This window comes from Panthera tigris, chromosome D1, assembly GCF_018350195.1.
Source record: "Panthera tigris isolate Pti1 chromosome D1, P.tigris_Pti1_mat1.1, whole genome shotgun sequence".
Lineage (NCBI taxonomy): Eukaryota > Metazoa > Chordata > Mammalia > Carnivora > Felidae > Panthera > Panthera tigris.
Genome location: NC_056669.1, coordinates 74145689 through 74289867, shown reverse-complemented (window position 1 = coordinate 74289867; position 144179 = coordinate 74145689). Strand labels below are relative to the sequence as shown.

At 43.1% G+C, this 144179-nt stretch overlaps 3 protein-coding genes and 2 long non-coding RNA genes across 9 annotated transcripts; 2 read left to right on the top strand and 3 right to left on the bottom strand.

Annotated features, from left to right (window-relative positions):
• Window positions 1-10618: 10618 nt before the first annotated feature.
• LOC102951848 lies at window positions 10619-15950 on the bottom strand. Its single transcript, XR_006208252.1, has 2 exons — window positions 15864-15950; window positions 10619-11157 (listed from the first exon to the last, which is right to left on the bottom strand). It is a non-coding gene; the product is annotated as an uncharacterized LOC102951848 (long non-coding RNA).
• Window positions 15910-33066, top strand: E2F8 (E2F transcription factor 8). Of its 3 annotated transcripts, none has more exons than XM_042958205.1 (13): window positions 15910-15988; window positions 17176-17302; window positions 19083-19361; window positions 19876-20032; window positions 22445-22759; window positions 22985-23146; window positions 24738-24875; window positions 26637-26840; window positions 27149-27236; window positions 27487-28018; window positions 31396-31528; window positions 31643-32031; window positions 32338-33062. In XM_042958205.1, exons 2-13 carry the CDS (start codon window positions 17288-17290, stop codon window positions 32518-32520), a joined length of 2595 nt encoding a protein of 864 aa, XP_042814139.1. In that variant the 5' UTR covers window positions 15910-15988; window positions 17176-17287; the 3' UTR covers window positions 32521-33062. The 3 variants fall into 3 exon arrangements, with proteins under 3 accessions (XP_042814139.1, XP_042814138.1, XP_042814140.1); XM_042958204.1 differs by lacking the exon at window positions 15910-15988 and adding an exon at window positions 16792-16850; XM_042958206.1 differs by lacking the exons at window positions 15910-15988; window positions 22445-22759; window positions 22985-23146 and adding an exon at window positions 16792-16850 and having other exon boundaries at window positions 32338-33066.
• A 21356-nt stretch (window positions 33067-54422) lies between these two features.
• Window positions 54423-73684, top strand: CSRP3 (cysteine and glycine rich protein 3). The gene is made up of 6 exons (XM_015544858.2): window positions 54423-54524; window positions 63958-64107; window positions 68255-68423; window positions 70372-70504; window positions 71678-71771; window positions 73344-73684. The coding sequence occupies exons 2-6, from the start codon at window positions 63996-63998 to the stop codon at window positions 73418-73420; spliced, it is 585 nt and encodes a 194-aa protein (XP_015400344.1). The 5' UTR covers window positions 54423-54524; window positions 63958-63995; the 3' UTR covers window positions 73421-73684.
• LOC122231107 lies at window positions 65433-68588 on the bottom strand. The gene is made up of 3 exons (XR_006208253.1): window positions 68076-68588; window positions 67693-67813; window positions 65433-65978 (listed from the first exon to the last, which is right to left on the bottom strand). It is a non-coding gene; the product is annotated as an uncharacterized LOC122231107 (long non-coding RNA).
• Window positions 73685-82095: 8411 nt separating the features above from the next.
• Window positions 82096-132684, bottom strand: ZDHHC13 (zinc finger DHHC-type palmitoyltransferase 13). Of its 3 annotated transcripts, none has more exons than XM_042957803.1 (17): window positions 132578-132684; window positions 118698-118843; window positions 115307-115429; window positions 113783-113860; window positions 111743-111887; window positions 110269-110333; window positions 108707-108869; window positions 108317-108442; window positions 104678-104811; window positions 101193-101293; window positions 96070-96194; window positions 95160-95222; window positions 94365-94458; window positions 92701-92784; window positions 88508-88665; window positions 85099-85196; window positions 82096-82662 (listed from the first exon to the last, which is right to left on the bottom strand). In XM_042957803.1, exons 1-17 carry the CDS (start codon window positions 132602-132604, stop codon window positions 82524-82526), a joined length of 1869 nt encoding a protein of 622 aa, XP_042813737.1. In that variant the 5' UTR covers window positions 132605-132684; the 3' UTR covers window positions 82096-82523. The 3 variants fall into 3 exon arrangements, with proteins under 3 accessions (XP_042813737.1, XP_042813739.1, XP_042813738.1); XM_042957805.1 differs by having other exon boundaries at window positions 118698-118838; XM_042957804.1 differs by lacking the exons at window positions 82096-82662; window positions 85099-85196; window positions 88508-88665; window positions 132578-132684 and adding exons at window positions 88952-88991; window positions 128113-129173.
• Window positions 132685-144179: the final 11495 nt, after the last annotated feature.

Sequence of the window (144179 nt, the reverse complement as noted above, 5' to 3'; positions counted from 1 at the left end):
CGTGAGTTTTTCTGTGTTTAGACACATCAACTTAAAAACATGATCTTGAACAAGAAGGGTCCAGATACAAAAGAGGAGATCCTGTATAATTCTATCTATATGAAGTTCCAGAATTGGCAAAACTAAGCTATGGTAATAGGAAAATGATTCCTGTGGCACAAAAACAGACACTCAGATCAATGGAACAGAACAGAGAACCCAGAAATGGACCCACAAACGTATGGCCAAGTAATCTTTGACAAAGCAGGAAAGAATATCTAATGGAATAAAGACAGTCTCTTCAGCAAGTGGTCCTGGGGAAACTGGACAGCGACATGCAGAAGCATGAACCTGGACCACTTTCTTACACCAGACACAAAAATAAACTCAAAACAGATGAAAAACCTAAATGTAAGACAGGAAGCCATCAAAATCCTCGAGGAGAAAGCAGGCAAAAACTGCTTTGATCTTGGCCACAGCAACTTCTTACTCAACACGCCTCCGGAGGTAAGGGAAACAAAAGCAAAAATGAACTATTGGGACCTCATCAAAATAAAAAGCTTCTGCACAGTGAAGGAAACAATCACCAAAACTAAAAGGCAACTGGAGGAATGGGAGAAGATATTTGCAAACAACATATCAGATAAAGGCTTAGTATCCAAAATCTATAAAGAACTTCTCAAACTCAACACCCAAAAAACAAATAATCCAGTGAAGAAATGGGCAAAAGATATGCATAGACACTTTTCCAAAGAAGACATCCAGATGGCCAACCGACACATGAAAAGATGCTCAACATCACTCATTGTCAGGGAAATACAAATCAAAACCACAATGAGATAGCACCCCACACCTGTCAGAATGGCTAAAATTAACAAGTCAGGCAACGACAGATGTTGGCAAGGATGCAGAGAAAGAGGATCTCTTTTGCACTGCTGGTGGGAATGCAAGCTGGTGCAGCCACTCTGGAAATAGTATGGAGTTTCCTCAAAAAATTAAAAGTAGAACTACCCTATGACCCAGCAATCGCACTACTAGGTATTTATCCAAGGGATACAGGTGTGCTGTTTCGAAGGGACACATGCACCCCCATGTTTATAGCAGCACTATCAACAATAGCCAAAGTATGGAAAGAGCCCAAATGTCCATCGATGGATGAATGGATAAAGAAGAAGTGGTATATGTATGTATGTGTGTGTGTATATATATATATATATATATATATACACACACACACACACACACACACACACACAATGGAGTATTACTCAGCAATTAAAAAGAATGAAATCTTGCCATTTGCACCTACGTGGACCTAGAGTATTGTGCTCAGCAAAATTAGTCAGTCAAAGAAAGACAAATACCGTATGACTTCCCTCATATGAGGACTTTAAGACACAGAACAGATGAACATAAGGGAAGGGAAACAAAAATAATATAAAAACAGGGAAGGGGACAAAACAGAAGAGACTCATAAATATGGAGAACAAACTGAGGGTTACTGGAGGGGTTGTGGGAGGGGGGTGGGCTAAACGGGTAAGGGGCACTAAGGAATCTACTCCTGAAATCATTGTTGCACTATATGCTAACTAATTTGGATGTAAATTGAAAAAAAAAAAAAAAGAAAAAGAAAAGAAAAATGATTCCGGGGAGTAGGGAGGGTGACTAGAAAGGGACATGAGGGAGCTTTTGGGGGCTTTATGGGGTATATCTATTTATGGGGTATATTTATGGGGCTTTTGGGGGTATATCTTAATCTGGGTGAACATGACGCATGTGTATAAATACATAAATCCAAGCTGATTGACATTTGCACACTTTTCCATTTGGAGGTTATACTTCAATGAAAAACTAAAAGAAAAATTAATACATGCTGTGAAAAATGAACAAAGTGAAGACAAAGCTAAAAGAAAACTGTCAATAGTCTCGCCACTAGGAGACTGCACAACTGACTCTTAAAGTGTATCCTTCCAGGTATTTTCCCAACAGTATTAACTTTTCCTACAAAAGGCGCATTTCCTACAAGAGGAATTCAGGAGCTAGTACCAGTCACTAGAGGTGTTAATTTATTTAGGACTCTAAATTTCTGGACATGTCTTTTACTTACCCAGAAAGCCCTGACACAACTAGATTTAATTTAACCATTTTTAGAAGAGCATGAAACAATTAATATCAAATAAATGGAATTAAAACCAAATTGAACACAGTCTTTCAATGATATGACTCAGAATTTGATTTTAAGTACAGTAATGAATATAAAATGAAAGTGACGCGTGGGAGGCTGAAAGGGCTCTGGAGCCTCCTGGGATCCAGAGTGCCACCTGCTGGTCACGGTCTGCAATGACATCCCACCACCACCACCCTCCCTACTTACAAGACCCAAATATACCTCCTTTTCTCATAGAAGTTTGTATCTCTCCCAAGAGCTTCCCAGAAATCCTTGCTTCCCTGGTGCATTACACAGTCCCTAGCACAGAGGAGTAAGTTAATAAATATCTGTTAAAGAACGAATGAAAGGATGGATGAGTGGACAGATGGACAAAGGACAGAAAGGCTTTCCTGCCCTACCCATCTCTTTGTTTTTAATAAAAATTAGGATTTTATATACATATATATAGTGAAGTGATTACTAATAAAACTAACACATCTCTTTGCATTGCTACCTTTTTGTGATGAGAGCACCTGCATTCTACTTAGTATATTTCCAGTATGTAATAGTCTTATTAAGAACAGCCATCGGGGCGCCTGGGTGGCTCAGTCGGTTAAGCGGCCGACTTTGGCTCAGGGCTCAGGTCATGATCTCGTGGTCCGTGAGTTCGAGCCCCGTGTCGGGCTCTGTGCTGACGGCTCAGAGCCTGGAGCCTGTTTTGGATTCTGTGTCTTCCCCTCTCTGACCCTCCCCCGTTCATGCTCTCTGTCTCAAAAATAAATAAACGTTAAAAAAATTTTTTTTAAAAAAAAAAAGAACAGCCATCATGCTGTGCATGAGGTCTCTAGGCATGGTCATCCCGTATTACTGCAACTTTGTGCTCTTTGTCCAACATGTCCAACATTTCCCCCACCTCCCAGCCTCCATTAACCATGGTTCTACATGCTGTTTCTATAGATTCGACTTTTTAAGATTCTACATATAAGTGAGAGCATGCAGGTTTTTTTTTTTCTTCATGGGCTTTTTTTTTGGAAAGCGGGTAACCACGGGTGGGGGGGGAGACCAGATGAATGTGCGGGATTATTATGACAACCCGACACAGGCAGTGGAGGAGTCAAACAGTGACCAGGGTGAGCAGCCAGGCTGCAGAAACGGGCACTGCATTAGAAACAGGAAACAAATATATGTGAATGTCTTGAGCCAGACACTTAATAGGCATCTGACAGATGTTAGCTCTTTTCCTTTCCCTCTTCCTCCTTCACAGTCCAGCTCACAAATCCTTTCCATGGGACCCGACGAGCTAAGCATGAAGATTTGTCCTTTCCTGGGCTCATTCAGAGGTGAGGTGATGTTCCATGTTTGTCTGGTACCAGTTCTGACAGAGGCCAGGGCCACTGCACCTGCGGCTGTGAGCTGGCCCGTCAGAGCCCTCCTGGGTTTGGAAAGGTGGTTTCTGAGACATCACTGTCAGGCTGTCTGATAGTGAGGTGCCCATCTGAGCGTGTCCGCTGTTGACAGCACTTGACAAGCGTCACGCTGGTCTTGCTTTTAGATGCTGCGCAGTGGGGCTCTGGCCTGCATAAAGGCAGTGTGATGCAGCGGAAAGAGTATGGACAAGGGGTCAGAAGGCTGGGCTCTGCCACTCGCTGGCTAGGTGACCTTGAGCAAGTCAGCTTGCCCTTGACGGTATAGAAACCATCTCTTTGGCACAGCGTGATGAGATAACGCCTGGGAAAACACTTCATAAACGAAAGCATTGGCTTGGTTAAAGTGTGGCTGTTCATGAAACCCCAAATGAGCGTTAGACACTAGATGTGACCTGAGTGGGCTCAAAACTACAGGCAGTGTCACCTGCATTGGTCTGGACCCGGCCTCTACTTATGGAATCCAATCCCATTTTGGCAGCTGCATCACAATCTTATTCCACATTGAGCTTAGGCCTGCCACGACCCACCCCCTGCTGGCTTTGGAAAATATGGACTGGGCCTCATACCCCACTCTCTGTTTGGGCAAGCAACTTTTTGAAACTCAAAGTAGATTTTGTGTCACATTTGCACTAGGTAAATTTAATCTTACTGCTCTGGCCCATCTATACACGTTATTAAAACGTTGTTGGGGGGCCTGGGTGGCTCGGTCGGTCAAGCGCCCGACTTCGGCTCAGGTCATGATCTCACAGTCCATGAGTTCGAGCCCCGCGTCGGGCTCTGTGCTGACAGCTCAGAGCCTGGAGCCTGTTTCAGATTCTGTGTCTCCCTCTCTCTCTGCCCCTCCCCTGTTCACTACCTGTTTCTCTCTGACTCAAAAACAAATAAACGTTAATAAATAAATAAATAAATAAATAAAAGAAAACATTAAAAAAAATTTTTTAAAAACATTGTTAATACTACTTTGGCTTTCCGTATGTTTTTTCTCCTTGCCAACTTGAGGACAGCCACACATTCCAACAGCGTCCAGTGCACGCATTCATTTGTTCCATATACGTTTACTGAGCACCTACTATTTCCTAGACACTGTGATAGGAGCCAAGAGATGCAGAGGGTGTATAGCTGACGGGGGTGGCCAGTGCCCTAGTAGCAGTCGCAGCGCCGTGGCTGCTAGGGGCTCAGAGAGCAGGGCCTCCCTATTGCTGTCGGCAGCAGTAGGAAGGTTTCCCAGTTCGGCAGATTTGGCAGAGGCCGATAGCCGTTCTCCTCTTCTTTCTCAGCACACCACTGGCCTATATTTTCCAGCCCCAATGATCCTTGGTGCTTCCACATTAATGATCGCATCTTTCTTCTGGGGCAGGTGAAGGGACGAAGTCCACTGTGACAAGCCTCTTGTGATGTCCTCTGCCTTCTAAGCAAAGAAGCTCCAGGTAGCAATAGCTAGCCTCCTCTTACTTTTCTAGCCTCCCCCCCTACCTCATCCCCTGGCCGGTGCACATGCTCATTCTGCAAATACTGGAAGAGACCCTGCTGTGGACCAGACGCTTGTGTTGGGCTCCATTGCATTCTCTTAAATCCTGGGTTCAAAATCTCCGCAATGGGGAGCAGGTGCCTTCCCCATCGGGGGTGTTCCTTTCCCTAGCCCTCTCATCCCAGACAAGATGACTACCTTAACCTCTGCACCCCTACAGCCCTGGCTTAGCACTCCCAGGCACGATGTAAAGGTGTGGAGGAAGGAAGGAAAGTGCAAGGTGTCAAGGCACACCTTGTCCTCTTGGTCTCTTCCTTAGCAGAGCGCTGTGTGGAGAAAAACCCGAGCCCCAAGTAAAGAGACACGGACTCAAGTCCCAGATCGGCTACCAACCAGTGCTGTGACTTTAGATGCCGGCCTATAGAGCAAGTTCTGTAGATTAGATCTTTGGGTCTCCACTCAGCTCTAATACCATTCTGATTCTCTCTGTGCTGATCCCTAATTCCTGAGTGGATCGTCCACTCTCTTTTCACCTGGGCTTGGAGAGGAATAAAATATTTTACAAGAAGATGCCGAAGGAAGAAGAAAGAGGTTAGCCAGCCTCCCTTATAAGGAAACATGTGCTGGGGATAAGCAGCCTGACAACTGCAAAACAATTGCTAAGGGTTGTAACTTCAGGATATCCTAAGATTCTTCCTTGCCAGTAACTTGATTTCTTTTAGGCCTGGCCTAATCTTGTCCAGACTTAAGTTCCACGCTAATCACCAAGGCTGGATTGAATTATTCACGGAATTTCTACCCTGGAATGGTTTGGGGGATATTCTTTGCAGATTACATTCATCCTTCCATGCCTTCGGGACTTCTCAGTAATGAGCTATTTGGATGGGGGTCCCTTCGCTTTCTTGGGCCTTGTTTCCCCACCTGTGAACAAAAAAGGCCGCTCCTCCCAGCCCTCGAATGTCTTTGGTTCTGTCATTGCAGGTGCCTCAGCCTGGGACGCATGCAGCTCACAACCAGCAGCAAACCGTGGAGATGGACACACACACACACACACACACACACACACACACACACACGTATGCAAAAAGGATGCCATCTGATAATTAAACGCGAAAGGAATTATGCAATTAGCAAAGGACGTTGATCACACAACATGTGAGGCTAATTGCAGCACATGTAAATGTTTGCTAAATAAGATAAATATGGGTTTGCAGTCACTCTGGTGCACAGATTGAGTTGTAAAGTTAAGAAAAATATGAAAGTTGATTATGAGACAGGAGTGATAAACATAGGGCATGTGCACTAGGCTGATTAGGATTATTAACTGAGTAATCGTCTCATGCCTGAAGTGGAGGGTTCTAGGAGCCCCTGGCCCACAATCTGATGACTGTCTAATGAAGTTGCCATGTTTCCTAGGACGTGGAACACAGGCTCCATTTTTACACAGCACCGGCCCAGCAGCTGAGACTGGTTACCCTGGCTCGCCAACTTGCCCAGTGCGCATCCCTGAGGTGGGCAAGGCTTTGTGGGCTGACGCAGAAAAGAAAGGCCGGATCCGGGCCATCCTCAGAGTCTCCTGAACCCACCTGCTTCAAGTCTGTGAAGCATTTCTTATGTGAGTGAACCTCTCAGGCTCAGGACTGTCCATGGAGAGGTGAAAAAGAGTCCTGGAGAGGTAGCCCCAGGGAGAACCTTGGTTCTGGAGACAGACTGTGTGGATTTGAATCCTGGATCCATCATTAATTCTCTGGCAAGTTACTTCAGCTCGTTGTGCCCTGGTTTCCTCATCTCTGTCACGGGGACAATAGTATCACCTATCTTTCGGGGTAGATGCAAGGAATAAAGGAATCGTTACCTATAAAAGTACCAAGAACACTGTCTGGCACATATTAACACCCAAAAAGTGACTTATTTCTTCCCGTTTAGTTTCCTCCCTTCATTAGTTCATTCATTCAACCAAGTAATGGCCCACTATGCACAAGGCACTATGCAAGTAACAACGACCATAGCGGGAAACACACACATGCACGGGCACACGCACGCGGGTTCCCTCCTCACGTTGGGATTAGGCAGGAAACGTTGGCACACGGATAACTGCAGTGAAGTTACATGTGAGATGTACTGCTTAAGTGTTACAAAATGCTCCGGGATGGGGCATCATGCCTGCAAGACAACTGGAGAAGGCTTCATTGACGACAGGCCAGGATGAGATTTTAACAGAGGGGAGACTGAGTAGAAAGATGTGTAACATTCTAGGTAGAAGGTACCACATGGGCAAAGATGCTGAAGTGATGTGTGGGGCTGGAAAGCAGCTGTGAGGTCAATTGTGGCAGGGGGACATGGCGACGGAGGGGGGGGGGTGGGGGGTGTGGATCTCAATTTCAAGCCCTGAGTAACTTTATCTATTATTAACTTTATTATTAACTATTATTAACTCTATTATTAACTTTATCCTGTGAGCCACAGAAAGTCCTTGGAACATTTTAAATGATATTTTAGGACAAAGCAGTGTTAAAGGAAGATGAATCTGGCAGGACGAGCAGAAAGGATAGAAAAGGAAAAGACTGGTCACAATGTGAGCTAGGAGGCTACTGCAATGGTCCAAGCATGCAGTAACAAGGGTATGAATGAAAAGAAATGCAAGGGACATTGGGAAGGACAAACTGACAGGACTCAGTGACCAAGAGGATGTGCGGAGCAAGGAGAAAGAGGAGGAGGAGATGACTATGGTTTTGAATGTGAATATCATGGACAGAAAAGGGGGCTTGCTAGTCAGCAAAGATTCTGATTCCCAGTTACCCAGCACATTATCCAAACAAAGCTCTCCCCATAGGAAGGAGCATAGAGTAGGAGTTCTGAACACGGGCTTACGAGTCAGTTAGGGACACCTGCTATGCTATTTGCTAACTGTGTCACCCTCAGCCAGTTTTCACCTCCCAGAGCTTTCCTCCGTTGCAAAATAGGGATAAAAACAACATACTCCTCAGGAATGTGAAGATTAAATAAGATAAAATGGGATGATAATGTGATGCACCTGCAAAGTACCTGTCCGAAGAGAGTAGGAAGTAAACGCCGAACAAAAGAATGCCAGAGCCCCCAGGTAGGGGATACAAAATAATAATAATAATACTCCACACTCAAATTCTCCGGAACAAATATTCACATTTTGATGATTAAGCTTTTGAGCCAGAAGGAGAAACAGCAGTGAGGAACAATCTCTGCTAATGAAATTGGCCCGTGAATTTGGGTAAATTCCTCCCGTCTTCTCATCAAGGGCTCCATCATTTTCCTGCCCATGCCTCTCAGGCAACACCAGCTTCCACATCCCTTTCCTGATTTCCGGGGACAGACGTGGCCAAGATGATCCCAGGGGCTGCTGACCAGTCAGCTGCTGTGTGAACTTCAAAGGCCTATTGACACAGCTGCAGGCCCCTGGGCCAGGGCCGGGGGGCGGGGCCCTGTCTGAAACGCTTGAGCTATACCTTGAGAGCAGCAAAATGGCAAAGGGGCCAATAAACCAGCCCGGTTCTTGGAGGGGGCACTGTCATGCACGCAACAAAAATTCAACACGCCAAAGCAAACTGGTTCTATCAAATGGGCCCCTGGTGTTTGGAAATTACAGACCTAAATCTTGGTCTGATCCATTTTCTGTCACTGCAGAGCTCTGCTCACAGCTGCTGTCTTAACTGCAGAGGCAAAACTGCCCTTCACCCAAACTGCTGTTAAGTTTTCACGAATACCCACAACCCTCTGAGACACTCCTGTAAGGGTCCAGAAAAACAAAGAAAGACAGCAAACGATGAATCAGGGGATCGACCCCAGTCTGTCAGACTTCAAAGCCTGTGCCTTTTCCCGTTTCCAAGGGGATCTCAGCCTCGGCACAGAATCATACAATGTTGGGAGACTCAAGTAATCAAGTCTGCTCTCCCCCTTCCATACCACAGGAGAAGTGCAGCTCAGAGGAGTTGGGTGGCTTGTCTAAGATCACACAGCATGTGACAGTTCCTAGCAAGATACTAGATCATATTAATCAGACTATTTCCTTACAATCAAATACAAATGAATGTTTTCTTTTTTTTTTTTTTTTAAGTTTGTTGCCTCGGTTGGTCCCACACCATCCGTGAAGTCTTTATGTCACAGACATTTCCAGCCCCTTTCACAGAAAAGGAGCCTGAGGTACAAAGAGGTTCATGGCTTACCTTAGGTCACAGAGCCAGCACAGCCAGGGCTAGAGCCAGAGTCTTTGGGTTGTAAGCCAGTTGGCCAGTATTAACCAAATCAACTCAATGCCGGGGGCTGTGCTTAGAGCAGTTAAGATGTTTATATGCTGGGAGAAGAGATACAACAGCAGAGAGCAGGAGAAGGCAATATGTACTAATAGAGCCAACAAACTAGATGAGAAACCTTAAATTAGGATGCACTTACCAATTCTACTAAGAGATAAGAATATGTTATCTTAGAGTACTTTTTCTTGTTCAGTGTATCTTTCTCAAGCATATCTATAAATGAAGTCCGCCCTCCCCCCGCAAAAAAAGCTGAAGCAGACTGTTAGTTGTAGGTTTCAAAGACCTGCCCCCACAGCTGAGCACTGAGCACAGCTTCCCTGTAGCAGGGGATGGCGGGAGGTAGCGGAAGGAGACAGAAGACGCAGACCCAGCAGGTCAGGAGGCACGATTTCCTGGCCAAATAGTCTGGCTCCTGGGAATCTCTTTCCCCAGAGTGATCACAACCAGAAAAAACAAAAAACAAAAAGGAATCTTGATTTGTCTGGATCATAAGAATGTAGAACAGGGGCACCTGGGTGACTCGGTAGGTTAAGTACGTGAGTTTGGTTCAGGTCGTGATCTCACAGTCCAGGGGTTCAAGCTCCGCGTTCGTGGTTTCTGAGCGGTCAGCACAGAGCCTGGAGTCTGCTTTGGATTCTGTCTCCCTCTCTCTGCCCCTCCCCCACTCACACTCTGTCTGTCTCTCAAAAATAAACAAGCATTAAAATTTTTTTAAAAAAGAATATAACAATTATTACTTAGTACTTACCCTAATGTGCGAACGTTGTGCTAAGTCCTTTACATCCCTCATCTCATCTAGCCCCACAGCAACCCTTCAAGGTGGGTGTTTTGATCCCTACTTCAGTGAGGAGGAGAATGTGACGCTCAGAGATGTTAAGTAATTTAGCTAAGGTCACACAGATGTAACGATGAGGTGACTTGGAACCACGGTCTATTTCCCTCCAAAGCCCTAACTTGTATCCACATCCTATCCTCGTTGAAAGAAGATAACCGACAGGAAGATGCCTCTCCCTTCTCCAAACCCCGAGTTTCCTTAAGAGGCAACCATCTATGATATGACGTAGATGCGACATTATCACAATGACACCAAGCTATAACGAGCACCTGAAAATTTTGGTTAACCAGTATCTTTCCTTTTGTAATAAAAAAATGTCATTTCATATCATTCGAACTAACTTGAAAACAATTATAGACTCTTACTTCCGAGATTGAATTTGGAACAAAGCTCAGCGCTATTTAAAACGCACATGTAAAACTATCCATTTTGTGGGCAGATTCAAATGCAATCTACTGTAGCCAATTTCCATACTGAAACATACTGTGAGATTTTATTGAGCATTTGCAGTGAAAGCTGAGAGGAGAGTTACCTACTTCTTTTTGGAAGATCCTAAGTAGTTTGTCAACAAAAGGAATTATGTATGTCCTAGTCAATCTCTGTATTGTATGATAAAGCAGTACAGTGAGCAGCTAAATTCTACCAAATTATGTCTGGGTATCGTGGGATATCTTAGGTCAAATCAGATCCTGAAATCCATGACTTTAAGGGGAATTCACAGGTGCCACGGAGGCACTGTTAGAGGAAGAAGTGGGAGACTGGAGGGCTCGGTGACGGACTGGAAGCCTGTGGGGAGATGCCACGGAGCCCGATGTGGCTGATCGGGACCCTGTTCTGTCTTCCCGGCTCCCCACTCCAGGACACACGTGACAGCGGGGCCGAGGTTGAAGTAACTAACTTAAGCTGACTTCAGTGATCATTCCATGAGAAACCAGGCCTCCTCCAGTGACTCTGAAGCAGCAGTGTGAAAGACTCAGAAAAGCAAACAACTTCTCCAAATGAAGGTCATGTCCCTGCAAAAAGAAAAAGAGAGAAAGAAGAGTGGTAAGTGAAAGGTGGGCCTTGTCTCTGTCATCAGAGGACAAGTGCCCAGCACAGTCCCTGGGCTCAGAGCAAGTGACTCCTACCTACATGTGGCTGAAAGGAGGAAAAGAACAGAATACGGGTTCCTAGGGGAGAAAAATACCTACGGAAAACTCACTAAGTCGCTAAATAAGTACAACAGAGGAAGAATGTAGAGAAAAGTCACATCTGCTAGATTGAGGAGCGGCAGAGAGGTCTCACATTTAGGAGAAAAAAATAAAATGATAATAGTAATAATAGTAACAGCAGTTAACGCTTTGTGCCACTGTTCTCCTGCTTGACTGTAAATTCCAAAAGGGCAAGGACTTGGCCTCTTTCACTCACCTGTATACACAGGGCACCTAATTCAGGGCTTGGAAGGCATTCAGGACATGCTATGCATTTACTGTGCTTTAGTAAATGAATAGATAAAACAGTTATGCGTATGGGAGGGAGGTGGAAATAGTAGTTGAAGTAAAAAAAAAAATTTTTTTTTAAGGATGGTAATTATGAGCTCATTTTCTCTAACATTATTGAGAACCAAGTAGGTGTCAGGCATTGAACTTGGCCCTGAAGATAAAGAGGTTAAAAGACAAGGTATCTTCTGGGCTTGGCGAGATGGCACTCGAGACTAGGGCCTTATTCAATGAACCAACACTTACCAAGCTCACCAAGCTCCAGTTCTGGGACAGGTACCCAGCTGGGCACTCTGGGGACAAAGAGATAAGGAAGTCCCTCTCCCCACCCTCCAGGAGCTCACAGTGGTGTAGATGGGGTGTCTGTGCCAGAGATGGGTGTACAGGGTTGTGATCAAGACAGGACATAAGGAATCTGCCTAAAGGGGGGTCAGCCCAGTTACCTTTCACGACCAGACTTCAAGCAAAAGGTAATCATTGCTAACCATGGAGCTTTTGGGATTCCTGCACTGACTGGGACTTTTTCATGTAATAAATTCCTGCCCCCACTCCCAGGAATCTGTATATATACATTTTTAATGCTCTAGAACCTGGAAAAAATGGGTTCCTCCAATCTACAAATAAGCACTAAGACTACATGATCCTCAGCTCTGTGATAATTTTAAGATTGGATGACATAGTAATACAGCGAGCACAGAACTCAGACTCCCATTCTATAAAAGGGCCTTCAGTATTTTGTGTTCAGTTATCCCCAAAGCATTTAAAAAATTTAGATGTGGTAATTGCTCGATATATGGAAGCAACTGTTGCGGCTGCAGCTGAGTCCAGGGCTGCAGATATCCATCCAGGGCTCATCAGTTGAGTGAGGTTTCCCACAGGAAGCCAAGGAGAGCTGCAGGGGACTTCTCCCACAGCCGCCTACCCCTGCCAACAGGTTCGGACCAAATCTAGCTCCACAGTCGGCACAAGCCAGATAGATCCAGGCTTGTCCCACCGCCTGCGTCCCTTGCTTGTATCCACCCTCTTTAAACCCTGCCCAGACTGGACCCAGCACAATTCATCTGGGGACAGAGTAACTAGTTGAAAGAACCGGGGAGGACTGGGATCTGGTCACGAGCAGCTGCGATCTAACCCTGCACCTGGAGATTTGTGCCATTTAAAGCACTAGACAGCTGTTTTGTGGTGGCTGTGCCAACTCATGCTGTTGAAAAAGCGCAACCCCCACATTGCCCCCTGGTCAAACTTGGGAGGTGGGCGGCAAGACAAAAAGGTCTAGGAGCCCCACCAGCTAGGGCACCTCCCTCTCTAGCCCTGGGGTGGGGGCGGGGGACGCTGCTCTTTTCACTGAGTGCGGCTCCGGTGATGACACATGATTCCCAAATCCTGAATGTTACCTTTGAATCTAGACACCTCAGACAGCACTCATCATTCCCCCTCACGTCTGGTATCTTTTCTCCTTGATTAGTGCTTAACGTATTACACAACATCTCACCCTCCAAGTTGTGCAAACCATAAAGGGTAGCAGCATAGAGTTGAAAAACGGGTCTAACTTCAGTGAGACACAGATTACACAACACGGTGAACAAAAGACCAGAAATAAATAAACGAATATTCCCTTGGATTTTATAACTAATCGACAGAACGCATGTTTGATGGGAAAGTTACAAGATTTCCAACCTGCCCCCTCATCCTCCCTTCTCAGCTGCGCAATAAAGAGAAAAGCTTTCAGTAGTCTCATAGCTTCCTTTTATATTCATGCTGAATTTCAAACCAACACACGATAGTGTCGAGGAGAAAGGCTTCAGCTTGCTTTTTCATTACCTCTTACATAAAAAAGAGTTAAGACTTCAAAACCACACCATTTCACTCTTCATAGAGCTACTTTTCATCAGTCAGTGACTTGGATTGTACTTTCACATGCTTCAATAAGATATGACAATTGTCACTTAAAACAAGGATTACACGTCCTGCTTTTTCTCTATTTTGTTATGCTGGGGTGCGGGGAGGGGCAGATGCTTAAAGATCCTTCTCAGGTGTCGCCAACCTTGTTTTCATAGGAACTTTCAGAGACCGTGAAATCGGATGATATATGAACCGGGAGCAGGGAGACCTGGATTCCAATTCTGACTCAACAGCTAACGTGGCCATCACTTAACCCTTTCTGTGCCTCAGTTTCCTTCTCTAGAAAGAGGGACACAACTATCCTGTGAAGGAAGTGAGGGCAGGCACCAGCACAGTGAAGAAGAGAGCTTTCAGTGGCAAGCCCTTAGAGGTAAACAAGACTTGGCTTTAAATCCCAGCCCTGTCATTTAGGGATGGTTACTTTAAAATGCTCTGCTTCCCTTTCATGGCCCGTGGTTAACTAACACCTGTGCTGAGTATCAAATGAGATGCCATCTGTGCGGTGTCAGCAGAGGTGGCTGTTCCTTGCACTGTGTGCCTCACAGGTCCTTGGCACTCAGATCTGGGGCATAAATGCCCACGTAGATCAGGTATGAACCCATTCCTCACTGCCCCTGAACGCAGGGGAACGGGAGCACTCCCCTAAGGGCTGGGGATGGGGGACAGGGAGGCAAAAATCTGAAACTGTGGCTAAAGCAGAAACACCGCCCCCCTTTTGTTCATGCATGTGTCACCACACCTTGCTCTAGAAAAGGTGTACCCTAGTTCAATAAAAACCAGCTGCTTAGCGCTGGTGGTGGTGAGACTCTGCCCAGTCACTCTCTTTATTGTAAATCTGAGACCATCTGCACAGCACCCGCGAAAAGGCCGACTTCCAAGTAGAAGCGCCTTCCTGAGCAACATTTGCCTGAAGTCGATATGGCCCGTGCCCCCCGGCTGGCGGCTGGAGGAGAGGACAGGGACACCAGGGCGCTAACCGTTGGGACAGCCACCCTGTGCAGCCCTAGGCTTGAGATCTGCGGGGTGAAAAAGCCACTGCTCGCCACCCGGACCCCCGGTCCTACGGTCTGTCGCTGCAGCGCTACGACCCCAGCCACCGTAGCACAGCATCCCCGCCCTTACATTGCGTTTGTTCGGGGATAGGAGACTGTCCCGCGCTGCAAATCAGCACTGGTGATTCACTGACACGTAAGTATGAGTGGGACTGGGGGATCGGGGTCGTGGGCCTTGCTGGAGCTTAGAGACGCGAGACCACAAAAAAGGGGGAAGAGCTCAAACCAAACCGTCGGTAGATGGGCGCCCTGATCTAGGCGCGGTTGGGCAATACATGCGGTACCGCGACTCCAGCACAGGTCCCCAGAAAAGGGGAAACGCTTTAAGGCAGAGAACCGCCGGGCAAGCCAACGCAGGGCAACCCAATCCGGGCACAGGCAAGGCAGCTCTGCCGCCCCGGGCCTCGGTTTCCCTGTCTGCAAAACGAGGGCTTTGGACTAGAGCGTCTCCCAATCCTACTGCAATCTAGAACTCTGCAATATTCCATGCTGAAACTGTCCGAGGATCGGAAACCGGAAAAAGAGGGGAAAGTGAGGGAAGACGACTAGGGAGGGGAAAAGGACGAGCGGGTGGGAGACCACGGGAGGGAAGAAGGCAGACGCCCGGAACTGGCTTGGCGGGTTTTCAACCTTGCTACTCCTCCTCCTACACCTGAGTTCTCACATCTCGGCCAAGACCCCACGCCTAACGAGTTTGGGCACCAGTTGGTCAGGCTTCCCCCTCTGCACACCAATTTTCTAGAAGCCATGGGGCAGGTGGTGGGCAGCACAATAATGCATGCCAGAGACGGAAGGGGGGACGGTCCCGGCTGGGGTCCGGAGGGCAGGTGAGTGGATCTGGAGCTGGGCAGGGAGTGGGACCGCCAGACCGGGAATCGCAGAGCGCCCGCTTCTCAGTCCTCGTGCCCCGGGCGGGCCAAACTTCATTCCCCAACTTTAGCAAGGGGAGGGGGTATTCAGGGGGAAAAAAAAAAAAAAAAAAAAAAGGAAAAAAAAGTTGCTGAACTTTTCCCCCAACTCTGTCTCGGAGGCGGACCAGAGGGCGGTGCCTGCACCCTGATTCGCCGCCGGCTCTTGTCTGAAGGCTGCGATTGGCGCGCGGGGTCCGGGGCCGGGAAGAGCGGGCGTGGGGGAGGGGAGCGGCCCTCCCAGCCCGCGGGATCGGCTCGCGCCGGGAGCGGGTTAATTTCAAATCGGGGGCTTGACTGCTCCTGGACGGTCACGCTCCCTCCGCCCGCCCGCCGGCCCGCCAAGCCTGGTCCCGGCGTTTCCCTCCGTGGCACCCACCTCGGCGCAGCGTGAGGACCGACTGACGGCCCGACACGCGGGCTCCCGGACCTGAGCGGGGAAAGCGGTGCCGAAGTGTCCCCCGCTCAGCCCCCGCAGGCTCCAACCGTGAAGTGAACTGACAGGTCAGCGGGACGCAGAGGGATGCGGCACCCAGCCGGCCCGGCACCGGGAGAGGGATCGGGAGGGCTGCGGCAGCGACGGCCGTTTCCCGCCTCTCGCTCAGCCGGGGGCCGTGGAGGGAGGAGCTGAGCTCCCGCGCAGAGGGGAGGGGGCGAGCGAGGGGGAGGGGCGGGGATACCGTGGTTCCGGGCGCGGGTTTGCCCGCGCTCAAGCCCCGCGCAGCCAAGGGGCGGTGCCGGCCACGGTCCGGCTTTCCGCGCCAAATTTTTAAATCGAAGGCGGAAGGTCCGGACCCGCCCCTGGCGCCACCAACCAATCGCAGGCCCGCGTCCAGCTCTCTGATTGGTTAGGAATCGTTGCCCTGGGAACGGCGAGGATGCTGTCCGGGAACTGCAGGGCTGGTGGCGCGCGGACTGGGCCCGGGGGGAGGGGTAGTTGGCTGGGCGGAGGGGGAAGTGCGCGGGGCGCGGAGCGGGTGGCGGCCAGGGGACTGTACCTGGTTGCTTCACTGAACCAATGCAGCCTCCTTGGTGAGATCCAACATCGTGGCGTGAACGCGCCACCCGAATTGAGCGTACACAGCGCCTTTCATCTTTTAAGGATGTCCTAAAAAAAAAGAATAAGTCTTAATCATAAGGCGCTCTTTAAATACCCGGAGTATGTTCGGAACTTAAGAACTGAATTTGGAAGTTTCCCATCAAGCTATTTCCCAAGTCTTTACTGCTGAGCCTGTGCAAGTGTGTGTCAGGGGAAAAGTTCAGGCATCAAGATGTACACTTTTATCCAGATGCTTGGGGACGTGTCTGCTCAGCCGGAAGCAGGGCTGGGACGCTGGCTCCGTCCCCAACCCTGACCTGTGAACAGGTGGGTGCTAGTGCTTGCTACAGTCCTTTTCGGTGGGGTCTGGAGAATGGCGTGCCGTCCCTGAAGGTGGGAGAAAGCTGTCACTGGAAGTTCTGTGGTTTGCTTTGAGTCTCATGACAGTGGATCGGTTTGCTGAAGGAATTTACTGGCGTTTGATGGGAGTTCTCTGCCCAGGAGCGTGATCTCTGGTCGGGAATAAAATGTAAATGTAATTTGTCATTTTTTCGTTAGTCTTTGTTTAAGTGGCCTCTGGTGTCCATGAGGGAATATTCAGCCGATCTCCTGGTTTTATTTTTCTTTAACTTTATTTCCTTTTCTTTTTAAGGATATTAAACGTTTTAATAGAACTGATTGAACTACTTAAACCATCAGGGTGTTGGGAGCAACTCCAGTTTTTCATTTTTAAAGAAACTCTAAATGTATGAGAAATTTACAGAATGGAGAATGAAAAGGTACCTTTTTAACTTTAGTATTCATCCTCGCAGTTTTAAAAGCAATGCCATCCTGATTTAACCCTATGATTTTCCCATATCCAATATCTTATTACAGCTACATCCCTTTTTAGTTAGCTTCTATAAAAACCCAAAAAAAAGGGAAATTTAATTTTTAAAGAGGGGAAGAGTTTGGCCAGAGTTAAGGTAATCCAAAGCTTTTAATAGTTCGATTGCAAATGGAAGTCTCAAAGAAATAAGCAGAGAGAAAAGGTATTTTTTTAAGAATAATAAAATTCGTTAGCTGCATTATGATATTTCTCAGAATTCTTGAACAATTAGAATTTAGAGAGGGCATCTGACATTTTGAGATCAGATTTCTTTTTGAGATGATTTTCTACTGAATCAGCAGCTTCTTAAACTTGGGGGCCATAAATACTATTTGTGAGATAGGCATTTTGTAAATAAGAATTGTCAGTAGGGGTGTCTTGATCAGCGTCCAGCTACTGATAGGTTGAAAAAGGCAAAGTTCCTAAAAGGTTTAGATACTAGTCAAATGAGAATTGCTATTGTGTCTGATAGTCTGAGGTAAAGGACAGCAGCCTTTAGAGAAATCCCATTCTTGGGTCAGCACCTTTCAGGTGCACCTGCCCAGGAGGGTCCCCCATTGTATTCGTCACACTGATTTCCCTGGAAGAACACCATAGTTGGATTGAGGACATTCAGGTTCAAGGCCTGTGTAACCTCTCTCAGCCAGCATCTCCTCTTCTGCAGACCAGAATTACATGTAGGATATGGTGAGAATACAAATAGAAAAGCACTTGATAAGTCCTAAGGAATCACGGACATGTTTAACAGCCCCATTAATCTTTGTTCCTAAAGTCACTGGGGAATTAGTGAGTCTCTGTGTTCTTTTACTTATTGTCATTCCAAGCATTTCCTTTAAAATAGTGATAGATAGAGAGTAAGAATGTGTGAAGTCCCCAGTGTCCAAAAGTGGAAGAAACATAGTCTCCATTACTCTTACTTGTGAACTGCTATTCATTTACCATCATGTCTCAGTGGCAGTCCTGCCTCTGCCAGGAACCAGCTTTGTGACTTTGGGTAACTAATTTTATCTTATGGGGCCCCATTTTTCCTTCTATAAAGTGAGAAGGGTAAATATTGTAAGAGCAGACTTGCTTTGCTCGTCGGCACTCTGGGTTTTGCTCCCTTCTAGCTTTTGCCTGTAAGTATGACCATATGCCAGCCCTCACCCTGGTCTCCTTGGCTTTCTGACTCTTCCACATCAGTGGTGTTTTACTGAGCACTCAGTGTATGGAGCCATGTGCCAGATGAGACACACACAGATGAATGGGACATGGTTTCTGCCATGTAGGCCTTCACTTATTGCAGTGTTGTGTGTAAAAGTCACTCCTAGGAGCTTTGGATCATTTAAAATTAGCAGTCCTATTAGAGGAAGCTGAGTGAAAGGTGTATGGGAACGCTTTATACTAACTGCAACACTATTCTAAATCAAAAATGATGTCAAAAAGGTTTTAAAATTCTGCCTTAAAGGTTTTTTTGTTCAATTCTTGGAACATAGGATGGACTACAAAATTAAAAATGGGAAATTTAGCTAGTAAAAAGGACAGTAAGTGTCAAGTGATCATTGGGATAGTTACTAATTTAATCGGCCCTATAACCTCATAGGCACTTTTCCCTTGACAATATTTTATTTATTGTACAATTTCTAGAATCGAAAGCTGTATGATAAATCCTGTTTTATGGTGGATTTAATTATTTACTTGTTTTAAACCAGGAAAATCTCTTTTTTGAGCCACATAAAAGAGGACTAATGAAAACACCTCTGAAAGAATCCACTGCAGCAAATATAGTGTTGACAGAGATACAGCCTGACTTTGGCCCTTTGACCACACCCACCAAGCCCAAGGAACTCTCCCAGGGAGAACCGTGGACACCAACAGCCAACCTGAAAATGCTCATCAGTGCCGTGAGCCCCGAGATACGAAATAGAGATCAGAAAAGGGGGTTGTTTGATAGCAGAAATGGATTACCTGAGGCCAAAGATTGTTTGCACGTAGGTTTGCAAAAGGCTGGGAGGAGGCTGGTGTGTGTGTGTGTGTGTGTGTGTGTGTGTGTGTGTGTGTGTGTGTAGGAGCAGGAAGGAGTAGCTATTACAGAAGTGCCAGCAATATGAAGCATCAACACCCACAGACTTATTAGCCTGGGAGGAGGCTGGTGTGTGTGTGTGTGTGTGTGTGTGTGTGTGTGTGTGTGTGTAGGAGCAGGGAGGAGTAGCTATTACAGAAGTGCCAGCAATGTGAAGCATCGACACCCACAGACTTATTAGCCTGCTTCGGAGCACAGGACTCCATGAAATATAGCACTAGGAATCCTGAGCCTTTGACTTATTTCAGCACAAGCCTCCTCTTTCGATCTGCCACGCACGCGGTTTACACTGGCTCCCACTTTTCTACCCCCAGTTTTGCAGCTGTTGAAGCTAAGTGTGTTAGCCATCGAGGGCAGATGACCCTAATAAATCTGTCCAACTCTATTTCCGATTCAGACATGACTTACCTCTTCTTTTGTAGGAACACTTATCTGGAGATGAATATGAGAAATCCCAACCAAGTCGAAAAGAAAAAAGTTTAGGATTGTTGTGTCATAAGTTCTTAGCACGATACCCTAACTACCCCAACCCTGCTGTGAACAATGACATCTGTCTTGATGAAGTAGCTGAAGAACTTAGTAAGTATGCAAAGAGCTCACCATTTAACCATATAACCATTTCAGGTTAATAATTAAAGTGACTTCATGGACTTACTCCTTCAGACCCACGCTCATCTAGCCAGTGTTCTTAACGACACAGATAATGCCACATGGAAATTATAAATCTCTGAAGCCTTTTATTATTATTTTTTAATGTTTATTTATTTTTGAGAGAGAGAGACACAGAGTGTGAGCAGAGAGAGAGGGAGACACAGAATTTGAAGCAGGCTCCAGGCTCGGAACTGTCAGCACTGAGCCCGATGCGGGGCTGAATTCACGGACCTCAAGGTCATGACCTGAACCCAAGTCAGTCGCTTAACCTACTGAGCCACGCAGGTGCCCCTCTGAAGCCCTTTTAATTTAAGAATAAAGGCATATAGTTTCCAACTTCCGTGAGTTTTCAAACAGAAGTAAAAAATCACAACGGAGATTGCTTCTGATTCTATTTCAAAAGCTCTGAAGCTGTAAAGAAAGACAACATTGGTTGGTTGTTTTTTTTTTTTTTTTGAATGTTTATTTATTTTGAGAAAGAGTGGGGAGGGGCAGAGACAGGGAGACAGACTCAGGAGCAGGCTTCCAGGGCAGAGCCCCACACAGGGCTGGAACTCAGGAACAAGCCAGGAACCAACGGTGAGAGCGGGACGTGAGCTGCAGTTCAACACTTAACCAACTGACCCACCCAGGCGCCTGGAGAAAGGCAACATTGTTTTATGACTTGTTTCAAAAACAGCTACAACTTTGAACTTTTGTCTGCACTCTCTGGGCTCCCTCACTCTCTCCTTGAAGAGCTAGGCTGGAGAATGGTATCTTCCTGGTTTGTGATGAGCCTGTTCCATGAGTAGAAGCAGGGCTTTAGCATCGCCTGCCACTCAATGCGATTCTGAGGACAATACCTGTTGGTGTTTGGCAAGTTACTGTGATCCTCCTACCCCCTTTATTCTTGTTTTCATAGACTTGAATCTAGTTACAGCTAGAAAGTGGTCTGTGGTAAACTTGGGATACTTTTGGAGTCATGAAATCTCAGAGTCTGAAACTGAAGAGACAGGAAGGATATTTTAATATATAGCTGTCACTCCAGGAAGAAAGTTTTGCTCTTCGGATGCGTGTTTATAAATACTGACTTGATTTCCTATTTTAAGAATAGCCGTTTAGGTTCATCTAGTCACACATACTTAATTATAGCTTTGCAGGCTGTACTTTTAATTCAGCAGGTAGCTGTTGATCACCTACTGTGTGCCAGGCAATACTGTAAAAGCTTGGGATAACATCAGTGGATAAAAAGAATAACATCCTGGGGTGCCTGGGTGGCTCAGTCAGCTAAACATCCAACTCTTAATTTCGGCTCAGCTTATGATCTCATGGTTTCTGAGTTCGAGCCCTGTGTGGGGCTCTGCCCTGGCAGCCCAGAGCATGCTTTAGATTCTCTGTCTCCTTCTCTCTCTGCCCCTCCCCCCGCTAAATAAACATTTTTTAAACAAAGAATAAAATCTTTCCTCCTGTGGAACCTACTTTATAGCGGGGGGAATAGATGAGTATGCAAAGGACATATAAGCAGAGATCATAACAGATATGCAAAGCACATAGCAAGCAAGGTATAATAACATGTTAGGAGGTGATACATGCTGTGGGGAAAAATAAAATGTAGAACAGGGTAGAGGGGGACCAGGAGGGCTGGGAGTGTGTTTTTGCAATATTACATTAGGTGGTCAGGTCAGGCCTCATTGAAAGGGTGACATCTGAGCAAGAACTTGAAAAGATGGAGGTGGGGAGTGATGAGGGCATCTGGAAGAGGGATTCCAGGCAGAAGGAGCAGCCCAGTAAAAGGCCTTCAGGCAAGGGCACATCTGGCAAGTTCCAGGAACAGCAAGAAATCTCAGTGCTTTGTACCTATTCTATGACAACTGCCTGTGTGTGTGCACATGTGTGTGTGCACATGTGTGTGTGCATGTGTGTGCACATACGTGCTTTGAAGAGTAATATGAAAAAAAACCAGCTTGTAATGTGTGGGGTTTAGAATATTAAAAGGCTTGGTTTTGTCACTTACTGGCTCCGTGCCTTGGCCTGGGCTACGTAGCAGCCTGAGGCACCTTCCCTCATCATTAAAGTGTGAATAATAATACCTGCCTCACCAGTTTAGGATAAAAATTTCCTGAAGTTGTATGGCACAGAGTAGGTCCTCAATAAATGTTACCTTTCCAATTCCTATTATCGTTATTTACACGCTATGAGAGCAGAAACGTGTCTGGCTCGTCCTTACGCTCTTTGTTGACTGTAAGTAGAATCGTGTCATCCAGACCCGCTGACTCATAAACCGTGGAAGAAAAAGTTACTCAGTTCTCTACACGTTGCAAAACCTGATCCTCGTTATGTACCGTTGCTCATTCTTTGCAGATGTTGAGCGGCGACGCATTTACGATATCGTGAATGTCCTAGAGAGTTTACACATGGTGAGCCGCCTGGCCAAAAACAGATACACTTGGCACGGGCGACATAATCTCCACAAAACCCTGGGGACTTTGAAAAGCGTCGGGGAAGAGAACAAGTATGCCGAGCAGATTATGATGATCAAGAAGAAAGAATACGAACAAGAGTTTGACTTTGGTAAGACCATCAGCCTAGAGGATCATATCATCAAATCGAACACCGGCCAGAATGGACACGCGGACATGTGTTTTGTCGAACTCCCTGGAGTGGAATTTCGGGCAGGTGAGCCATGGTCGGAAGAGCCTGGGCCACAGGGCCCTCCTCCTGGGTCTAAAGAAAATGGTTTCTTAGAGAACGCGGTTCTAAAGCAAATCCTGCCTTTTAACATGCTAAAACGCTGCGGTTGTCAGCTGTCTGATCAGGTTGTGGTATTTTTAGCCCTGTTACTTTAGAAGTCACTTGTCCCTTCATGAATTTTAATTCTCTAATCCTCCTCCTCCTCCAAAGCTTCTGTAAACAGCCGCAAAGATAAGTCTCTAAGAGTGATGAGCCAGAAGTTTGTGATGCTGTTTCTGGTGTCGACGCCTCAGATAGTAAGCCTAGAAATTGCTGCCAAGATTCTAATTGGGGAAGACCACGTGGAAGATTTGGATAAAAGCAAGTTTAAAAGTAAGTGTCAGGACTGCCGTGGGCTTTCGGACCTATTCTGAAACCGTAAAATGTCGCTCAGAAACGTCTAAATGAGCAATACATTGTCAAGTGGGTCTGGAACCCAGATCTCTGCTCTTATAGGGAAGGGTATAAATAACTCTTCTAAAATTGTTCCCAGAAGTGACGTGCAGCCCAGTTGAAAGAATAGGTTCAGCCAGACCTGCTCGAAGTAGGAAAGGGGCCTGGGCTGGGTTCCCGATGCAGAGCTCTGCCCGCGCCTCAGTGACAGGCTTTGCAGGAGCCTCCAGAAGAGGAGAGTGTGGAAAGAAGTGCTCAGCACATGGGAAGGGTCTGCAGCATGCCCACGTCTTCTGGGGGTATCAGCACACCTCCACGTAGGGCATGAGGCTAGCCTGAACAGGGGACCCGCCTGACGAGGGGACCGCTGTGCGGAGTGCCCGGGAGCCATCACACCGACTCCTTCCCCGTTCCTGTAAAGCTGCACTAATCCCATGAAAGTATATTCAGACATCTCCAGGTTGATAGTGTCTCTATAAAGACAAAATTAAGTCGAGAGTAAAGGCAGTAATGCTGGCAATTGGCTCGGGAGATGTGCAATTTCAACCCACTACGGATGGGCTGCATGCTTTTTCTGACTCACCAGACAGTTTTCAGCTCTGCGTTTCGCTAGTTAGTCACAGCCTTGGAAACCATTCCAGGAACTGTGGATGTATAATTTGCTGCATCCCCAGGGAATTCAAAACCTTTTGGCATGGCTACGAAGAACAAGGTCAATTTATAATTTTGTAGTATCAAGCTGGAAGTAAAGACCAGTTTCTTGTAACAAAACTTTTTAAGGTGTGTAAGATTTGTAGAATTAACGAATCAGTGATTTGCATATAACATAAGGACAATATAAAAGTTTACAAATTTGGGGGCACCTGGGTGGCTCAGTTGGTTAAGCATCCAACTCTTGATCTCCGCTCGGGTCATGATCTCACGGTTCGTGAGTTCGAGCCCCGCGTCAGGCTCTGAACTGGCAGTGCAGAACCTGCTTGGATTTCTCTCTCTCTGCCCCTCCCGGACTCTCTCTCGCTTTCTCTCAAAATAAATAAACATTAAAAAAATTTTTTTTAAATTTACACATTTTGATGGGTTATAGCACCCTCCATGCTTATGATACTAAATAAATCTCATTGTTATAAACTGTCACAAGTTGGAAAGCAATACATTTATCATTGACGCTTCATTTCTATTTGTTCATAAAATTCTTCTGAATCTTCATTAGAGGATTACCAGTAATGGGGACTTTTTATTAAAAATTCTGTAACATAGTTCCCGATAGGGTGATCTCACAAAGTCATTTTTCCTTTTTCAACCTCTGTCATTTCTAAATTCAGTACCAGCAGTAACAGTCTTTTCAATATTTAAAACTATTTTCTTGTTTGAATTAATGCAGTATCACCAGAATAACTTAAAAGAGTCACATTTTTCTCTGCCTGACATTGATGACTAGGATAGCTTTTTGAATATATATGAAGTCCTCAAGAAGCAAAGTCCTTTGATCTTTCATTATTCCATTAAGTGGTATATATCTTTTATTTTCTAGCAAAAATTAGGAGGTTGTATGATATAGCTAATGTCCTGAGTAGCCTGAATCTTATCAAGAAAGTTCATGTTACGGAAGAAAGGGGCCGAAAACCAGCTTTTAAATGGACAGGCCCAGAAATCAGTCCAAATCCCAGTGGTATGTATTTGTTTTCCTTCATTCTCTGCTTCATTGTTTTCAATTAATGTGCGTTGGGAGATGTTCTCCCTTCCCCTTCCTGCCCACATTCCCACATGGAAAGAACATATATAAGTTGTTGGAAAGACAAAGACAAGTGCCAATATGGAAAGTCTGGCTACTGGTTCCATCAACAACCCAAGGGCCAAAACACCTCCAACCCTGTACTCACGAGGCAGAATCTGTGCATGACAGGATCTGAAAAAGTGGAAAGCATCACAAAACATAAGTTACTATTGCTTAATTGTTAGGCTACCCAGTGACCATAACAGAGCCTATACACATCGAGAACATGAAGTGAATTCACTCCAATATCAATATTCTAGTCTCCATCTCAGCTCCAGGGTTCTGACATTTTATGTTCCATCAAAGATCCCACGCAGAAATGTTTAAAGTAGCAGGAACATGGGCCATGGAGGCAGAGGGAAACTTAGCCTCTTATTGGCTATGTGGCCTTGAACAAGTTACATCTCCAAGGCTGTTTCCTCACCTGCAAGATGGGAAGAAGAGTGGTATCTTTGCAAGGTTATTGCAGTTTTGAATATATATTGACTGTTGAACAATGCAGGGGTTAGGAATGCAGTAAAAAATCTGCATATAACTTTTGACTCCCCAAAACTTAACTACTAATAGCCTATTGTTGACCAGAAGACTTACCAAGAAAATAAACAGTCAGTTAAAACATACTTTGTATGTTTATGTATCATCTACTATATTCTTACAATAAAGTATATGCTAGAAAAAAGAAAATCTTACCAAGGAAACCATAAAGGAAGATACGTTTACAGCACTGCACTGTAAAAAATCTGCATATAAGTGGATCTGCAGAGTCCAAACCTGTTCAAGAGTCAACTGCCATCTCAGAGAGAGGTCCTTTGGTGTAGGGGATTCAGAGTGCAGGCTCCAGGGCCAGACTGATGGGCTCATATCCCAGGCCCACGTTGTACTAGCTGAGAGAGCAAGGTCAGTTGATGAATGTCTCTGAAATGGGGATGCATTTCCTAAGAAGTACCTACCTGGTGGAGTTGTTGAGAGCGTCTTCGTCCATTCAGGCTGCTATAACCGAATACCATACACTGGGTGGCTTATAAACAACAGAAGTTTATTGCAGTTCTGGAGGCTGGGAAGTCTTGTGAGAGCCTGCTATCTAGATGGCTGTTTTCTCGTCATAACTTACATGGCAGAAGGGACTAGAGAGTGCTGTGGGGCCTCTTTTATAGGAGCACTAAGAGTACTCAAGAAGGCTCCACCCTCATGACCTAAGCACCTCCCAAAGGCCCCACCTCCTAATGCCATCACATTGAGGGTTAGGATTTCAACCTGTGGACTTGAGGGGACCCCATTATTCAGTCCATAGCAGTGAGAGCCACCATATTTCATCAGGGTAGGACTCCACTGACTATAAGATGCACGATTATATATATATATGATAAGAAAGAGAAACCACTAATGATTACACTCTAGCACACCACTGGTTGGCTGTAAGATGCTCTGGGTTTCAGAGATGTTGAGGTGTGAAATCTTACCTCAGAATTCAATTAAAATAAGATTAACAAGGTTTTGTACAGAAAGCCCTTCAGACAGTGTCTATCCCAGAGCTGGTGCTCTATAAATGTTGCTGCTTTCATTCCGAAAGATCATTCTCGACCTACACTTTGACTTCATCTCCTACAAGGAGGCCGAGCCAGCCGGGTTTCGACCCCCTGCCCTTCTCTCTTTCAGGACGTGGCCAAGTCCTTCCTTTCCCCCATTCCGATCTAGAAGTGAAGCGGCCTTCAAAAGACAACTGTGCCAAAAACCTCTTTTCCACGCGTGGGAAACCAAACTTCACTCGACACCCATCTCTGATCAAACTGGTTAAGAGCATAGAAAGTGACCGAAGAAAGATAAATTCTGCTCCCAGTAGCCCCATCAAGACAAGCAAAGGTATGTTTTCAGTCACATCAGGCTCTGCTCTGAAGAATTCCTTTTTATCTGATTTTTTTTCGCTTACTTGATCCCTACGGTACTTGTTAGAGATTTGTTTCAATACGCATATACCCCGATCCACTCACTTGAAGCCTAACTCACGTATGCATGAAAAGACGAAAAATAATTGGTGGGTTTTAATGGTTATGTGATTTGGAAGGGAGGTGCATGTTTTCTGTTCCTTTGACTTCAATGATGTTTTATCTGTGTGAGCATTCCTTCTTTTGCTGTGACCAACACCACCGCCCCCCTTTCTGTTTTATCAGCTGAGAGCGCTCAGAATCCGGCACCCTTCCCAAGTAAAATGGCTCAGCTCGCAGCTATTTGCAAAATGCAGTTAGAAGAACAGTCAAGGTAGGTTAGTAATACTCTTTAGTAGCAGGATGAATTACTTTTATGTTGCATCGTTAGGATTACTTGCTTTACGTAAGAATACGCACTAGCCTTGGAAACTGGCGAGACCGTCTTCTCTGTAACTTTTATGCAGTCATTACAGAAGCTACCTGCTCGTTTCATAAACGCACGGCTACAATCTGGCCCAGTCTTAGAACATTTTAGAGAAGATGTGTTTCCACTGTGTCATATTTTACATCTTGTCTTTTAGCGAACCCAGCAAGAAAGCGAAGGGACAGCTGGAAAGATGTGGGCACTGCAAACCAATGTCTCCTCTGCACACCCCAGCAAACGCTGAGCTGGAACTGACGGCCCCGCCCCTCATCCAGCCCCTGGGGGTGGTCCCCCTCATCCCCAGCCCATTATCACCTGCAGTGCCCATGATCCTACCTCAGGCCCCTTCAGGCCCATCCTATGCCATCTACCTGCAGCCTGCCCATGCCCAGACCGTGACGCCACCCCAAGGCCTGAGCCCGACAGTCTGCCCCGCCCCCTCTTCTAAAGCTACAAGATCAAAAGAGTCCACAGATGCCACCACCGAGAAGGCAGCCAATGACGCCACCAAATCCGGTGCCTCCACCAGGCCTGGAAGCTTGCAGCCAGTGCCTGAGAGACCAGGTGCAAAGAACCGAGACAAGGAGCCTGCTGGAGAAAGAGGCTCAAAGAGGGCAAGCATGCTCGAGGACAGTGGTTCCAAAAAGAAATTTAAAGAGGACCTGAAAGGACTTGACAGTGTCTCCACAGTAAGTACAGCCCCGAACCGTGTAAAGCTTTAGGAAGGGCATGGTTGATTAGAGGAGAATTTGGTAGCTTGTGAAATTTACCAGAGCAAAGAGCAGTTTCTCAGAAGACAAGGTTCTGTTCCTTAGTGTCCCATAATCCAAACAAAGCCCCAGACAGCTAATCCCCTGACTGGGATGACGGCAGGGACATTTTTAACCTTTGGAGGAAGGGATTATTTGCTCTCTTTTTAAAGCACCACGGGTGGTTGTCCTTAAGTCTGTTGCTGTGTCACATACTGGAATGCAAACAGCTGTCACGAAAGTCTTAAATAATTTACAAGCAGACGTAACCCCAAATGAATGGGTGGATGCATAGGGTTCCTGTAACTCCTGCTTTCTGAGTCATTACCTAATGTTTGTTGGATGTCACGTACCTGGCATCTGTTGCCCGGAAGATAAACCGTCCCCTCTGTTTTAACTGTCCACTTAAAATTTAAACCAAAATTTCTATTTTACGTAACAGAAAAGTCCAGCGTATCTTGGCAGATTGTAGGTACACTTGATGCATTGGTTTCTAGAGACTTTGATGTTCCAGGTAATTGTTTTCCCTAGGTGGAGTTAGGTTCAGGAAGGAATTAACATTTATTAGATGCTTACCCATATACCAGGCAGCAGAAGTACTAGGCATTTTTATATAGGCTATCTCATTTTTCTCCCTCAGGACAATTACATATGGAGGACATTATCACCAAATAAACACCACTAAACATGGAGGCAGAAGTTAATTTCTCATTTTGTCCCTGCTATTAACTCAAGTTATTTTCCTTCTCTACATCTTGTTTTTCCACATCTATAAAGAATTTATTCCACGACTTTTTCCTGATCATCTACTGGGTATAAAGCACCGTGCTCTGGATCAAATCAAACCCAGCACCTGCCTTTGGTGACTGTTGCTTTTGAATACTTGCCCCAGGGCCACGTTACAGTTTTTGTGAGGTTAAGTGAATTTATTACATGATAATATACATAAAGGGGCTTGTGATCCTTTTAAGGCACCGTATAAGCTGAAGGGTATTATCTGCAACTGTTGTTATTAAAGAGGCTTTAGAGTTTGTCAAATCTTCCCTGAGGATGGCCTCATGGTAACCATTCAAAACATCTATTATCTTGGCATACTATCATTTTGCATGTAATATACATGCTAAGGGGAAAATCACAAGGCTTTGGCTTGATTCAATTTTCTGGGAGGTCCATAATCTCTTTGGGCCAATGGATATGATTTAATAATGGTCTCCTGTTGCTCGCTTAGTTATTCAGGATTAGGATTTTCAGTAGATAGATTTTCCATGTGCCCCTGCTTCTCTTTTCATCTCTACGACTTCATTTTGACCATTTCTTTTTAGCACGGACTAAGCTGAACAAAGGAAATGAGAGATTTGTGTGTTAATTCATTCAACAAACATTACTAAGAATCTGCACTTCTGTGGGTGGAGAGAAGACAGTTTATAAACAAACACAAATATGTCAGGCAATGAACATAAAACAGGCTGATAGAATAGGAAGAAAGGGATAAGAGAGCTAATGTAGACTGGATGAGAAGCATGCAAGCTGAAATATACCAAATTCATTCAACCTGCTAATTAACAGTTCTAATTAAAAAAAAAAAAGGAATTGGCATCTTAGGTTGAAAGATTTTGTGATGAACGTAGTCTGTAGAAAATTGAAAAATAATTATTAGAGTACCATAGGTTTTGCTAAAGATTTGAAAGAATTAAACCAGCCACCAGGGTAACTTGTACCATGAGAGAGTGTGATGAACGGTAGTGAAGAACAGCTACTTGTAAATCGCCTAAATCCACCCATTAAAACTTTCTTTTCGTGCGGCTTTCAAGCAACCAACGAGTAAAGACAGGGAACAGTGCCAAACATTTCAGAAACAAAACTGATAAATAGCAGTGTCGTGAAACACTGTTAGCCTTGCAGATTTGGAATTCGCTGGTTCCCAAGGAAAAGATGGGACCTATTAACAGCTAGATCAAAGTGTAGACTGTTGTTTTGACAATGGTGAGAAGAAAGATCTGAAGGAAGATAAAAAGAGGGCCCCCAGGTTACAAGAGCTGCTTTTAGCTTTTGCCAGGCCTGCTCGTGGTAAGGCCGAAACAGACTTTTCAGGCAGTTCAGCCACCCATGCAGGCTCTCCGTTTGCTAAAGTACGGGGGCCAAGCAGGCGTGGTGGGGGGTACACACAACCCAACACTGGCCATTTCTCTTTAGGGTATAACTTTATTGCCTGAAGCTTTTGCTCTGTGCCATGAGGGTCTCCAGTACGAACTAATCAGTTCTCTTTTCAACTATAGTTTTTGAACTCTGGTGCCCTGCCCTTCAGTTGGCGCGTTATAAGCATGCTTGGTATCACCGGAACCTAAAGTGCTAGGAAGAATACATCTGTAGTTGTATAATTACTTTATTCTAAATCAGGGGTCAGCAAACCTTTTCTGTAAAAAGCCAGGTAGTAAATATTTTTGGCTCTGTGGGCCCTATGGTCTCCGTGCTGCCTATTCAACCATGCCATTGTAAAAATAGAAGAAAGCAGGTATGGACAGAACACAAATGAATGGGCATGGCTGTGTTCCAATACAATGTTCTTTACAAAAGTGGACAGGAGGCCAGATTTTGGCCCAGGATTTGGCAGCCCCCTTCTCTAAGTCAACATTTCTTAAAATGTTTTCCTTGAATACCAATACTACCAAAAGTTTAGCTGCTAAATTGCCTGGGAAATGCTACCTGCTGGATGCCCCTCGGGGATTTACAATGCATGCCATCATTAAAGCCCCCCAGGAATTCTCCAGTAAAGACGCCATTTTCCTTTGTTCAGTTAACCATTTCCATGGCAGGTTGGACCACGATTCAAGTAGGGACAACTTGCATCCCATGGAAGTAGGGTTCCTCGGAACACTCTGGGAAGTTACCACTCTACATAATTCAAGAACAACCATAGAATAACACAGCAATGCCATTATGGCATCCAACGGCATTAAACGTGGTTCTGACAGCACCACATCACACCAAAAAGTCTGATAGCAGCACTTAGAGATGTCAGTGGGAGGGGATGTGTTGGGCAGATCCTATCTCTAGGCAGGCTGACTGCTAGCTTTAGGACGCTTCCTAAGACCACAGATAACATTTAAGACACACATGGTTTTCAAAAGTCAGGAATAGAAGGGAGGGATATTGTCTTCAGGGAGCCATATAGATGGGCCACCCATAGCCCATACCATTGGATGCTTTGGTCCTGATGAGACAACCAACCACTAAGGGATAGGAGTCCTGGAACAGGCACATGGCCGTTTTTCTTCCATATTTGTGTGTAAAATAAATCCTTCCTCCTTGTTTTCTAGGCCTTGTTCCCATCAGGATACCTAATCCCTCTCACCCAGTGCTCATCCCTGGGGGCAGAGTCTATTCTGTCTAGTAAAGAAAACTCAAGTACACTTTCCCCAAACCACAGGATCTACAGCTCCCCAATCACAGGTGAGTGTATGTAAAACTATTCAAATGTGGGTCGGGCTCAAGTTCACTTAAGCCTTGTAAGCTTCTTGGACAAATGCCTGCGCTTTTAAGATATTTTCCCCCCTTATCTTTCAGGTGTCATTCCAGTGACATCATCCGAACTCACTGCTGTTAATTTTCCCTCTTTTCACGTAACACCTTTGAAGCTAATGGTCTCACCAACTTCCGTGGCAGCTGTACCTGTCGGGAACAGCCCGGCTCTCACTTCGAGCCACCCCATTCCCGGCCAGAACCCGAGCTCAGCCATTGTAAACTTCACGTTGCAGCACTTGGGACTCATCTCCCCCAGTGTGCAGGTGTCTGCCAGCCCCGGAGCCGTTCCTGTGTCTCCAAGAATAGACCCTGTTAGTGTTGTACCAGAAAATGCAGGTACTCAGCAAGGAAGGGCCACCAGGTACGACTCTCCAGTCCCCGGCCAGAACCAACCAAGTGGACAATCAGTTGCTGCGACAGGGGCACAACAGGTGAGAGTATTTCCCTTCAGTGGAATTTTTTCCTGGGGTTATTAAGGCTCAAATAATATCACAGGAGATTCGCTTTTGCTTTGCTTCTTTGGAGAGGGGAAGGATGGGAGGAGGAGACTGAAGGCCTAGCTGCCTTCCAAACCCAGGAAGAGTACCCAGAGAGTCCACAGTACCCCCAGCCAATTGCAAATTATGCCAGGCTCCTACCGTGCGATATGCCCTTCCAGTCCAGCCCTCTGAGGCTATTAGGCCATTCCTATCTGTGTGGGTTTGACTTCCTTTTCCTCTTCCTCTCTTTCCGATCAGCCTGTTCCTGTGACACCCAAAGGGTCACAGTCAGTGGCCGAAAGTTTCTTCCGTACCCCAGGCGGACCAATGAAGCCAATGGGCCTATCCTGCATGGATTTCGATGGTGCTAATAAAACCTCTGTGGGAACTCTCTTTGTCCCACAGCGAAAACTGGAAGTCTCAACAGAGGATGTCCGTTAATTGACAGATCTGGCTTCATTTAATTTTCTAAAGAGTTGTTTAATGAGAAGATATAATCAGACTGATTTGGAGAACATATTCTCTAAAAATATTGTAAATATGTTGGGGGTTTACTTAATTTCAAAGCAGACACTTGTTTCTCTACACACACACACACACACACACACACACATATATTTGTACTAAGCCAATTTCAGCCATCAGTCGTATCAGATAAAAGCAAAAAGTTGAACCTCAGGTATATTAACTGCCGGGGCAGGGGGGAGGGGGGGAAGGATTCATTGTCTCAGCTGTGCCTATGCTATTATGCAAAGTAACTATATTAAAGTTGACTTCCCTTTGAGTGAATATGTGACATGCCCAACGCCACATCGTCTTCAACTTTGCACAATGAAAATGCTGTGATGTATAATGTTGTATTTTTAAATAGGAGGGCTATAGCTGTATTTTTTGTAATTTCTTTAATCTGTTCTTGTTGCAGTGTGTCCTTTTGTAAAGTTTGCAACAATCCTCAATCAAGTCTATGGAAAAATTATTTATAAACTGTATTTTTAATCATAAATTGTTCAAATTAAAACTTTTCTAAAATATATTTCACATTTTCATTTGGCCAGTTAGGACGCTGTTGGGAGAAAATGAAAACTAACCTCAGAGGCAAGTCCTTGGTAAGGAGAATACCTTCTGGGTTCCTTTAGACCTGCCAAGTGTATAAAATGTTCCCGTGTTCCTCCCCATTCTTGATCCCCCCCTCACATGGCTCTACTTTCTGGAGTGAAAATGGCTTTGGAGAGGCTGTTGCTTGTCCCGGGACATGCAGCTAAGTCTCCTGAGCTTTCCACCATGGCCTGGGCACTTAGAAACCAAAGACAGGAGCAGAGGCACTTCCTACCCTGGCTGCGAATGGCCAGCCTCTGGCCCCGTCCCCTGCCGTCTACAGAGGAGGGGGGGCTACAGCTCCAGTCCTACCACACTTTCCAAACAGCCCGACTTCAGGGATGGGAAAACAGCAATGGGGAGTCTAATTTACTCCAGAAACTACCACACTGAGCCCCCATGAGCTCTAAGGGAAGGAACGAGCTACAATGTGTTGTTACGTGTGCATCTCCTTGACCCCTTTGTTATGGGGATGAATTACACCTTCAGACTTGACACGGGCCTTCACTGGTCAGGGTCTTAAAGCATCAGCATGATATCTATTTCGTATATACTTACTATATGCTAGGTACTGCGCTATACATTTTAAAGACCTAGTCTCCCCGAGCTAAGACGATGAGGTCACAGGCTCACAGAGATTAAAGCAGTAAGTCCAGAATCCCATTGCTAGAATACGCTTCCACATGTATGCCTAGCTGCCGTAGTAGGAACCGAGCACACTCCGGGTATTCTAAGCATTTGTAAGGTCATTCCTCTCAAATATACATGTTTTGTTTCTATAACCAAGTACAGCGAAGAGAGCACATTTTCACAACGACTTATAGACTCCCCTTCCTTCACACCATTAGAGAACTAATATGAACTATTTCTTCCAAAGTACCTCTGCCTTTGCTTTCATCCTACTTGGGAGGATATGTGAATGGTTCCTGATATAAGAAATGTCTCCTGCCTTTAACGTGCTTATGATATAGTTGAGGGAGACAGTATGTGCACATGAACAAATGAAAGCATTTCCATGCAGAAGGTAACTTGGTAACTAAGTACCAAAGAGAAGGTAACTTGCCCAATGGTAAATATAGGCAAAAGATACACTTCAGTGGAGGCCACCAGATTCAACTACACCCAGACAACTGTGAAGAGAAACCACCCCGGTCATGGTAGGTCTGAGGCGATGAAGCTCCTTACATCCCCGCTCTCTGCTCTAAAGCTGAACTAGAGGGACTGGAGGCCAGGATTTTGTTCTGCCCCCTTATCAGTTCATAAGAAGTAACCCGCACTGCCCCCCACCCCACCCTGGGACTGAGGTTTAGGGAAATCAGATGCACAGAAAGAATGAGCTGTGTTAGACTTCAAGACTGCTCTGAGGATTGTCCCACTGGGTTCTTCTACTCAGATTCATAAGGTTCCCCCATAATCCCTGCTGCCTGGTGTTCATGCCCTTGAGTGTCGGTGGGACCTGTGTCTTCCTTCTAACAGGATACAGTAAGGGTGTGATGGTGTATGTGTGGTTATGTGTACATGGTTATGTACTAACATTACTTAAGATTGTAGTGTAACCCAACTAGGGAACCCTACATGGCAAGGCACTGGGGACAGTGTCTTGGAGCTGAGGGGAGCCTGCAGCTAACAGCCAATAGGAAAGTGAAATCTTCAGTCCCACCTATAGCTACAAGGAAAGAAGTCTACCAACAACCTCAGTACGCTTGCAGATGGAGCTTTCTGCAGTCAAGCCTCAGATGAGATTGCAACTCTAAATGATACCTTGACCACAGCCCTGGATCTAGACCCCAAGCAGAGAACCCAGCTAAGCCACTCCTGGGCTCCTGACCCATAGAAACTATGAGGTGATCAGTCTGTGTTGTTTTAAGATGCTAAGTTTGTGGGGGCACCTGGGTGGCTCAGTCGGTTGGGCGTCTGACTTCGGCTCAGGTGACGATCTCATAGTTAGTGGGTTTGAGCCCCGCATCGGGCTCCGTGCTGACAGCTCAGAGCCTGGAGCCTGCTTCAGATTCTGTGTCTCCCTCTCTCTCTGCCCCTCTCCAACTCATGCTCTGTTTCTCTCTGTCTCAAAAATAAACATTAAAAAAAAAAGATGCTAAGTTTGTGGTAATACTGTTATGCAGCAACAAATAATGAACACAACCCCTATTATACAGTGATAAAATTACCAAAAGCAGGACAACTAATAACCCACTAGTTTCCCTATATGTCTTTGCCTTATTTGTTTGTCTTATTATTTTGTTCATTGGTCTTATAGACACTCATAGAAGCAAACAGTACAGGGACATGGTAACCTGAAAGGCTCTCATGGGAGAAGCACTGTCCGTTCACTTTTAAAGCAGGAAGCAACTTTAAAGATGTCAAGTAATAGCACAGTAGTAGACAAAGTTATCTGCCCAGCATGGAGTCTCTTTTCCCAAACTGCCTCCTGGTTTCCTCTTAAGGAATTATGAGGCGGACCCCATGGATTGTAAATCTAGGCCAACCTCCCTGCGATTTGACCCATTTGTCCCTAGCAGTGGCCCCTCACCACTCTGGTCCAGTTACAAGGTTGTTGCTGGGGCTCCTGTCTCCCAACTTCTGGAAAGGCCATGGCACCTACTCCTGTTCCAGCCTGATTCTCAGCCATCCACTGATTCTGCCGGCCTTTTGTGCCCTTCCAGTAAGTTTCCTTTGCTTAAAGTTGCCAATCCTTTCCACACCTGATAACTAAAGGTCTCTTACCAAATCACAGAGCGAAACCCAGAGCCAAGGCTTCCCAATTCCCAGACCAGATACTTCTCTGTTTCCTGGGCCTGGTGGAATCCAGCCAAGGAGCGAATAGATAAGGCCTTAAGAAATGCTTATCTCACCAGCAATGCAAGCAACTCACCCACGTTCCCGCAAATTTAAAATACCTGAAAGGGAATGAGATGCAAGGAACCCAGAAAACTGATAAAATTTGATACAAGAAAATTCTTTTAAACTTGGCTTTGAAACAACTTCCCTCAGCCCTCTTCTTTTCAAGTGATTAGTGTTCCTGCAGATAAAGGATAAAGAGATTTTCAGAACTTAAGCAGATAAGCTGTCTGAGCAATCCTATTAATTATATAGAAGCGTGTGGGTTGACTGCGGATTCTTTAAGGCATGTATCACTGGCTGGTTTTCAAATCTTGAGAGCCTAAAATAAGAGATAAGCTGGAAGGAAAAGTGTCATTACTTTAGGTTTTAAAAAAACTATCAATTTTTAAATCAACTTTTAAAGAAGTGATTTTATATCTCAATGTCTTATTTGAGTACATTTGGGTCAATTATTTGCTCAGCTGGATAAGTAACTAAATGAGGGCTTGTCACAATGGTCAACATTTTGCAGGACAACACAGGTAGGGAATATATTATCAATGTCTTCTGACAGTCAAGTAATTAACTGCATTTTTGAAAGGCTACAGGAAAATCTTCCATTTTCCAGGAGTTAGGCACAGAGTCTCATTTGCCCTGTAAAAACTGAATTCTATTTAAAAAGTACTTACTCAGTTTTTACCATTTGCTTAGCACTGTATCATGCAAAACAATGTCTATTATCCTACTCTGGATAAGAAAAGATCTTGTGTGGGGTTGCCTGGGTGGCTCAGTCGGTTGGACACCCGACTGGTTGGGCATCCGACTTGGGCTCAGGTCATGATCTCTGGGTCCATGAGTTTGAGCCCTGTGTTGGGCTTGGTGTTGACAGCTCAGAGCCTGGAGCCTGCTTCAGACAGATTCTGTATCTCCCTCTCTCTCTGCCCCTCCCCTGCTCGCTCTCTCTCTCAAAAATAAATAAACATTAAAAGAAAGAAAGAAAGAAAGAAAGAAGAAAGAAAGAAAGAAAGAAAGAAAGAAAGAAAGAAAGAAAGAAAGAAAAGATCCTATGTGTGTAAATCTTCCAGAAGTTTATCCTGACTGAAAACTGTTAGTTACTATTGACTAAAATCTTTCTAAAATGCTAATATAGTTCCCCAGTTTCTTAAATAGAGTATTTGGAATCTAATTTTTCTTCATGTTTCAGAAACTCATGAGCACTACTGTTTCTTTAAATTCAAAGTCAACCAACAATGTAGTCCATCTATGACACAGTAATACACTCAGAGGTTGTTAGATGTGTATCCTCCTAAAATAAATGGCTCCAGCGTATTATGCTTTTCATGCTGTTTTTATGGTTGTCTGTCTCTAAGTTCAACCTGTCTCTTCCCTCTACCCTCATGGTAATCTCTCTTCTAGCCCAGGAAAACTAGAAGATTCCAGGGGAATTGAGGTCACCACACTGACTTTAATAAACCATTCCAAGTCAATAGATTTCTAACTGCTTAAGAAATGCTCTATCTTTGTCCTGTGGGGTGAAGGCCATGACCTCCCATCTCAGGTGTTTCCCTGGCCAGTCGGTGGTCTTTCTCACTGTCCACACGAATTCCAACTTGTTGATACTGGGACTCTATGGTGGAATGGCAGGAATGCTGAATATAAATTATATACCTATATTCATTACTAAAATCCAACATTTAGACAATAAGGGCATTTCTGCATGAAGATACTGTAATTTTTTAAATTTTTATTCATATTTGAGAGAGAGAGAGAGAGAGAGAGAGAGAGAGACAGAGCACAAACAATGGAGGGGTAGAGAGAGAAGGAGACACAGTTCCAGGCTCAAGCTGTCAGCACAGAGCCCAGTGCAGGGCTCGAACTCACAGACCGCGAGATCGTGACCTAAACTGAAGTCACACACTTAACCAAGTGAGCCACCCAGGCGCCCCTGCCCGAAGACATTCTGAGAAAAACAACATGTCTTAGATGAACCAGGGCAAAGAGTGCGACTTGAGAGTTCAGAAGAATCATTTTCATTGAGCATCTACTATTATACCTACTTGAAAACAACATCGTAAGGTGGTAACCACTGGCCCCATTTTACAAGTCAGGAAGCTAATTTCAGAAAGCAGGAAGAACGTGTCCCAGTCGCAACCTGACGGGGCAAAGCCAGCGTGGACATGCAGAACTGCCTAACAACAACACCGCACTGATTTCAAAACACCACATTCCCGAGTGCCACCGTACGAAAGCTGTCAACCATTTCCAGACTGTGGTAAGGTAAGCTGATTCCTTTTTTTTTTTTTTTAACGTTTATTATTTGAGAGAGAGAGACAGAGACAGAGAGCAAGCAGGGGAGGGGCAGAGAGAGAGGGAGGCACAGAATCGGAAGCAGGCTCCACGCTCCAAGCTGCCAGGGGCTCGAACCCACACACAGTGTGAGATCATGACCTGAGCCAAAGTCGGATGCCTAACCGACTGAGTCACCCAGGCACCCCGGGCAGGCTGATTCTAGATTGTTCACTGGCAAGGGAGAATAGAGCTTCAAGAACATTACTCCTGAGGTGTCCCTGTTTTTCAGGCTTCCACCTGTAATGACTTATACTGTACGGAGTCATACAAGCCAGAACAACATTTCACAAAACCCCTTCTTGTTATTATGGTTGTGCTTCTGAGTTGGCCAATAGACGAATGCTTGGCTTCTCAGATCGAGTGGTTGGTGACTGCTCTGATTCTCCAGCTCACCCTTTCAAACCTTTACTTCCCTCATACAATCGTTCAAGGTCTAATTCTTATAAGAAATCCCTTATATCATAACTCACCGTGGTTCTGCATCCCTGATTAAACCCTGACTAGACAAGTGACACTTCGGGGAGCAAAAGGGACAGGGGGATGCTCCAGAGGTGGCCAGGGGCTGTCTGCTTCCCAGTGCCCACAGTATAGGATATGCCAGCAAGATGGCACTTGACAAGCTGTGGATCATTTTGGTTGCCAATATGTTCGCAGCCACAAATCTACGAGCTAAAACATTTTTAGGTCAAAGTGCCCTTTACAGATGCATTGCATGGAACTCAGCCACTGCCTTCTGCAGCTATCTGACTCAGCTCACTTATGATGCCAGGACACTCTACATCCAAGATCTCACCTGACTCAGTCAGACAGAAAATGCATGGCCCAGGAGCCAAAGTCTGGCTGCTAGTCCCAGCTTTGACCCCCAGAACAAGACACTTTACTTTTTAGGTCTGGTTTCTTCTTTCATAGACATGAGCTCAAGGAAATCATTTCTGAGGTCCCTTAGAAATAAATTTTCATGAAAAGCAAATTCAAAGTCACCAGTGATTCCTAGCACATAAGAAGAAACTGCACTCAACCAAAAGAATTTTATCAAATATGTGGGAAAGGATTAATCCTAGGGAGGAAAGGGGGCTCTTAATGAAAGCACTAATCCTCAGGCATGAGTACACCCAGTATTCCTCGCGGCTAAAACCAAATAAAGCAGACTTAGAATTTATTGTTGCTATTATTCCAAGAAGTTGTAATTTTCATGAAACTAATCTTACAGGTGGGGAGTCCATTTGTTGCATTGGTTTTAATATGTTGACTTTGCCTATTAGTTCTATATTTTTTTCTGTCCGTGCCTGTGACATTATTTGAGACGTCCTGTGTCATCTAAAGCTTCAGCTTAAAATTTGGGGGAAGTGAACAGACTGGCAACTCACTCCACAAGTAGCTTTATGAATGGAATATTCTGAATATAGAGCTTGGGCGTCTCAGGATGGGAGAGAAACTTGGAGATCCTCTCATCCAAGGGTTCCCAAACTTCCAGCATGGACCTCTACTTTGGGCCCCTAAACCAGTGCCATGTTGGCTATCGGAAACCCAGAAGCATCTTCTAAAGATTCTTGGGTTCCTATCCTCAGAGATGAGTCTGGGGTAAGGCCCTGGAATCGTTTTCTGTTTGGGGTTTGTTTGTCTGTTTTTTAAGTTTCCTGGCTAATTCAAATTTGTTGGTAGGTTTGAGAATGATGATCTGGAAGAATCTTCATCCAGTATTTAAATTGTCATTACAGAACTTCTGGTACTAAGACAGAGTAAGTCCATTACAACCTATCTCTCCCATTGATTATAAACAAAACCTCTAGAAATAATACAAAAGCAATTAGCTGAGGACTCTGAAAAGTAAACAGTAGCAACTAGATTGAGAAAGGAGGGCAAAACTTAAAGAACAATCGGTATGGCAGTGAACTTACTTTTCTTTTTTATTTCTTGGCATTAGTCAGAGGGTGGGCTGATGCTTGAAACTATGCCACAGGACGACAGCAAAACATGTGAAAGGAACCCCTTTTCTAGACAGAGGATCAGGAAGACGGGCCCCTGAACCTGAAGATGGGGAGAATCCCTTTAATTTTTCTATTTTTATTCTTTTTTTTTTTTTCTCCAAGTCCTCAACTAGCCCTAAGGTGCACTGCCATAGTGGCAGTGACATTGGCATGGGCACTGAAAACCCTAAGACAACCATCCCTCAGGACACAGGTATTGGGGAAAGGGGTCTCAAGAGTCCAATAAGTATGGGATGCCTATCACCTTCTTCTTGCTCTTTTTTTCTCTTCAGGTTGCCCTGGGGCACCCCAGGTGCTCAGAAATGTGTCCCCGTGCATGGGCTAAAATTCTCAGAGAGACACTGGTTTTACAGCCAGAGAGCTAGGAAGAAAGACCCCCTGGGAGCCAGAGAGTCTCAGGGAAATTCCAAGGATGAGAAAATTCGAGAAGGAAACCCCTGAGGTTTGTATATGAACTACTACCAGTTTCAGATTCACCGCTGCGTTAGGCATGCACAGAACAGACCCCAACAAGAATAGAGATGGCTTCAAGGACTAAGCAACAATAGAAATCACCGCCCGTGTAACAGATTAACACCTGAATGGTGCGCATGTTAGGTAGGCGGGCACCCACAGCACAGCAGAAGCTTTGAAAACTGAGCTGACATTGGAAGCACCACTCTCAGAAGGCAAGACCCAACTGGAGGGATGAGCTGAACCAGGTGCGCTGCCTGCTAGAACAAACAATTACTGTACAAATTAATGTTCTCCAGAGGATTTTAAGAGGGCCCAGAGTCTCGCAACATAATATTCAAAATTCCAGAATACAACTCTAAATTACTTCTCTATGGAGAAACAAAAAACAAAAGGAAAGAGAAAATCTGCTCAATTTTCAAAAGGAAGGCAATCAACAGATGCCAAACCCAAGATGACCCAAGTGTTGGAATTATAAAGATTTTATTTAAAAAAATTTTTAAGTTTATTTATTTTGAGGTGGGGGGAGGGGCAGAGAGAGATAGGGAGAGGCAGAATGCCAAGCGGGCTCCACGCCGTCAGCACAGAGCCCAACGTAGGGCTCAATGTCACGAACCATGAGATCATGACCTGAGCCAAAATCAAGGTTTGGACACTTAACCAACTGAGCCACCCAAGCGCCCCAGAATTGTAAAGATTTTAAAGTGACTATTATAACACATGCTTTGTGAAGTAAAGGTAGATACTCTTCAAAGGAATGGGAATACAGATGTTCTCCGCCAAAAACTAAAAACTATAAAAAATAATAAGGTGGAGGGGCGCCTGGGTGGCTCAGTTGGTTGAGCATCCGACTTCAGCTCAGGTCATCATCTCACAGCTCGTGAGTTCAAGCCCTGCATCGGGCTCTGTGCTGACAGCTCGGAGCCTGGAGCCTGCTTTGCATTCTGTGTCTCCCCCTCTCTCTGCTCCTAACCCACTCGTATTCTGTCTCTGTCTCTCTCAAAAATAAATAAACATTAAAAAAATTTAAAAAAAAAAGAATAAGGTGGAAACTTCAGATCTTAAAAATACAGTTTTTGAAATAAAGAGAAATTCATTGGCTGGGCTTAATAACACAAACAAAAATTAACATTCTCCAGAGAATGTAATAAGACCCTGAATCAATAGAGAGTCCAGAAATAGACTCATGCAAATATGGTCAATTGTTTTTCTTTGACAAAATGCAAAGGGACGTCAATGGAAAAAGAACAGTCATTTTAGCAAATAGTGCTAATACAGTTAGACATCCATACCCACAAAAAAGTGAACCTCAACATATACCTCACACATTATACAAAAATAAACTCAACAAGGATAGTATGCCTGAATATAAACTGTAAGCCTATCAAACATTTAAAAGAAAACATAGGAGAAAATCTTGTTACTTTGAGTAGCAATCTTGGATACAACTCCAAAAGCATGATCCATGAAAGATAAACTTATTAAGTAGGACTCCATCAAGATGAAAAATGTATGTTCATAAAAAGCCTCTAAAAATATTTTTTAAGTGAAAAGACCAGCCACAGGCTGGGCAAAGCTATTCACAAATTATATATCTGACAAAGTACTTGTATGTTCCATATATAAAGAATTCTCAAAACTGAACAATTAAAAAAAAATCCAGTTCTGTTTAATTTATTTTTGTTGTTATTTATTTTTTAAAGTAATATCTACACCCAATGTGGGCTTGAACTCATGACCCTGAGATCAAGAGTCGCATGCTATACTGACTGAGCTAGCCAGGCACCCCAGAACAATCTGCTTTTCTTTTAAGTGGGCAAAAGATTTGAAAAGTCAGTTTACTATAGAAGATACATGCATGCATGGCACACAAAAATATTCTCAACATCATCGTTCATTGAAGAAGTGCAAATTTAAACCATATTAAAATACCACTATTATGAAAAAGAAAACCAAAGCTAAAGGCATCACAATTCTGGACTTCAAGCTATATTACAAAGCCATAATCATCAAGGCAGTATGGTTCTGGCACAAAAACAGACACTTAGATCAATGGAACAGAATAGAGAACCCAGAAATGAACTCACAAATGTATGGCCAATTAATCCTTGACAAAGCAGGAAAGAATACCCAATGGGGGAAAAAAGACAGCCTCTTCAGCAAATAGTGTTGGGAAAACTGGACAGCATCATGCAGAAGAATGAAACTGAACCAGTTTCTTCTTTATATAACTCAAAATGGATGAAAGACCTACATGTAAGACTGGAAACCATCAAAATCCTAGAGAAAACAGGCAGCAACATCTTTGACCTGAGCCATAGCAACTTCTTACTAGACATGTCTCTGGAGGCAAGGGAAACAAGAGCAAAAATGAACTATTGGGACCTCATCAAGATAAAAAGCTTCTGTACAGTGAAGGAAACAACATAACTAAAAGGCAACCGACAAAATGGGAGAAGATACTTGCAAATGACATATCGGATAAGGGGTTAATATCCAAAATCTATAAAGAACTTCTCAAACTCAACACCCAAAAAACAAATAATCCAGTGAAGAAATGGGCAGAAGACATGAATAGATGCTTTTCCAAAGAAAACATCCAGACGGCTAGCAGACAAATGAAAAGATGCTCAACATCGTTCATCAGCAGGGAAATACAATTCAAAACCACAATGAGATACCACCTCACACTTGTCAGAATGGCTAAAATTAACTCAAGCAATAACAGATGTTGCGGTAGATGTGGAGAAAGGAGAACACTTTTGCACTGTTGGTGGAAATGCAAACTGGTGCAACTACTCTGGAAAACAGTATGTAGGCTCTTCAAAAAATTAAAACTAGAACTACCCTATGATTCAGCAATTACACTACTAGGTATTTATCCAAAGGATACAAAAATGCTGTATTGAACGGGCACACACACCCCGATGTTTATCACAGCACTATCAACAATAGTCAAATTATGGAAAGAGCCTAAATGTCCACTGACTGATGAATGGATAAAGAAGATGTGATACATACACACATACGCGTTCATGTGCACACACACACACATACACACACAGTGGAATATTACTCAGTGTTGAAAAAGAATGAAATGTAGATGGACCTAGAGTCTACTATGCTAAGTGAAAAAAACTTCTCAGTTTTGGAAATTTCTCTTGACATATCCTCATGTTCATTGATTCTTCCCCCGGTTGTGTCCAGTCTACTAATGAACCCACCAAAGGCATTCTTTATTTCTATTATAGTATATTTGATTTCCTCTTCATTTTTTCTTAGAATTTCTATCTCTCTGCTTTCATTATCTATCTGTTCTTGCATATTGTTTACTTTTTCCATTAAAGCTCTTAGCATATTTGCCATAATTATTTTAAATTCCTGGACAGATTATTCCAATATCCTGGCCATATATGACTCTTTAAGATCTCTCATTTTTTAAATAATTTTTTTTAAAGTTTATTTATTTTGAGAGAGAGAGAGAGAGAGAGAGAGAGAGAACACAAGCAGGGAAGGGCAGAGAGAGAAGGAGAAAGAGAATCCCAAGCAGGCTTCATGCTCAGCAAAGACCCTATGCAGGGTTTGATCTCACAACTGTGAGATCATGACCTGAGCTGAAATCAAGAGTTGGCTGCCCAACCAACCTGAGCCACCCAGGTGCCCCCAAACTCTCTTTTTTGCCTATTGATGTGTCTTCTAACTTTTTGTTTAAAGCTGAATGTGATATACTGGGTAAAGGAAACCCAGTACTGGTTTACACGGACATTTCTATTCCAGTAAATTGTGATTCTCTGTATCCACTTGACAGTCTCTCCAATTTGGGGGGGGGGGCAGCAGTTTGTCCTGTGATCTTGATTCCCTAATAGATCTAAGAAAAGATGTTGATTGTCAGTTTCTTCAGCTTTTTACTTGTCATTAGAATGAAGTGATGATTTCCAAACTCCTTACATGCTGTGCTAGAAACCAGAAGTCCCTCCAGTATTCTTCAGCTCATGAATGGATGGACGCTATGCTAAATCTATACAATGGAATGTTATTCGACAACAAAAAAGAACAAACCATGGATGAATCAACAACATGGATGAATCTCAAACACACTCTGCAAAGTGAAGGAAACTTAATTTCAAAAGCTGGATACTTTCTTAAAAAAAAAGCTGCATATGGTAATTCCATTTATATGATATACTCAAATAGGCAAAACTATAGTGATAGAGAACAGATGAGTGATTGCCAGCGGTTAGCGATGGAGGTGGGCTTGACTACAAAGGGGAAGTACAAAAGAATTCTGTGTCTTCATTGTGGTAGTGGTTATGTGAGTCTATGCATTTTCCAGAATTCGTAAAACTGTATAATAAAAAGTTTATAGATTTTAGAGATTTTTTTTTTAATTTGCCATTATAACACCCCATCTGAGTTATTTCCAAACTCTACTTGAAGATTTCCGGCTGTGAGGAATTTACTCTTTTCAGAGCCTACTAATGCTATTATGACAAAGCCTCCCATCCACTCTGCTGTGAATGGGTTAGAGATTCAAAGATATTAAATATCTCACCCTTGGGCATCAGTAGTCATCTGACTGCTCTTATCCATAGTGGGGCTGTGAAATTCTTTCATTTTCTATTATTGCCATAAAGTGAAAAAGGACGCACTATGTTATTAGATAACTCAAAGATTTTCTAATACATTGAAACAACATCAGCCTATCTGCAATGTCTACATTTATTGGTCCTAGTTTTTCTCTTTCTCAGGACAAATTTATTCCTTCTTTATATATATGACTGTTCATCAGATATTTGAAGAGTTGCTATCCATATTCATAGTCCCACCATCACCAACTCTTCCCCGAAAATGTGTCTGGTTCCTTGAGCTGTTCCTCACATGGTATGTTTTTAAGATTTTTTTTTTATGAAACATGATTTTTACATTCAATATTTCTTCCCAATCTCCAGAATAGAACATTATATTTAATTTTCAGCTAGCACAGGATCTACGAAGAAAACATTTTTATTGAAATTGGTCCCATGATTTCTGCCTTCACATATCCAACAGTGAACACATAATTCAAGCTTTCTTTGAAGACTGAAAATATTACAGGCTCTCATGCTCGTCGGGTTCTGTGGTCTAACTGAACTGCCTCTATACCCTCTGAGAGTTCTTGGAGCACTTTCAAATTCTAGTGTTTGGGGACAACCCACTAGAAGGAATTCATAGACTTAAAATATCACCAAACAAGTCAACAATAACTACAACACAACCACCAACACCATATCTCAGCATCTATAAAAGGATCCACATCTATAAAAAGATCTGCAGTTGTCATACCATATACTTGGCCCCCTTCAGCACTGTCATTCTGTGACTAGAGATCCTTATTGCCCTGACCACATTCTTTCGAATGCTCCTGAGGCTACGTCCTCCCATCTTCCAGGAAATAGGAGACCTTTCTTAGGTTCCAGCAGATCTTCTCAGGAAATTGTTCCTCACCCACTACTCACCCACTACTCCAGGGGACATCTCACCCACTACTTCCAGGGGACAGACATTGCTATAACATTTACGTATACTCAGTAAGAAATGAATTTTATCTCCTGTGGGTTTATGGAATGGTCACTGAAATCTTTTGGTCTATGACCTCAGATGTGGCAAAAACTGAGTTAAGAAATCGGGTTAAAGTCTGCCAACCCCAAGACATCCCCTCGATGGATATTTGAAACACATGTTGCAAGTTATAACTCAAATTTGATCACAGATGGTTTTTCTAACTTCTATTTCTATTAATTCCTAAGGAAATGCAAGTGAAACAAAGCCTATTTCTCTAGGTTATAAAGAAATTTCTGCTAAAACAATGTAAAAGTGGAATTTTGTTTGAGTGTGTCTATTCAAAATGAGAATAACATTTCTGTGAAAGACCCTGAGAGAATGGGAAGAGGAACCACAGACGGGGAGAAAATATTTGCAAAAGGCATCTGATAAAGGACTGTTGTCCAAAATGTACAAAGAACTCGTAAAACAATAAGACAATGAATAATTCAATTAGTAGTGTTAGATGCTAAAAAGAAATGAGCTATCAAGCTATGAAAAGAAATGGAGGAAACTGAACTGCATCTTACTAAGTGAAAGAAGGCAATCATGAAAGGCTACACACCGTACAATTCTAACTGTATGACACTCCGCAAGAGGCAAAACTGTGAGGACAATAAAAAAAAAAATCGGTGGTTTCCAGAGGTTAAGAGACAAGGGGGGATGAACAGACAGAGCGCAGAGAATTTTTAGGCCCTTGAACCTACTCTGTATGATACTTTGACGGTGGATACGGGTCATGATACATCTGTCAAAACTCAGAGGATGTAAGACACCAACGGTGAACCCTAAGGTAAACTATGGAATTTGGCTGATAATGATGTGTCAGTGTAGGTTCATTGATTGTAACACATGTACCCCTCTGGAACAGGACACTGATAGTGGGGGAGGCTGTGCATGTGCGGGGGGAGGGGGTATACGGGAACTCTCTGTACCATCCGCTCAGTTTTGCTCAGAACCTAAAATGGATTTTTAAAAAATAAAGCCTCTTTTTAAAAAATGGGTAGAACAGCATTTCAGAATATTTGGGCTCTCAGGTTTCTTGTTGTACAAAAGGAACCTGTCACAGCATCTAGCAGGAGCCAGGGATACAGCTGTGCTCACCATCTTAGGACTTCCAATTCTCTTTGTAACAGTGACATATTATAGACTGCCTTCCCTAAAGGCTTGCGTTTAAAATTCAACATCCAAGTACCTTCTCCTTCGTCTGCAAACCATTTTCATGTATGACTGGACCATTCTCTCCTCCATCTTTATAAACCCAAGATTAGATCAACTCATCTTTCCGAGGTCTTTTTCTTTGTCTGATGCCCAGTCTTTCAACTCTAAAGGGGTAGAATCCTGATGCTTTGGCAGGAAGGAGGTTTTTTTTATTAGGTGTTTTTGCTTTTAGTTTTGTTTTTTTCTCCTGTGTCAGGAAATATTTTGAATTAAAATATTTTGCATTATTTCTAATATTTTGAATTATTTTGAATTATTATTTTGAATTCTTTTTAATAATTTAAAAATATTATAAAATATCATAAAATATTTTGAATTATTTCTAACCTCCAAATTTTATGTAAGGGGGCCACATTAGAACAAAGGTGTTTTGTGACAATATAGAATGTCTCCTCTTATTACTAAGGAATCATCACACTCCAAGGGAAGTAAAGACTTGGTTTTCCTAGCTAGAAAATGAGAATCGTCGAATTTTAGAATTAGAAGATGCTTTGAAAGTCATTTTGTTCAGCATGAACATTTTGTAAATAAAGAAATCGGAAAGGGGAACTGACTTGTCAAAGGGCACACAGCAGTTAATAGCAGAGCTGAGACTGGAAAGAAACCCTTATCTGTCCATTCCAACTCGTCACTATTTCCACTTTAGGCACAGCGTGAACACTTTGGGAAAGTTGATTTAAAAAAAAAAAGCTTCCAACTATTCTAAAAATGCCTCCAATCCTTATTTTTACATTTTAGATGGAGTGGCTATTGCTCAAATAAGTAATTTCTTCTTGCTGAATTTGTGCTTTCTCTTTCGCTGCTTGTTCCAGATCTGATAGAAATTTAGCCTTTGTGAGGCTCTCAAAACCACTCAGTTATATGACTAAATTCAACCCAAAATTTTCAAGTGCCTACTGGGTGCCAACAGCAAGGACACAAAAATGAATAAGATGCTCTCTGCTCCCCGAAGGAGTCCACCACCTAATGAGTCAAAATGACACGTGAACAGCCAGCCGAGGTTCCTTGTTATGAGAAATGTGAAGTGTGCGTGGGTCCCAGCACGGAGAGTGGCACATCCCACCTGGAAAAGGCTGGGTGTGGAGGCCTGCACTGAAGAGACAGCATTTGACCTGCTTATGGAAGGATGAGGAAGATCCCACCGGCAGGGGGCAGGTTAAGGAGGTGGAGGACATTCCAGGCAGAGGACAGAACATGAGCAAAGCAGAGAGGCATGAAAGTGCAGGCTATTTTTGGAGAACAGTGATTAGACTGGAGAGGCTGCAAGATAGGATAAAGGAAAATGGGGGTGGTGGGAGAAAGAAGTGGAAAGTTAATTTGGGGCAAGATGAAGAAACTTGGATGCCATGTCAAAATTGTTTAGCATGATCGTGCAGTGACAGGATGCTCAAGGCAGTCTTCAGGCCGAAAGGGGGCATCATCAGATGTGGGCGGTGTGAGAGATGGAAAGGAGGTGGGGAAATCTACATGATTGAGAGGCTTCTGAAAAAATAGTCTAGGCGGGACATCTGGGCAATAAGTGGAGCAGGGATAAAAAGAAGGGCTGGATTCAAAAGCATTGTTTAAATATCTGTTGTTGATGCGAGTGAACAGTCATAGACTCTACTCAACCCATGGAAATATCTCCTAAGCAGACAATCCCATTGATCCACTGTTGAATCTCTGTGAGTTCATTCACATTGGTCAATTTGCTGGCCCTGTGATCGCCACTTCAGGGGCTTGTACTGCTTTGGGCTTTGTACTCGCTGAAGAACAAATGTAGGAACGGCATCTACAGAACCCAAGGGACCGCTGATGTAAAGCCCTGCTCATCTCTCAGTGCAGGATGAAGTTGAACTGGTACTTGGGCTGTGGAGGTGCTCAGACCTGCGGTGATTCTCAGACCCTACGGTGTCCTGTCTTCTAACTCCATAAAACCAACCAAATTAGTTAAAATTCCCCTCAGAGCATTGGCTCTAGAGTGGAAAACCTAGTTCCGGCCCTGACTTTGCCGCATACTCTCTGTGGGACCTAACCCCTCGAGCCAGGTTCTTTATCTGGAAAGGGGGATGAGAATACCTCAATCCTTCCGCTGCTTGAGAGAGAGAGAGAAACAGAGAGAAAGGGACAGGGAGAGGAGAGAGATCACACCCGAGAGAATTAAACACATGGTAAGGCTGAAAAGTACTAGTTGAGCCAGTGCTTTTAAGCTGAAAAGCATTATGTAGGGAACACTGTTACTACTACAACCAGCAAGTGATGAATGGCCACAAACATGAGAAGACCAATAGAAAAAAAAAAAATCTGTGTGATGTAAGTAACTCGTGTATTTGTTTCACCAAGTCTCACTTCACTTCAGTGAAGATGATAACATTTGGGGTTTTTTTCCCTCTCTTGAGAAAAAAGAACCATCCTGATGCACTCAAGTGTTGCTTTGCCCATTTCTTTGCCTTTCCTGGATGGGACATATGGCCAGGAGCAACCTTTGAGTGGTAGTTTAAAATTAATTCTCTCTTTGAAATAAGAGCCAACGACAAATGTCAGACCACTGGTGCATAGAAACAGTGAAAAGCCTTAGTTACTCCAAGAATGTGGCTGACACTGAATACATTATGGCCCAATTATGTGTCTTTTCAAAGCAGTTTGGGTGGGCAGGTGAAAGCTGAGACTCCCAGGCCTGTAATTTCTTCTATAGCATATTCTCTTTTTGTGTGGCATGGTTTAGGGTGGTGGTTCCCAAAATGGAAGACAGGCCAGGGAACATGTGAAATGATACTGGAGTATGAGAAAAGGAATCAGAACTTTTATTACATTATCATCTTTTTGAGGGTGTAGTTTTGAATATGTTTCATAAGTTCATATCATTATGTAAGTACACATTACAAATATATATACATACACACACAAATTGTGTATGTGTACATGTGTGTGTAATGTTCAAACATGTTTACTGAGGGACCATGATCAAACAAATTTGGGAACCACCTTTGGAGAAGGGTTTTGGAGTTAGATCTGGCTTTAAATTTCCCTGTCACCTTAGTGATCTGCATTTCCCGATGACTTACCAGCTTTTGGTTATTCTAGAGGAAAGAAGAGCAGATTGCGGTAGATTCTAGTCCTGACAGGGCCATTGACTCACTGTTGGCTTAACGGTGTGGCCTCGGAGGAATTAGCTTTCATGACCTGCCATTTACTTCATTCCTTATTCAGACAATGGGTATAATAATACCTTCTTTACAAAGTTATTGAGAGGATTAAATAGAATAATGTTGATTCTGAATTGGGGTATAAAGGTGGTGTTTTAAAAGCATGTGTTAAAGATTAAACCCATTGTCTCACCTCTCTTGCCTGGTCTTCTTCATGTCCTATGTTTCACAATGGCTTACTCATTTATAGTTATTCTGGGGGAACAACGGGGCAGGAACAGTGGATCCTAGTCCTAATACTACCATTCATTTACTACTGAGTTAACATTGTGCTAGTATTGACTGAGCACCTGCTACGAGTCCAACTCATGCTTAATATTATCTATTCATAGAATCCAAAAGAAATGTGCTTCATCTTTCAGATGTAGAAGGTCTAGAGCACTGTTATCCAATGAACTTCTGCAAGGATGGAAACATGTGATATCTATGCTGCCAATGCACAGGCATCAGCCACATATGGGTATTGAGCCCTTGGAATATATGGATACTGTGATGAGGAACTCAACTTTTAATTTTAGTTAATTTTAAATAATTTCAGTTGAATAATTTCATGTGACTATTGGCTACTATATTTTTCAGTACAACTCTAGAGATTGCTGAACCAGCATTCAAGTATAAGGCAAACTAAAGACTGTTATGGGATGAATTCTGTCTCCTCCAAATTCATACATTGGAGTCCCAACCTCCAGTACCTTAGGATGTGACTGTATTTGAAGGCAGAGTCTCTAAAACTAAAATGAGATTATATGAGTGGGCTCGAGTCGAATATGTCTGGTGTCCTTATAAGAAGAGGAGATGAACACTCAGACACGCATGGGGGAAGACCACGTGAACATGTGGAGAGTATAACCATCTACACTCCAAAGAGAGAGACCTCAGAAGAAAGCAACCCTGCTGACTTGATCTTGGACTTCAAGCCTCCAGAACTGTGAAACAACACATTTCTGTTGTTTAAGCCCTCCAGGGTAGGGTATTTGTTAAAGCAGTTCTAGCAATCTAATACAAAGAGCTTTCCAATTATGTGAGAATTTACTTCATTTACAACAGATTTCCTCAGTGAATTCATCAAGGATGCATTCTATCACACACACACACACACACACACACACACACACACACACACACAGAATTAAAAAGGGAAAATACAAAAAATAGGCAAGAAAGAGTAGTTGAATGAAGAAAGCAGTAATATTTATAATTAAGTTTGAACAACTACTGATGTATAATGAACAAAACTAATTACAACCTGGAAGTAAAATCCCAAATGATTTACACACAGGATGTGGTGGGCAGGTGTGTGAGTACAAGGCCACTGTGAAGGAAGAGGGCAAGGTGGTGATAGTGAAAGTGTGCTGAGGTTCTTTGAAGTTTCTCACCTCTGGGAAAAAATGGACTCGAGCTACCAATTAGATCTAGGTCTCTCTCTCTCTCTCTCTCTCTCTCTCTATATATATATATAGTTACAATATTATATATTATTGTGGTATTTGTTTTTTAAATTAGGGGGGAGTGTCATTTCTAGATCATCAGAGAAAAACACAGCACAAAGAAAACTATTAAATTCAATAAAAGGCAAGAAAAAAACATTATAAAAATAAAACTTAAAATAAGATAAAGGGAATAAATCCATATATATCCAAAATCACAATAAATGTGAATGGGCTAAAGTCTCCTTTTAACGGATGACTCAAATTGGGTCAAACTCAAAATATTGTCAGTTATTAACTCTGGAAAAAAGAATATGGCTGTGGGGGGGGGCACTTTTACATTTTACCCTAAATACATCCATCTTGTTTAGTCTTCACAATAAAAATGGATTCCTGTGTTATTTGTACAGTTAAAAAATATTTTATTTAAGAGTCAGAAGCATTTGACCCAACCACAGATTTTCTGGCTCTGGAAATAATTCGACTATATTCACTGCATTTCCCCTTGAGCAAGTCAGATCCCTTCTTTGGACCTTGATATCTGTATCTAAAAAATGAATATGGCGGACCACACTTGTGACTTGTACATTTTGTCCCAAAGAAGTATTTTAGAAGCCACATTGGGAAATTCAGGGAAAGGTGATGAGCAAGATTCTAAGACCACCTACTTGTTTCAAGCTGTGAAGTTCTTCTTTTATCTGTTTTTGTATTGATGTTTCATTTAAGATTATCTATAGAAAGAAGTATTTTTTAAAGTTTATTTATTTTGAGAGAGACAGAGACAATGCAAGCAGGGAAGGGGCAGAGAGAGAGGGAGAGAGAGAATCCAAGCAGTCTCCACACTGTCTGTACAGAGCCGGACACGGGGCTCGAACTCATGAAACCATGAGATCATGACCGGAACCAAAACTGCGAGTCCAACATTGAACTGACTGAGCCACCCAGGTGCCCTGAAAAGTATTATTATTCTAAAAACAAAAACAAAAACAAAAACAAAAAACCCCCACAAATGTTTCCAAGTTGCTATCTTACAAGACTTCTAAAGTCCCTTCTAACTTTAACATTCTAAAGTACTTGCCCCTTCCCCATTTATCCGATGAATACTTTTGCATCGAAATATAGATTGAGGACATCCTATATGAGGTTGTGCTGTGTCCATATTTATGAAATTACCCCAATCTTCTTTACCATGAAATATTTAATCACTCAACCAATTGCTTTGTGGGCATGTAACCAAAGGGCAAAAATGGCTGATGTGAAAGGCTGGATTTCATATGCTTCCTGTTTGGATTTCGTATGCTTCCTTCCTGTTGACCTCAACCTCCAGGTCAACACTAGGGGAAAGTGCCTTTGTCTGAGAAACGGATGACCTGAATTTCACTCCAGAACCTGCTCACCTGCCTGGAACCTGGCCTAAGCAAGTTAGGTGCCTCAATTTCCTCAGCGACAACATGAAGAATTAGTCTATTAAATCTCTGAACTTCTTGTCACCTATCAAATTCTATAATTCCTATGTGTCCTTGATGCTTGATCAAAGCCAAAAATATGTACATATTAGGCAAAGAGAAACTAGGCCTCCAAAGAAAATGTGGTTTTGTAGAGGCTTATCAAGATTTGTCGTAAATATGACATGCTGCCATATTAAATTCTTAAGTAGAAAAAGATGATGAACACAGTAATTCAAAACTATTGAGAGAAAACTTTTCTTCATAGGATGGTGGGCCATGGAGTGCCAGAACCCTGGTGATTAGCTGACCTTTCCCCCCGCCCCCAAGCTTCTTTGTAGAGATTATCTAAGTATCATTTCATGCACCCATCACTCTTATTTTTAGCTGTGAGTTCTCTTCATGAGCGTCGTGACCTGTGTCTCAGAGTTCCAGAGGGCTCCCAGATATGGCTCATGATTCATTTGCAGGTACCTTGCATCGATTTCCAGGAAGGACAGGGGAGTAGGAGCTTGGAAAAATGATTTTAGATACAAAATCCTTCTTTGCTCCTATTCCTGTTCCAACCACTTGATCAGAAATCTACGCTCCACAGATCGATCCTTTAGTGCCACAGGCAATTGGCAATTAAAACAGAACCTGTGCAATATTGTTCTCTGAGGGCCTCACAGCTGGTGTGGGGGGAACAAAACTCGGGGCTTTGGTCACAGGCTATTTTCAGCCTCTGATAGCAGTTGTGTTACTCATGTCTCATTCACCCTCTCCCCTCGGCCTCCCTCCCGCCCTTCCCTCTGCAGGCCAATGCTAGGGACGGCCTCCACGTATTTAAAGAGGACGAGAGCCCCCATTACTCAGTTGAGCCGACAGAGACCACGCAGGCAGGTACGTGGAGCAAAGCAGACATTTGGGCTGGGGGTGGCCTGGCTTGGTGGCTGGTTGGGACTATGAAGGGTCCATAGAGTATGAGTGTGTTTCATGTCCCAGTGACCAGTGTCCATTCTGCTTCTGTGTAGGAGGCTCAAGCTATGCGCGATCCTGGTGTGGACCCAGCAGTGGTTTAAAAAAATTTCTAAAAGTGGGATTAGTATTTGGGGGTTCAAGGGAACCTCACAGAGAAGTGAGTAAGGGACTATATTTGGTATAAAACTATTTCCACGGTGGAATGCTTCCTATCGTCTTAGTCAAAAGACACCAACCCAGTCCTAGAACTATGACATAATGACTGGATGTGTGACTGTTGAAAACTTCCTGACCTCAGGGCTCTGGTCTCCTCTGTGAGCCTCAGAGTGGACGTGGTGATATTTTTCTAACTGTAAAGCGCTGCACAGTTACAAAGTGGTTGTTATAGATACAATACAGCAGAAGCCAGCCTTCCAATGCTCAGAACATGAAGAACTGTGCTATTCAGAAGGTGCGGGCAAATGACTGAGATCTCTATAGTTCACCATACCCTGCCCCACACGTGGGAAATGCTCAATGAAGTTTGCTGGTTTAAAATAGATTTCATGTCCCAAGGATGTTCAGCAACACGTTTGCTTCTAATAATTTAAAATTAATCAAAACAGGACCCCCAAAAAAGACATTGCTACACTGAGAAACCCATCAAAAGCTCTGTTGAATAGGAGGATGTTCCCCGCGGAGGGTGAGGGGTGATTCCCAGTGTTTCCTCCAGGTTTCAGTTAAGGATTTGAATGACAGGCATGAGTGTGACTGAGAATGAGAAGTGTTTTTTTTTTTTTTAAGTTTATTCATTTTTGAGAGAGAGAGAGAGAGACAGAGACAGAGCGTGAGCAGGGGGAGGGGCAGAGAGAGAGGGAGACACAGAATCCGAAGCAGGCTCCAGGCCCCGAGCTGTCAGCACAGAGCCCAACGCGGGGCTCGAACTCACGAACCGCGAGATCATGACCTGAGCTGAAGTCAGACGTTTAACCAACTATGCCGCCCAAGTGCCCCGAGAATGGGAAGTGGTTTTAAGCAATGGTCTGAGTGGAGATGCTGTCCAAAGATCAAAGTTGCCACTCTTAATTTCTGTTCCCATCCCTGAGCTGGGGCAGTGACATCTCCGAGAAGGAGGAGATGGGTGACAGGTCTGAGGAACTCTTTCTGCGGTACAATTCAAAGCAATTCAATGAGCTTGTATTGACTGTCTTGTGTGTCGAGGCTGGGGTTGGGGGAAGAGGCAGCACTGATGCAGGGGAGGATGGAGAAATAGGGAGAGCCTGTGTCCTCAGTTTACTTTTGGGACCGAAATGTCAATGCTGGGTACATCCAACTCATCACAAAGTGTGTAAGATGGTTTTGTGACCTGGAAAATGTAAGGGAGTCTTCTGGCTTGGCTTTGGTTCCTTTCTGAACAAGTCAGTCATTAAAATGAGCCCGGCTGTTGGCACAGAGTGCAATTTAGCCCCAGGGTCTGGTGCTCTTGCTGGCCAGGCAGACAGGTGCTCCACAGCTCAGGCACACGAGCCATCCATTAGAGATATGGGAGGGAGAGCAGGGGGCAGGGGCAGGGGACAGATAGAGAAACAGAGACAGATACAGAGAGAAAGAGAAGGAAAGAGTGAGCAGGGTCACTCGGCAGGCAAATAGTCACCATTCTCTTGAAAGCGGGAGAGACAGAACCCTGGGAGAACACAAACTCAGAAATCCTGGGAATCTGAACAAGGAAATAGGAGAAAACGGCATCTGTCATTGAGACCGTTCAAAAGCCAGCTCTGGACATCACTTAACTTCTCTGAGTTTCCATTTTCCGAACAATAAAATTAAGCTAAGGCCACCTATCCCAAAGGGGTTTGTTAGAATCAAATGATATAAAGTATAGGAAGTACTTTGTAAAGCTGAATAAAACGGTACAAATATGCGGGGCCTTTGAGAAAAGGCACAGGGCCAAACCCGGCAGGCTGCAGGAGGATTTCCTGCTAAGTACAAGTGTGATGATAAAGTCCAGAGGTCAGAGTGGATAACAAGGTGCCCAGGAGTTAGATGATGATTAGTTTGCTTTATAGGAGGAAGGACACAGACAGGGAATCTAATACACAGGAAACACAACTCCTGAGGCAGGCAGGCTTCCAATTATAAGCGCACTGCTCAGATGTCTGGGAATACTGTAGCCAGGGTTGGGCTTCACGGCCAAGGAGAAATGTGATGCCTTCAGATGTGAAAAGCCGCAGTTAGCACAGTGAAGAAAAGTGGGAGGGGACACAATGATTGTGAGGGCCGCGGGGTATAGACCTCATCGTGGGAAAGGCTCGAGCATGCGTCTGTTGGTTGGTTGCTGCCCGGTGCGGGCGTGGATCAATATTCACTTATTTGACTGTCACAAAAGTCCTGTGAGAAGTCATTCTTCAGAGGAAGAAATGGAAGAAAGTTCAAAGAAGCAAAGTCATGTGGCTCAGGGTCATGTGGCTAGAACGTGGCAGGGCCGGGATATAAACCAGGGTGCAACACGGTCTTTACGAACACGTTATAAAGGCCAAAATGGGACAGAGTCAGTTTCTGAAAGTAAAATTCGGCCACTGCAGAGAGAATTTCAGAAAAGGTATAACGTAACCCCGGTGTTCCGGCTGCAGTTTAACGGGCAAGTGTGTCTACCGTAAGTTTTAAAGGGATGAGAGCCAACGCTTGGGGTTATTTCTGTGCTGGGAATAAGCCACCTAGGCTTCCCAGGCTTGGTGAAAGGGCCTCCGGGTAGGGGACTTCATTCCTCTGTTCCGAAGCCTGGGAGGAAGCCACTGACCTTGAGTATCCTACACGGGCGAGTTCAAGGGCATGGTTTCCCTGGGCCCCAGGGACTCCGCTTGGGCTTGCTGCTTCCTTGTCCACATCGCCAGTGAGGTCAGCTGGTGTTAGGCACCAGGGCTGCCAAAGTGAGGAAGCAGCTGTCCTGGGGCACAGGCTTAGGACTCTGCCTGACATGCCATTTCTGGCACCAGGCACCCTGCTCCCCCCCCCCCCCCCCCCCCGGGGAGCTCTCTCCCTGGCCTGGCTGCATCTGCTCCTGGGTGCAGCATAGTCCAAAGGCTGAGAAATCGAGCTGGTTCACAGTCTGAGCCAAAGGGGCCACGGGGAAGAAGCAAGGAAAGATTTGCTTGTCTTAAGACAATGGGAGTTAAAAGCTAAAGATAAAATAATAACAGTAGCAATAAGGAGAGCAGCTAAACTTATTAGACACCTGCCATGTATTACGCATTTGTATACCCAGTACGTTAGCTATCATGGTGATCTTATCTAACCTGGAAACCTTTGAAGACAACCCTTCTCATCTATCTTTACACGCGCGAGAACACTGGGCTCGCGATTTTGAGCATTCTGCCCAAGGTCCAACACAGAGGGTTTTTTGAACCCTGGCTGGTTCTTTCCAAAGCTTGTGGTCTTCCACCATGCTACATCACCTCTCTTCCCTGGATTAGAAGAGTAGAGAAGAGGCAGTGTTTGAGAGCAGATGTCACTGGGCAAGCTTTCTGCAAGGTGAGGCTCCAGTCACTGTTCAGATCCCTCTACCTGTCTCAGGGCTTGAAGGGTCCTTGAAGGGACTTCACATCGCAGTCATGTGAACAACCATCCCCAGCTGAGCTAAAGTCAATAGTGAGAGGGAACTCTCAAGCTCCAAAGGAGCTCTGTGTCTGAATGGCAATGACTCTTAGAGAGGCTTTTATTTACTGAGTTAAATTCAGGCTCCCTGCTATTTCCACCCATGAGTACTCTCTGTCCCGTGGGGAGACAATGGGGTCAACCAGATCCCAGTTCCCATCAACTGGGAAGTTTGGTTAATGGAGACGCTGACCCTTGTCCCCTCTCTAGCGTGTTATAGGCAGAGACCTGGGATATAGAACCAGCTTCACTCGGGTTTGAATCACAGCTCTGCCACTTACTAGCTGTGTGATCCCAGACAAGTCACTCGAGTTCTCTGAGTCTCAGTTTCCTCATTTGCTCTGTGGGGCGGCTGTTCTAAAGATAGTACGTATAGGGGCACCTGGGTGGCGCAGTCGGTTAAGCGTCCGACTTCAGCCAGGTCACGATCTCGCGGTCCGTGAGTTCGAGCCCCGCGTCAGGCTCTGGGCTGATGGCTCGGAGCCTGGAGCCTGTTTCCGATTCTGTGTCTCCCTCTCTCTCTGCCCCTCCCCCGTTCATGCTCTGTCTCTCTCTGTGCCAAAAATAAATAAAAAACGTTGAAAAAAAATTTTTTTTAAAGAGTAGCTAATGTTAATATAAGAACACAGCTTTGGAGTCAGAGCCCTAAATTCCAATGTAGCCATGTGACCTTGGGTAATGTAATTTCCCTAAGACTCCATTTCGCCCAGAGTTACAAAAGGTACCTTTTTTAATAGTGCCTACCTTGAAGGGTGGCTATGGGCATGGAATGATACACACCACAGAGCCGGGCCAAAGGGACTCCACACACTTTAGCTTCAATAATAACATTATTATGTTGGTAATGATTATCCCTTACATTCCGGACATATGCTCCTATGATCAAAATCTTGGCCTCAGCCAGTGTAGACAATTTGACTCACCATGGAGAATCAGGCATCTAATAGGATGACCACATGAACCAACACTGAGCTGAAAATGGCATCGTCACTAACAGTCCGCTCAAAGTCGTGGCCTAAGATTCCCTCCCACAGCCTTTAAGGGACGCCTACAAAGAAGAAACTGAGTCACTGAGTGTCCATTTTGCCTCCCCCACCCATTTTTGCCCTAAGGTGTCACCTTTCAGCTCCATAGTTGATAAGCTTGATAAGCACCAAACAGTGAGTGTTGGAGTAGGAAGGAGGTGCCCAAATACACAGCATCGTTATTCTTCTGAAGGGTCAGATTGATATGTGACAATCTAGAATTATTGCAGATCTAATTAGTTCGCACATTTTATAATACTCCACAGTTTACAAAGTGATACGATGTACCTCAACTGCCACAATCCTCCCAGCAATAGTGGAACAGATGGGACATTATGCCCATTTTAGAGAGAGGATACTGAGGTTCAGAGAGCTTCACTGGTTTTCCCAGATCACACAGCTCTGAAGAGGCAAGGCAGAACTAGAACTCTGGCTTCTTGCATCTGATCCAATACTTTTCCCAGTACCCACTATCGCACGTTCCCAGTATAACTGTTTCCACAGCATTATTCGTGAAGAAATCGACACAGGTATTCTCTCACTGGGAACTGGGTATCCAAAAGTCTGGAGTTCACCCTCCCCCTAACCGATGTAGCAAAGCTCACATTCTCTATCCTCTTCAGAAACCCCAAACTGTCCCCCATTTCAATCGTGACCCTCGACTTCATCAGTGACAACACGGCCATCTCCAGGACTGGCCCAGGGAGTAATGCCAGGTGATGTGATGGAGACTGTGACCCAGGTGGCAAATGGGGCTGAGTGACGGGAGAGCCTATATTTGGCATCCTACCTTCAATGACCCTTGCCTGTGCCAGGCAACGCTGATAAACAAATGGCCCATCCCTTGGTATCTTGCCAGCATAAACTCACATTCTGGGCCTGGCTAGAGGAGTGTTGAGACACAGGAATTCCAAAGCAATGCCGGAGGCCGAAAAGGTTATGTACTTGAGCCAGGACTTAAATGTGCTTTCAAATCACAGTGACTTAATTAGCAGATGCGTGCTACTTGAATAACCTGAAATAAAGGGGGGGGGGGGAGGGACGACAAGGACTTGCCTTAGAATAGCTCCTCAATACTGCTTTAAATTCCACCATATTTCACCCAAGTTCAAGGTGACAAGGTCAAGATTAGAACCTGTGTCTTCCAATTCAGGATGCTTTACAACATGCTCTGCCTTTTGGCCTTGGAGCATTGGAAGGAGAAATCAGAGATGTCTTCTGTGTTTAGCCTTCATAGCTACATTTCCACTTTTAAAAATGGAACTTGGCACCTGTTTAATAAAACGCCTACGGATTTCTATTCTGGGTTTCAAGTCCTAATATACGTATGGCAGATATTTATGATCACTTAAGAAATAACCTGTGCTAGGATCCATTACCTTGTGAAGAAGGTATTATCTGTAATCTTATCCTCACTTTGAGAAGAATCATGTGGAGGTAACTGCCGAGTGCATAGGCACACATCTTCCCAGGGGGCATCTCTGTCTACCATTAACTCGCAAGACACACCAATTAGATCTCCACCAAAGATCTGAAATAAGAAATGTGACCTAGGGTTGTTTTCATTGAAAATTTCCATCTCATTAATTTCGCAAGTGTCACTGTCTTATTCCTGGATATATATGACATTTCTCTTCTATTTTATATTATGTTACAACCCAGGATCAAAATGAACATGATCAAAATTATGTGATTCTACTCTTTCCCAGAGAATGTATCATCTTTAGTCAGAGAAGGATGGATCTTAGAAAAAGAAATTGGCTAAGAAAATCTCCCAAACGTTTTCCTTCTTTTGTCTCACCTTGTTTGTAAATGAGGAGGCTGGTCACTCTTAAAAATCTATTCCAGGGGCGCCTGGGTGGCGCAGTCGGTTAAGCGTCCGACTTCAGCTCGGGTCACGATCTCGCGGTCCGTGAGTTTGAGCCCCGCGTCGGGCTCTGGGCTGATGGCTCGGAGCCTGGATGCCTGCTTCCGATTCTGTGTCTCCCTCTCTCTCTGCCCCTCCCCCGTTCATGCTCTGTCTCTCTCTGTCCCAAAAATAAATAAAAAAACGTTGAAAAAAAATTAAAAAAAAAATCTATTCCAACTCTAGAGACCTAAACATTTTAAAAAAGTCAAAAATAAACAATTTTGGGTTCTTTCAGGGGATATTAAGACATGCCCTGTGTATTCTTTACTCTGCCTGAAATGTCCTTCTCCCTTTTTGCTCTCTGGAGAATCTCATTCACCCATTTGGATGTGACATCTGTGATCCTCCAGCAACTCACTGGTTTCATCCCTAGTCTAAATGTGGGTAGCCATACTCTCCTTTGAGTTTGCATGGTACTCTTGTAAGACTCTTCTCTGGTACCCAGTATCTGGCTCCTGCTTCTCTTCCTCCCTAGAATGTGGACTTCTCATTACAGGCAACACAAATTACTCGTTCTTATAAGTTTTCCTCCCCTTGATCCCTCGCCAAGTACCTAATACAGTGCTTGACACACGACAGGTAGGTAGGTAGTAATTGCATGGTGAGTGAATGAATGAGTGAATGAATGCAGACTTGATCCCAAGCCTTTCATTTCAAAATGCATTATTCCTTCCTCTATACTAAACAACCTGAAATACAGAAATAGAAGCACTAAATGTTTCCTTAAAAAAAATTTTTTTTTTTTTATATTTAGAGAAAGCACGAGCTGGAGAGAGGGGAAGAGAGAGAGAATCTTAAGCAGTCTTCATGCTCGGCGTTGAGACCGATGCAGGGCTCAATCCCATGCCCCTGAGATCATGATCCGAGCCAAAATCAAGAGTCGGACCCTCAGACAACTGAGCCATCTAGGTGCCCCTATGTTTCCTTAAAAAAAAATGTTTTAAGTGCATTTTCTAAATTTACTGAATAAAAAGAACAGCCTGCTTCTATGAGAGGAAGGATTGGGTGTTCCTGGCTAACCTCACGCTATTTTTTAAGTGGGAAAGCTGTTTACAGGGACAATTAGGTAGAGATGTTCCCTTTGGTCCTGGTATCAGGTTCAGTGGTCTGTTTGCTACTTACCTTCTGTTTCTTAGCAAAACCTGTCTTTGTTATGAGGCTGGAAGGCACAGTCCAGACCAGTTGACCCAGGAGAACTTAGTGTTAATCGCCAACTATTATAAGAAGGTGACTGGCTTCCCAGAAGGGAAAGAGAAGGTCAGAAGCAGCCACTCGGAATGGGCTGATAGTGCTTGGTGTCAATGACAAGATGGCATACCAGTCTTCTTAGAAACCAAAGGATCTCAGTGAAAATTTGGCCCCCTGGAGCTGGCCAGATCTCAGAAATTTCACTACTGATGGCTGACTTCAGTTCTGCTCTGGGGAAACTGAAAACTGGATTCATACTTACACACAGACACAGAAAGAAAGGGAAAGTTGTTTTTTGATGCTGCTACTTGTCCGGTATTTCTTACACAAATGCCATAGGGAGGAGACAAAGATGGCCCGGGGCTGGGACTCTCAGCCACTGTTTGCGGCAGAACATCCTGGAAGGGTGTGGGAGGACACGCAGCAGCATCATCGCTTGGCTCCTGTGATCACACCTGGCACTGTGAGTTCTGCCATCCACCTTCCTGCACATCATGTCATTCGGGTCTCCAAACAACACTGCGAGGCAGCGAGGGAAAGAGTGACTCTCTCCATAGTATAGGTGGGAAGGCAGATGTAAGAGAAGCCGTGCAATTCGTCTCCCTGCACATGGCCAGGTGTGCTAGCCCTGAAAGCAGAAGGCAGGTTTCCAGACCACTGAGCTAGTATAGTGCCACCATAGCTTACTGCTTGGGTCTAAGAGATAGGAGGGATAAATCTGAATGGGACATTTTATAGATCATGGATTTTTATCGGCGAGATTGGCTATGGCTTGGGGCGCCTGGGTGGCTCAGTCGGTTAAGCCACTGAATTCAGCTCAGGTCATGATCTCACAGTTCTTGGGTTCAAGCCCCGCGTGGGGCTCTGTGCAGACAGCTCAGAGCCTGGAGCCTGCTTCAGACTCTGTGTCTCCCTCTCTCTCTGCCCCTCCCTTGCTTGTGCTCTCTCTCTCTCTCTCTCTCTCTCTCTCTCTCTCTCAAAAATAAATAAACATTAAAGTTGTTTTAAAAACTTAAACAACAACAAAAAAAAAAGATTAGCTAAGGCTTTTGCTGCCCAAGGCATGGTCCTTACTGATAGCATCAGTACTGCCTGGAGACTATTAGAAATACAGAACTGCCTGCTTCTCCCACATCTACCAAACCAGCATCCGCACAGTAGCAAAAGCTGACGTGCTTCGAGAACCACTGAACTAAATAAGAAGATAACACCATTTTCATAGATTATTCCCACGACTGATGGAATCGTATTTAAAACCTTAGATGAAACAATTATACTTAATATTTGTATATAATCTTATGTACGTAAAATTAGCTCATCTATCCCTTCCAAGAACCCTAGGGGCAGGTGCTACTGAAATTTAACAGAAGAGGAAACTCAGTCTTAAAGCAGTAAAGTGACTTGCTCAGGGCCATCTGAGTGTCTGAGCTTATTCAGTGATGTGCACACAAGTGACTATTTGCTGAATGAATGTGTGGATGGATGAATGAATGGATGAATGAGCCACCAAACACACCGGAGCTGGATCCTGGCCTTGAGAACACGGTACTACTGGGCATTCGTTCACTCCTGAGTTTGCCAACATTTAGGGTATTTGTTTTAGATCCTGTTAGACTTGACCTTGGTCAGAAGGTCTTCGAGATGCCGAACTGGGGCGGAGGAGCGAAATGTGGTGCCTGCGAAAAGACAGTCTACCACGCGGAAGAAATCCAGTGCAACGGAAGGAGTTTCCACAAGACCTGCTTCCACTGCAGTGAGTTGGGTGAACACCATGGGGGCCCCTCAGCGTCTGGAGGGCATTTCAAAGCTCACATTTAGCCACAGATGCTGCATAAAGGTGGTCCTCAGGGTCTGGTCCCGGGACCAGCAGCAACAGCATCCCCTGGGAACTTATAGAAATATCACCCTGGGGCCCCACCTAAAGGGATGGTGTTCTCCTGAGGACCCTCTCGCCAACAACTTGCCCAGTTCTTGCCAAAGTCAGAACAAGCTGGCCTACTGCTGCCATTGTGGCATGAACCTTGACCCAGTGGCAACATTGGCAAAGAAAGGAAGCCATCGCTTATTTGGAGCCCGGATGCATTGGCTCTGTGTTGTTCCCACTGGCCAGTATTACTGAAGCCAGCTGCGACTGGTCTTTCCTAAGAAAGAACCTGTGTCAGGTGAGGGACAACATCTGCCCATTCTGTAATAGTCCAAACAGGAAGAGTTTGGGGCATGGACACCAGTAGTGTCACAAAGGGAACCTTTAGCATCACCTGCTGGACACAGATGCAGTGTCACAGCTGGGGGAATACAAACCCTGGGGTCCCTCTGGGAGTCTGGCTTTGCCTGACCCGTGACTTTGGACACATCATTTCTCATCTCTAAACCTGGGTCACAAGAACCCACAGCGGAACCAGGAGTAGAACACGTACCTTCAGACCCCCAGTCTGGTCCCTTCAACATGACTTCATTCTAGAGTTTCCAATGGCCAGTCCAGTTCTAGGAGAACAGTCTCTTTTGACCCACTTACCTTCCTTGCCTCCCTCCAGTAGGTCTGGCTTAAGGGCTAGTTTTGCTAGACATTTGGCAGACTCCCTCCCCACATGTTCCCCCACACCACCCCCATGATTTAGCCCAGTGGCCACAAGGTGTCACACTGCCCCGAACTGTTTCAAATGGAACTTCAAGGATGGGGCTCCATCTGTTAAAGCATGAAGGCACTTCATCCTTAAGCTCCTGAAAATAGTAATGTTTTATCTGCTGCCAGAGTTTCCATTATCTCTCACCTTCCATGGCAAACAGAAATGTCATCGAAGAGCAGGGAGAAGCATGGCTCTGAGTGACTGGGTTGGTGGACTTACTAATAAGCTTTGGGCTCTAGTGATGGGTAATTATTTTTAAGTCATCATACACATCCATCAGATTCATCATCATTATTACAATCATCTAGAAGTCATTGTTCAAGAGTTCCTTCCATAGCCTTCTAGCTTTTGCTTAAAAAAAAAAAAAAAAAAAGCCAGTGCTTTTAAAAAGAGCAGGCATTGGGAATAATGGAAAGATACTAGAATTAGACGAAAAATGACTAGGGTTTCAGTTTGGGCTCTGCCGTGGACTAACTGCGTGACCTTAGGCAAGTGATTTCACCTTTGCGAGCCTCAATTCCCCCATCCATAAAATGGAGATGACAGTACCCACCACACAGGCTGTCACAAGATGGAAACAGGGGTCCTTGATCAGGCCTCTATTCTCCTCTGATCAACTTCAATGTCTGAGTGAGAACAGGACATGGTAGGGAAGCTTTCCATGGTCGGGGTGTCTTGTTGTCCTTAGGTAGCAGGCAGATGCCCTGTTCAATGGAGCCATGGTAGAAGGGATTTGAGCATTTGCTGGTGTGTCCCTTTTAACCCTTTGAACTCATAGGTGGGCTGAGGGTCCCAGCAGTACATGTTTCCGTAGGAGTGGACAGAAGGGTCCCGCAGAGGAGCATGCTTTTCTAGATTTCCATCCCCGAACTTGCTTGTCTACAGGCCAACCTGTAGTTGTTGTAAATAGGCTTCAAAAAGACAGAGCCTACCTTAGCTTGTCCCCTGGCCAGTGTTCTCCAAACTCCTAGACAAATCTTAATCCTCCTTATCAGGGCTGTCCAAAAGAAATATAATGTAAGCCACAGATATAAATATAGCTTTTCTAGTAGGCATATTTCTAGAAAGGTATAAAGAAGTGAAATTAATTTTAAAACATTTCATTTAACCTAATATGCCTAAAAATCGTATTTCTATTTATGTAATCAATACATAAATTGTTAATGGGATACTTTACATTCTTTTTTGTGTGTGCTAAGTGTTTGAAATCGGTGTGCATTTTGCACTCAGAACACATCACATACACGGTGGTGAGTGGCCGCAGCAGTGGCCAACACAGCTCGACTCTGCCTGTGTGTGAAAGCTGGTCAGAAGCCAGGGAGTGGCGAAACAAAGGGCCCAGGCATGACTGGGAGTAACACAGCCCTGGAGGGATGGGGATAAGAAATGGAGCAGGGGTGAGAGGACCTGAGGCCAGTCATGGCTCTGCAACTTACTGCTGTCTAATCATGGACAAATCACTGACCATCATTGACCTGTGCATGCGTGCCTTCATTCACTTACTCATCCATTCATTCATTCAACAAATGTTTAATGAGGACTCACTTCAGGCTAGGTCCCATAACATGTTCTGAGGATAGTAAAAATTAAAGTGTTGCCCTCAAGGAACTCAGAGTCTAGAACATCAATGAATATTTGAGATGTTTTTCTGGAGGCTAGAAGCTGATAGCAACAAGAAGGGTGGAGACGCGTATATATGTTATATGCCCAAATAGAAGGTATTTTTCTCCAAAAATTATTCCTCACAAAAAGGATTTGCCCTGTGTTCAAAGCCTTATAAAGTATCTTACACTATAGGACAGTCTCTCAACTTTTTTTTTTTTCTTTACAGAGAGTTTTTAACACACACAATGTTGACTTGTTTAATGTATTTCCATACGCTTCTTTTCCCATCCACACAACCACCAACCCCTCATCTACAACCTTGTCTTCCCCCACTCTCATATTCAATTATATGATGTTTTTAAGTAAAATACTATTTGAGGAAAGCATATTACCCTGAAACAACTTCATTCAATGGTCGATTGCTTATAAAGGTCACTTGAACAAAAACAAAAACAAGGAGGCAAATAAATTGAATGTGCATGTCTTATTTTTCTTGGGGCTATGACCTCACTGTTATAAACAGTGAGAACCACCATAAAAAACCTTTAAGGATCAACCTTTACAGAGCAACACAGCAAGTTATCAAGTGGGGGAAATCCTACATATTTTTTTAAAGTCGCCCAAATGCTACGCTAATAGGAACTCCTGGTTGAGATACAAATTCCAGGGGACAGCCTCCTACTCAGGTACCACCAGACCTCAAAGATGCACACAGAAGTGGTAAGTCTTGGAGAGCGGAGTCGCTGCCTGAGGAAAACCCTGGTGACAGGGAAGTGCTGACGGTGAAATTTTTTGTCCCTGAGTTTGTGTGAGATGAGAAAAAAGTCACCTCTCCAAATCAATACATTATTGATCTCTATTATTAAATTAAATATTATAAGTAGGTAGTTAACACTTTCCTTTACATCCTTAAAAGTTTTGTTTTTTTTTTCAAATTGGCAAAAAAAACCCACACTCACTTATTGTAATGTATCTATCTTCTTTTTGGGAAAAATGGGGGCTTGCCTTATATATTTCATGTTCCGGGGGACACTTTATATTAGGTAATATACATTGACTGGGGACTTCCCCCAGTTAAAGCCTCAGGGTCTGTGAGACAGGTCTACCTCTACACGGCCTCCTGCTTCCAGACCTGGATCAAAAGTAGCCTCAGTGGTAGTTGTCTCCTTGAATACCAGAGTGCTCTTCAAAGGCCACGGTAAGTACAGAAACTGCTCGGTCCCGATGCTGGTATTATCAAGAAAAAAAAATAAATTCATCCCCTGCCTCAGTGCCTTATCCCCTCCTCACCCCACAAGCATACACACGCGCTTCCCTGATGTCACGTGAGGTTAGACACTCAGGAATTCAGGTTGTTCGGATTCGGGAACAATATTCTTAACTAGCCCAAGACCACACACACACCTGGTTCTGATCCTGGCCTCCCTTTCTTTCTGGCTGGGTTCCACTGAAGACATTATGTCCCTTCTCCGTTCCCCAGTTTCCTCACCTGTGAAATCAGGGCTTTGGAATCCGTGGCTCAAGGTGCTCCGCTCAGGGATCAAAGTTGTGCTTTCGGCCAGAGGGCCCCTCTTGCTGGGGCTCTTGGCCCTGAGCATGGCATTAGGGCTTCGAGGAAAGGGGGGAGGAGCCTCGGCCCCAACCCCCTGACTGTCCCTTCCTCGGCAGTGGCCTGCAGGAAGGCTCTCGACAGCACCACAGTCGCAGCTCACGAGTCGGAGATCTACTGTAAGATCTGCTATGGGCGCAGATATGGCCCCAAGGGGATCGGGTACGGACAAGGCGCCGGCTGCCTCAGCACGGACACGGGCGAACATCTGGGCCTCCAGTTCCAACAGTGAGTCACCACCGCTTCTCCCAGCCCAGTAGAGCCCTAGCTATCAGGACAGTTCATTTTGTTCCCATAGCAACGTTTTCTGGAAGTGGGAGAATGGACTCTATTGTCGACTGGCTAACAATAAGAATACTCTGACCAAGTTTTAACAATGTGTCATCTCTCCCGAGACGCTCTTCAAATTATCTGCCTTTCTAAAGGGCAATTACTTTTACACCATGGTTCTTGGTCTGCATGTCAAGAGAAAACCCAGAAAGTACAGATGTTCCATTGTTTGACCTTTGCTAAACTGCACGGAGTCCCTTTTCTTCCCCTTGGAGCGTTTCTGTGTAAATCACATAAATATGGCAGGGAAGCAATGGCCATTCTCTGCGTCCTTGTCACTCAGTTCTTCCCTTAGGGTTGTAAGATGACTAATACCCACATCACAGGGCTGGTGGGTCTGCAGGGAGGGCTCTGTGCCTCAGGAGTAAACAATCAATTATGACTGTTCTGTGGGTCTCCCTAGTTGCCTGTTGACGATGCAGCGCTGAGGTTTCCCCCTCAACACTATCAGAGGAAGCTGGGATATCACCCTGCACAACCTCCATCTACCAGTCTGTTCTGTCTTGCTGCTCGCGCTGAGTTCCTCCCTGGAACTGAGTGCAGACTGACAGCCACCCGCAGGCAGCTGGGGTCTGGCCAGCTGGTGTCCGGACTCAGCTCTGCAGTGGGACTAGACAGAAAGGCCTAGCCCCACTGAAGCAGTGGCCCGTGGAGGGCCTCCCCCAGAGAGCAGCAGTTAGACCATCTGAAGAGTCATCTGGCCCCTTCTATAGCCCGTGGTGGAGCCTGGGAAAACGTAGGAATGTAGGAGTCGTCGCTTACACGTTTCTGATCACTTAATCCCAACTGGACACCATTTAATGAGGCAAGAGGACACCAACCGCATTCTCTGCCACACATTGCCCAAAGCTCACTCTCCTCTGCTAGGGCTTGGTTATAACACTGCACCGAGAGAAACAAGAATCCGCACACCTGGGTTTCATCCCAGCTCTGATTACGAGCTGCCTAACCTTGGTCAGTTGCCCCTCATGCCCTCGCTCTCTTCCGACTAGCCCTGCCTAACCTAGAGGTTACGGCGAGACACCAGTGATAAACGCACAAGGAAGTGCCAACAGATACAGAAGCAAGGGGTGGTTTACTGTGCTTCCATCTTGGACGATGCTCACCCGGGGACAGGTGACCTTTGGATGCAGGATGGCAACCTGACCTGTGACAGGGACTGCATCAGTTTATTGGCCCACGGTTTGTTTGCCATCAATTGTCAAGATCCCATCTTGCTCTAGAATGTTTCCACAACTCACTCCATAAAGCAGACCAGTGGGCTTCAAGATGGAATAGAAAAATGTCAATGCTAGCAGCAAAAATAACACAACAACACAAGCGAACACACATGGAACACTAGCTAAGTGTTTTGCCACAGAAAGGAAAGATGTAAGCCCATTAGAACTAGGTTTGTTTGGGGCAGCTGGGTGGCTCAGTCGGTTAAGCATCCGACTTCGGCTCAGGTCATGATCTCGCGGTCCGTGAGTTCGAGCCCCGCATTGGGCTCTGTGCTGACAGCTCAGAGCCTGGAGCCTGCTTCACATTCTGCGTCTCCCTCTCTCTCTGACCCTCCCCCATTCATGCTGTCTCTCCCTGTCTCAAAAATAAATAAACGTTAAAAAAAATTTTTTTTATAAAAGAACTAGGTTTGTTAGTCCTCAGTAAATGCCAGGAGACACACAGACTTCTAAGTGCTTTACTCAGGTCCCCTCATTAAACCGTCTCGGCCACCCTGAGGAAGGCACCATGATGAGCCCCATTTCCCAGATGAGGAGTCTGAGGCACAGACAAGTTTAGTAACTCGCTTAAAGTACTCTTTTCCAACAAGCTCTATGGGTTTCATCCATTTGTCTGTGTCGACCAGGTCCCCAAAGCCGGCACGCTCAGCCACCACCAGCAACCCTTCCAAGTTCACTGCGAAGTTCGGAGAGTCTGAGAAGTGCCCTCGATGCGGCAAGTCAGTCTATGCTGCTGAGAAGGTGATGGGAGGTGGCAAGGTAAGGACGGCCATGTGAGCCAAGTGGGGCTTGCTCATCTGCACCACACGGGGCGGGAGGGCTAAGAGAGGAAAGTAGGAACTGTGAGCGGGTGGGAGCCAGGCCCTTCGTTCTCCTTTGCTCCCAGGAGCCGCGTTAGGAGCCACCCGCCCTCACCCGCTTTCCTGGCTGTGAGTGTCACTCTGCAGAGCCCTGGAAATCTAGAGCTGGTGAAATTCGATGCAACAGGCCTAAGCCCACTAGGTGACAGGCACTCGGCTGGAAGCGCTGGAGATACAAAGTGCACAAGCCCCTTGCCCTGCAGTGTCCACAATGCTTCCAGAAAGCTATGAGCCCTGTGAGCCCATCACCACTGCGTCACTCCATCTGCCACTGGCATCACCACCGGCGGATAGAGCAGACACCTCATAGCAGCAAGGAGCATCCTTGCTCACAAGCGTCTTGGCAATCGGAGGAGTCATCCAATGTCCTCCAATGTCCGAGACCGTTATGCACACTTGCTCTGCAAGTTCCGGTTTCAGGGTATTCACCAAAGGGTTGGGGCTCTACGGAAGGGAAAAAAAAACAAAACTGTTTATACTAAAGCGGAGCGGGGTGGGTGGAGAGAAGGGCCATGGGGAGTGTCTGACTTGGAATATGAGGGCATTCTCCACCCCCAAGACTGGCCACTTGAAGATGGAGAACGCCTAGGCCATGCCTGGTGGACATACAGGTGTGCAGAAGAAGGCCGTCTTCCAATGATCCAAGCCACGCAACACTCTTCTGGCAGAAAGACACAGAGTTCAAGCGAACTTGAATTACCTGGCTAATCGCCTCATTTCTTCACATCTTCTTTAACTTTATATTCAATGTAAATGTTACCCACGGCCCCCACTTTATTCCTCGATCTTCTAGAAGGGGGAAGCCCTTTTCTAGTCTGTTCTAAAGGAATACATACGGTAATAGTTCCGGTAAATTTATTTTTAGGGGTTCTGGGACTTGCTGGCCAATTCCATAGCATCTCATTTTCTCCAAATCCCCGGGAAAACTGGTCTGGGGCCTGTTACATATGCGAACGGTTTAGACAGTGGCACTCCTTTATACACTGCTGGTCAGGGGATTTAACATGGACACAGAATACGCTGCCCAGCCCACCCCGCTAATGTAACTCTCCTGCTCTCCTGCGCCCCTCAGCCTTGGCACAAGACCTGTTTTCGCTGCGCCATCTGTGGGAAGAGTCTAGAGTCCACGAACGTCACTGACAAAGATGGGGAACTTTACTGCAAAGGTGAGCGGTTCTGGGATGTTTTCCCAAGGAGGGTCCTTGGAGGGTAAGCTGTGTCCAGCCAAGAGGCTTGTGTCTGCCAGGAGGCATGGCTGCTCAGCCTGAGCAGAGTCTGGGCTCTCAGGATGGGGAGCAAAGCCACCTAAGGGGAAGAAATCTCCCCCCCACCGACCCAGCTCTGGTCCTCTCCGTTGGAGCATGTGGGGGGACTGGATGCTTGAAGATACTCAGTGGTTCAGGGCAGCTGGGCGCCTGGGGGCAGAGAGGACGAGGAGAAAACAGTGTCCTGACTCAGAAGAGGCCACGGGCCTGGATAAACAGTATCACATTCCCTTCTGAAAATCCAAATATCCTCTGTCTACCTGAGTGGTGGTTAGGGGCGACTGGGGAAGGATGAACCCTCTTTAGTTTATTAGATTAAATGAATAGTTTATTAGTTCAGAGAGTTTGACCTCTCCTTAGTTTATCGACACCTATCTATTTCCTTCCTTCCTTCCCTCCTCTCTTTCCTCCCTTCTCTCTCCTTCCCTCCTTCCTCCCTCACGTCTTGCCTCTCTCCCTCCTTCCTTCCCAACATTTGTTTCTAACATTGCATTATCACCTAGTGATCGCAGGGACAGAACTGACAACTAATTTTCCTTCTGGTCCTCACAGTTCTGCTCCCAGATGCCTCCACGATCCCTTTGTCTTGTGGAAAGGCAGTAGGGGTTAGCTCTTCTCTGATGCTATGGAAAGGAAGGGATGAATCAGGGCCAAGGCAATGTGTTCTCCACCTAGGAGCCTCTCCTAGGCCTATCGTTTCTCAGTGAGGTCCTCCCACCCTTTCACGTGATGATGGTGTCTCAAGGTCTCCAGGTGTGCGTGTTGGAATGGAGGGGAGCAACGGGAGAGGGCAAGAGGGAGGACATTACTAATCAAGACTGCAAGGTGCCCAAACTTTGCCCCCTCGGTGAGACAGAATGCGAACGAACGCCCTATCCAAGAGGGGGTGCCTCCTCCCGCCAGTGGAGGACACAGAGGGTCCTCCGCATTCACAGGCCCCAAAACGCTAAAATGTTGCCGCGGCCAGCAGAGAGATGAACGCGTAGACAAATAATAGCATAATTGCATCACCAAGTGAAAAAAAACTCCGGCAGTAGCACATAAAGAGGCAAGTGACCAGCTTGGGGTGTTAGGGAAGGCTTCTTAGAAGACAAGCCCCCTGTGGGTCTTGAAGGATGAATGTGGGTTTTGGTGGGGGCATTCCAGGGACCACGAGTGGTTCCGTGTGCCTGCAGTATCGGGAGGGAGGCAAAGGCAGGAGGGGACGAGCCTGGGCAGGCAATCATGGCCCCGATCGTGTTGACTCAAGTGAGAAAACGTCTGTGAACACTTAGACCCAAGTGCCCCGAAGTATGAACAATTTCGATCAGCAGATCTAAAATAAATGCAGTCCGATATGCTTAAAAGTGAACTTATGAATACAGTGATCACAAGGACGTCTCTCACAGATGAAAGGACTGTGTCTAGGAGCAAGGAAGTGCAAACACGGTCTAACCAACCCATTCTCTCTCCCCTTTCCTCCCTCTCGTTCAGTTTGCTATGCCAAAAATTTTGGCCCTACGGGTATTGGGTTTGGAGGCCTAACACATCAAGTGGAGAAGAAAGAGTGAAGAGTGTGACATACTTCCGTGGGCCTCCAGCATTTGCCACGTGATCCTGCCAGGCGGCAACCCTCCCCCGAACGTCCTTTCGCTGGGGATCGGGCAGTATTTCTCTTCAGAAGCGATCGTAGTCTTTACCCAAAGTTAGAAGACACCTTCGGAAGAAAAGTATTACAAGTTTAGCCTGTAACAAATGCGTTGTTATTTCTGACACGCAGGGCGGGGGAGGCAATAAATAAATGTTTTAGCGGCACCCGGCGTGTCTCTGGATCTTTTCTTTCGAATGGAGGGAGATTTTCAAAAAATAGAGAGGTGTTTCTAAAAACGCGCTGCAAACAATGTAATGAATCTTGATGTCAACTAGGGAAGGCGTGAGGAGGAGGAACAAGAGGCAAAGGAAAGCAGGCTTCCAGAATCTGTCCACTGAGCTTCTTTCTCGTTACTGACAGAGAAGGAAACGGGGTTCCAGAGGAAGCAAGACAACATGAGAGCAAATTCTGGAAGGAAAATCAAAACTAATAAAACTGCTGAAGAGTCGGTCCTTTTGTCCTATCATGGGCTTTGCAATTTCGCCCATTTTGTGAAAAACCCAGAAATGGCAACAAAATGTGGAGTTTGCTTCCGTGTTACAAACAACAGCAGGATGATTTTCTTTGATTCTGGGACAATTCCCTAGGGCTTAGCGATTTTCTTAAAATCTCTCCTACGTCAACTCGCCAGCCTCACCAATGAAATGCAGCCAATTAAAAATATCCCTGTGCTTCCTCAGCATGTTCTCAGCGGCCTGAGTGTGCGTATTTTCTCGGGCCTCCGCTTCTAACAACCACCGCGTTTCTCCCACCACCGTGCAATTCTGAATTATTTGGAGGAAATGAAAGCAAAGGAAAGGCTAGACTAAACCTTGGTTTTTCTACACACCAAGTCCCAAGAAGGCTTCCGTTAAAAAGAGCACGTGTTCAGGGTTGCTTACGCACCGTCATGGACAAAGCCCCGCACTGACTTCATTATTTATTTACTGGTTTTTTGATGCTTCGGATGCAATTACATCTCATCATTTTCTCTATTTGCTTGGCAGTAACGGAAGGGCTCAGAGAGAAAAACAAGGGCTGGCAGAGGTTGTGCCCCATCCCACTTTCAAAGAGAAAATGTAGATGTTTTATTTGTCCAGAGACCCTTGCGGGGGGTGATTCGGCCACCGAGTTCCACCAAAATGACCCGAGGGTGGAACTATTGCACATTTTACATTCTCGGGGGAAGGGAGCACAGGGCGATTTATTTTTCATCTGTCAGCTTCTGGCCAGAGGTGTGTGAGATCCCATCGATGTCAGTCCAACGATTAATAACACCAGGGATAAACTGAATTAACTACATCAAGTCCCCTTTAACCTGCATGGACTTTAAGAGCAATATAGCACCTTGGCCTTGGCTAGGAAGTCCCCTATGCTAGAGACCTCCAGGCTTACAGAGGGGTAAGACACACACATGTGAAAATGAGCACCGGACAGGATGACCTGCTCCTCTACCACCACTCACGGTTACTAGCCCCACCACCCAGCCAGCCGCCCTGGAGACAGAGCTAAAATCTTGTCTTCCTTGGCTTTGCCCTTCCCCTCACCCTCCCTTGCCTCACTCCCCAGGCCTCCTGGATTCTGACTTCTCTACGTCTCTAGAGTACACCCCCTCCATTCCTACCCTTTGGTATATGTGTTAGTCAGCTAGGGCTTCCATAACAAAGAACCATGGACCAGTGGCTCAAACAATGGAAATTACATTTTCACACTTCCGGTGGCTGGTAGTCTGAGATTAAGGGGTCAGCAGAGTTTCGGAGGCCTCTCTCCTGGCTTGTAAGTGGCCGCCTTCTCCGTCATCACATGGCCCTCTCTCTGTGCATGTCTGTGTCCTAATTTCTTCCTCTTCTTATAAGGACACCGGTCATGTTGGATTAGAGACCCCGAAAAGCCTCATTTTAACTGAATTACCTTTGTTAAGACCCCATCTCCAAATACAATTAATGTATTGAGGTTGTGGGGGTTACGACTTCAACATATAAATGTGGGGGCAAGGAGGAGAGCCACGGTTCAGCCCATAACAGTAGGTCAATACAAGGGCTTTCACAAGTTGGCCTTGGGCTTACCCTTCAACTTAGCTTCAGCCATCTCTTCCAGAGGAGCTCCAGCTACACTCCAAGACTTGAAGCTTGCCAAATATGCCAAGTACCCCACCCCATCATGCTTTTGCTAATGCTGCTCATTTTGTCTAGAACATCTAGAAGATGGAACACCCTCCGTCTTCACAACCTAACCAACTTCTTAGCCTGGCAAACTCCTATAATCAAGTCACAGGTCAAATGCCGTCTCCTCTGCAAAATCTTTCCTGAACTTCCTGAGCAGAACTAATCCACCTCTGTGTTCCCACAGCCAATACTTGACATAGCACTGCTGTCATTTCCTTGAAATTTTGAATTCCCATCTGCTTCCTTGTTAGAATGTGACACGCTTGTATTCACAGTGCTCGACAAACAGTAGGCACGCACTAAACATTTGTTGAGTGAGTGAAGTGGGAGAGAGTGTAGGCTGGACTAAACGCAAAATTCTGCTAGACTATAAAAGAAGAGATTATTATATGTGGAGTGAAGTTTAGAAATGAAAAACCCAAGCAAAACAAAGAAAGGGCCTTATTGTGGTTTAGCAGTCTTTGTGTTTCCCCTCTGCTTCCTGGGCACTGTTCGACTACATTTTCCAGGCTCACCTACCATTGACTGGGACACGGGACTGAGTTTGGCCAATGGAGGCCTAGCCCCCACGACATCCAGGAGAGTCTATCGTCTCTTTCCACACCTGTGGATGCAGAAGGTCCAGTGGACGCCGAGGCCCTAGGAAACAGTGGAAACACTAGCTGGGAGGGAGCTCGGGTCCCTGCATGGAAGAGTATCTTCCAACAGCTAAATGGACTGTAACAAGAGGGGGAAATAAACCTTATGTGGTGTTAAGCCAGTGAGATATTGGCGGGGGCGGGGGTGGTTATTATCCCATTAACTCCCGTGACTATACTACTCCCAGCTATGATACTGGATGTGCTATAGCCAAGATATTCCACTTCTCACTGTTCAGTGTCCAGCCAGTCTGTTAAGTCACGGGGACCATCATCAGGATTTTGCGTAGCAGTTGTGGAAATGATTCAAATGCACTGTCTCCGATGTGACTATACAGATATTTGGAAAGAGGAATGAAGTTAGGGCATCACAGCATAATAGTCATGTCCCCGTGGCCCCGACAAATAAAACAAGCCCAAACCTGCCTTTTCCCCTCTCCTTTCAAAGCCAAACTGTAAGACTCCATTCCATTTAGTCTTACGGCCTGAGCAGCTGGCTCCCAGGTGCCCTCCTTGCTGCCCACCCCACTGCCGGCTGCCACTACTCCACCGAGCCACCTAACCTCCAGACCACAAACCCCGTCTTCCCTCAGTTGTTCTTCTCAACCTCTCCTCAGCTCCCGACAAGTGACTCCTCCCTCTCTGAAATGAATTCTTCTTGAATTCTACGCCCCTGTGCTATCGTGATTATCCTCCTATATCCAGCCTCCTCCCCATGCCCTCCTCCTCTTCTCCAGCTCCCTAAATCCATGGTCTGGAAGGCTGTGTTCCTGCCCTTAGCACAGAGGTGATAAATGCAGGAAGCAGCCATGTGTGGGGCTGGGGAGACAAAGAGATGGGGTCCCCTAATTTAGATGCCTCGAGGACAGGTTTCTCTGTCTCTCTCTGTCTCTCTCTCCCTCACATTTTGTTTGTTCGCATTGGTTGTCATCTTTGGTCTCTTTTTAGAACCGATCTTCCCATTTCAGGAGGGCAACTCCCCTTTCCATTTTCATCTCAATTTTCTACCTCTCTCCTGTGACAACCTCGTCCATCCGTGCTCATGACCCTCATTCATGCCCTGGTCTCTTTACAGCTGCCTTCTAGACTCTTCTGCTGCATAGCCTGCAATACCTTAAACTCAATAGGCCCCACCCACTAAACTCATCACCTAGTCTCCCCACACAGTTTTCCTTACTTCTCAGAAGAACACTGTCACCCTCTCAATTCACTGGGTTCAAAGTCATCTTTGACTCTCCCTTCTCTTCCCCTCACATTCAATCAGTAATCTGGGCCTTCATCACATCCTGCCTGGACCATTATCAAAAGCTTATCTCTAACATTCTATATCCGTCGGAGTCCAGTCAGAAACACAGAAAAATAGTGTGTTCTGTTTTGCTTCAACAGGGAGAAAATAATAGAGGGAATTGATTAAGCAGGTGCTAATCTTTTTCAGAAAGTAAAGAGGAGCACCCTGACTTAGCACAGAGGTGACTAACTGCAGGAAGCAGCCATGAAGTGTGGGGCTGGGGAAAACAAAGAGGAGAGATGGGGGCGCCCTAATTTAGATCCCTCGAGGACAGGTTTCCCAGGGTTAGGAGTCAGACCTCTGAGCAGAGAGCCCTGCCTGGTTCCTGCTGGGGCTTCTACGGGAAGACGATAGAGGTGGTTGGGGAACTGCGGGAGAAAAGCTAGACACGGATTCCAACTGTCTTCATCAGGGTTCAAGGCCATTTTAGGGACAACACTGAGAGGAACAGCTGGCAAGAAAAGTGGAGTTAAGTCTCTTCTCCCTTCCTGCTCCCCTATCTGCAGAACTTAATGGAAAATCAGCTGACAAGGAAATTGTAGTTTTTAGAATGCTAGTCCCAGAACACACAACACAGAGAGTATAGAAAGGTGAATTTGGCACATTTCCTTACCTCTAATCAATTTCCCAAATATTTCTAAATTATTAGCATGTATTGAGCCAAGTATAATTCTGAGCGCTTTATATGTTATTAATATATTTAATCCTCTTAACAACATTTGGGGGTATATACTATTGTTATCCACATGATACAAACGAGGAAACAGAAGCATTATATAGGGAAGTCATTTGTTCAGAGGCAAAAGTCACTTACAGTTGGCATATCCAGGATTCAAACCCGGGGTGCCTAGCTATAAAACACTGACTCTCAAACTTTTTATTTTTTTAAACTTTCACACCAATATGTAGCTGAGGAAAAAGTCACAATCAGACGGTAGGGGTAAGAGGCCTTAAGCAAATGATTCTCAAACTGTAGCATGTGCATGTAAGAATCATTTGGGGAACGTGTTACAAATTCAGATTCTAAGACTCACTCCTCAGAGAACTGAGGGTAGGGGTCTGACTCTGGAGGTAGGGGGTCAGACTCTGGAGGGTCTGAGAAGAGGAATTTGAATTTCAAACAAGTGATCCCTGGACACCACTCCCATCACCACCCCAGGCCCGTTATTCTGATGCAAATGGTCTGTGGACCACAATTTAAGAATACTTACTTGGCAGGGGTTGGTGAGAACAGACAGGAAGACAGAACTTAAAAATATCCTTCCGTCCCCCAGTTGAGAATCAGTCCTCAAACACAACTCCGATCACATCATGTCCTGCTTAAAATCCCTTCAATTCATTCAACAAGCTCATGCAACAGATTAATTCAAGTAGTTACTGAATACATACTATGTAGTAGGCAATATTCTAGGTACCTGGGATACATCAGCGAACAAAACAAAAATCCCTCAGGGACCTGCTATCCTACTGGGTTGGGGAAGGAGACCGTAATGCAACACACATATTAAATTACATAGTATGTTAAAAGGCAGTTAAGTGCTAGGTCAAAAATGCAGAGTAGGGTGAAGAGGACGAATAGTTCAAGGAAAGGATGTTCCAACTTTGTAGATGTTGGTGAGCATGGGCCTCATCGAGAAGTTGACATCTGGAAAAAAGCTCAGAGGAAAGGCACTTCACCCCGTGGATATCTGGGGAAAGAGCATTCCAGGCAAGGCACAGCAAGGAAAGGCCTGAGGCGGAAGCATGCCTAGCAGGTGTCACTGCAGGCCACTGTCAGGGCTTTGGCTCTTCCTCTGGTGAGCTCAAGAGTCACTAGAAGGTTCTAGGCAGAGAAGCAATAGGATTCAGTCGGTCTTTTATAAGGATCACTCTGGCTGCTTGTGGCAGGGTAAGGGTGGAAGCAGGGAGACCAAATAAGAAGGCTGCAGTAACCCAGGCAAGAGGTGATGGTAACTCAGAACGACAGCAGCAATGGTGGTCAGAAGCACTCAATTCTGGATGTATTTTCAAGATGGAGTCCGCAGGATTTCTCAAAGAAATCTGAATCTGGCATATCACGAGAGAAAAAGAATCATCAAGAAAAGATTGTAAAGTTTTGATGTTGAGTAACTGAAAGGATGGAGTTTCCAAACAACTGATATAGGGAAGACTAAGGGGTAGGGAACAGGGTTGTTTACTTTTTATTTATTTTATCTTCAAAAAAATTTTTTTAATGTTTGTTTCTGAGAGAGAGAGAGAGAGAGAGAGAGAGAGAGAGAGAGAGAGAGAGAGAATGAGCTGGGGAGGGGCAGAGAGAGAGAGGGAGACACAGAATCTGAAGCAGGCTCCAGGCTTTGAACTGTCAGCACAGAGCCTGACAGGGGGCTTGAACCCATGAACTGTGAGATCATGACCTGAGCCAAAGTTGGATGCCTAAGTGAATGAGCCATCTGGGCTCCCCTATTTTATCTTTAAATTTACTATGTTTTATTTAATTCTTTACTTTTTATTTGTGAGGGTGAGGATAGAGTGGAGATTAGAAGTTCAATTTCAATTTTGGACATGTTAGGATGTCTATTAAACATTTATTTAAGTGGATAGAGTTGGAGAAGAAGTCTGAACCAGAGTTAAAAGCTGGGGCATTTTGGTACACAGATCGTATATGCAATCACACAACTGGACGAGATTGTCAAGGAAGGAGAAGTAAGTTTAGGTGAAGAACAAGAAGTTCAAGAACTAGCCACTGAGACATTCCAACATTAAATGGTAGGGGAAGGAAAACAGCAAAGGAGACTGGGGGATCTCGAGAGCAACCAGTGGGGTTAAAAGGAAACTCAGGGGTGCTGTCTCGTGGAGGCCGCATGAGGAAAGTGTATTTGGGAAGACGGACCGGCCACCGTCAAATGCTGCTAAGCAGTTCCCATGGAGGGCAGGGGTGAAAGCCTGACTGCTTAAGTGGGTTAAGAGGAGGAAGGGGAGACAGGAATTGGAGATACTGGCCAGCCACAACCTTTTCAAGGGCTTTTTATTGACGAGGTAAGGAAACAGCTCCTGTTGCTCACTTCAACCTTCCAGCTCCTTGGCTTAACATTCAAGGCCCCTGGTGACTTCGTCCCAATCAACCATTCCGATTTACTAACCGAGTGCCCCATTTGAAACACCCTATAGGCCCAGCTGCCGTGGTTCTAACTATACTTCAGACTCTCCCATTATCTGCACTCGGAGGGTTCTCTACATGAGAATGCCTTTCACTTCCAACTCCGGATTTCCAAACTAAGTACCATTGAAAGGCCCTTTGCAATGCCTTATCGTCCATAGACACTTCCCTTATCACATCTACTGAGGCTCTCTCCAACCTCTAAACTCTAACAATATTTTATTTGTACCTTTCTTATGGCTTTTAATATCTTCTACATTATCCTATAGTTTCATTCATCTTAGCTTTCCCTCTAGATTGCAAGCTCTGTGATTAGTATGCCCAGTTAAATGTTTTATGGTCTGAAAGACCTATGATGGTGCTCAGTGAATATCTGTGGAATAATTTAAAAATTAATGAAATGTGCTTTCCGTGCCATGTATCACTTAGAAGCACTGGCATATAGTGGTTTGGAAGGTGTGAGGCGAGGAATTTGAATTTTAAACAAGTAAGCCCCTGCTCCATCCCTAGAATTCTAGTTAAATGGTGTGTGGGCCACAATTTGAGAATATATACTTGGTAGGATTTGAAGAGAAAGGGAAAGGCTATAGCTTGAGAAAGTCCTTCTGTCCCCCAACTGAGAATCAGAGACTTCAAACAATTATGATCACATCATACCCTGCTTAAAAACCCTTCATTCAATAAATTGAAACATTTGTTGAACACGCACAACGTGTCTGACAATATTCAAGGTGACTCTAGGCTCTGAAGTGGCTACCCCACTTGGTATCTAAGTGACCTTGGAGAAGATACAAACTTCTTTAGCCTTTAGTTTCCTTATCTGCAAAGGCTCGGTGTGCTCTGTAGAAGAACGGAGAAAGGATCCTTGAAAAACGGAAAGGTCAATATGGCTAGAGTACAAAGCGTAGTCCAGAGTGAGACTGGGAAACAAAATAAGGTTATATTATTCAAGGCCTTGTAGGTCATGATGAGAAGTTTAGCCTTTACCCCAAGAGCAAGGGGAGCCTTAAGGAAGGGTTTTCAGTAGGAAGGTGCCATGTCCAGGGGCATTTATATACAATACCAAGAGTTAAAGTGGAATTAGTTTTTCCTCCAGAACAAGGGAAATTAGCACTTACAATCACATCAGTCCAATATTTTGAGGGTACTAAGTAAAAACAGTAATTAATCTTGAAAACCTCATCTGTTCCATTTTCTAAGTAAGATGGAAAATTATATCTTGCTTACTGGTGTTACCAGGGAGCTCAACTCAGTCCTGGAATTGTGAATCAGTTTCTTTATGCCCTACATACACCTTTTCTCAATTTAAGATTCTGAAAGTTAAGTGTCAGAAATGAAGTCTCAACTACAAAAAAAAAAAAAAAAAAAAAAAATTTATTAAGTGTGAAAGCAAAACAGGTACTTCTATTTAGATATTTTTTACATATTTATAGATAAAACAAACAAATAATTTATCAAAAATTACAAGCTTAAAGAATAGTACTATTTTGAAACAACCAATAAAGTATTCGAAAATACTACATTTTATCCATAATTGGTGAATATTATCTCAAAAAAAAAAAAAAGTAAGTTGTATTTTCTTGTGAAACATATAAAAGCGTTTTTAGATGTCTGCCAAGATTGTTCAGGAACAGTCCATCTTGCTAAATCTAAAAGCGTAGTGCCTTTCTGGAGAACTTGTGTTTTTACTAAATAGCTTTACAGATCACTTGTGTTTTCCTTTGGGCTTCGGTGAACTCCTAATCTTCACTTCACTTGCAGACCACAGGGAATCAACATGAACACAGATCAGAGTGAGAGTCTGGGGTCGCTTTTCTTCATACTGAGCGAAGGACTTTCTCCTTAGCCGGGTGGAAGACCATGTTGTATTGGGACGTCCAATCTACGGCACAGGGCTTCACCAAGCCAAAGCAGCCACACTGAAAGAAATCTGCAAGGTTCTGCGTGAACCCAAGGCTGCCAAGGAAGGAAGAGAACACATCTTACTACTTTTCCTGTTTACCTTTTGACAAACATTCATCCAGACCATAAATATTCACTGAGAATTTACAATATACGACATCCTTTGAAGATCCTGCAGGAATCCAGAGGTGAATCAGACCATTCCCTGGATTACGGGACATTAAAATTGATGCCCAGTTCCGTCTCTGGACCTGAATCCCTATTGTGAGATTCTCTGACTCCTGCCCAGCAACTTAATTTCCTTCTGAGCACCCCACTCACTGGAATGATGGCTGCCATCAAGAAGTTTCCTTCTTTCCATTCCCACTGCCCTGATTCAGATTTTGATTATTTCAGAGGCCAGGCAGGCCAGCAACAGTACAGTCAACAGATGTTTGTGTTTTTTTTTTTTCCTTAAACTTTCTAAGTTAAATATGGCCCTGGCCCTGTCTCAGTTCTTTCCAATTAATCCTTTTTTTTTTTTTTTTTTTTTTTAATAGTCCAGAAGTCTTTTGTCCTTTTTTATACCTATCATCCCATGAACTCTGAGGAGCTCGGGTTCCTTTCCACTGGTTCTCACTAAGTGTGCTTCTCTGGGTGGGGCAGGCTGGCGTTTCCACTGAACCCAAGAACCTTTCTCCTTGGCTTCCTTCTTCTGATCATTTTCCTGCACATGCTTCACACGAGCTGCCTCGGCTCTTAGAGTGCTTGATATGCTCACTACATACATTAGTTCTCTTGGCAAGAATCTTCCCTCAACTTCTGGGTTTATGACACTGCCAACAGCACGCCGGGTGACACCGTAGACTCCTGCGGTTGTGCCATGGGAACCTTTGCAGCCCGTTCCCTTGATGTCCACAATATCACCTTTCTGACAGATTCACAAGCATGTGGCCAGAACAGCAACTCCGTGTTGTCTAAAAGGCCTAGAGAGAATGCAGCAGGGGCCTCCCCTCCTTCCCTTGTTGCTGGTCATTTTGGCGAATTACTCGAAGATGGCAGTTCCAACCAAAGGGAGGGAGCTCCTTCCAATTAATCTTACCTATTGGACACGGTGTGGTCTTCCAAAAACCTTGCCAAAACCCAAACCCTATACACTAAGACACATCTGTGCCTGAGGATGGCTGTGCATCTGCCGCTGCTGTGACAGTGGTCAAGACAGGACCATCTCCACTCCTAGGAAGACCAGCTCCAGAGCTAGTTAGTGAGGGAAAGTAACTCAGGGTAAGACAGACAAGACAAATCTTCATTCTGGGCAGGTTTTTGGAACCTAGATTCACAGTGGCTCTAAGGTTTTGCCGTTAGGTCCTCCAGCCCACATTGCCATCACTCAGCAGTTCCAAACACGCCCCAGCTCTCTCATCTCAGGCCCTTCTTCCAGACTCTTCTCTCTCTGGGGCTTGAAATGCCCTTCTGTCCTTCTCCATCATGCCCCACCACACATCTTTCAAGGCTCAGCTGAAAATTCCACCTCTGTCACAAAGGCTTCCATTCTTCAGTGGAGTAAATATTTATTTCTCTGGTTAAACTCCTGAGAAAGGACTTTACGATCATTGCCAGTCTGAGACAATCGTCACAAGCCTAACACTACTGTCCACCTTCCACCACCGAAGCCGTCTCTTCTCAATTTAGTCAACTGCTCTCCTCTCTAAACACAGATCATAGTCATATCCCAGGCTCTAATTTCCTTGTCTAACAGCCTAACAGTTTCATCTCGTACCACGAGTGTGCTTTAAAATAGACTGCTCATGAGATATGCAGTGGGCGTTAAATCCCCAGAGGGCTCAGGGTCACCTCTGCAGCACTCCCAGCTTCCAAGACCCCGATATATATGACAGGGAGATAAGCTTCAAAGCCTGACTGTTCATATCGTAAGATGACGGGCTTCCTACAAACACTCTCATTTTCTACTGAGGACAGGTTTTATACAACCGATGCTCTTGGGAAAACATACCCCAAACCCGAAACACTAGTTTCTCCCTGACGCGGATGGGCACATTAAACACAGGGCTAAAAGAATTACTGGTGATAGAAAGGTAGGTTGAAAATCTTGGCAAAGTTCACAATCTAATGCTTTCTGCAGACAGCCTGGTGGCTGGAATTCTCAGCCACGTGCTCGGTTATCTCACACTGACTTCACGCCAGCAACATGCAATCCTGTGACCATGTGGCTTGACTAAAGAGATTCCCCACCTTGGCAACACTTCAAAGTCACTTAGCTATTTGTGCCAAGTCCAGCAGACTAAGTCCCAAATTCTTACCACCTTGGGGCTCATGACCTCACCACTCACCTCCCGTCAGTCACTAAGGCTTCCAAGAAATAAGAGGTTCAACTCCATCAGATAGCAAGTTAGAGTGCAGCATGGCCTGAGTGGTGGCAACAGACTGGGAAACCAATGGCTAGGCTAGCATCCTCCACAGGACTCAGTGGTCAAAACAGATGGGACTTACTTGTATGGGGTCCTCCTGAGGGACAATGTCTGTTTCATATGCCTGCTCTGCTTCAACAGGCTGGTTTTCTCGTGGGAGGTCAGGCCCAGGAAAGCAATCTGCAAAAGAAGTTTGGAAGGTACATGAAAAATACTGCTATGTCAAGGTTCCGTTTCTCTCCGTGCATCACAGGACAGAGGTAAGCATTCAGTACTCCCCCAAATACAGTGTCACCTCGCCCTCTAAGCAAGGATCATGGTGAGGATAACAACAGCTCAGCAGCTCTAAATGAGACTCTCCTATGTAAATCTAGGAGCTGAGCAGTTGTTTATTTATTTATTTTTAAGTAATCTCTACACCCAATGCGGGGCTCAAACTCATGACCCCGAAATTATGACTCACACACTCTGCTGACTGAGCCAGCCAGGCACCCCTGAGCATTTATCCTTTTGACTGATTTTTATTAACCTTCAAAAAAGCACAGTCATGAAATAATTGCTTTAGTGATTTAAGCCAGGGCTTACCACCTTGTTTAGGTTCTTAACACGTTCAGCATGCAACTTTTAGATGAATAAAACAATATGTGATCAGCATTACTGTAATTCTCATTTTGTGTATGCTTCTTAGTAGTTCTTTAGAAAGGGCCAAATGAAAAAGTTAAAGAACATTTAAATGTACCGAAGTGAAGAACATTTAAATCCACAATTTGGGGAAAGGTAAGAATTCAGGTAACTTAAATACTCCCAAATATGGAGCACCTGGGTGGCTCAGTCGGTTGTGTCTGATTCCTGATTTCAGCTCAGGTCATAATCTCATGGTTTCGTGAATTTGAGCCCCACATGAGCTCTGAAGTGACAGCGTGAAGTCTGCTTGAGATTCTCCCTCTCCCTGTCTTCTGCCCCTACTCTACTCACACTCTCTGCCTCAAAATAAATGAATAAACTAAAAAAAAAAAAAAACAACAACAACACAAAAAACCTCCCAAATCACCTGGGTGCCTGGGTGGCTCAGCTGGTTAAGCGGCCTTCAGCTCAGGTCATGATCTCATGGTTTGTGGGATCGAGCCTCACATTGGGTTCTGCTTGAGAGCAGATTCTACCCCTCCCCCACTCACTCACACACTCTCTCTCAAAATAAACATTAAAAAAAAAAAAGACCCTCCCAAATCATTAAAACAACTATTACTCACTGAGTTACCCCCATTTAATCCTGAAAATAACTCAAACATCAAGCTCCTCATCTATAAAACAGAGATTATCACACCATCCTCCCTCATCAGATTGCTTAAAGACTTGACATCATATATTTCAAATATCCAGTGCAGAGGCTCCTGGAGGTAAAGTAACTGGTCCAAAGTCACACAGCTTAGAGAGTGGCAGAACTGAGACAGATACCTCAGCCAGCGTGAGAATAAAGTTCATGGTCCTTACCACAGACTACATGCTCAGTTTGACTTGCTATAGTCAAACCCATGACTCACCAGAGCAGTCATCAAATGAAAGGCTTCGAACAACAGAATTGGTTTGTTTATTAAGAAAACAACATTACTAGGGGGCGCCTGGGTGACTCAGTTGGTTAAGTCCGACTTCAGCTCAGGTCATGATCTCGTGGTTTGTGAGTTCGAGTCCCATGTCGGGCTCTGGGCTGGCAGCTCGGAGCCTGGAGCCTGCTTCGGAGTCTATGTCTCCCTCTCCCTCTGTCCCTCCCCTGCTCACACTCTGTCTCTCTCTCCTTCAAAAATAAGTAAACATTAAAAAAAAAATTTTTTTTAAGAAAACAACATTAAACTCCTATATTTGAAAACTACCCAAAACTTTTGAATTCATTTTCCTTGCCTTAGAAAGTATTAACAAAATTAAGGCTTCTTTAAAAAATTGATATTATAGTCTTATATATACTGTCCTTGTCCTAAGCCTCCAGAAAAGAAGAAAGAGAATTAGAATCCGTGTCTCAAACCTTAGGTTCTACATCTGCTTCCACCTCTCACCACCCTTATGGACAAAACTGGGCACTCGACATCTCACAGGCTTAGTTTTCTCACCTTTAGAATGGAGACACTACTTTGGCACAATCTATACCTCAAATGTCTGTCGGGGAATAGATAGGAAAGTGCTCTGGAATATGTAAAATACAGATAAATACTAGGTATCATACGAGATAGTAGTTAATAGTAATAATCACTGATGCTAATACTCATTCTTACTGCCTGAGTCTATCGATGCCAGAGGGGCAGAAGATTAAGATGAATGTTCAGAAGCCTCCGTTCTGTGGGTGTTACCAGCTTAATTCCTTTCCTTGGCACTGTTTTCCTTTGTCTGTCTTTATCACTTTGTTACTATTATTGTAGAACTGGTTACTTCCCTGTTAAAGTGGAATGCACTTTTTTTTTTAATTTTTTTTTTTTTTTAACATTTATTTATTTTTGAGACAGAGAGAGACAGAGCATGAACGGGGGAGGGGCAGAGACAGAGGGAGACACAGAATCGGAAGCAGGCTCCAGGCTCTGAGCCGTCAGCCCAGAGCCCGACTCGGGGCTCAAACTCAAGGACCGCGAGATCGTGACCTGAGCTGAAGTCAGACGCTCAACCGACTGAGCCACCCAGGCGCCCCGTGGAATGCACTTTTGAGGAGTAATGCTCTAATTATGTGAGGTCTCACAGTAATTGGCTCAGACTGACCACGGCCGTCCATTCCACAAGCACGGGCCACAGCAACAATGAGAATTAGGTTATGCTCATAGGGGAAGGAAGGCAGCAGGGAAGGGACAGTAGCTTCTTCGGAAGCTCAATGTGGCTACTACTGCCCTGGAGAGTGAACTTTCTAATGGCCATGACCTTCCCTAGAAGTGTAATTACCATGGTTACACTGGTTAGTGGTTAGTGTGGGATCTTGCATTTCCTCCCCACTTCTACCCATTTAAGTGCTGCATAATAATCAGGACAACAAACAGGGTTGGAAAAAGTGAGAGAAGAGAATCATCTCACACCTGCACAATGGTTTTATATTTCATATCATGTTTTCACATACTGTATGATTTAACCGTATGATGAAAAAAGCCTTTGAACAGGACAGTCAGTGGACCTAAGTTTCCGATTCTGATTTTGCCACTTACTGGGTGACCTTGAGCAAGTCAGCTCTCTGTAAGTCTATCCGTAAAGTAAAAAGATCAAGATTAGATCATCCCTACGGACAAGTTAACAACTCATTATTCTAACCTTTAAACGATCCTGTGAGAGTAGCATTATCAACCCCATTTTACAGACAAAGAACTGGAAATCCAAGAGTCAAATGACATGCCTAGACCCAGAGAGTAAGCGACAGAGGTGGAACTAGGACCCAAAAGCCTTCTGAGTTAAAATTCAAGTCTTTCTACCTTATTACAGTGTACTGGAAATTTTACTCAAAGGCTTTACAGAAGAGAAATTAATACCTGAAAGAGCTGATTTAATAATAAAAATGTTGACCACGAGAAGTGGAAAGTTGCTAGCATGAAGATATATAAAACCCAAGGGGAACAGGCCACAATCTGATTGAGGTAGGTCCACAGTCCATCTTCTCTGAATGTCGTGGCACAATGATTTGACCAATCTGTGGATTCACAAAAAAGAAACTCATTATTTAAAAAGGCAACAAACCAGTGATTATTGTACAAGAAGATAAAATCGCTGCACTTCTTTTCAGGGAGAAGAGACGGTAAGACATGAGAGCACAGAATAGAACCCAGCTTTAAGGATATATCTTCCGGGGGTACTTGGATGGCTCAGTCGGTTAAGCGTCCGACTCTTGATTTTGGCTCAGTCCATAATCTCATGGTTCGTGGGTTGGGCCCTGCGTCGAGCTCCACGGTGACACTGCAGAGCCTGCTTGGGATTCTCTCTCCCTCTCTCTCTGCCCCACCCCTGCTCATGCCCTCTCTGAAAATAAACGAATAAACTTTAAAAAAAATGTAAAAATAATTTAAAAATCTGAAACATGGTGAAAAAAAAGAATTTTTCTTCCAAGTGCCAACTTAACTAGCAAAGGTGAAAAACTGGCACCTCATTACTCATTAAAGCTATATGATAACACTGCATTGGTAGCTGGCAGTAAAGGAATAAAAGCAAAAAAGGTCCACAAGACCACCACTAAAACCACCATTTTCGGCATAAAATGAACCGGCCCAAAGTTAATTGTTTAAGGACTTGATGACAGAGAATGACTGGATTTAATAAATGTCTGTCTTAGAAAATTCTTTATTTTGTCCATGATACACAGGAGTCTATTGTATCACTGAATAAACTCTTATTAAGGGTTCGGATCACTTGGCTGTTGTAGGCGCCAAGAAATCCTGTAAGCGCCCAGATAACCATGGGAACACAACCTAACAGCATGCAGTTATTGGGTGTACTTCTGCACCGGCACCATAATTTATCCTGTAGAGAGGGAGAAAGTCTAGGTAAGGGAATTCATGAGACAGACACCCCTAGGAAAAGAGTAAAGGGAAAAAGATTCATATAGGAGGGAAAAAGATTCATATAGGCACGGCTCAATTTCTCTCCAGGAACACCTATTTATATGCCAAATAAAAGAGAAGACTTCACTATGGGCTTTGTGACCTCCCTAAGCTATGCAGCTAAGAGCAGCACTAAGGAGAATGAAGGTAGGAAGCAGTAGAAACAAGGGAACAAATCCTCAAGGTCTTGCGAAGCCAATGGCTTCTGTAGGCCTCACGACAGTTTATAAAGGGCAAATTATTTTTGAAATAAGAATTCTGTAAATTTTCACCTTGAGGCTTCATAAATGCCTCTGACAATTTGATAAGTAGTTTCAGACAGTTTCCCAAAGCAGCACTTAAGAGCTCCTGGGACAGAAAGAAAATGAGTCCCTGACTTTACTATCACCTGTCTGTCCATTTTAGTCTTAAAAGAAAAAAGTCTTTTTTTCCCCCATTTTGAGCCTTATTTGATTCCCAACCATCTTTCATGACTATACGTCAGAAGCAATCTAAGAGTAATCACCACAGAGTAACCATCAAGGCAACAAGTTAAGGCAAATTACACTCTCTTGAGAGCTTCTCATTAGGACAGCAGACAAAGATGCCTCTCGTGCACCTGATATGACAAAAAAGACTATAATTCCCAACGGCAGGTACAGGAAACGGCTGCTGAGTGGGAAAGAATACCTACTTTCTTCCAGCTTACAGATTTCTACTGCGCTCTTCTGGGAAATTTTTTGATCACACGGCATGACCCCCAACTAGAATTTTCATAGGACTGACTGCAGATTTAATGTCAAAGATAATGGCCACAAATGGCCACGTACATTATCTTCTGCGATATACAACTTTAATATGCGCTAATAATACATTCTTATCAGGTGGTCACTGGTTAATGATAGGGGACTCATACTGTACCAAGTCGATCATTTGCATTTTTAGATAGCTCTGCCAGCTACAGTGTTCTTTCTAACCATGATCTAAAATCTTTCTCCCTGTAACTTGCAGGATGCTGACCCTTTCTGAGTGTCCATCCTGAAAACAGACCTCACAAAGGACAGAACGGATGGAGGCTACACAGAGCCAGAAGTAGCTGTAACTGGCTCACGCGAGGCTCGTGTGCATCAGGGCCGTCGCATCAGGAGTGTTAATGCCAAAGAAGGTGGGATGGCGGGGAGGCCTTGTTAGAAAAATGAGGCACAAGTTCATTTTTCCTGTCTGTGAAGTAATGATAAATGACATGATGTCCTCATTCGGTGCCAGAATATAAATGGGATAAAACTAACAAAATACGTTGACTAGTCTACATGGTCGCAGGTGAATATAAAGTGGGACCATTTCTAACAGACAAAATATAATACAAAAATTGGTTCAGAGCCAGAGAATAGAAACAAAGAAGGAAGAGCCAATGCACAGAATACGAAAGCAAAGCGGAGAGAAGGAAAGTGATGGAAAATTACTTCTGTCCTTATCAATACAGTCTTATGCTGGACACAGACACCAAACAAAGGGGACTATTTTTAGTGAAGAGAGAAGCAGGAGAGACAAGAGTGGTGTAAAACCTGGCTTCTCTCCCAATAGGATCACATCCAAGGGACAAGTTGGTCCAAGGGCCAGCCTGAAAAGGTCTTCCAGGAACATGTTTTATTGTTAGGCATTAAAAGGGCAGTTCTTTCAGTAGAAAGATGCACTGCCAAGAAATCTTTTACTTCTTACACCACAGGACATAACCTAAGAGGTTTTTTAAATTTCAATGCTCAGGATTACTTATGGCCTTTGACAAGGAATGGTACCAGGGATCACAACCTTCCGACTATTAGGTCCATTTGAGAGGGTGGCACTTACACTGAACTACAGAAGCTTTCCCTACTGATCACAGACACCCAAGGTGTCAGACGAGAAAGGGGCTGACAAGGTAACTAACTGAAGCCCTCTCCATGCCTAGGGCAGGGCAAAAAACCCCAAAACACAACATGTCACACAGACATTAATTAATAATCTCTAAAAATGAAATGCCAAACAACCCAAAACTTGATGTTTCTGCGGAGGGTAACTGGGAGGCTAGGGGACAGAGTAGAAAGAATTCTTTTTCAAAAACTAAGCAAAATTTAAACTAAAAAAAGCTGGAGCAGAGGCCAGGGGAAGGCAGGGAGAGGCGGTGCTTAGGATGCCAAGGGAAAAAGAAACTAAAGTGGAAAAAAATGTTCCTAACATCTTCCTGGATCATTCTGCATTTTAGCACAAGCAACAAACTAGTATTCCACTGTTGGAATCTAAGACCTGAGCATGAACGTAACAGGAAGGTGGGAGGAAATGGATTTATAGTGAAGCCACATTCTCCCAAAGTCTTCAAAATAAACAATAAACAGCGAAACAAGGAAAGCCAAAATAAATAAACTACAAGCACCATACACTTTCCCAGTTAGGTAAACCACTCCCAGGTTTGAGAAGCACAGCCGTGCAACTGTTAAGAGCTAACCCAAATCCTTCCTGCTTCAATGTAAACCCCGTTCTTCTTAGTCCATCAGCTTGGAACAGCTGGATGTCACTCCCTCCTCGAGTCCCCCACACGCCTGTTCACACAGCAACTGAGAAGTTATTTTTCTGTCTCAGGCATGCAGAATAAGTGGCCTAATGTTCCCTTCCAGGTCATTATTCCCAAACTTTCAATGACTATTCGCTCTCCCATTAGCTCTAAGCTGTGACTTGACATTTATCAAGAGTTGTGTTCCTTCACTATGGTGACCACCTCCGCCTTCCTTCAACCTGTCCAGCACCAACCTTTTCTTTTTCTTTTTCCTATTTTATTTACTTATCACTTCCCTTGCTTTGTGCCTGAGCCGCTGATTTTTCCTCACTTCACTGGGTGATAAATCTGCACCTGCCTTACGTGACTTTATATTCTGACCACTTCTCAAATTTATCAAGGTCACTTTAGAATACAATCTCTTCCCAGGTGCTGACAACTAACCTCTTCAAGTCTTCCTTGCAGCTTTCCCAATGCTGAGAGTCTTAGAGGCAGCCGTTTCGTTTTTAGTAGGGGTGTGGTTCATAGTCACCCAGCCAGAATGTGCCATTCAAGAATTTACCAAGAAAAGTATGTGTGGGTATGGGTGCATGAGCTTGCTGTAAGAAAAATTTATACTTACAGATGAAAGATTCATATATAATCCAATCACAAACAATGGAAAGGAAAAATAAGAAGAATATGTAATAATGATGGTTGCCGAAACCTACAGCAAAAAGAAAAAACACATTTAATACTTTTGCTTACAATGATTTTCCAGATCAAGACCTTACTAACCACTTTCCTGTCAAAAGCTTCCACCAAAGTAAAAAAGTAAATAAGCTAGTACTTTGCATTTAAATACCATTAAACCAAAACCAAACAGCTCTGATATGTCATGGTCAACTGTCCATGTTAAATGAACTAATATTTATCTGCTGCTTACCTAAAAGAAGATACCGTTTTTGAACAGAGCAAGATTTACTAAGCATATGCAGCTCTAGGGTGGCCTATACTGCACCGGAGGAAGGGGAACAGGCAGGACTTTAGGCACATCATACCCTATACTCCTTGCATGTAAGAAGTACAATTTCTGAACATCAGGGATTCACTTGATCAGGGGAACAGAGAAAATGAATCTGAAGAGCAGCACTAAATAGATCTGCTGCAGGCGCCCACACACAGAAAAAGAGGGGCAGCCTGCAGCCTCTCTCGCATATGCTGCTTGTTTCTGCTGCTCTCTTGACACTGGAGTTGCGAGCACTCTGATGCTAATGGCACCGAAGTACCACCATGTCCCCACTTTCTCCGAAGACAGCAAAGCCCAGCAGCAGGAGCAATGCCCGGTGCAAGGAGGAGACCTAGGTCCACAGGTGACTAGTTGTGTGACTACAGGGAAGTCATTTAACCTCTCCGATCTGGTGTTCTTGCTTTTAATATGGGGATAATCTCTCTTCTGTCTGCTTCATAGGCCTGGCAGCCAAACAAGATGATCCACTACGTTAAATGCAGCATAATAAAAATATAGGGGCTCATTACTGTTGTTTTCCCACTTCCATTCACAGCTGCCTGTCTTCATGCTAATCATCCCATCTTTACAGTGGGATGGGGTCCATGAAGCTTGGGACCCTAGGAATTATCTCTTAGCTGTTCTCTAGGAACAGTAGAGAACATCAAAATGCACTAAAGAAACCTGACTCACTGAGGCAGCCTTTTGTTCAAGATTATAAAAGCATATCCTCTCCTGGAGACAAATGACCATAGTTCCTCTGAAGTTCCTCATAATAATCCCCTGGCTTTTACAGTGACCACTCAGAGGAAACTCAGGGCTACCGACCAGGACAAGGAATACTCCACACCATCTCTGGTTCAAGCTCCTACCTGAGCTTTGAAGGAGCCAAGTGGAGAAGTACATGAGAGAGAGAAGCCACAAAATGTGGTAAGAACCTGGTTATTTGGTGTAGAAGACCAATACTACTAAAGTAACCCCAAGCAAATAATTTGCCTTTCATATTTTTTCACCTCTAAAATGGAGACAGTAATGCCAACCTCATAGGTGTGCCCTGATGATCAGACAGGAAACTATATTCAAAACTGCTTTATAAACTCTAAAATATTATACAAATGGCATTAATTATTATCAACATCAAGTTTTCCAAACGTGTGAACACCGTAGAGAGGATTCTCTGACAAAGAAGAACTACAAAACGGACCCCTGAGATGCCCTTCTATTTTTTCTATTAATCACACATATAGCCAAATATATACTTAACTTCATACTGTTAACTAAGAAATTCAATCTCTCACCTATGCACCGTCCAGTCCACAGACAATGCTGATCGTATCGAGCGACACAGGAGTTACACACGTGGCAATGAAGTGACCTTAACGGCTTCCTTATCTAAGTGGGCAATTAAGACAGGTCTAAGCAAAACTCAGTGTCTTAAAGTGGTAACAAACCACAAGCAAACTCTTACTCCTAAATCATAAAGGCATGGGTACAAATAATCCTAAATAGATCATCAATTGACAGAGAGGCTCTGGAATGCCTTATTAATATTTACTTCCACATATATATTTTGAGTAGGCCAACACTAAAGGGGTTTTGAATTCCAGAGCCTATTCACACTGATGAAAGGGAAATAAGGCAGCACCATTAAGAAAAAGGGAAAAGGAAACCCGAGTTACATTTCTGGCTCTGCCAATAATTTGAGGGAAGTTACTTCTTCCCTCTAAGCTTTGATTCCTCAATTGCAATGAGAGGTTTCACTAAGTGGTTTCTAGGGTCATCATGAGTCTCTGACTTGAAGTTAGTTCTAATATATCCTTCATGGCAGGAAAAAGCAATCAAAACATACTATGGATCATTCACAGAGAGATCTAACCACAGACATCTTGGAGAAACTGTAAACATCATTCCTTCATATGCTCAAGGCAGAAAACTATTCTGATAGTAATACAAAATTAGAAACTGGTAAAAACAAAGGTGTGCAAATATACCAGGGAGATTTAACAAATGCTTACGTGAGAAATGTTACCAAGAATATGCTTTCTCACTATGGGATAAAATTATTTGAAAAAAAAAAAAAAAAAAAGACTCACAAGGCATGAGGTACAAAATGTTCTGAAGTCCAGACAGCCAGTCTCTGCAAGGGTGATGATATTCTGAAAGGCACGAAATTTGACCTTACAATTATGTTTTATTGGGGAACGGACAAATGCACGGTTATACACCATTGTCACAGCTGTCTCTCCAAACTGAGGTGGCCAGGAAAGCAATCTGGAATACCTGCCGCCACATCATTCTGTGCCTGAAAATAATGTGACTTTTCAAGGCTGCATTTTCAACCACAGCCAATAAATTAGAAGGCACACATATTACACCTCCCCATTCTCTCCATGAATGGCAATCATCTAGTTATAATCTGCTAGAGAAAACTAAACATACACGGATACATTCATAAAAAGCAAACAAAACCCATCAGTATACGTTGTAACTGATGGTGATAGGCACCACAGGCTCAGTCTTCCAGGAATTGCCTGTAGGTAACACCGACAACGACAATTCTAAATATTCAAAGTGAAAGAAGACACGCATGTCCTCTGACACCTTCACATCTTAGGAAGAGAAGGAGCATCTCTTGGCAATAAGGAGGGCTCCCCCTGGCCCCTGCCTGGTTACTCGCCATGTATCAAATGGGGGAATTTAAGCTAAATGATCATTACCTAAGTGTTCCTATAAAGAAATCCAGATCATGTTCGCTAACAGAAATTACATTTGAAAAGTCTGGGGTCTGACTTTAAGAGGAAATACAAAATACTTTTTAAAACTTTTCCATAAATAAATGAAAAGGAATGACAGTGGAGAAATCTCAACTTTGTTGATTTATGCTGCATCTATTACGTGCCAAGGCCCCGGAGATGCAGCCATGAGAAACATGAACATTGCTACAACCTTCCTATTAAAAAAAAAAAAAAAAAAAAAAAAAGTAACATGACAAAGAAAGCTCACCATTTTCCTTTCTTCTTCAGAAGCTTTAGTGAAGCCTGGATCAGTTGCCCAAGTCTTGTAGAAAAAGTAGAGGAAGCCTATTAGGCTGAGAATGAAAGCAAAATAGAAAGGGGTGCCTGCTAGATGTGAAGACCACGTTAAGGAATGTATCAACTTCCACTAAGAATAGCATAATTATGACATAAGCAAATTTCATCATCGGTGCCTAAGAATCTCTCTGCATTCTAACCTCACTTTCCATTATGTATACACATCCCTGCCCCCAAACCTGACCCCATCCTATGTTCTAATCCCGCAGGGATTTGCTCATAATTGGCTAATAATTAATCCCTCCTAATTAGCTGAAACTCATACAAAAATTATTGACAGGAATGGTTGCAATATATAAGGAACATCCTGAGAACTGAAAAACATTCAAGAGCCAAATAAGTTCATCTCTAATGGCGTTACCATGGCTCTCCTGTAAGCATCTAAAAGAATAATTATCAGTCATTTTAACAAAATCATTCAAAGAAACAAACCATTTGATTCGGAGATTCCAATTAAAAATATTTCCTTATACATTAGATAAATGCTTGCAAAAATTTACTAATGGCAAGTTTAATTAATGCCTGTCACTGTATTAGGCTGCAGTGATTTAGAAATGAAAAAAACTGCTCTTTGCAAATTAATTACAAATCGAGTACTATTTTGGGAAAGGAAGATACTGTAGACACATTAAGATAAAAAGTATTTCAAGGATAAATATTGCCCACTTGGAAATGTTTTTGAAGCGGTACAAATTCTTTGTATAAAAAGTAAAACTTTGCTCCAGGGAAAGACAAAGGAAGGTGCAGTTAAGTAATAAGCCAGTATACCAGTAGTAAACCAATTCTCCTTGCCCAGTTTAAGTCATTACCAACACAGTAACCACATCTGCCTTCCAAGGTATTATCAGGCTGTCTTGTGCCAAACTTTGGAGTGGAAGAGGCAGCCATAAAATAGACTCTAAACCCTTGCTATGCAAAGTGTGGTCCATAGACTCACAGCAATGGCTTTACCTGGGAGTTTGCGAGAAAGGCGTCACTTCAGACTTCACCCCAGACCTGCAGAACCAGACTCTGGATTTTAACAAGATCCTCAGGGGATCCACATGCACAACACAGTTTAAGAAGCACTGCTGTGACCCACAAAAACTAGCACAACCACATCTGGTTCAGGTGGGCAGGAACAAATCTTGTTGGTTTATTAGTTTATCAGTTTGGGAGCACCTGGGCGGCTCAGTGAGTTGAGTGCCCAACTCTTGATTTTGGCTCAGGCCATGACTTCACGGTTCATGAGTTCAAGCCCCACATCAGGCTTGGCACTGACAACAAGGAGCCTGCTTGAAATTCTCTCTCCCCTCTCTCTCTGCCCCTCCCCTGCTTGTTCTTTCTCTGTCTCTCAAAAGAAATAAATAAACATTGAGAGGAAAAAAAAAAAGTTAGGTTATCACTTTGTCTGCAGAAGGGCCTGGCTTTAAGAAATACATAGGATCTAGAAGTGTTGTGTGAAATGAAATTCTAACAAATGAAGCTTACTTAGATTGGATTAAGAACACTGATAAAGAGCACATAGGTCAAGGCCTTTAAAGAATCACATCCTGTTTTCTTTCCACAAAATCTTGATCAAAACACAACACATTCTCAAAAATACATTCAGTTGAATCACATGATGATTCTGCATATTGAAGTGACTGAACTTTGGCCTCCTGTTCTGAATAACTTTCAAAACAAATCCCAGGAGAATCACTGGATCCTCTCTAAGTAAAATGAATGCATCTAACCCCTCAAAGGAAAGCCAAATGTTCCTTGCTTCCATGCCCTTGCTTTGTGTGGTTCATTAACCTCAAATGCTCCCCACTGCCCCCATATACTTCCAGAAACACACTTTTAGGACATCCAAGTCTAACTTTATTCTCCCTCCCCTTGCAGGTCTTTCCTGATTCCCTACAGAGAAAGGATTCTTTCCCTTCACTGAGTCTAAAATGCCTATTCTGTGGCACTTAGACCTTATAGTTATTTATAGACCGCTCAGCCTCTCCAGTTAGCTTGTGACTCTTTGCAGTTCAAGTCTCTCAATATGGAGCCCAGCTCTTCAAGTGAAATCTGCCTTCCTGGAACTTGGACTAACTGGTTTTCCTTCTTTAGATCCTTTAGCTCTATGCTAAAGATCTACACTATAGCTGTCCTTAGATCTACCCTATAGAAGCTTATTCCTCATTTGTTCCGATAAATTTTTATCGAGCGTCCATTCCACACAATACGTTGGCTTACAAATGATGGACTTCCAAACACTTGACATTGGAAAGCAGTGCTCACACCTCCAGGATAAGCAGCAACATTGTTCCTTGTACAGCACAGCTTCCTGGTCATGCTCCTCCACTTGTGCTCCCGTCTGTCAATGTTTCTCTTAAAACAACAGAATTCAAAACAGAACAAGCACACTGCGGGGTTGTACTGACCAGTGCCGGGGACAGTGAGATGGCTGTTGTCCTTTGTGTGGACTCAAATCCTTGTACTACTGGGGAATACAGTGGCTCCCTTGACACGTGTGTCACTCCCCACACCAGGTTTTCAGTCAAAGCTCTTGCTCTTTTGCACCTGATCTGGAACATGCCAGAATCACAGACGTAGCGTTCCGTGCTTCACCATTTCTTCCCTGAGTCTTCATCTCATCTCCAAACTCATCAGTAAGGTCCTATCTCTTCCACCTGATCCTGCCTCATAAAAGCCAAATACATTACTTGCTGAACATATAAAAAAGCACCAAAAAGAAGGGATCATCTGAGGAACCAGTCCAGAGTCTCCCTTAAAATTAATTTCAACGTGCAGCCTTCTACACAGAGTTTATTCAGGAGAGTGAATAATAACATAATAGGTATTATTTACAAAATGCCCATTATGCAATGAGGACCGTGGTCAGCATTTTACAGACATCATAGCATTCCTTGCAGCCATCCCACAAATTTGGTACTGTTATCCCTCGGGTTTTTTTTTCTTTTCTTGTTGTTGTTTTTAACAGAAAAACTGAGACTCGGTGAAATTCAATAATGTGCCCAGTGGTACCTAAGAAAGAGAGCCAAAGTCAAACTCACTCTGATGGCAAAGATAGTAGTCTTTCCACAGCGCCCCAGACACTTTTCCCATAAAGGACCGTGAGAGGGGAAGCCCAGACTTGGCAAAACCTGGGACAAGATTCGTCTACTCAGAACTGAGCGCAGCACCTCTGGTCACACCCAGGGCAGTCCACACGACATTTACCGTTCAGCTTGGAAAACACTGATCTGATGGCAAAGTGTGCCACCTACTGACTGACATGCACTCACCCGTAGCAGGTGCATATGGCTGCCTAGATCAAAGGGCTTTCTGCTGTACCCGCAAGTAAAAGATCCCATCTCATCAACTCCGACATAAGAGTCTGTCTAGCTTTGGAAATCAGTTCTTCTGAGGTAATGGCATCTTCGCAAATGGTGAGCCGCTTGCAATTAAACTCAACTGAATATGAGGTTCTGTGATCGAGGCTTGCAAAACTACAGTGGAGTTACTTTTTTGTTGCTACAGATTCTGCAAAAAAATCATCAGGGAACACAAATCTAAAACTGGGCTTACTCCCCTGCCACATGGGTTGGTAAACAAAAATATTAGCCATCCCTTCTCAGAATCATGTCACTTATCCTAGAATTTATCAGGCTTGAGATTTCCGCAAATAATTTGGGGTGTATATTGTCCTGTTGTTTTATACACTTGTGGTTACTTATAAAGTATTTTTATAACACATAATATCATGCAAGCCTTCACTAACTAGTGGCAGTAAGACTAGTGCTTAAAAAGCTGCCCCAAATCATTAATCATGAGACAAAGGCTTTGTGTAATAACATCTTTTGATAAAAGTCAAATGAACTCCATGGTATGCTACCCCATTCATTTACATTAAAGGAATTTGAAAAATATTAGAGAAAATGCTCAGAAACAAATATCATTAAAGTATAAACATGCTATAATGAAAGGAGATATATGCACTCTGAAAACTCATATGCTTCTTCACTTCACATTGATTTCTACGAAAAGAATATTCCTGAATTGATTGTATGCATTTCTCCCACAAACACCATCTTTCTTTTTTAAAAATGCCATTACCAGAAGGACACATAACACAGAAGTTAAAGGAATATGTTTACAGGTACATTTCTATCCACCACATTCTTTCTTCTCCTACCCTGTAAAGAAAACAAGGTTATAATGGCTTCCTAGAGTCTCTGATAGGGGAAAAGGGAACTTGGAAAGAGGTGGGAAGATAAAAAATAAGAGAAAATGCCTCCTTCCTAATGGCAGCTTTAGCTATAAACCAAGAACTCTCCTCGAAGAGCACAACACACGCTTATTAAGCTGGTCGTGGCCTGAGCCCAGCTCTTCGAGTGATAAACCTATTTCTTGGATGAGTTTTTTTTATTTGAAACCATGCGCTGCCATCCATTAGCAGCTCATAGAAGAATTAAGTGGGCTGTGTGTGACCAGCATTTTTAAAAAACGAAATAACATAGGATAAAATTACAGAATTTCACAGTAAAGCACACGTTAGGAGTATCGTTTTCTGTTTCACATTCGGTCTGGGTGGCAATGTAAATGTATTTTTACTGTAGACTGAGAATCCATTGCTCTGGACAGGAACACTGCACTGGCCACTGCTGAGGAGGACACATTTCTCCGAACATCCCTCCCCTATAGACCATCTTGGCACCCAGAAGATTTATTAATCAACTGTAACTGCCGACCAAGTTAAAAGAACCTGCTGACCTTGAGGAGAGTATCTCAAGGCAATACGACAAATTTTCACGGGTCCAAGTAAAACAATAATTCACTCTATTGTTTCTATCCTCTGAGTAATAAATACTAGACACTACTGCTTCCATGGTGTGTTTGGAGATTATTTCCAGAATTGAGCAGATTTTCAACATGAAACGTCTTCAACCAAAATAATTAAAATGCATACAAATATGAGTTATAGTCCCTGGATCTCTTCTAATATCTACATTTCTAACTATGGCATTACTATTGTTGAAAGGAAAAATGGGATGTGTATTTAAATTTCAGCTGGAAGGATATGAGGAAAGAATAAGATGAACCACGTTACAAATATCCAAAAAATGGAACTTAGCAGGAAGACTGTTGGTAAGTAGATGAGACTCTTATACCCGACCAAGAACCTAAAAGAAAAAAGGATAAACATATGGTATTAGTAAAAACAGGTATGGTTCATATTAATTTTAGCTCTAAATCCCCTTAAATAATAACAGTAATAATAACGATTCCCTTAAGTAACAACAATAACAGCTTTCAGTACCGAGTGCTTCCAATGTGCCACTTTCCACATAGTAATTAAGAGTTTGTGGGGCGCCTGAGTGGCTCAAATGGTGAAGCTCAAATGGATAAGCATGGTTAATGCTACCACGACCTGCTACCGACTCTTGATTTCAGCTCAGGCCATGATGTCAAGGTTCGTGAGATCGAGCCCCACATTGGGCTTTGCACTGGCAGCACAGAGCCTGCTTGGGATTCTCTCTCTCTCTCTCTCTCTCTCTCTCTCTCTCTCTCTCACTTGTCCTCCCCCACTCAAGCTCTTTCTCTCTCAAAATAAATAAACATTAAAAAAAGTATTAAAAAAACAAGAGTTCGCCACCATCTCAACACCACTGTACCCATGAGAAAAGTAAAGCACTCAAGAAATGCATGTTCCAGTCCTTAAAACTAACTTCTACATTATTTCATTCCCAATAACTTTCTATTTGCAACGAATCTTTATTTCTATTGAAAAATATCACATTTGTAGTTCTCTTTTTGGCTATCATATTTTCAAATATTCCAAAATGCAAAAATTTTAAATACTTCAGGGATTCACCTTCACATTTAACAAGCTTTCTTCTGGAGGCTAGCAGTATATTTTTAAACCATAACAGATGCACACGACCTTAAGCAGCTTTATCCCACAACCAGCTTGAGAAGCGGACACTGAACATAAAAAGAAGAAATAAAGGCTGAAAGTGGCCTTAGTCATCAAACACTAACCCTCTCGCTTGGGTAACGAGCAACGTGAAAGTCCTCACAGAACTTACTCAAATGTTAATACTGTAGTTTCAAAAGAAAAAAAATCTGTCTTTCATGTTAAATACTCAATAGAGTAAACCCATGCAGGAATATGGTTTACCTGGATCTATTTTAAAATTTATACCAGGAAAAAATAATGGTTGATGATGGGTAAGAAAAGGATTCTTTAAAAGCTATCAAGATCAGAAGTGTAATTATGATAAAATATTTGAGAAAAACTGAAGGTTCCAAGCCTCGGGCACATAATACGTGACCAGAACAGGCCAAATAGAGCCCACATAACGTCCACAGCATGACCTGCCTGAGATTAGGCAGCACAGATGTGTCTGAATGAATTAAGCAGTGCAGTGAACTACCTAATTTGTAAGCGTCTGCTACCACGACCCGTGTGCTTCGAATAGGCATCACGTAGCAGCCTGGATCAATAGGCAACTGCGCCTGGAGCTTAAAGAAGAGTAGAAGTTTGCAGCTGCCTACCTCCATGAGACGCGGTCTCTACAGAAGGGTATGAAATAAAAGCAGTATGGATAAAGCTGCCATATGCATTTGTGTCCCATTTGAATCGTGTCCATATGCCAAGTCTAGCATACAAAGCCCTCCACTCACTGTCAGCAAAAATAAAAGTTTCCTATAAACTTTTGTACAATGTCGGTTTCTACTGAAACAAACAAAATCTCAAATGCTCCTATCCTAGGTGAGTAGATACTGTCAGCTCTTGCTTTCTCTCTGAAAGAGAAAACACAAAACCCCCAAAGTGATCATTGCGATTTCTGGTGATTTGGCTTAAAATTTCTTTGGCAACCAACTCACAATCTACTTAGTGGAAAATGTATAAATATCTCTAAGTTATAAGTTTTCTGTACAGCAGACAATTTTAGGCATTTTGTTATTTTTCAGAAATATAAGTTTTTACTTTTCACTTATATTCTAATTCATTTCCAACCAACTGTCTTGCTCTTGAGTGACCAAGAGGTAAGATTCCTCTAATATTTTGTTTTTCCTTATTACTCAAGCAGTTCATGCTTATTCCAAAAAAGGCTGGCAAGCAAAAAAGGCATAGGAATACTCAACATTACACCCTGAAGAGAGATCCTTTTAGATCCTTTTCTACGGATCATCATCATGCATTACATTTTTCTTTCATTCAGTAAATGAAAGTTTACATTTACTGAAAATTGAAAAGAGAAACATCTCCTGCTTGCATGGGCCTTAACACTCCAGGAAACGGTGAGTAAGTGCCATGAAGAAAATCAAACAGGGTGATGCAGAGTTATTCAGGGATGGCCTAAGGAGGTGACACTGGTCCTGAGGCCTGAATGGCTGTGTCTCCTGTTCTAAAACAATACGGTATCAGAACACTTCAGACAAAGATCTAAGCAAGAGTCAAGGCCCAGGAGCGGCATGAGCTCAATGTGCTTTAGAAACAGAAAGAGGGCAGAAGAGCAGAGAAGGGAAGAGAGGAAAGAGATGAAGTCCAAAGGGAGAGATCGAATCACATGACACCTCACAGGCAAGGAGTTTGGATTTTATTTTGAAGACGCAGAAAAGTCAGTGGAAGCCATTAAGCAGAGAGAAAAAAAGGAAACTGTTTGCCTTTTAAAAAGACCACCCTGATTGCTAAATGGGGATGAACTATAAATCAGGGATAAGAGCTGACCAACTGGAGAAAGAACAGGAAGGACGTGGTGATGAGCTGGATGTGGGAAGGGAAGAATGGAACACAACAGTAATCCAAGGATGACATTCGTTATTCACACGGGGAACTGGATGCCATTTTACTGAAAGCAGGAAGAGACTGGGGTGTGGTATGACTGCTGGGTACTGTGTGTCAGCCATGGTTCCAGCCGTTGTACGTGTCTTAACCATAAAGCAGGCATTGTCACAACTATTATCCTCATTTTTATAGATGAAAAAAGTGAGGCACAGAGAGGTAAAGCAACTTGCTAAAGGTCAGACTGCTGTGTGGTAAAGCCTGACTTGAATCCAGGCAACTTGACCCTTAACCATGACTAAATACCATCATGTATATTTTCCTAAAAATAGAGCCATCCCACAGTTACCGTTTTATAATTTCCTACATTTCAGTTAGGTCGTTTCAACTAAAAAACCTTAAAAGCAAAAATAAAGAGCTTAAAATGAATTCAGATCAAGGAAAAAAACACAATTTCTGAAAAGTGGGCAAAAGTGCTTCAAGATGCAAAACACTTACAAAAATCTCATTATTTACCAAAATCAACCATTCAAAAAATGAGCTAGGGTCTTTATTTCCTACCAGTTGCCAATTCAATCAAACTACTGGGTTGACCAATCTGCTTTTAGCCAAATCATATGCTACCAAAGCCCTTCCCTCCCACCACCCCTGAAGACGTTTCTATGTGGTAAATAACATTCAGAGCTCAGTAAAAACTGCGATTTCAGCTAATTAACAGAAATAAACAATCACACGGAAATGCAATAACCAGCCTTGCAAAGACTAATATACACACCTTGGAAGCAAAGATGTCAGAAAAAACAATGTTATTAGAAGACATCCTTTTAAAAGCCAAGAATCTGAATTGAAGTCCAGTATGTATCCAACAGCCCACATGGTAATCACAGAAAGCATCAGCAGCAGGAAGAGCTATTAAGAGATTCAGAATTTTAGAACCTTATGGATTTCACCTCCTAAGTATCTAATAATGATTAGTACCACAGAAGAACATCTTCTGAAATATATAACTATTAATACAACAGCAGAACACAGTTGTTCTTCAAAATTGCTGATTAGTAAATGTGAAGTCTGAGAAAATTACCAATCTTGGAAACAATCCTTTGAAAACCTTAGATTTTATAAAATATTGCCTAAACATGTTTTCTTGTGCTTTCTTCCCCTCCAAGAAACAGGGGTCTTTCAGAGGAGTGCTAATGAGAGCTGACATTTTTAAAAATAATTTCTTTCAAACAGTATTGTAGGTCAGAAAGCACAAAGCAAAGCAAAGGGACCACACAAAAATCAGGACACCCAAGGCTCAATGTGGAGAGTGCGGCAGTTCCAGCCTGGACAGCAGATGGTGCCATCCCTTAATAAAGGTCAGAGGGAACAAGTCCGCAGAAAAGACAACAGTTGGAGGCATGTGGAATTTCAGATGCCTATGGGGAGAGAGCCAGGAGGCAGTCAGAAAAGCGGTCTACCACCCAGGAGAAAACTTTGTATTCATCAGTATATAATCTGGAAAGCCATGAACCAATAACATCCCAAGGACTGTGTGCAAGGTAGAAAGGGGCAGAATCTTCGCCAACACAAACACTGAAGGGGAAAAAAGCTAAGTTGTCAAAGGTAACGAAGAGTGACTGGTGTGACCAGAAAGGCAGGATGTGAACACAGGAGAAAGGTCCCAGCAAAGCCAAGGAAGATTCAAGTTTCAAGAAAGGAGTAATTCTCAGTTGTCAAATGTCACATGGAGGCCAAAGACTGAAACATATCCTTGGGATGCTAATCATTTAGGTTTATGCCGGCAAAGTGAAAAGAATGAAATGTCTATGAGCCAACAGTGTGACTGTCTGTACTGAAGCCAGGCACCACATTTCTGCAATGCAGTCCCTTAACTGCGATATACATGACCTTGGAAGCCAGTAAGGCTTTTGCAACGGCAAAGGGAAAAAATATATCCTGCCCTATTTTCTTCCACTTTTACTTCTCTAAGTATTCTGAGGATGAATACTTTCAAATGCTATCAAATCTTTTAAAGTCCTATATCAGTTAAATGTCTGACTCTTGGTTTCAGCTCAGGTCATGATCTCACAGTTCGTGAGTTTGAGCCCCGTGTCGGGCTCCGCGCGGACGGTGCGGAGCCTGTTTGGGATTCTCTCTACCCCTCTCTCTATGACCCCTCTAACCCCGGCTTATGCTGTCTCTGTCTCCCTCAAAATAAATAAACTTTAAAAAAATATATAAAAATTAAAAAAAATAAAATCCTAAATCTAATTTGCAAGGTAATCAAGTTTAGATTTTTTTTAAAGGTAGTAAACGTAGAATCTATAAGCAACATAATCTCAGAACAGAAATAAGAATTAAATATGGATTTCAAATTTTTTCTTTCTTTTTAATTCGAGAAAGAGAGAGAGCACACAAGTGGGGAAGAAGGGCAAAGGGAGAGAGAGAATCCCAAGCAGGATCCATGCCCCCTGCAGAGCCCAACACAGGGCTTGATCCCATGACCCTGGGATCATGACCTGAGCTGAAATGAAGAGTCAGACGCTCAACCAACTGAGCCACCCAGGAGCCCCTGGATCTCAAAGTTCAATCCCAGATACAACACTCATAAATGAGCCACACTATTTACTCACTCAATAAATATTCCATTGTACACTATATGCTGGAGCACTGTTCTAAGCACTTGGGACACATCATGAATTTGAGGTTTTTCTCTCATGGAGCTTAAATTCTAGCAGAAGATGACAGCCAAATGTATTAAGTGATTTAATAGCATATAAACAGCTGGATCACACAGGGCCTCGTAAGTCACTGAAAGGACGTGGGCTTTTATTTTAGGAGAAAGGGGGAGACATCACAGGATTCTGAGCAGATGAATGACAGGATCTGACCTACATTTTAAAAGATTCATCAGTGGACGCCTGGGTGGCTCAGTCAGTTGAGCGTCCAACTTCAGTTCAGGCCATGATCTCAGTTTACACTGCATCGGGGCCTCTGCTGTCAGCACAGAGCCCACTTCAGATCCTCTCTCTCCCTCTCTCTCTGCCCCTTCCCCTGCCTCAAAAATAAGTTAAAAAAAAAAAAGATTCACCTGGCTGCTCAGCTGGGAATGGACTAGAGGTGAGTGGGAGCAGGGGGATGACAGACAACTGCAGTAAGCCGCATGAAAGACACCGGCGGCTGGACCAAAATGCCATTGGTGGAGGAGCGAGAAGAGGTCAGGTTCTGGATATATACTGAGGGCCGAATTAGCCAATGTGTTTTCCTAATGGACTGGATACATGGCATGACAGAGAAAAGACAAAAATGACTGAAGACTGGAGCTGCCACCTACTGAGAAGGGACAGGCTATAGATGGAGTAGTTGGGGTGGGAAAAAGATCAGGAGTTCAGTTTTGGATATGTATATTGGAGATATCTATAAGACATTGAACTGGATAAATCAAGTAGGTAATTCGATAGAGTCTGGAAAGATCTGGACTGAAGATAACTTTGGGAGCTGTCAATACACACACGGCATTTAACGCCATGGAGGTGCATGAGATCACCAAAAGAGGTCCAAGAACAAAATCTTGGGTCACCCTACCAATAAGGGTAGGGGAGAAGCAGAGGAGCTGGCAAAGGATACTGAGGAGTAGCAGTTACTTCTTCCTCTCTCCCTCTACACGCCTGAATGCAAAATAGATGCAGTATTCATAATGAACCTCTGCAGAGAAATCTGGGCTCTGTGAATTTAGAATCGTTCTGAGAGTATAATTACTAATCATCATTAGAAAAGACGATGCCGTCTTTCATATCTGAAAACATTAAAAACAGAGTCAATTCAACACCCCATTTTAACAATTTGAATTATGACTAATACGACACTACTAGGGCTAGATTTTTATGAGAATAAGCTGAACTTCTCCACTTTCCCTATCAGTTTAACTGTTAAGTTCAGGAGGACATCACTCAGAAGAACTGCCAAGTTGAACAAAGCATAAAACTGGGGGTCATCTCTTGAAATTCTAGATGTTTTCATTTTGTGAAGTCTGCTAACTCCTCAGGATTCTAACAAAACACTGAATGCTACTGTTTGCCCCTTGAAAAAGATTTTCAGTAAAAACAAATTTTCCTCTTGCTACTCTAAGAATTTAAACCATCTGTTTCAATTCATTCATTAAGTAAATGTGGAAGTCTGCTATGATATTCACAAGATAACATGTAGCTTTAGAGCCTAGCTGAGGGCCAATAGTAAATTGCCAATGAAAGTGCCACACTGCCAACTCTGGGCTATGGGACACATGGGGCAGATGTGACCAGTGGATATAATGCAGCCCTAAGCCAACTCCCTGGTTTCATCCTGGTTTCCTCCCTGATTCGCCGTAAAAACAGAAACACAAATGAATAAAACGGTTCTTATGGCCCACAGAACAGGACCCATATGAAAATACCTCGCATTTCTGCAGCCACCTCCAGAGTCTGAACTTTTTGTTAGCTCTCATTTTGGCTTCTGTTTTTAGCATGTGAATAATGAGCCTATTTTTGTTTTGTAGAGCCATATCAAGAGGTGTTTCGCCCTTAAAAAAGAAAAAAAAAAGAGAGAAAGAGAGAGAGAGAGAAAGTTCAATTATATTTTTGATAGAGTATGGGTGTTAAACATTGTACAAGAAATCAGCAGAATCATAGACTCAGTGTATTCATTCTGGAAGTAGTCAGTTACTGTCGTTGGTTATTTATCTTGTGGTAATTGAAAAATATATGTATAGCTTATGTTTATGTTGATGTACTAATTTTCTAACTGAATATATAATAAACTAAAGGAGATAAATACCTGGTCATACCTTAACATTTCGGATGTCCAGGCTAGAACCGGCTTCCAAAAGTTTATCTACAGCATTAACATTTCCCGCTGCAACTGCCCAGTGGAGTGGAGTGTTTTGGTGTATTTTATCAACCACACTGAGAGAAGGATTAAACTTTAAAAGAAATCCAGTTGGTTCTGGCCTGTCTCAAAACAATAAAATACCAAGGAGTATTAGAGAGATGAATGATTTGAAAGGTAAATGCAAATAATGAATCTTTTAAGCTAACATATAAATTAACCACTCAGTTAAGTATTCTGAAGATCGAGAAACTTCTTTGTGCAGAGTTCTATTCCAGGGGCTAATAGGAGAGATGCACCTCCAAAACAAGACATCTATTATGTGATAGTCGGCAATACAAATACGATAATTTCAACATCAATATGCTGGAATAACTGCTTTTGTTTTTCAAACTTTTACTTTCATGTAGTTATTGTATTGCTTACCTTTTTTTTTTATTGTGAATTTAACTTGGGCCAATGCTATGTTATTTATCTAATTAAAAACTAAATCTACGCAACACTATATTTGAGGAGATAAACCAAAAGCTGACTTCCATGCTTCCTTTAACCAATTATTAAATAAAGCAGGCATAAATAATGTCCTAAAACATTTATTTATCTTAGAAACCTATGGACTAAAAGGCAGAGTTCAATAAAATATTTTTACTTTACCATAAATACCTTCTCTTCCTTCATGACTACTCAAGAGATTCTTTTAATAAAGCAGTATTCTATTTTACTTATTCTATCAACATCTTTAAACACTATTATCTGACCTCAGAGTTGTCAGCAAAAAAGACAAAATGCTTTTTAACAAAATTCAACCCTCAGCCCCAGCACTCCATGATCAGAAGGAAATGGCATCACAACTACCTTGGATCCTAGGAGAGAAATCCTAAGTAAAAGTAGAATCAGAAATTAAGCACAACACAAATTCATAAAGGCAAAACTGTAGCAAGTATTTGAACAGAAGAATACCAGAAGTTAGACTACATGGTGGTCGTTAATCATATGTGTTTATAAACAAACAGAAAAACTTAAACATGTAAGTACCTGATAGAAACATATAAACAGACCATATTCATATTCATAGATATTCAAAATCTGCTATTTTCAGAGCAGTCAACAATGTCAGAGAACCTTAAAACATACTGTTGTCTGGAAAGAAGATTTTATCATCTCGATTTCAAACTTTGAGAACATTTAAACTTGTAGTCATTTTTTTAAAAAATGCAAACTGAGAAATATAAGCCATGTTCACAGCATATACTATAAAATCTCTACCTGCTCTATAAGGAAATTTTTTTCTTATTAGCAGTTTTCAAATTGTTCCCCAAAGCTATCAGAAGAGAAATTTTATTTCAGTGGTGCTTTTCTAGCCGTAACTACATTAAACGTTCATACCACAGTCACAGGGTAGAAAATCTTCAGAATGTAGTATCATCTCAACATAGACTAGGCTACTTAAAATTATACACACAGAAAAGAAATTGTTAGAACCAAGAATCAGAAAAAGGCAAGTCAGTTAGACTTACTTACCCAAGTACTTTGTGAGCTGATAACATGAGAGGTGTCTGCCCATTTAAATCTGTCATATTCACACTCTGTTCGAAAAGAAGAGTCAATCAGCCTAACTGTAAACACAGTCAAAATTCTCTCTTCTCTTAATAGAAGTATCTCTTTAATACATTCAACATCACCATTGCTTTTACAAGAAGCGTTCTGATATCATTTGAACAAAACAGTGTTCTGCTCCTCACCCAAAGGGTGAAAATCCATTGATTTCTACAAAATACTCATAAAGGAAAAATCTGAATATATGCTTCAAAGTGTTGCATGATGTGAATGGAAGAAAGCGAAGGGAAAGAGGAAAATGCTGACAATCACCATCAGATATAAGAGACCTTAGGAGTCATCTAGTTTAGACCTTACCTGACACAGTAATTCAAATTATCATGTCTTACATAAAGCCACCCAGTCTCCATGTAAACACTTCCAGTGATAATGAAACCTCTATCTTTTCTCAGGCAACTCATTGTAATTTTGGACTTATGTTTCAAAGACTAAAACATGAAAAGTTCTTTTCTATTTTTTATAATATGGGGGGGTGGTGAGGAAGGAAACCATATCTCCATAAGGATATGCTCCTTTTAATAAAATGGGCCCATGTTTGGGGTGCAGAATAATGGTTCTAACCAAGTCAAGGAAAGAGTTTCAGTTACCGAAGTGTCTCTTGGGCCTTGGAGGAATACGACTTGGGAAAGAGCCCAAGGAGAAGCAAACAGGGCTCCTCCTCATACGTCTTCCCAAAATGAGACCCAGGAGGTTATAATTATTCTACTTCAGTGGGCTAAGTCTGAGAGAAAGTGCTTATTTAAAAGGAACACAATCATTCCAACAGCATTTGTGCAAACATGTTTCCACGCCTGTTATAGGCGAGTCTGCTGATACAGAAACCACTCTGCTACCAGAAAGCATATCCCAGGCAAGTATGGCTGACAGGGAGACTCCCACTGCCAATACCCTATAATTTAACCTGTGCCATAAATGGATGCCTCTTAAGGCAAGTCATTTTTCATGGAATTACTTTAGAGAACAATAAGAAGCACACATTCAAATTGGTCTCCCATTTGCACTCAAATAATGAAAGCAAATGATGGGTTCATTTAGTGATCTGACTACCATTTCTACATTCAACCAGAAGAAAAATACAGGCTTTTGAAGTCATGTTTTTGAAAAACTCTGCAAATTACTGGGATCATAAGAAAATCTATTATAGGCTTACAAGTTTCAAAAACATCTATTACATGTTACTGAGCTAAATGACCTGTCCTTTTTGCTCCAATGAAGCTGGAAAAGCAGCATTCAATACCTAGACTTCCTGGGGCTAATATTTGAATATTTGATACCCATAACATATACTCTAAAACTGAGGGCAGACCTACTACTAATCATCCTCCCAATCTCTTCAGATTCACAGCAGCTGGAGTATAAGATATGTTTCTAAACATACCTGTCCTTTTGAGATGAGATATGCTATAATAGGCATGTGTTGAAATAATACTGCCAGGTGGATGCTGCTGAATCCCTCCCCATCGATGAGAGTGGGGTCAGCTCCATACTGGAGTAATAATATGACCATAGGCAAATGTCCTTGTCTGCAAATAGAGAGTAAAGATTACACCGTTTTCTACAGCATGCAGTAAAAGAAAAAATTTCAGGAAGAAACTGGTATCCCTAAGACATGAGAGATTTGGGGGGCACCTGGGTGGCTCAGTCGGTTAAGTGTCCGACCTCAGTTCAGGTCATGAGCTCGTGGTTCGTGGGTTCGAGCCCCACATCAGGCTCTGTGCTGACAGCTCGGAGCCTGGAGCCTGCTTCAGATTCTGTGTCTCCCTGTCTGTCTGCCCCTCCCCTGCTTATTCATATTCTCTCTCTCGCTCTCTCTCTTTCAAAAATAAATAAATATTAAAAAAAAAACAAAACTTTAAAACATGAGAGATTTTGGTTCGATACAAAGAGTATTTCCTAACAGACTTTCAAAACACTGGAGACTGTCCAAATGTATTTCACTTTGACACTCCAAACTTAGGGCTATCTGGACAATCCTTCTTGAATGCAGGTAATACACTTAATAACCTTCCAATCTATTATCAAACCTTGTGTTGCTATAACGTATAAATAATACATGTATAATAATAATAATTATACATGACTAATGCTAAAAATAAAAACTTAAAAAAAATTTTTTTAACGTTTATTTATTTTTGAGAGAGACAGAGTGCGAGCAGGGGAGGGACAGAGAGAGAGGGAAACACAGAATCCAAAGCAGGCTGCAGGCTCCGAGCTGTCAGCACAGAGCCCAACTCAGGGCTCCAACTCACAAACCATGAGATCAGGACCTGAGCCAAAGTCAGACGCTTAACTGACTGAACCACCCAGGTGCCCCTGAAAATGAAAACTTCAAAACCACGTACACTTCACTGTTGTTGTTTTAAAACCAAGAAATAATCATGAGAGTTGAGGTATAACATTCAGATTGCAGGTATATACTATGATAATATTATTCTTAGGAACTACAGACTTCTACATTTGAATATGGCTCATTTTCCATGTAAAGCATTGCACCCCACTTGCTCAAAAGGGATGAGTTGGTTAACCTTAGATTCTTCAAAATTCTGGGCAGTGGGAAAAAGATTCCACTCCTGTCTTAAATAAACAAGTACTCATTTTAGTTCTAGGTTCACATCAACCCCACGAACCAGAGACTGGAATTAAAGTGACAGATGAAGAGGAGCGTCTGGTTGGCTCGGCTGGTTAAGCACTCGACTCTCGACTTCAGCTCAGGTAATGATCTTGTGTTTTTTGAGTTCGGGCGGCATGGGGCTTGGAACTGTAAGCGCCAATTCCATCTCTCCCTCTGCCCCTCCCCCAACCTCTCTCTCACAAAATAAATAAAACTTTAAAAAGAAATGACAGATGAAGAAACTGTTAAGTATCAAGACAGGCACATATTAATTTCAGCTTCAAATGGCCAATATATTCCAGAGAAAAAAACTAAGTAAGTTTACAGTTCACTGACTTATCACTTTATCCACGTGATCAGCTATAAAAGATACTTATTTTGATTATAAGAAAGTATAATACACATATTTCAGTTTTAGCATCATAGTGGGACCCTAAATTAAACAAAAAAAATATACTGTCCCAAAACGATAATTTTCTTTTTTTAATGAAAGGGAAAAAAGGGAAAGAAAGCCTTTCTTATGGCCCACAACAGCAGTTTCCCGATATGATAGTTACTAGGCACACTGGCTATTTAAATTCAAATTAGTTAAAATTAAATAAAATTAAAAATTCATTTCCTTAGTTGCATTAGCCACATTTCCCATTTCCTATGTGGCTAGTAGCCACAATACTCGATGGCACAAAATAGAACATTTCCATCGTCACAGAAAGTTCTGCCAGAAAGTGCTAGTCTACAAGACTCAGAAAATGAACTTAAGTCACCGTGACTCTGAACAGCAATTTCAGTGTTCCAAGAAATCTTTACCTGATGGCCCAGTGAAGAGGTGTCGAATTTAAATCTCCACCCAACTGATCTACCACAGCACCTTTTGAAATATAAAACCTATTAAAAGCAGACATAAATGAAAATAAGATTTAAAACTTAAAATACATACTGAGAAAGAAAACATCAATTTTTCTTAGTGATAAATATACAACAGAAATTATAATAATAACCCTCCCCCAAAACACTCAGACCTACAGAAGTGTGAGATTCACACAAAGGCATCAAACAGATTCCTGGTGAAATAGTCTTAGCATATCAGTAATTACTCCTGCTGTCATAAGCTTTCCATCATAACTTACATACCAAACGCATGATAACTACTCTCACCATATATTCTAATTACCCAGCACTCTTAAAATGGTTTATATTCAAAACACTTAGGATCACACAGATATTCTACTTAACCCACAAGAAGAAAGGTGGAATAATGTCACTTGTAGAATTACTATGTGGAATTGAATTCTAAAAGTAAGTAGTAAAAACTTAATTCAAAATCCTTTCAGAAAAGTTAAATATTCTGAGTATTTGGCTTCCTATTTTGGGGTCGCAGAGGTGATACACTGTATCAAGTGAACCTATAAGATGAAGAGACTTATCTTCTTCTGTGGTTTACAGGAAGTGGTCTCATTATGCTAAAGTTGTACTTCATATATCATATTATCTAAATAATATACTAGTTTATTTCCACAGAAAAGGTGTTTGCCTGTGACTATAAAGTGTGGTTTTTTAAGTGTATTTTAAACTTTAGTACATTTTTATTTTCTTAAATCCCAAGGATTTTAAATATATATAATACAAAATACATACACATTCACATACACACATTTAATTTACATGCTAAGGTATAAAATAAAGAAACAAACAAAAACCACACAATGGGGAAGTAGTGCTCTATGAAGGGGAAATATTTCATACAATCCAAACATGTCTACCTAAAAATGTATTCCATATTTAATCTAAAAAATGGTGAAATCATTCTCCTACCCATCCATACCTCCTGGGATTTTAACAAAGTAAAATATTCCCATGTTTTTTCTAAACTAGACGAAACTTTCTGTTCTATCCTGAGACCGTTTATGTTACGTTTTTCCTTTTCAAAAAATGTTCAGGGCACCTGGCTGGCTCAGTCAGTAAAGCATGCAACTCTTGATCTTGGGGTTGTGAGTTCAAGCCCCACGTGGGGCCTAGAGGCTACTTAGAAAAGAAAAAAACAAAAACAACAGTATTCCATTTCCTTGCCTGAACTTTATCTTTACAATGGGTCCCATGGCTTTATCTTTAATTTTCCTTTTTGGGCCAGTGAGAGTCCTGAACTAGATGGTCAATAAAGCCCTTTTCAACACGATAATAACCGATGCATGCAGCACAAAATTTCAGGTATTCATTCACAATAAAAGATTATAGATGGTACAGCATTCATACTTGTACTGAAAAAAAAGACAACTGAAAAGAGGTCTGGAATAAAAAATACATACTTAATAACACACACACAGCCCATCTTACTTTACAAGATCCAGCCTGTTGTTAATAGCAGCCCAATGAAGAAGCGACACATTTTCTTTGTCTGGTTGCCTGACATCATATCCTGCTTCTACCAACTCTTTACAACGTTCAAAAATCCCGTACCTGAAATAAGAGGGGGAAAAAAAAAGGCAGAATGATACCATTAAAATAATTTCAAATACCAAAATTTATTCCGTTTACCATGTCTTTATCTAATCTCTCAGCCAACACAGATACAATAATTAACAAGGATAAAAATAAAGAGGATGTATTCTTAAGCCAAACAATAAAAGTAAACTTTATTTACTAACTGATCAGACAGATACACGTGGAGTTGAACTTGATTTTCTTAACTAAACTTCAACATTCACATTTGCCCTCCCCTCAATAAATTTCATTTTATCATTTCCTATATGCCAGGAATGTATGATGCTCGTCCCTAACTACAATCCTATCCCTGAATAAGAGAGACAGACTAACAGCAAACTTGGAATGGGATAAATTCAACAATACGATGTGGGCGTGGTGTAATTATAGCAAAGAAAGGAATGATAAGCCCTTCCTGAAGGAGATAAAGCATGATATATAAGCTGTTTTATAGGCTGAAGGAAGGGCATTTCAGGCAGAGAAAAGAACATGTATAAAAACCAGAGACGTGAAACTGCGTGGATGTTCAGAGAAATATAAGCAATTTAGCACAGCAGAAACATAAAAGCATAAAAAAAGGGAGTGGCAAGAGATCAGGCTAAAAGAGGCAGGCAAAGGCTGCATGGGCCTCTATGCCATGCTATGCAGCTTAAGACTTCATAGTTCGAAGGGAAGCTGCTGAAGATTTTAAAAAGGAAAGCATACCCACTTTGAGTTCTAAGAAAGATCCCATTTGTGGTGGTATGGAGGCTAATCAGAAGAGCGTGACTCTGGTACATAAAAATAGGTGGGAGGTAATGAGAACCTGAACTAAGCGAGGCAGTAAGAATGGAAAAGGAGGAATGGACTTGAGGGATATTTAAGATGGTTATTTAAGTGACTATCAGAATAAAAAATATCTTTTGAATACTACAAAAAGTTTTTAAATCATTCATTAGCTTTATTTCTTTCTAATAGAAACTATTAAGTCCCCAACAGACCATTTAGCACTTTCTTTGAGACTTATTTTTTAATGTGTGGTTTTTTTTTTTAAGTTTATTTGAGAGAAAGAGCACACATGCGTGCGTGCGTGCGAGTTGGGAAGGAGCAGAAAGAGAGGGAGAAGGAGAGAATCCCAAGCAGCCTCTATACTGTCAGCACAGAGCCCGACGTGGGGCTCGAACCTACGAACTGTGTGAGATCACGACTTGAGCCGAAATCAAGTCGGATGCGTAACTGACTGAGCCACCCAGGCGCCCCGATACTTATTTCTATTTAGAGGGAGCCAAATGTTTCAATAGGCCCTCAAGGGTGAAAATCACAATGTTAAATTAAATAACATATACCTCACCAAAATGTGCGTGCTGATCAGGCTGTCTTTACGGTACTTTTTAAAAGGTAGAGATGCTTGTTGACAGTGCTAAGTGAAAACAGTAATAAGAGAGTGAACTGTGAATAAAGATACGTATATTTATATTCTCCATGTTTTAAAGGTCAACTTTAACATTTTACTGAAAAAGAAATACTCCCTTTATGTGAGAAATACAGTAAGAGTACACATTAATTAGGATTTTGGTGATTTAGAGAACATACACATCCTAGCTCTCTTTGCCTTTTCCAAACACCACCTAATGATATTCCCACAACCACTTAAGGAGGTCTAAGACCTAAAGTAAATTTTAGGAAAGATATAAAACATGAGTTTTTACTGGAATTCTCTGTGAACATAGCCTAATTTCTTTTATTTATCATAACAGAGCTCTACTGGCAGCAGAGAAACATTTAAATGCTTCTATGCTAATTAAAGCAAATAATTACCTTAAGAACACTCTTACCTTCACATAAATATAATAATACAAGTAATATCAAAAAAGACTCACCTAAAGTAGCAGTTCCAAGGGCTTTTCAAGTTCATATGAATTAGTAATTAGAATACTCAAATAATTATTGATTTCTTTTTTTAACATTTATTTATTTTTGAGAGACAGAGCACAAGCAGGGGAGGGGCAGAGAGAGGGAGAAGACGCAGAATCCGAAGCAGGTTCCAGGCTCTGAGCTGTCAGCGCAGAACCCGACGTGGGGCTCAAACTTACGAACTGCAAGATCATGACCTGAGCTGAAGTCAGACGCTTAACCAGCTGAGCTACCCAGGCACCACAAGTTGATTATTTTTTAACATAAATAATAGATTAGTTTTTGTTAAGGCCTAACAGACTAATCAGTCACCAAACATCTTTGCTTTTGAGAGAAATTATATCAAGTTAGTGTGGTAACATTAGTTCCTTACATGCTGATTAGAAGCTCTGATGAGCAGATTTACATTTGATCACTAAGAAAATGATTCCTAATTAATGTAATCTAAAAGACAAACTATTTCGAAACATGTTCAATGGCAAGAGGTGGGGTGGATGTTAATAACCAGTGAGATCCATGAGGGGGAAAATGTTAGAAATGATTTAATACAAATACCCACATATGGAGATCTCCAGGGGAAACTTTCAAAACACACTTTCATTTACAGTGCAAGCAAATAACCCACTATATGTTTCAAGTGGCCAGAAAACCTATTTCTATTTTACTGACATTTTTCCAGGGCACCCAGTACAATGGGTACATAGAAAGTATTTGAGGGCCGCCTGGGCGGTTCAGTTGATTAAGCATCCAACTCTCGATTTCGGCTCAGGTCATGATCTCCAGCTTCGTGAGATCAAGTCCCACATCAGGGTCTGTGCTGACAGTGTGGAGACTGCTTGGGACTCTCTTTCCCCCGCTCCTCCTGCTGCACTCGCTCGCTCTCTCAACATAAATAAACATTTAAAAAAAAAAGAAAGAAAGTACTTGATAAATAATCGTTTAAAATATCCATTAAGTGTCCGAGCTGATATTTTTCTATCCCGTTGACTTATTTAGGTTGTAGCATATTTTTAAAAACTCTAATTTGTTTCAAACTCAGTCTAGTTTTACTGTCATTTATAATCATTAATTCACTCAACGAACATTTATTTGGCAGCAAACACAAGAAGTATGCAAAAGCACTAGGGTGACAAGGATGAAAATGACGTGCTTTCGCTCCTAAGCTGCTCATGATCTAATGGCAGAGACTGGTAGTAAACTGCTAAGGTGCACTGTATAAAGTGCTCTGATGCCCATAGGACAAATACTAGCCGCTAGAGTATGAGGTAAGGAAGGTGCCACAAACTGCACAAACATTATTACGATTCCACAGAACGCAGAAATGATCAGATGAAGTACTGGGGAGACTTACTGAGTAGCTTTTACAATGTCACAGTTACTAGAGTCCTCTATAAGAGGAAGAGCTTCTCTCGCCTTGGCAAGTTCTTTGCTTTCATATGCACAGACTCCATGTCGACCAAATCCTGGAGGGTGGGGGCCGTGGCTGTGATTCCTGCACTGAAGCATAAGAGAAATGTGACAAAGCATAGGAGGAGAATTAATGTCACATTCAATTACATAACGAACCAGCTGCTACTATCAACAGTGTATCTATATTATCAAATTAGAATTACTTTGAGTCTTCCAGGTATATCCTAGGAAAGATTTTCATCTTAATCCTATTCACTGAGTGAGATGATCATCAGAAAATTCCCCATTATAGATTTTGTCATTAAACAAAAGTCATCTACAAAGGCACCAATGGACCTTCTGACCTATAGTAGCTGGAGGGTTACAGCTACCGACATAGTAGGAAGGTCACCAGCTCTCTGCTTTGGGGAGTTGTAGCAAACACCCTAAGGATACACCCGAACCTCCCAATAAAACAAGTTCTTGAATAGGTATAACTGGAGTCTCAGGAGAGGAGGAGAAAATATTTTTAAATATTTGACTAAATTAATACCCCAAAGCCTTCCAAATTTGGTGAAATTATAAACTCACAACTCTAAAAGCTCAACAAACCCAAGAAGAATAAACCTCAAAACTGTACACAAAGCGGGGCTCCTGGGTGGCTCAGTCGGTTAAGTGGCCGACTTCGGCTCAGGTCAAGATCTCATGGTCCGTGAGTTCGAGCCCCGCGTCGGGCTCTGTGCTGTCAGTGCAGAGCCTGGAGCCTGCATGGGATTCTGTGTCTCCCTCTCTCTCTGCCCCTCCCCCACTCACGCTCAGTCTCTCAAAAAATGAATAACCGTTTAAAACAAAATTAAAAAAAAACTGTACACAAAGGTATATCATAATCAAATCACCAAAAACCAATGTTAAAGAGATAATCTCAAGGGCAGCCTAAGGATAAAAGATACATTGTGTTAACAAAATCAAAGATACAAATAAATTCAGACCTCTTATCAGTAAGTGCAAGCCAGAACGCAAACACAACAGTTTTCAAGAGCTGAATGAAAGAATTACAAACCTGAAGCAACAGCAAAAATATTCTTCAAAAATGGGGGTGAAATACATACTTTTTCAGACAAACAAAAGATGAGAAAATTGCCAGCAAACTTATATTCCAAGAAATGATAAAGGAAGTTCTTCAGGCTTAAATGAAAATAATACCAGATGGCAATCTGAATCAATACAAAAGAACAGAATGCCAGACCACATGGGTAAATATGTATAATTAGGTGGGTAAACGTAACAGATTTTTTCTCATTTTTTAATTTCTTGGTGATAGTAGAGAAACGGAAGTATCCTTATAAGTATACTTCTAAAAGATGTTATAATAGTTATAAGAGATACTATAGTAGTATTTGCAGGTAGGTAGTGATAACTTAAAGCATATAATGCTAACCCAAGAGCAACCTTTAAATGAAGAGGTCTAAGTAATAAGCCAAGAGCAGAGACAAAATGAAATATATAAAAGACACCAAATTAATATTTTTAAAAAGGCAAGAAAAGTAGAAAAAAATGAATACGGAACCAGAGAGGAAAAACATACAAGATGATATTTTCATACCTAACCACCATATTGATCATCATGTTAAGTGCAAATGGTCATAAATAAATAAATGACACAGATTGTTAGATTGGATTTTAAGACAAACAAAAATACTACAACTATAAGCTGTCTACAAGAAATCTACTTTAAATATAAAAATATACACAGGTTAAAAGTAAAACAACAGAAAAAGACATGCTATGCAGAAACATTAAGCGTAAGGAAGGTAGCTGCTACATTTATATAAGACGAAGTAGACATTAGCACAAGAAATATTACCAGAGATAAGGAGGACATTTCATAGTATTAAAGAAAGAAGTCAATTCATCAAGAAGACATAACAATCCTAAATGTGTGCGCACCTACAAAAAACTTTAAAGTTCATGAAGCAAAAACTGATGGAACTGGAAAAAAATAGAAATTTTCACAATTGCATTTGGATATTTCAACACTTCTTTCGATAACTATGAAGGAGTAAACAGAAAATCCTGTTGGATAGAGAAGAGAATAGAGAAGACTTAACACTATCCCCCGACTTGATCCAATACATCTTCATAAAGCTCAACCCAACAACAGTAGAACAGATTTTTTTTTCAAGTGCACACAGAATACCAAGACAGACAATATAAAACATGTCTCAACAAAGTCAAAAGGACTGAACGCATACAGAGTATGTTCTCTCACTACAACAGAATTAAAGTAGAAATCAATAACCAAAGGGTATGTGGAAAATTCTCAAATATTTGGAAACTGAACAACATATTTCTAAATAACCTATAGGTCACAGAAGAAAACAAAGAATAAGTGGAAACTATTTTGAACTGAATGGAAAAGAAAACATAGCAAAATACGTAGCATGCAGCCTAAGCAGTGTTCAGAGCGAATTTTTAGCTTTAAAGGCCAAACAGGCAAAAAGAGTCTAAAATAAATCATCTAAGTTTTCACTTTAAGAATCTAGAGACAGAAAATTAAACTCAAAGTAGACAGAATGAAGAAAACAGTAGAGGCAGAAGAAACCCATACAATATGGAAAACAATGCAGAAAATCACTGAAAAAAACTCATTCTTTGGAAGGAATAAATTAATAAAAATTAATAAACCTCTAGCCAAATGGATCAAGAAAAAAGATGTCAATGACAAACAGGCTTAAAAAGGAGACATCAATACAAGATTCTATGAACGTTAAAAAGGTAATAAGGCAGGGCTCAGTTGGTTAAGCGCTCAACTTCGGCTCAGGTCACGATCTCAGTTTGTGAGTTCGAGCCCCGTGTCCAGCTCTGTGCTGACAACGTGGAGCTTGGAGCCTGCTTCGAATTCTGTGCCTCTCTCTGCCCCTTCCCCCATTCACATTCTGTCTCTCTCTCTCTCTCTCTCTCTCAAAAATAAGTACACACTAAAAAAAATTAAAAAGGGAGTAAGGCAATACTGAGAACATCTTTATGTCAATAAATTCAACAACTTAGATGGAATGCAAATACCTCAAAAGACACAAGTTATCAAAATGGGCTTAAAAAGAAATGAGTAGCACTCTAGCTATTAAAGAAATTGAATTCATAATTTTAAAACTTCCCATTAGGGGTGCCTGGGTAGCTCAGTTGGTTGAGCATCCAACTCTCGATTTCGACTCAGGTCATGACCTGGAGTCACGGGATCGAGTCCCCTATCGGACTCGACCCTCAGCATAGACCCTGCTTAAGATTCTCTCTCTCCCTCTCTCTCTCTCTCCTTCTGCCCCTCTTCCTCACTTGTGTGCACAGACACACATGCTCTCTCTCGCTCCCTAAAAAATCAATCAATCAATCAATCTTCCCATTTAAAAAAAAAAAAATTACCAACCCCAGGTCTATATAACTTTTACCTGATGAACTCTATCAAAATACTTAAGGAAGAAATGATACCAACTCCTTCAGAAATGATAGGGAATGCTTCCCAGCTCATTTTAGGAAGCAACATTACCCTGATACTAAAATCAAGAGATGTTACAAGTAAAAAACAAAATAAAATAAAAAACAAAGCAAAAAATAACTACAGATTCAATATCCTTTAAAAGCACAGATACAAAGATCTTTAAACAAGACATTAAGCAAAGCGTACCCAGTAATATGTAAAAAGAATAATATAGATTATAGCCAAGCTTAAACATTTTAAAACAAATCAATGTGACTCACCATATTAACAGAATAAAGGAAAAAAATACATTCATTTCAGTAGAAAAAAAGCAGTTGACAAAATTCAACACCCATGCATGATAAAAACTCTTGAATAAAAATTCCTGGCACAGCAGGGGAAGAACGGAACTTCCTTAACCCGATAAAGAGGTACAGGATGAGAAATCAACAGCTAACACACACTTTGGCAAAAGACTGCATACTTTAACTCTGAAGACTGAAAGAGCAAGGATGTGTGCTATCACCACTTCTTCTTCTTTTTTTTTTTTTAACTAGGCTCTACGCCCAACATGGGGCTTGAACTCACAACCCCAAGATCAAGAGTCGCTTGCTCCACCAACGGAGGCAGCCAGGCACCCCAATTTTAATCAACATTGTACTCAAGTCCTAGACAGAATAATAGAGTAAGGAAAAGAAATAAAATGCATACAGATTAGAAAAGAAACAAGTCTATCTTTATCTGCAGACAACAGGATCATATACATAGGAGATCTAAGCAATCTTTATAAAATTTAAATAGCATCAAAAATATAAAATACTTAAGATCATTTTCTATCATATCCAGCATTTTTAATTACATTCAAGGGGGAGGTTCACATCAAGTATCTAGCAAACCATTCCTAGAAATTGAAACTGGCTAATTATTTCATCATTCCTTCTTGTGCTTTACCATAAGGTTATCCAGCCTTCACCCACCTTATTCACCAGACCTATCTCTCTGAACTTTTCACTGCTTACAAACAGCCCCCCACCAAAAACAAACAAACAAACAAAAAAAAAAAACCCACTATTCTCAAGGGATAAATACACATTAGGAATAGAAAAACTGAAGATATTTAAAATAATATGCCTAAGTCAATTCTCCAACAGTTCCAAAAAAGGTTTAAGAAATGATAGTTTTACTGAAATAAGTCTATAACCCCTCAATGGGTTTACTAAAAGAGGAAACAGCCTTGTCTTTTTTTAAGCTAACTTACAATAAAATTGACTTTTTGGTATGTAGTTCTATGAATTTTAACACATTATGTATATAGAGTTGTGTAACCCACCACCAAAATCAAGATACAACACAGTTCCAACACTTCAAAAAACCCCACTGGGATATTCCTTTGTTGTCATACCCTCCCCCAATCTCAACTCCTGGCAATTACTGATATGTTCTTCATCACTAGTTTCATATTTCCCAGAATGTCGTATGGAATTATATAGTACATAATCTTCTGAGACTGGCTTCTTTCAGTTAACATAATAGTTTTAAGACTCATCCAAGTGGTTTTATGTTATTAACAGTTCTTTCCTTGCTGTATAGTATTCCATTATATGAATATAACAGTTTATCCTTTCAGACAACCCATGTGAGCTGTTTCCAGCTTTTGGCAATTATAAATAGAGCAGCTATAACCATTCATGCAACAAAGCTTTTGCACGAACATATGTTTTTGCTTCTAAGAGTGAGACTGCTTGGCCATCTGGTAAGTATACCTTAAATTTATAAGAAGTCATCAAATTATTTTCCAGAGTGGCTATACCACTTTGTATTGCCACTAACAATGTATGAGAGTGCCCACTGCTTTACATGCCCACGGGCGCCCAGTATGGTCAGTGTAATAGATCTGTAGCAATACATAAGTCATGGTCTTAATTTGCATATCCCTTAATGGCTGAAGTTGAGTATCTTTTCATGTGGTTATTGTCATCTGTTTACTTTCTTTGGTGAATTGTCTTTTACCCATTTATTAACTGGGCTGTTTGTCTTCTTACTGTTAAGTTTTGAGAGTTCTTCACGTTATATATTCTAGATACAAGTTCTTTGCTAGATACGAGATTTGCAAATATTTTCTCCCAGTCTGTAGTTTATTTTCCCACTTCTTAAAAATCTTTTATAGGGGCGCCTGGGTGGCTCGGTCGGTTAGGCGTCTGACTTCGGCTCAGGTCATGATCTCACGGTCCGTGAGTTCGAGCCCCGCGCGTCGGGCTCTGTGCTGACAGCTCAGAGCCTGGAGCCTGTTTCAGATTCTGTGTCTCCCTCTCTCTCTGCCCCTCCCCTGTTCATGCTGTCTCTCTCTGTCTCAAAAATAAATAAACGTTAAAAAAAATTTTTTTTTAAATATTAAAAAAAAAATCTTTTATATAGCAAAAACTTTTAATTTTGATGAAGTCCCATTTATCAATTTTTTTCTTTTATGTACCATGCTTTTGGTGTCCCTTCTAAGAAGAGCTATCTTGGGACCACAACTCCTCTGTTCAAAGAGGAAGTTTTCCTCCCACAGAGTTTCAGGTGCTTGTGCTGCCAGGAGACCTTCTTCTTGCTCCTTGAACCTGAACTAGAAAGAAGGCTTCTCACAGAGCATTCTGTCTGCACTGATGCTCATCTCCATGGTTCAAGTTCAAGCATGGGGGGGGAACAGGGGAGGGAACCCCCAATGGAAAAAAAATGTAAATTCGCTCCTGGTTCAGTCATTTTTTTTTTGAATTCTGACCTTTCCCTGCAATCTACCTGTTACAATTTACTTTTCAGAATCCTTAGACGGCTGCTACTTACATTGTGCCCAGTGCGTTCAGTGGGATTGGCAGGGCGGAGCGCACGTATTCCACCTTACCCAGAACCACAGCCACAAATGCTCTTTCAATAGGTAAGTTCTGCTGTAGCTGGTGGATTCAGCCTCACTACCCGACACTCCACACACAAGCATACTCACACACAGCTAAAAATAAACATATAGGTAGTGAGATCAAAATATAAAAAAGAATATTACTTTAGGATTCTTTTCATCGTATCACAGCAATTGTAATGATATCCAATTGGAAGACAAGCTGTTGAGGAAAGAGTTGAACTATGCTCAGAATTATTAGTGTGTCAGTAAATAGCAGATGTAGTTAAAATTGACAGAGTAGTCAGTCTACTTTTTACATCAACATTAATTTTTTAAATTACAAAATGATTCATATTCGTCTAAAAAATCTAGCAACATAAAAGTGAACAAAGGGTAAACAATCTGGACTATTTTCCCTCTAATCTGCAGCCCCCCAAAAAATATTATTAGCAGTTTGGTGTATCCTTCCTCATTATGTATATAGCTGACCCTTGAATAATTCGGGTTTGAACTACACAGGCCCAATTACACACAGATTTTTTTTTTTTTTATAAACACAGTATACTACTGAAATGTATTCTCTCTTCCTTATGACTTTCTTATTAACATTTTTTCTCTATCTTACTTTATTGTAAGAATACAGCATATAATACATATAACATACAAAATATGTGTTCATCAACTATTCATCTTATCAGTAAGGCTTCAAAAGCAAGCTATTAGTACTTGAGTTTTTAGGGAGTCAAAAGTTACACGTGGATTTTTTTTTTACTGTGTGGGGGTTGGCGCCCCTAAACTCAGTGCTATTCACAGATGCAGACTAATTTCAGCCTTCACTTCTATAAAGAACCCTATAAAGAACACCCTATACATTTTACAGCATTGATTTCCCAAAGTAGGACTGCTGGGCCAGAAAATATATGCTGAAACATAAATAGATACTGAGCAACTACTCTCCCCATTTCACACTCTGGAGCAAGTATGTGAGTATTCTTTTTTCCCTACAAACCTCCCCATAACTGAACATTATCAATCATTTTACTATCTTTCCAGTCCAATAGCTAAAAACAGCATCTTGTTTTTCATTTGTATGCCCCTAGTTGCTAATGAATCAGTGTTATGTTTATTGGCTTTCATATTTTTTCTTTCGTGGACTCCCTTTTCATAGTCTACTGTTTTTCTAGTGGATTGTGTATCTTTCCCCATTTGTATGTTAGGAAGATTAACCTTTTGTTTAGACACAGATTTTTCAACGCAGAAATTTACTCATTCCACAGATACAAATTTTTTTGCTTCTCTTAATGCCTTATCATCAGCTTCATTTTTCGTGTAGAAAGTTGAGGAGGATTACACATTTCAATGTAAAGATTATCCACAATTAAAAGCATTTATTTTTTTCAACAATTAATTACTGTGTATTTATGGCATACAAAGCATTATGCTAGGGGCACAGAAGACATGGGTATCTATCCTCCAGGAGTTTAGTCTAATAGAGTCTAATAGAGACAAACAGAGTAAAGTGATAATGCAAGGCAACATGTGATTAAGTGGCAAAAATGGGTGGTAAAGCCTAAAGAACAGGAGCTACCTTCTGTTCACATCATCATTTTTTGCCAAAATCGAGGTCAGAGTAAACCTAAAAAATGATCATATAAATTCAAAGCCTGTTTTCAAAGTCAGTGATCTCCAAAGTCAGGCAAGGCCAATCAAGGCCACATACGCAGTGACCCACTGGGTAATGGGAGAACATGTTAAAGCTTCTATTATAATGATTTTTATCTTTTTTTTTTTTTAAAGGGAAAACCACAAAAATTTACAAACCCGGTTCTTTAAGCTTTACTAATTTTAGCACTGCCAGCCTCTTTTGATTCAAATGTCAAGCCAGTCACTCTTTTACAGCCTGGGGCTGGGGGCGGGGGGGGGGGGGGGGGGGGGGGGGGGGGGGGGGGAGCGGTGGGCAGAGTAGAAGTTCCACCACCCAGAGGGGCTGACAGTGGGACCTTCAGCATACTGCAGCATCTATCAGGTTAAGTTCATTTTCAAGTTACATTATCTCATTTTAACTTACTCCTCTGGAAATAAGCAAGTGGCTTAAATTGATTCCTACAAAGAAGCCATGAAGTAGGCTAATAATAAGCATAAGTACAAGCAAACAAGAAAATAGCAGAGCTGATACTTTTATCATAGTACCTTCAGTATAACCTAAAGTAAAAGCAAAGACAATCTAATCTGATCTAACAAAAAGCCAGTCTCCCTACAAAAAAAAAAAAAAAAAAATCAAAATTAATCGAAAGGACTACTTTGAAACACGTTTATATTTATTATTTTTAGTTCAAAACCTTACCATAGGTATATAACAGAGCTGTCTGTCAGTCAACGAATATAATTTAGAAACATACTGTCAGATCTTACAATAGCATGCCCTGTGACGATACGAATTCAGCAATGGGTTCCTGTCCCCAGCCCCCATGTACATCAAACAGAGAGAAGCTGAACTTTTTAAGTCCCAGCTGACCGACCACATAACACAGAACTGTGCCATCAATCTGTAAGTTAGAGTGACCAATTCCCAACAAGTGACTAACAAACTGCAGTCAGTACCTGGATAATTTGGACCATGCAGTGTGCAGTGCAGGCTTCATTTATCATTCCATTAATTTCACAGCACATGATGTTTTACAAAAATGAAAATGTGGGATTCCGCTTTTCACATTATGGTAGGGTTTTACTCTGGGGGTACAAGCTCAAAACTGTTTTACTGATAGGAATGCATGATCAAAGCAGCTTAAAGATCTCCTTTGCTTTGGATATCACACACCCCCAAAATTTTACAAGAGCTACCGTTGAGAAAGGGAATGATCTGCTTTGGGGGAGGTCAACTTTGGGGGCAGTCACATAAAACTGTTTACGGAAAGCAACCATACATTCCTATCACCAAGACTAAAGCAAGATAATAAATCCTTCTTAGAAATTACCCTCTAGTTATAAAAAAAAAAAAAATGTGTAAGTATTCTCTGATTTCATTTTTACCTTGTTGAAATGTAAACCCCTTGAGAACAAGGCCAAAGTCTCAGATTTCATGTTGGTGAATGTTGGCGAATGCTGGTTATTTTTGGCTTCAGTGTTTACATTTGTAAAAGGCAAAGAACTGGTCAGCGTAGCTATAAAGTTTCTTCCACGTCCATGCTGTATGGATCTAAGAGGAGCTGTTACAACAGTCATTACTGAAATGTGCACTGACAAAGACTTTTCACATAAACAAACACCCTTTACAGCAGTGAAAGCTCCACTGCTATCTGGCGACCTACAATGTTAAGGGAACAGAAGAGACTAGGCAAATTCTCATGATAACAGCAAACTCATAAGAGTTCTCATTAACCATTCATTCAGAGAAATGTAAAGAACACCTGCTAGGTACCAATCACAATACAGATGGTCCCCAACCTACAACTGTTCAACTTAGGATTTTTCAGCTTCATGATGATGTGAAAATAATATGCATTCAGCAGGAACTGTACTTTGAATTTTGATCTTTCCCAGGGCTAGTGATACATGGCAGGATGCTTGTGATGCTGGGCATGGCGCCCACTCAGCCATGCGATCACAAGTGTGAATAACCGATATGCTTTCAACCATAGTGTACCCAATATAACCATTCTGTTTTTAACTTTCAATACTGTATTCAATAAATTACATGACATATTCAACACTTTATTATAAAACAGGCTTTGTGTTAGATGATTTTGCCCGACTGCAGGCTAATGGAAGTGTTCTGAACACATTTAGGCGGGTCAAGCGAAGTTACGATGTTCAGTAGGTTAGATGTAATAAATGCACTTTCAACTTATGATGGGTTTATTGGATGTAACCCCTTTGTAACTGGAGGAAGATCTGTATTAGGTAATTAGGGAATAAGACAATTCCAGCTGCAATCCATTCATTTACTCATCAGATGTTTACTGAACGCCCTATATGTGCCAGGCATTGTTCTAGACACACGGATATGGCAGTGAACACAACAGGCAAGATTCAAAAAAAGTAAAAAGGATGGAGCACCTGGGTGGCTCAGTCAGTTAAGCATCCCACTCTTGATTTTGGCTCAGGTCATGATCACATGGTTTCACGCGTTCAAGCCCCACAAAGGGCTCTATACTGGCAGCAAAGAGCCTACCTGGGATTTTCTTTCTCTCTCTCTCTCTCTCTCCCCCCCTCCCCCCCTTCTCCCACTTGGGCTATCTCTGTTTCTCTAAAATTAAATAAATACACTTAATTTTTTTTAAAAAGTACAAAGGATACCAAGAAACAGGTAGCTGGCTGAATAATCTCCCTCACAGGGAAGAACAAGACATTATGAAAATTATGTAACAGAGATATGGCTACATCTGTGGTGATTTTTTACAACAAAGTCCCTAAATTCTTTGATACCTCTCCATCAAGAGGAGAGGGTCTGTGTCCCTTCCTCTCAAATCTCAGCTCTGTGACTGCCTCACTAATAAAATACCACAAAAGTGATGCTTCACCAGTTTGCAGGCCCAGGTCTTAGAAACTGTCAGCTTCCTCTCTCTGTCTCTTGAGATGCTCACTCTTAGAACCCAGCCACCATGCTGTGCAGAAGCCCAGGCCACATGTACGTGTTCCTGCTGAAAGTCAACATAAACTGCCAGATACGTGAGTAAAGACACCACCGGATGATACTAACCCCAGCTACTAAGTATCCCAGATTATGAGTCTTTCTAGCAAAAGCTCCAGACACAGTAGAGCAGAAACAAACCATCTCTGCTATGCCCTGTCCAAATTCCTGACACACAGTCCATGAGCATGACAAGGGTTGTTTTACACCACTATGTTTTAGGGTGGTTTGTTACATAGCAATAGAAAACTAGAACAATTTTAAGATATAACAATATAAGATATAAGATATCATATATTTTTCACATGGAGATATCATGAATATTATTTTTTTTCTAAATAGTAAATAAGTACTATTAAAGTTACACTGGGCGTTAATTGAAAAGAAACCCAAGATCTAAAAAATCATATTCAAACTCTGATGAGGATCACTATTCCTGCCAGATTACCAGATAAAACAAAGAGAAACCTAATAGATAACCATTAAAACTTCTCATGACATTAACAGAAGTACAGAGTTGCTTCTAAGTTCATTCATTGGACATTTGTTTACAGAGTACCCATCAATACTAGGCACTGTTCTAGATGCTAGGCACACAGCAGCGAACATAACAGATAAAAATCACTGCCCTCATAGAACTTACATTCAATGGAAGGAAAGAGACAACAAACAAGACAAAGTATGCATCGGGCTCCGCTGTGCTCTCTCTCTCAAAATAAATAAATAAACTTTCAAAAAATGCAACACTCTTTATTAAAAAAAAAAAAAAAAAGACAAAAACCTTAAAGCGGTGGGGGAATAAGCCATGTGGGTATAGGAGGAAAGAGTACGCCAGCCAGAGTGAAGACAAAGTACAAAGGTCTTGAGGCCAGTGTGGCTAGAGTTGATTAAGCAAGCAAGAAAGTAGTAAAAAACAAAAAGAGGTCAGAGAGGAAACTGGGGGCCAAATGGCATAAGCAAATTCTGGCAAAAACAAAAACAAAAACAAAAAACCCAACAACACTGAAATTGGAATCAGTAGAACCAAATCCAACAAGAACAGGAATGTTTCTGCCTGTTTTGTTCACTGATTTATCTCCAGCACCTACACCAGTGCCTGGCACGTAGTGGAAAGAATGAAGTCTTCACTCTGTCACTTGGCAGCTATTTGACTTTTAACAAATGCCTCTGATATTTTGAGCATCAGTTCTAATCTTTAAAACTAGAATAACAATCCCTCCCCACCTCATAGGGTCAGAGTGATCAAGCATGGGGAAATATTTTGCAAACTGTAGAGCACCATATACAGGTGAAATCTTTATTACTGAAAAACAATTATTATTATTATTATTATTATGGTATTATTAACAACAACAATTATTATTAACAATGACCACTCTACCATGCCCCATTAATTTCAACCTCTGAATCATTCTCTTCCTCCACCTGTCATGAAACTGGGGCAGGGCTATCTTTCCCTTCAGCACGAGGGAGTGGACTTTAAGCACTTGAAGGCTTTTGTCAATGAGTGGCAGTAATTAAGATAAGACAGGTAATTCTCTCAACTTTTCCTGGAGATTCTCTGAGAAATAAAATAAGACATAGCTTCCAGGTGAAACTATACCCCCTCTTGCCCCCTTTTGTAAAATCCAGCAGGCTTGCGAGCCTTTTTTTTCCCACTGTCAAAATGCAAGAAGGCCTAATACGATAAGAACAACTTAACAAATTCTCTTGTTTTATCCTTTCTCTTAAACATGTTTTATTCTTTCTCTTAAACCCACATCAGACTGCTTAAAGAAGGACAGGAATGAGGAAGCATGAGAAACACTGTAAGGATTGTAAACACTTCTTTTTTTAGAGGCCAACTAATCCAGTCATCTCAAACTGCTTGGGTCCCATTAAGGGCCGAAAATCTGCTATGTAGCTCACTCCAACTGGAGACAGCTTCAGTTTTCTCCTCAGTAAAAAAGGAGACAATATCATGTTCTTCACGATGCTTCAATTCCAGAATAAAATAATGCATATAAAAGCTTCTGGTATATGCTAAGCACTCACTAAATGTTGGCAGAATCTGGATATTCTTCATTTATCCAACATTAAGTGAACAGCTACAACATGTCAGTCGGCACTTTAGGCACTGGGAAAGGGCCATAAGCAAAAAGGACAAAAATCTTGTTCTCTCGGAACGCCCTCCTGTTATCTCCTGTAACGTCCCCCCACTGGCCCGTTCTGTTCTCTGGAATTACATCTGGCTTCTGGTAGGTTCTCCTCCACAGAATAGCATCCTCTTTTTTGGGGGGGGGGGGACGCGGGGAGCCTGCAAATCGCTGTCAGGTACCTACCGCTCTTTCCACCCACCTTTCCCCCAGCAGAAGCCAACAGCCTCAGTTCTTTGAAAGAGTCAGCAAGGATGTGGGAACAAAAGCTAGAACAGGGCTGGGTGGGGCGAAGGCAGGTGCCCAGGCAACTCCACGGAAAAAAGAGATCAAGAGAACCGCACGGATTCCAGGCCAAGGTCAAGACAGGCTGGTCCAACTCAGGTGTGTCACCTGACACCTCTCCCAGGAACGGCCACACTCCACTCCCAGGCCCCTGAGGTCCCTGCCGGGCACACGGGTACCGGTCCCGGGGGGCATCCTGGCCCACCGTGCAGGCTGGAGGGCCGGGAGGGCACTCACCCTTGTGTCCTCGCCTTTTCTTTCCGGTCGCCTCCGAGAGAATTCCCGGCATCATTCTCGGCGTCTCCATGCTTCCTCCTCCCCGGCCCAGGCCCCTCCGCCCCCGGAGGCCCCTGTTAGGAGCCGCCTCACACCTACGCCCTTCCCTCTCCCCATGGCCGACGCCGCTCTCCCGGCCCCAAGACCGCCAGCGTCCGGTCGCACTCACCTGCGAGCCCAGCCCCGGGCCCTCCATCTCGCCCCTGGCGGCCGCGACCAGGCGAAGTGGTGGTAGCAGCTCGCGGGCCACCCCCTCGAGCCACCTTCACTCCCACTTCCTGCTTGCGGCCCCGCCTCCGCGGCGGCCCCCTTCGTGCTTTGTGCTGCCAATCTCCCTCGGAAGAGCCAATCCCTGCCCTTTCTTAAGTGGGGGGCGGGACTTTTCCTCTGCCGGGGAAGCTAGTGGGGAACCGCGATTCGGAGGCCCCTCCCCTAACCCGCCCCCTCCTTGTGCTTCCAGCCCCAGGCCAACATTGTGCAGTGCACGCCCAGGTAGGCGTCCACCTGTCCATCGCGCCTCATCCTGCCCCCCCCAACACACGTCCAGGATCAGGCTGTTATTCCAAAGTCAACCCACCACCTATTGAGAGCAAATGCAGACTTGGCTACTTAATAGCTAGATAAACTTGTGAAAATGTCTTATTTTACCTCATTTCCTCATCTGTGAAATGGGGAAAAATAAGGGTAACTACTTGACAGCTTGTCAGAGGATTAAATGAGAGAAAACTGCAAAGCCCCTTAGCCAATGTCTGACATATAATAAAGAACCAGTAAGTGTTAACTATTAAAACATTTGCCACTCTCCACTTTTTGATCTTGAGTAAGTCACTTCCACCATCTGGGCCTCTGTTTTTTGTTTTGTTTTGTTTTGTTTTGTTTTGTTTTGTTTTGTTTTATACAAAACAGAAAATATGTGAGTTTCACTGCCCAGACTAGGGGAAGATTGGGCAAGAGCCCTCCACCCCGCACCCCGCGTTCTCCATGCCCTTTTGTGGACTGCATTGAAGAAGCTGGCATCTAAACTGTTCAGCTTGAAGGACAGTTATGAAGCTAGGATAATTGTATATGAAAAAAAAACCTTTAATCTTTGTTGTTGTCATTATTATTATTACGACCCTGCCTATTGAGCACAGGGTCTCAATAGCCCTGAGTTGCCCCAAAGCCCAAACTCTTTGAGCTATAAGCAATATTGACAAAAATCTTTTTCTCTTGGAATGCCCTCCTGTTATCTCCTGAGATGTCCCCCACCGGCCCATTCTGTTCTCTGGAACTACATCTGTCTTCTGGTAATATCTCCTCCGCAGAGTGATGTCCTTTGGGATTTTGCAGATAGCTATCACATATCTCTCTTTCCATCCACCTTTACCCAGCCCAAACTAACAGCCTCAGTTTTTTGAAGGAGTCTGCAAGGATGTGGTAACAAGAGCTAAAACAGGGCTGGATAGGGGCAAAAGCGAGTGTCCAGGCACCCATCTCTGAACTCCCAGTGCCCAGCACAGCACTGGGATGCGGAAAATGATTAGTATAATTTTACTGAGTGGATGGACAGAATGATTGGCGTGTCATCAACTTCTATGATACAATGAAGGACAATAGAAGTGTAAGCAACTTCCTGGGAGAGCCAGAGCTGTGAGCAACTAATTTGGACAGGCTAGGATGAGACATCGGGAAAGGCTTCATGGAGGAGAAAGCCTTTGGGTGTGGTCATTTTGCTTAGCTAATAAGAGCAGTGTTTATTGATCACTTACTATGTACTGGCACCCGTGGCAGTGTTTTTGGATATATTATGTCTAATCCACGAAAGGAGTGTTAGTTCCCCCATCTCCCAAAAGAGAAAACTGAAACTCCAACTAAGCATATAAACCCAAGTCACACAGCTGGTTAGTGGTCAAAAAAGGACTTAAACCCAGGTCTCTTACTGCAAAGCGGCTTTGACTGGAGTCGTTTGGTTGTTTCACTTTCAAGAACTGAATTAGAAGATGTTTTTGAACTTGCAGGATGCTTGAAATCCGTTCCTTCAGTGCTTCTGATTGATATCCTAACACATGGGAAGATTCTGGAACAAATAAATCCTAACACTCTACTCTTTAGCAAGACTCCAGTTCCCCTCCACTCATTTGTTTTATGCCTCCTTTGAACCGCTTCAGATCGGGGTAAGTATGGCCACAACGGATGGCTATATATTTTTTTTTTAATTTTTTTTTTTAACGTTTATTTATTTTTGAGACAGAGAGAGACAGAGCATGAATGGGGGAGGGTCAGAGAGAGAGGGAGACACAGAATCCGAAACAGGCTCCAGGCTCTGAGTGGTCAGCACAGAGCCCGACGCGGGGCCCAAACTCACGGACCGTGAGATCATGACCTGAGCCGAAGTCAGCCGCTCAACCGACTGAGCCACCCAGGCGCCCCCGGATGGCTATATAAAAGCAAACCCAGTGAGGCCCAAAGTGCCACCATTACCTCGCATGTTTAAAAACTACTTTGGTATGTAGACAAACCACGGTAGAACAGCAGGAGGGTAGGAGCAGGCCCTGGAGCGGCTCTCAGCCCCTGGAGCACTGAGTAGCTGGCTGCTTTGGGGCGTTTTGGGTGAGTTGCTCAATCTGTTTGCTCAATTTGTTCTTCGGTTTCCTCATGTGTAAAAATGGGACAATCATAGTACTTACTTCCCAAGCGTGTCGAGAGAATTAGATGAACCAATGTATGTAAAGTACGTAGAAGGGTGCCTGGTACATGATGAGCACTATATATGGGTTAGCTGTTAGCATCATCGTTCTCGCCCTCACCAGGAGCAGGTGTTGGGGAGCATTGACTGGACCAGCCGGGTGGGGCCATGTAGAGAGCTTAAGAGAGAAATTCAGCAGACCTGACTTCTCATCCTAACTCTGCCATCACTTATTGAGCATATTAGTTCACTTAAGGCTGCCATACCCAAGTACCACACACTGAGGGGCTTAAACAACAGAAGTTTATTTTCTCACAGTTCTAGAGGACAGCAGATCACGGTGTTATACTAACAGGGTTGATTCTTCTGAGGCCTCTCTCCTTGGCCTATAGATAACCATCTTCTCCCTGTGTCTTTGCAAGGTTCTTCCCTTCGTAGGTGTCTGTGTCCTAATCCCCTCTTCTTTAAAGGCACTAGTCATATAGATTAAGACCCACCTGACTGCATTTTTAAATTATTTGCCTCTTTAAAGACCCTCCTTCCAGATACTGTCACATTCTGAGGTACTAGGTGGTAAGACTTCAACATATGAATGGGAGGAGGACAAAATTCAGCCCATAACACGGTATGTTATAAATCCTAACACTATTTTCTAACATCATTTTAGAAACATCATTTTCTAACATCATTTTCTATCCTAACATCATTTTCTCTCTCTCTGTGGCAGTTTCCCCATTGTCAAATAGGGCTGAGAACAGCTGCAGGAAGCACTAAGCACTAAGCACTCAGTTTTGATCATATAATTTCCCTAGCTGAGACTAAGCTCTACCTTCCAATCCCCATAGCACTTTTTGGATCTCTTTTAGATGATACTATTTCCCTCATTCTGCAACTATATATTGAGTTCCTACTGTGTACCAAGTACTGTTCAGTATTGAGCAAGACAAAAAAAAAAAAAAATAGTCCCTGTTTCCCTGAGGCTTACTGTTTAGTAGCAAGAGACTTTTTAAAAAAATTTTTTTAATGTTTATTTATTTTTTTAGAGAAGAGACAGAGACAGATCATGAGCAGGGGAGGGGCAGACAGAGAGGGGAGACACAGAATCCAAAGCAGGCTCCAGGCTCTGAGCTGTCAGCACAGAGCCCAACGCAGGGCTTGAACTCACAAACTATGAGATCATGATCTGAGCTGAAATTGGATGCTTAACCCACAGAGCCACCCAGGCACCCCAGCAAGAGACAGACCTTAGTCAAATGGGTTCCCAGATACTAACATCTTAGATGAGTCTTGCAGTTCTTGGGTAGATGCACTTCCCTCCATGGGCTCTTGGCACACATCTCACCATGTTCTCAAAAGTCGGCACAAAGTAAAAAGTGCTCAAAGTCGGCACACAGTAAAGCCTAAAAAGAAGTGCTATCCGAACAAACGAACAAATGAATGAATACAGTCAAAGTAAGGGTTGACACAAGGAAATCAAATATGGTTCAGCTCCATAAATCACTCTAAGCAGTACCGATTTCGCAACATTTAACAATTCTTGGCTTTGGAGAAAAATTCCATAATAGGGTTTGCTAATCCCTACTGTCACACTATGGGTGGCAACTGACTTCATTCTGACTGAACTTGTGATTCTGGCTTCATTTCTTCCATAGCCTTGGAAAGGAAAGAAGTGTTTGTTGTAACAGGGCCTTGTGTTTGTAATTATGTCAAAGGCCCTGGAATGACCCTTTGTAATGTCAAAAAGCTCTACACATCTGTCAGCCCAATGCTTTTTGGTATCAAGCCAGCAGGGCTGGGGTAGGGATGAGTGCTCATCGGGAACATTGGGGCCACAAATATTTATTGAGCTCCTACTATGTGCCAGGTACAGGCTAAAACATATGAGTACAGTCACAAACAGCAGAGTCTCTGTTCTTCTGAAGGTCAGGTCTTCAGGAGAGGGCAAATACTGATAGAAATAGATAAACAGATTTTTTCTTTTTTTAAGAAAAGAAGTACAGACAATGATAAGTGCTAACAAGGGACCCACATTAGCTTGGGGAGATAGGGCAAAAAGTCCTTTTCAAGAACGCATAAAACTAGCTCAAAAGGACTTTCCCAACTTACTCTATGTACAGGTGGGAAAACTGAGGCTTGAGGAGGGAGGGACCTGTCTAAGACCATTTCTACAAGTTAGCGGAGAAGATAAGATTAGGACAACTCTTCTGGCCGCGCTCCAAGGCTACCTCGCCAACCGTCAAGTAGCTTCAGTTTCTAACTGTAAACAACCTCCCGGATTCTCAGGGCTGGGGGTTGCGGGATGGGACAGGGATTGCTTACAAGTCTTTCTCGGTCTCTTGTGTTCTATGTATGAAAAGCTTCATAGTTAAAAAGTGAAAGTGACTCTTTCCCTTTATTTTATATACAAGTCGTCAAGATCTGGCAATGAGATGCTCTAAGTTAATATGGTCTGAATTAGGAGACTATGGTGTACAGCTTATATTTTACTTGCCAGATTAACCAGATTAGTGTGTGTGTGTGTGTGTGTGATTAATACAGGTGTGGCAAGACTTGCCTCTCTACCTTCTGTGTCCATGTATCATAGCTCTGTATTTATTGGTTTATATACCCAGTCCCCGCTTAGTCTCTGTGCTCCCAGAGGACACTTAAATATCACTTCCTCGGGGAGGCCTGGACTCCTAGATCAGGTTAGGACTCCCTGCTAGATGCCCCATAGCACCCGGGGTTCTTCTAACAGCACCCATGGAACATTGTTGAACGTTTTGAACATCTCTCTTCTCTGCACATCATGAGCAGTTCTGGGAGCCTACCTGGCCCTGATTCAGATATAGATGCATTCCCGGTGCTTAGCACAGTACCTGGTCCATGGGAACTCAGCTCCATACCCAGTTGTTGAATGAACAAACAATCCTATATTTTTTTTTTAATTTTTTTAATGTTTTTATTGATTTTTGAGACAGAGAGAGAGCATGAGCAGGGGAGGGGCAGAGAGAGGGGGAGACTCAGAATCTGAAGCAGGCTCCAGGCTCTGAGCTGTCAGCACAGAGCCCGACTCGGGCTCGAGCTCACGGAGTGTGAGATCATGACCTGAGCCGAAGTCGGACGCCCAGCCGACTGAGCCACCCAGGCGCCCCGCGCATAAAAATTATTAATTTTTATTTATATCCCTGGCACCTAGCACACTTCCCAACCCGGGCTAAGTGCTCAAAGAATGTTGACTTGAGTTGAAAAATCCCATCTATGGTTTTATACAGTTTGCAAAACACTTTTGCTTTTACTTAGATTGAGGCATAACATCCCTGTGATGTAAGCAGAGTGGGGATTAGCACTCCACTTTATAGACTGTAATTCAGTAAGCTTAAGCAACTTCCCCAGGGTGTCAGGCTAGAGACTTTAGAAGAGCCCAGGCCCAGAACTTCTGGTAACAGGGGCAGAGCTGTCTCCTGTGGGACAAGGCTGTGGCCTTGCCAATACAGTCACTGACAAGAATTAAGTTTGGGGCCCAGGACCTTTAAAAACCTCCCACAGGTATTTTTTCAAAAGTATTTTCAAACTTCCCACCTACTTGGAAGAATCAAGTTGGGACATGAGCTTTAGAGGCTCACTTTTTGTGTGCTCTTAGCAAGAGACCTTACCACTTTGAGCCTACATGCTCTCGTCTATAAAATGGGAATAGTGAGAGAACTTTCTTCATAGACTAGTTGTCTGGATTAAATGGAAGAATGTATGTAACGTACATACAGTAAGTGCTCTGTAAATGTTGGCCGTTACTAGATACTAAGACAACAGAGAAAAGCTGAGATCTTAGGGAAAACTCAGCCCTGACATTGATTATGATCCCACTCCGAAATATTCATGACTACAGGAAATATAATGGCCACAGTTCTACTGGTCAAAATTTATTCCTTGTTTCAGCAAGGACATTGGTTTGTGACATTTTATAGGAGCAATTGTTCTTCTCTTTCCACCACCACCCTACCCTACACACTAAACTCTTTGTGTTGATGAGGAGAGCTGCATTCCCATTGGCTCTGCCTTCACTAGAAGACAAGAAACTGGTAAAATCTGCTGTTAGCTGCTGCCCAGCGGGCTCCAATTATAGCAACGGTGGTGTCCATGGTAACCGGCCAAGCTGGCCTGCTGTGGTGCAAGTTGTCCAAGAATATAGAAGGGACCAGGGAAGGCCTAATTGGTTAACTGTCATCTCAGTTTCTGAATGAAAGAATTCCACACTGTGCTTTGGATAGATGGTGAGTCCAGACGAAATCTGGATTTCCCAAGCTGAAGGCACTGAGGTCATTCCCAAACCCACTGACTTCGTGATGAACCTGACCTCTGGAGGTATGGGTTATCAGCAAGGGCAATGAGTGAGATGGTAGGAGAGGCAGAACATTGAATAAAATGATTACATGAAATTCTGCCATTCCCTTGAAACTTCTGTGGCTCCCTATTGCCTGAGGCAAAATCCTTTGTGGAACTGGAGTTGAGCACTGAGGTGCCCTCAAGAACCAAGGTAGCCATGGTCACTAGTTTCTCTCTCTTGTCTCTGTGGCTCTGGACATCTGTCCTGCTCTCACTGTAGCATGGGGCCCTCTCCGTACTCGCAATTTCTGCTTTCCCACAACTTCTACTTACATGTGACATTGACTCCAGCCCTGACTCTACAAGATCTTACAGGCCCAGCACCTGCTACCTGCTTGTCACTGACCAGGAAGAGCTCTCGAGGCTGGAATATACTCCGGGAGGGGAGAGGGTGGACAAATCAGAAAGGAGAATCAAGGCTGGTGATTTGAATACAGGGCACCAGAGGCCAGGCCTCCAGCTGTGATCCGAGCTGAGTCACAGAAGCACAGAAATCCTGAAGCAAGAGCCCTGCCTTTCCCTAGCTCAGCTTCCTCCTCCGTCGACCATGCCACTAAGCAGCCTGTGAAGGAGATGTATGGGGTAGTGCAAGGAGCCAGGCTAGGAGTCAGGAGGGTCAGCTTTCAAGTCCTCACATGGCCAGTTATTGGCGAGACATTGAACTCCATAGGTCTTAGTTTCCTCACCTGCGAATGGAACTTTGGCCACAGCATACCTGCATAGCCCTTAAAAGTGTGCGCCATGGAAATACCTGCATAGTTTGCCATGCGTCGCAGACAAGAAAGAAGGGGGTCTTGAGTTCCAAGGCCAAGTTAGTTTGATCCCAGTCCCAAACATGGGAGCATGGACACTTACAGGTGTCTCCTCGTGAAGGACAAGATGGACTCCTGCCTCAGGAAGGGAGAAATAGTACCACATCGCTACTTCAGCGCACATGTGGGGTCCTGGACCCAGGGGCAGAGGGCAGAGGGCAGAGGGAGACAGAAGGAAGCTCACGAGATGCCTCCCAGACAGGACACAAACTAGACACTCCCACCCCTCCCTCTTGTCAGTTTCACCCCGCCTCCTCTGCCCATCTCAGCCCCATCTGGGTCCTTCTCTTAGGCAATTCACGTAGAGTCTGAGGCAGAATATTGAAATCAGTACATTTTTTTCAAACAAGCAGTATAGTCTTAACTGGGTAGGCATGGAGTACTTCTTAAATGATAAAATGAAATTTAAAAGTCTAGAGAAGTCTGAGGCAGCCTAAAATGCTCAGAGTTGCATGAAAGTTTGCAAAACGTCCCTGTGGTGTGTCTGTATTATCCATACACAGTCTCATTTTTGTGGGTTTTTGGGTTTGTTTGTTTTTTTTTTTAACAACCAATGTGTTATCTTTCCTTATTTGGTTTTTTAAATCGATTTACCATCTGGAGTTGACCCAGAGTCTTGGGTACCCCTTGCAAGAATTGTAACTTCAGGAAATGGGGTGAGCAGAAAGCAAGGAGTGGTTTCACAGTTGTAGGGTCTTCAACTGCTCTGAATCAGGATTTTCTCATTCTCCCACATCCCTCAAAAGGCGCGCCCCATCACCATCTCCTTGAACACCCACCCTACCTTCTACCATTTTGATTATATTGAGCAGAACTTAACCTTACTGTAACTTACATAGTTGGCACTGTTTCTGGCTCTCGGAGCCACAAAAAATCAGTGAATTCTCTCTTCTACCTCATAGCCCATTGGATATTTGAATGAATAATGACACCCCCATGTGTGTTGACCTCTTGGTTAAACATCCCCAGTTCCCTCGACCGTTCCTCCATTGACGTGAAGACAAAGTAGGAGAAATGCTGCTGTTTGGGGGGCCAGACTGAGGTAGCTTTATGTCCTGACTCTTTTAAAGTTGCTACAGACCTTGGCCAAGTCACCCAATATTTCTGGGACACCACAGGTAGTTGGTAAGGTTTGAAGAAGACTAAATGAGGGAATGTGTGTTGACTATCTGGGGTGGTGTCTCCCGTGGTGGGTGTTTCGTACAATGGTCTGTGCCATGGCTGTCATGGGACCAGGGAAAACTTGCTTGCAATCGCTTCTCCTTCAGGACGATTTTACTTAAAAAAGGAATGGAACTGAGATGTTTAGAAGTAGAAAGAAAACAAAGGCTGATGTGGCCTGGCCAAGGGAGCTGGGCAGACAAGGCTTTGGATCAAAAAGGAGACAACAGACCAGTCACAGAGGGCAAAGAAGATTCTGTAACATGAAGATGAAAATACCTTCTTCTCAGTGGCTGGCCTCTTAAGGAACGACTTATGTTGTGTATGTGGACATGTTTTGTAGAGTAAATGCTCCTCTGTGCTCCTAGAATACTTGCGCTTCACTTCATCATATGATAATAATTTGCCAACATGTCTGTTTCCCCCCTGAAGATTGTAAAGTTACCATAGTGGTAAAATGTTGGCGTTGTTTTCTGCCCAGTTCCCTGTTTCAGTGGGGAAGTGCCTCTCCCTCACTGTAAGTGGTTCAGATGGGACAGTCAATGTCAGTACGCCTGCTGTGAGCTACAGGCCCGAATTCGTGAGCCAGGCCTAACCAATCAGGGAGCTCCAGCCCTTCTCCCAGAGAGATTGGTCCAAGGCACGGAGGAGCATGTGGCCCAGCCAGAGTCCTTCCACGCAATTTGATTTTGGATGCCGGAAAAGATGTTTCTTTCTTTTGAATTACAAGCAATCAGAACATTAGTATGGCAATACAATTTATTCTTTCAACAAGTATTTGTTGATGATCAAAATATCAGTCAGAGTTGAGAGGATCTGGTCATGGGACATATACCTGTCTGGATACTTTATTATATTTTATTTTTTTTTTCCCTCTGGATATTTTAAACAGAAGGAATTTAATATAGGAAAGTGACTATATAGCGTTGGAAGGGCTGAGGAGGCAAAAGACGAATTTTGAGTGAATCCAGAGCTTAGTGATGCAGGAAGAAGCTGCCATCCCTAAGAATGGGAGAAGAGCAGGGTAGAGGTAGTGTTACCAGAGTCCAGAACGCGGGAGGGGCGAGGTGAGCTGGTGCTTTGAGCCCTAGAGGTTTCCCAAAGGTGGCCGGAACCAAGACCCCAATGGGGATACGCTGCAGGCCGGTGCCAGGACCAGGTTGGAGAGCTACTCAGACTCTGAGAAAGAAGCTTCACATGTAAATTCCAGAAGTGCCAAAAATTACCTATTGCTCTCCATGCCTGCTGGGGAGATGTTAATGCAAGCCCAAAGCAGGAAAAGAGCCTCCTGTCTCCTCCCGTCTGCCAATCTCCCACCGTTGCCTAATGGATAGAGCCTATCTGAAAGCCTCTTGGCAGGAAAGTCTGGAAAATGCAGTTACAGGGTCCAAGCCTCCCTAAGGTCCATAGCAGAACAAAGCAGAGTAGAAACGGAGGCTGAGAGCAAGCAGGCAAAAGACCAGCCAATCGGTTGTGTGCTAAGTCTTGTTCTAGGGACCGGGGCTATAGCAGTAAGCAAGACAGAAAAAAACCCCGCTCTCTAGGAACTTACTTCTAGAGGGGAAGGGTGAACAATACAAAAGCAAGCGTAAAACAAACCAGGTGGTGCAGCAGGACACAAAGCATCAGTTGCTCTTAGCACAGGTTCCCTGGAAGCTGAGTATAAGATGAGGATTAACATGAAAGTGATTTATTAAGGGTGTGCTCTCAGGAACGCCTGTTAAGGTGAGGGGACATGATGCCTAATTTCATGTGTCACCTTGGCTAGACTGGCGACCAGTTGTTTGGTCAAACAGCAGCTTAGATGTTGCTATAAAGGTATATGTTTAGATGTGATTAACGTTTGTCATCAATTGAGTTTAAGTGAAGCAGATCGTTCTATATAGCATGGGTGGGCCTCATCTAATCAGTTGAAGGTCTCAGGAGCAAAGACTGAGTTTCCTGAAGAGGATATTCTGCCTCTAGACTGCAACAGAGAAATTCTAGCCCTCAGGCACAAGACTGCAACCTCGACTCCTACCTGAATCTCCATCCTGCCCACTTGCCCTACAGATTTCAGAGTGAGAGCTCTGACAATCACATACAAGCCAATTCTTAAAATCTCTGCTCCTCTCTTTCTGAGTTTTGTTTCTCTGAAGAACTCTGATTAATTAAGCACAGGAGAGGAAGAGGAGCGGAGCAAGGATATGATTTTGGCAAAGTCCGGTCTCCTCCTGATGTCGTGGGGAGCTCCAGAATATAAATCGCAACACAGAGGTTGCCCTGCCTCAAGACAAAGGAGTTGGGCTTTGGGCATCTGCATCAGTCAGTCCCCAGGCGACCCTTCAGAGACGGTTGTGGGTGGAAGTTACACACATACTTCAACTCTCGGGAATTTCTTTTCTCTACTTGTTAAGGTCATGGTATTTTAATTCCAGAGGGTAACAGAGACTCCTGGGAGGAATGATGTGCTATTCCTCCACCATCCATTGACAAACTAAAAGGGATTTCTTTAATTAGAAAGCTACCTGTGGGACATGTGGGACATAGGGCTTGACTTAAGAACTTAGAAGGTCTGGGGGCGCCTGGGTGGCTCAGTCGGTTGGGCGTCCGGCTTCCGCTCGGGTCATGATCTCACGGTCCGTGGGTTCGAGCCCCGCGTCGGGCTCTGTGCTGACAGCTCAGAGCCTGGAGCCTGCTTCGGATTCTGTGTCTCCCTCTCTCTCTGACCCTCCCCCATTCATGCTCTGTTTCTCTCTGTCTCAAAAATAAATAAACGTTAAAAAAATTAA

Bases quoted from the DNA above. Each gene is read 5' to 3' on its own strand.
- CSRP3 (XM_015544858.2), top strand. From the start codon at position 63,996: ATGCCGAACTGGGGCGGAGGAGCGAAATGTGGTGCCTGCGAAAAGACA. The intron at 70,505-71,677 runs GTAAGGACGGCC...TGCGCCCCTCAG, and splicing joins AGGTGATGGGAGGTGGCAAG to CCTTGGCACAAGACCTGTTT. The intron at 71,772-73,343 runs GTGAGCGGTTCT...CCTCTCGTTCAG, and splicing joins TGGGGAACTTTACTGCAAAG to TTTGCTATGCCAAAAATTTT.
- E2F8 (XM_042958205.1), top strand. The intron at 22,760-22,984 runs GTGAGCCATGGT...CCTCCTCCAAAG, and splicing joins TGGAGTGGAATTTCGGGCAG to CTTCTGTAAACAGCCGCAAA. The intron at 23,147-24,737 runs GTAAGTGTCAGG...TTTATTTTCTAG, and splicing joins GGATAAAAGCAAGTTTAAAA to CAAAAATTAGGAGGTTGTAT.
- ZDHHC13 (XM_042957803.1), bottom strand. From the start codon at position 132,604: ATGGAGGGCCCGGGGCTGGGCTCGCAG. The intron at 111,888-113,782 runs GTAAAGATTTCT...CTCTATTTGCAG, and splicing joins CCTCTTCACTGGGCCATCAG to ACAAGGACATTTGCCTATGG. The intron at 108,443-108,706 runs GTATGACCAGGT...TTCTTTTTTAAG, and splicing joins TGGACATCCGAAATGTTAAG to GGCGAAACACCTCTTGATAT.